The sequence below is a fragment of the Pristis pectinata genome, chromosome 6 (assembly GCF_009764475.1).
Source record: "Pristis pectinata isolate sPriPec2 chromosome 6, sPriPec2.1.pri, whole genome shotgun sequence".
In the NCBI taxonomy this organism is placed as follows: domain Eukaryota; kingdom Metazoa; phylum Chordata; class Chondrichthyes; order Rhinopristiformes; family Pristidae; genus Pristis; species Pristis pectinata.
Genome location: NC_067410.1, coordinates 94513849 through 94635744, shown reverse-complemented (window position 1 = coordinate 94635744; position 121896 = coordinate 94513849). Strand labels below are relative to the sequence as shown.

Sequence of the window (121896 nt, the reverse complement as noted above, 5' to 3'; positions counted from 1 at the left end):
GTATTAGTATTTTATCTGTTCTTCTCCATCACAGAAACAATTTCAGTTTTTCTTCTATGTACATACATATGCCCATCCCCTCACACCTTTGAGGGATGCAGTATATAGCACTGATCCTAGTTAAATTTTATTAGCATGGGGAAGGCAGGTACAAGTTTTCAATCTCTGTGTGATTATTGTGGAGTAGAACTGGAAAACTCTTGGGTTTGGATCTTCCCATCTCTACCATTGCCATCATTTGTGTAGATGGAAGGTCTGCTTCTCCTGGTCAAATCAGAAACTTCTGAAAATGACAGAGATGAGGCGGATTGATTGTTATGATGGCAATGTTCAATTAAATTAAGATAATCCTAGTATTTATGTGAGGCAGTCTTCATAACCTGAGTTCTTTAACTGTCTGCCTTCCTTCTAACAAGGTTAATAAAATGAAAATGGTTTCAAAACAGTATCATTGGTGGAGAAAAAAATAGGAAAAATTCTTCAGCTCAGAGGGACAAACCCAGTCCTGACACTTTTAATCAATATTTATTGTGAATACATCCAGTATGAGTTTATTTTCATGAAATAACGTGAATACAATTGGGATTCATACAAAGTTCTTATAGTAATCCAGAAAGTATTGCCACATTAGTTTATGTGGTAGAGCATTAAATCCAAACAAGAATTGAGTGGTATTTTCATGTGCATATTTTCTAATCTATTTCACTGTTTTAACTAGGGTATAGTAATAAATTTTAAGAAAAGCATTATTTGACTAAATCTAGCAAAGTAACTGCAAACTGAAGTATTACAAATAAACCCATATATTTTTGTACAAAATCCAATTTTTTATTTACCTAAAGTATTTGTTTTAATGAAATGCTGTTGTTTTTATCCTTAATTGTGGCTTATGCCAACGTTCCCCTCTCGGTTGTGCTTTTCACAAAATGGTATTTCAGAGGAATGGTACCGTTTAGAAATTAAACAAATAATTCGACCAAAAAGAAACTCTTCAAGACAATTCTTTTTTCTCAAAACTGAGTCACTAAAAAAAGTGTCGTTATTTTCCTTTCATTTATCCTATTAGGCTGCTTTAGACAAATTTCAGAATTATTTTGTGCAGTTTCCAACTGGAATAATTCTCATTTATTTGTTTGTGTTGCCAAACAGTATAGCTCCTTTAGTGCTAGCTAGCTGCACTATTCTGGCAAAAGTTTTGGTTTGGATATGCAGCATTTTGTGGTATTACATTCTAGTGTTTGACGTAATATTGTGTGACTATTTCAACAGAGTAAACAGCATCAGTACATTAAAATCATTGTAGTCAGCTGTCTGGAACTTTTCACTAACTGAAAGGTTGGTTGGTCAGACAGACAAGCTTGCTGTACATCTAATGTACAGTTTTAGTAAGATGATTGTAAAAATATTTTTCCAAAGTCTATCCAAATCTGCTCTAAATACATGCCACACAAATTTACATATACAGTACAGGCTTGTCTGATACTATATGGCTTGCGTATGTCAGTGTCATCATCTTCACATGTACAGTACAGATCAGATAAAAGATAACAATGTATTCAGCTTTGACTGTGGCTTTGCATCTGTGACAGCTCTTATACACTTACATTGCAAAATGAGTACACTCTGTGCCCACTGCAATAGTGGGGCTGCTTTGGTGATGAAATAACATATTTATCCACATTTAGTCATAAATAGTTGCATCAACTCTGCAATTAGTACATGGCAGAAACACCATATCTTGGGTATGAATAACAAATTGCTCTTTGACATAAATCCAACTGCTGGTTTTCACATGTTGTATACAGTACCACTTGGTGTGACCCAGTTAATGTATGATTAGTCACTTCAAGAAAAACACAACCTGGCTTTAAAATATTCATATAAATCGACTCCAATGTCAAATAGTCTCAAATTGGCTATTATTTCTTTCTATCTACATAACCAAAAATGTAAGGTAATATTTAGCCAAATTCAAGGAGCCAGTCAAACAGACTGCTTGTTGGAAGCCTTCCTCCATCCTCTTGTAGTTCACAGAACTGCATGATTGCAAGAAACAGATCTTTGAGCTTCCATGCTTTCTGGTCAGCAAAGTGGATAACATCTAAAAACTGAATCCAAACCAAGAAATTGGTTATTGCATAACAGACCATTTTGCCCTATATGTATATAAAATTATGAAGAGAAAGTAAACTGTATAATACTATTTCTATAGAACTTATAATCATGCTGTGAACAATATTTTTTATTTTCTGTTTTCTGCACTTGCGGTTGCTTTAATGCTTTCATCTGCAAATTTGTTTACCTTACCATCAAAGAAAGAAGGAATATACAACCATAATAGAGTCTTTAACAAACTCCGTGTTCCAAATCACATCACAGTCAATTATTTTTGTCTTGTTTTGAAGTGGCTTCACTATTGCAGTGTCACCACACACTGTGAAATTCCCATTATGATAAACATGGTGGGATGATTCTCATTTTTTTTGTGTGGAAAAGGATGAGCAGCATAGAGAGTTAATTTCTTTACAAATAAAGTCAGCGAAAACATGCACTCACTACCTTCTACTTAGTTGGCAGTCAGTCTTGGAGAGTCTGACGGTAAACAAACAGTATGACAAGTAGAATTAGGGTAGGGGACAGTATAAGCTCTCTCCTAGACCATATGGGAAGATTTTAGAGACTGTTCGACACTACGGAATGCAATAAAAAACAAGCAGTATGATGAGAATTAGACCCATGACAGTGAGTAATCAGGACTGTGATTGTACAGGACTCCCCTGTGTTTACAACGCATGTAGCAAAGGGCTCTTTGTGAGGAATACAGAAGAACCTAAAGTATAGAACATAGAACAGTACAGCACAGGAACAGGCCCTTCAGCTCACCGTGTCTGCACCGACCATGATGCCAATCTAGCTAATCCCAGCTGCCTCCATATGGCCCATATCCCTCCAATTTAAACAGTCCATGTGTCTGTTTAAATGCCTCTTAAACATTGCTTTGTATCTCCTTCTACCAATCTCCCTGCACTTACCCCACCCACTACCCACTGGCAGTGCACTCCAGGCAGCTATCACTGTCTGCATAAAAAACGTGCCTTGCACATCTCTAAACTTTCCCTCTCTCACCTTAAAGCTATGCCCTCTAGTATTTGACATTTCCACCCTGGGAAAAAGACTCTGACTACCTACCTTATCTCTGTCTCTGGTAATTTTATATACTTCTATCAGGTCTCCCCTCAGCCTCCGACACTCCAGAGAAAACAATCCAAGCTTGTCCTACCTCTCCTTATAGCTTATACTCTCCATTTCAGCCAACATCCTTGCGAACCTCTCTGCACCCTTTCTGAAGCCTCCACATCCTTCCTGTAGTGTGGCCACCAGCACTGCACACAATACTTCAAATGTGGCCTTACTTAATTTTTATACAGTGGCAATGTGACTTACCAATTTTTATACTCAATGCCCCAACTGATAAAGGCAAGCATGCCGCATGCCTTCTTTACCACCCTATCCACTTGTGTTGCCACTATCAGGGAGCTATGGACTTGTCCCAAGATCTATCTGTATATCAGTACTCCTAAGGGACTACCATTTACTATATACTTTCCTCTTGCATTTGACCTCCCAAAATGCAACACCTCACCCTTGACCGGATTAATCTCCATCTGCCATCTCAACACTCAAATTTCCAACTTATCCATATTCTGCTGCATCCATCGACAACCTTCTTCACTATCCACAACTCCACCAATTTTTGTGTCATCTGCAAACTTACTAATCATACCATCTAAATTTTCATCCAGATCATATCTCAAACAATAGAGATCCGAGCAGAAATACCATTGGTCACAGACGTCCAGTCAGAGAAACACTCCTTCACTATCTTCTATGACCAAGCTAATTTTGTATCCAAATTACCAACTCACCATAGACCCTATGTGACTTAACCTTCTGGACCACCCTACCATGAGAGGCCTTGTCAAATGCTTTACTAATGTCCATGTAGACAACATCCACTGCCCTACCCTTGTCAATCATCTTCATCACTTCCTGAAAAAAATTCAACCAAATGTAAAGACAGTTTGTTTTTGGCACAGCACTCAATTGTGACATACAACACCTTCCTATCTCGTAGTATAGTCCTTGGTGAGGTGGAGGCTACAAAGGTCAATAATAATTGACAGTAATTGCCAGTAATGTCAACAATAATTGATTACAAGATCACTTTTGTCTGATTGGCTCAGTGCTGATTGGAGTATGTCAGTACCATGCCTCTGATCATATATAAAAATGTAATATTTTGTACAATTGGAGAGAAAGTGTGAACCACCTTTTCCCACTTGCAAGGGTAAGATCGATTTAAATAAATGTGCTTCTGTTTGGCCTGAAGTACAGACAGCATGAATGATACATTTGTGACAACAATAAATGTTGCAGGTGATGGAGTTTCTTTGGAAGTTCCCTGTGCAAATATAAAGTAACTCCAATTTTTAATCATAAAAGCATCAGGGAAAGTTTGAAGCTACCAGAACTCTGTTGTTCTTTTTCTACGTTCATGAGCAAGGAGTGCCCCTCATTCAGTCAGGAAAGGAAATTTTCAGGGTGAGTCTCAGTGTATGATTCCTGTGGACAATTTGACCCACGTCCTGTGAAAGCATAAACAAAATAGTGGAACTGAAAAGGTAAGTGCATTTTAAAATAAATATATTGAATGCTAACCAGAATTCACAGTTTGGATAAGGGAACACATCAGAGAAACAGCCTAGACAAGTAGGATGAAGTTTTTGATTTTCCAGTTTTTTGCATTAAAAAATACAAGGAAAAGATTCAGAGGAGAATGTAATTGTATTTATTGATCCAACTGTCTGATTGCATCTGAGTCAAAGTGTTCTGGGTTCAATATCTGCTCCTGGTTGACCCTTAAATGATGTTGTGGGAGAGCTGCTCCATTTTCTGAGGTCCTGCTTTTTGATTTATGTGTTTGTAGCTAGCAGAATAAGTAAATAGGAACCAAAAGGTGTACTGTATTTGAACTTTCAGAAGGCCCTCAATGAAAGGCCACATGAAAGATTATTAAATAAAATGAGAACATATGGTATTAGGGTTGGTGAATGGATGGAGAAGAACAAATGGATCATTGGCTTGGGAGTCTGCGATTAGTGTGATCCTGTAAGGATTAATGCTGTTTACATTCTATATCAATGATTTGGATGAGGGGACCAAGTGTAATATAGTCAAGTTGGCTGATAATACAAAGCTGGACGGCAGTCTGGGCTCTGAGAACGTTGTAGAAAGGCTTCAGGGAGAAAAAGACAGGCCAAATGAATAGGTGTGTATATGGCAGAGGGAATATGATGGGGGAAATTGTAAAATCATCCAATTTGACAGAAAAAGTGGATAAGCAGTGCATTTTTTTAAAATGGTAAATGATTGAAAGGTATTGTTCAGGGGACCTGGGTGTCCTTGTATAAGAATTATAGAAAATTAATGTACAGAAAGTGATTTGGAAGAAAAATTGTATGTTAGCCTTTATTGTAAGAGGATTTAAGTACAGGAATAACAATGTCTTATGTAATTATTTCATGCCCTGGTATAATGTACCCAGAATATTGTGTACAAGTTGGCGATTTACAAAGTGCAATGAAGATTTACCAGATTGATTCCTGGGATGGGGGAGGGTTGTTATTCCAAAAGAGATTAAACAGATTGGGACTATACTCTATTGAGTTTAAATGATTTAAAGAAAGGGTGAGGGGGGGAATGGTCTTAATAGGTCTTGACAGGCTAGTTGCATAATGTTGTCTCTGCTGGCTGGGCTTGGAACCAGGGATCATAGTGTCAAAATAAGGGACTGAGATGAGAAGAAATTTCTTCAGCCAGAGGCTCTCTACCCAAAAGAATTGCAGAGGCTCAGTTGCTGAGTACATTCAGGACAAAGGTAGGAAGATTTTTGGATATCAAGAGAAACAAAGGTATGGGTTTAGTGCAGGAGAGCAGTGCTGAGGTAAAAGATCAGCTATGTTTGTATGGAATGTGAGGGGTTGAATTGTCTATTCATGCTTCAATTTCTAAAAGTTCTTATGATAATCTACCAATTTGGCTGCTGTAAAAGATTCCAAAGCACTGGTTGAAGAAGAATGGAGTCTGTAAGGACTCTGAACCTACCTTGCGTATCAAAAAAAATTGAACTAATGAATGATTCATCCCTGTTGCTGTTTGTTGAACCTTTCTATGTACAAAGAGGTTGCCACATTTACTTAGGCAACAAGAGTAATTCACTGAAACATACTTTACAATTTCCTGAGGATGTGAAAAACTGTATGGAAACAAATTAGCCTTGAAGTTCATCATTCCTGCAGAAGCACATTAATCAATCGCCTCACATTTTGGCTTTGTGGCCAATGCGTTGAAGTTCAGTAATACCTGAGGCCCAGAGCTTTAGGTGGTATTGCATTAGCTTTGCATGAAGGGAATCCTTCGCACGTTGTGTCAGTGCAACACACACAAAACACATCATGGTTATGGCCTTGGGGCTATAACCATGATGCAGTGGGGAAAATTGCCTGAGGGGCTGGGGAAAGAGTCATGAATTCGAAGTCATCTCAGGACAAGGATCAGTCTTCAATGCTGAAAATGGCTCAACTGCACACTAGATAGAAAGTGCTATAGTCAAAGTTCCAGAGTGGTGTGATTTGATCCAGAAACCACTCTTGTTGCTTTTCACTCTGGGAACCACTGTTTTTTATATATATATATGTGCAGCACTGATAAAGACATACTGAGCAATGAAATTTTTAGGTAATAGCTTCTTTCTTGGTTATAGTCTTGGACATCTTGGCAGCTTTTGACCATAATTACTTTCAGCACAACTGTAATGAAACTGATACTGTAACATGAAAATCAAACCCACTGCAGATGCTAGAATTATCCCACAAAAAAAATACAGCTTGACCTACTGAGTTTTTCCAGTGTTTTCTCTTTTTGACCTCTAACATGTTTTCCATTTGGGGCTGATTTCTATCTGAGAGTATTTCTGATATCATCACTTCCCAGTGTACTAATTTTCTATTCATTTTTGCAAGCTCCTTTAAAGTGAAAAAAACTATAGTTCTCTGTACTTTATTTTGATCAGTGATTGAAAACTACTGCCAAATGGAAATGATAAGTATCACAGGAAGTATTATAAGTGGCAAACAATAATAACAAGGAGTGATGAAAAGGAAATTACCTTTTGAATCCTTTTTTCCTGAGATTTTTTGAAGTAAATCACTGGAAAACCAAGCTCAGAAGCTGCTATCCACTGCAAAATTGCTCTCAATTCAGCATCAACACATTCAGGGCTTAGGTCAAGGTTCAGCACAAGAAAATCCATATGGCAGTTGAATGTGCCAATTGCCATCTGTGATGTATTTTCTGGAAAAAGATTCAATATATTTATAGGCACAGGTGAATCATTTGATAGTCAGAATGTATTGTTCTATCACTGAACACAAACATAAATCTTACCATCCAAACTCTCTTGGTTATCTTTTACTGTCTCCTTTTCACTGATGATTTCACTAGTGAAAAAAATCTAACATGATTATTTAGAATTTATTGCACAAAGTGATGGAGATAAAGCCTCCTTTCACTTGCTTCATCTTCCTGTATAAAATTGTAAGGTTACATTACTAATTCCCTTCCTTATTGACTTCACAGCTTAGACAAGTAGGATGAAGTTTTGGATTTTCCAGTTTTTTGCAGTAAAAAATACAAGGAAAAGATTCAGAGGAGAATGTACTTATTGTTCCATCTGTCTGATTGCAAAGTCAAAGTGTTCTGGGTTCAATATCCTCTGCTGATTGACCCTTAAATGTTGTTGTGGGAGAACTGCATCATTTTCTGAGGTCCTGCTTTTGGATTTACTGTATGTGTTTGTAGCTAGCAGAATAAATAAATAGGAACCAATATATGTGCTGTATTTGCATTTTCAGAAGACCCTCACTGAGTGGCCGCACAAGTGGTTAATAAGTAAAATTAGAGCATATGGGATTGAAGCATACTTGCATGTTCTGAGGGTTAGTGTATGAATAGAGAAGAATAAATGGATCATTTGCCTGAGAGTCTGTGATTAGTGTAATTCTGCAAGAATTAATGCTGTTTAAAATCTATATCAATGATTTGGATGAGGGGTGCAAGTGTAACATAGCTAGGTTTGTTGCACTTTTTGACAGCCAGATGGAGTCTCAGTGGTCAGGATCGATAGAATCCAAGATTTATCCACAATAAGACATGAAGGTTATGAAACTGAAAGGGTCTTAAAGGAATGATGCAAGGTAAACCCCCAGCTGTTTGGTTGTGGGTTTCTGTTGCAAAACTCCATAGGGCCCTTGGACACCACTGGTTACTCATTGTATACTTTTATTTGCACCTGTGGAACACAACAGGAAATGAAGCAAAGTTTGGGCTAGGGCTCAGAAAAGGGAGAGAATGGACCTATTATTTAATACCTCATTGGGGCCTTGAGTGGTTAGAGGAAGAGTAAAGGCTAGAGAACAAAGTCTTTGGGCTTAGATGCCTGGATATTGGGACCTGGATGGGCGAGGCATGGACTGTGACCAGACATTGCCCATCCAGGGGTGGCAGTCTGGGTTAGTAAGTGGATATCAGGGCCTTGGGGAAAGTGGATGAGAGATCAGGGGCTGGGTGAGTTTGTTGAGGGACTGGCACAGTAGGAGCCCTGGGGATGGGAGGAGGGCCAAGGATGTTGGTGTTAGAATAATAAATATAGTTAAAGGGGAACTACCTGATAAGGGTTCCATATGCTGTTCTTGTATCCGTTCCAGGAGTCTCCCTTTAAATCATGCCGCAGCACTTATGAGACCATGGTGGTTCCCATAGTAACCAATGGTGGCTACTCCTCACAACAAAGAGATCTAATTTCCTGGGCATTGTTCCAAAGCATCGCAGGGGGATCTACAGCATAGGGATAGGGTCCCCCTTGTCCTCACATTTCATCCTACCAGCCTCCTGCTCTACAGCATTTTTGCAAGGTTGATGCTGAAATTGCATCACCGCAGTGAGGATGATTTGCAACTGGATGTGCAGGTCTGAATTTCTGGAAATATGTAATTATGTGATGAAATGTTGAAAGTTGCTTTGGATTTAAATAATGGCCTATCCATGTGTTCAAGTGGACTTGGACATCTATTACACTGTTCAAAGTAGGTAAAAAAGTTCTCATCATTTTTGTTATGCAGTGAGGGCCAGACTGAGCTGGAATGTGGACTTCCTGAACCGCCTCCAACATTGGACTTCTCATGGAAGCCAATGACAGAGTGCCAACTTCCCCCAGTTTCCTAACAGTTATCTTCCCTCCATGTCTGTGACAGTTTAGATCAGAATCAGGTTCAGGAACATCAACCATTTCAACACATAGATTTATCGTAGTGTGATTAATTTTTGTTGTGTTCTTGTATGATTTGATACATGTGAATGTCAGGGACATTCAAAAACTTTTCACAGTTCTGACAACTGGCAAGTCTCTGGCCACAGCTTAACTGGCTGTCAAAGCCTTTCTGAGAGTAGGACTTGCTATTTTCTGGAAGTAAACCTCCCCAACTAGGAGCTGACTTCAGGGACCAAGTTGCCACTCCTGGTAAGAGCAGGAAATTGATTAACAAGCATGGCTGGCTCACCTCTCATCATGACAAGCAGGATGGCACCATCCTGTAAATTGGATTTGGCTGGCGGATCCTATGTTGTCTTATGTTCAAATCAACTCAAATAATTTTAGGAAAAGGAAATTGCCTAATACTTACTTCTGCCAAACTAACCTGGTACAGGCTCAGTGGGCAGATTTCCCATTGCAATGGTCCCCGTCACCGACTGAGCAGAGTGTCAGGACCAACTTTTCTCTTGAGTGTCAAATATCCGCACGCCTACGCAGGTTAAGAGTTGGCCAATCAAGGAGAACTGTCAGCTTTTCAGTGGAAATTTCAGACCATTATATCGCTGATAGAAATTAAAATGGGGCATACAACTGGGCTCAGAACCATTTCATAACAATGTGAAGCACAAAGCTTAACTGTCTTAGCTTAAATGTATAACTATATTCAGGAGCTTTCTATAAATAACCAGTTATAACCGAAGTTGTTGTAAACAATTGAGGAGAGAAGAGTAACTGTAAGAATAAACTAAATACTTTTCTTCTCTATCTGTGCTTCGCTCACAACTCTTTATCAGAGGAAAATGTGTCAAAGCACTTCTCTGAGCTGTTGCCATGGTTATTATTAAGGCCTTTGCTGTACTAAAGACATCTTAAAAAATGTTTGTGGATCTCTAAACAATGGCAGGCATTCAAGGAGATTCAAGGCCCAATTTAACCTGACCTAAGCCCAAGTACTAACTGTCTTTTCCTGACCTGACTCAACTATTCATGCTTCCTCCCTGTCTCACTTTATTCTTTCCTATCTCTCACACATATACACTGCATGCCTCTTTCTAACTGCCACCGTAGTAGGCTGTATCTCAAATAATGATGAGTCAGAGTACAGGAAGGAGAGCTTAGTGACATGGTATCATGATAACAACCTTTCCCTCAATGTCAGCAAAACAAAAGAGTTGATGATTGACTTCAGGAAAGGGGGAGGTGTACATGCACTTGTCTACATCAATGGTGCTGAGGTTGAGAGGGTTGAGAGCTTCAAGTTCCTGGGAGTGAACATCATCAATAGCCTGTCCTTGTCCAACCATGTGGATGCCACGGCCAAGAAAGCTCACCAGTGCCTCTACTTCCTCAGGAGGCTAAAGAAATTTGGCATGTCCCCTTTGACACTCACGAACTTTTATTGATGAACCATAGAAAGTGTCCTGTCGGGATACATCACAGCTTGGTATGGCAACGGCTCTGCCCAGGACTGCAAGAAACTGCACAGAGTTGTGGACACAGCTCAGTACATCACGGAAACCAGCGTCCCCTCCATGGACTCTGTCATTACCTCTTGCTGCCTTGGTGAAGCAGCCAGCATAATCAAAGACCCCACCCACCTGGGTCATTCTCTCTTCTCCCCTCTCCCATCAGGCAGAAGATACAGGAGCCTGAGGGCACATACCACCAGGCTCAAGGACAGCTTCTATCTCACGGTGATAAGACCTCATACGATGAGATGGACTCTTGACCTCACAATCTACCTTGTTATGACCTTGCACCTTATTGTCTACCTGCAGTGCACTTCCCTGTAGCTGTGACACTTTACTCTGTTTTCTGTTATTGTTTTCACTCTGTTTTCTTTTTAATCTCACTCCTGCACTTGTCTAGACTTCCTGTGTCTGATATACTTCCCTTTTTTCCTTATCCCCATTGTACCTTATTATCCGAAGCTTCTCAGCAGTGTTTGTTCCACCCTCTTTCTCTGTGTGAACATGTTTACCCTGAGCTAAAGCTTGGCTACCCAACCAGAGTCCAATGGGAAGCAACTTTATGTGCTTGGTTCAGGCTGGATCCTCTTGAACCATTCAGGTTCAGGTTGGATTCAACCATGCCATTCAGCTAGAACATGAAGGACACAGACAGATAGAGAGAAAGTTTTCTGTTATTGTTTTCACCCTGTACTACCTCAATGCACTGTGTAATGAATTGATCCGTACGAACGGTATGCAAGACATGTTTTTCACTGTACCTCAGTACAAGTGACAATAATAAACCAATACTAATGCCAATACCAGTTTCTTTCTTTCTCTCTATCTAGCCATTCAAAACTGAGAAAGGGGTTTTGGGGTGGAATTGAGAACCTTGAGTCCATATGTCAAGAGCACACTAAAGCCCATCTTCCAAGATACCCACCCACCCCAACAAGCAGCTTCTTTGCCAGTTCCAATTTGGCCTCAGCAGCTATTTCCGAACCCACATAACTGGAGTGAAACCAAGTAATCCTCAATCCCGAGGGACTGCCCAATTGAAGAGAAGAGGCTGTCAGTTTAGATAATGAATGCAAACTTCTTAAGTGCTCAAGAATAAATTTTATACCTCTGTATTTTAAGGATGGTGTATGATATCAAACCTGGGTAAAGTGCGTATCGAGAGGTTCTCCTGATAGGCATCCAGATCCACTAGGCCAAGACTACTTGAAGCACTGCTGTTCCCGTTGCTAATGAAGAAAAAGAATTCAAAATTAAAGAGGAATGTTTCTCCATACTTAAACATATCCTTCAAAAATGTGGATAATTAATGGCAAGAGTAATGCTACCTCAATAGTTGAAGCTAATGCTCATTCATTCCTTTATGTACAATTAAATCACTTCCTTTTCATACCAAAATATCATACACCTTGGGATGTTTCATGCTGATAAAGGAACTATCGCCAAGAATTTCACTGAGTCTGCAAAAACACATGAAAGAGTGGTGGGACAACAAACATTTTGTTTAACGGCCCACTGCTTGGAAATTCGAAAATGCAAAGAAAATCAAGTTAGTTCAGGGCATCACAGGAGAGGCAGGCCACATGGTGTGAGCAGGAACTGGTGATTGGATGGGACCTTGGAGCGAAGGTTAACTAATGTAGCCACCCACCACGTCCATGCCACAAGGACGGGCTGCAATCTCCTTGGTTGGTTCCAGGTGCTTCCAATCTTCTTACCATTTCATACAGGCTTCTACCACAGCACAAACAGAAGCCACCCATGACCTAGGGGCTGCAGTGGAAGCTCGAACATCAGTCATGCACCAAATTTGACTCAGTTGGTAGCATTCTCACCTCTGAGTCAGAAAGCTAAGAGAACATGGTCCACTCCAGAGATGCAGGCATGAAACCTAGAGCTGAAACTCCAGTGCAACACTGAGGGTGTGCAATATAGTCTGAGGTGCTACCTTTCAAATGAGATGACAAGCTGAAGGAATGTAGCCGCTCAAGTTGGATGCAAATGAATCTATTATATAATTTTGAAGAGCAGAAGTTATGTTAGGGATAATATTTATCCCTTAAACACCATTACTAAAATTAGATTATCTGGTCATTATCCCATTGCTGTTTGTGGGAAATTGTGTGCAAATTAGCTGCAACATCTCCAGTGCTACAGTGAATAAACTTCTGAGGTACCCCACTGGCTGGAGACTACTTTGGGACACCCAGAATTATGAAATCTTTATACAAATGCATGTTTTTTCTTTCCTCACCAAATAGCAGGTCACCACACATGTGCCTTCCTGATGGTGAGGTTGTGCAAAAGAAATCTTCATTAGCCATTGAGCTGAGTGTTGCCTGTCTCATCCAGAGAGGCAGAGCCAGTGGAATCATTGTTTGAGGACCTCAATGATCTGGTCTCAAATTTCAGGTTACATTATGTGCACTGGAGACAAGAGCCATGTTGTTAGCAAATAGTGTTCACCCAGGTAACTCTCCTTTAATTTTTAAAGTGGCTCACATGCAAATGTCACAGCAAACTGCTGCAGAAAGGAGTTATAAAGACTGCTACCTGCATGATGCTCATGCACCAGCTGCATGTTGATGGTGAGAGTACCATGCGCTTCATGCATATCTCAGAACTGACATGCACTGCCCGCAAAGTAACGTGGGCGCGTTCGTATCACTCTGTACCCTTAGGAAGCCTGCAGTCCTAGGGAAGCCACATGCTGGTCTCTGGAAAGTACAGTCAGCTTTTTGTGAATGGAGAGTGTTGGTGTAGGAAGCAGTAAACTGCAAGACATTGCAAGCTGAAATTCAAACAGGGGGTTTGCTTCCTGAACACTGAGTGGTCATGGCCTCTTACTGAAAATCCTTCTCCCATCCTCCTTCTTGCAGCTTGCCCTCTGCTTATTGTTCCAGACATGCTGCATTCCTAAGGGAGTGTCTGCAAACCCAGCCAGGACTTGGAACATCAGGTTTGTGGACAAAACTTCGAATCAAGACAAAGTATTTCAACACTTACGTATCACTGCCTATATACTTCAGGAACTTTAAAGAACTCTAGAAGAGCAAAAGACAAGGTTGAATCATAGCAACAGCCATAGACATCAATGAACTAATGTGAAATCTGTTTATCATCCCTTTAAACTTTGTGGAGGATCCTTCCTGCTGCTGAACAAGTGTTTAACTCTGCGAGGTTAAGAGGTGTCAGATGGAACATTGATCTCTGAAGTGCTGTGCTAGCATTAACTCAGCATTACCTGCTGATCAGCATATTCCAAGCAGGCGTTATCTGCACCTGTCTCAACATCCTCACCAGGATGTTCTCCTGCTGACTCAGATCACAAACGCTGTATGTCATTTTGTATCCTACTCAATGCACATTAATGCCAAAAGCAACCAAATGCTACGGAGACCAGCTCTGGGATCTTTGCTTTTGTCCATTTGCAAGCTGAGTCAATGTACTTTAGCAAACTCAGAACCATTGGAATTCTAATTAAGTTTACATGAAAGCTTTTCTCATTATTTCCTATATCTATTTGAATTGGTTTGCTGCCTCAATGATGAAATAAGCCATGACAAAGTATTGGAATTTAATTATTTTTACACTTAATAGTGTAATCTGCTTTAGTAAACCAGTTTCTACTCATACCATATAGCTCCTAATCAACCTCAAATGAGGAAGGACACATTATTTGGACTATAAAGTACAATTGATTTGAACTGAGCACTACAACCTTTGGTATATGGCTTTTGACAAGCCCAGTTTAAAACATTGTCCAGATGGTCACCAAAGGCTGTGGGATCAGAAGGAGTCTTCTGCTCCATGTTCTTACTATAATACATGTTGTTAATTCAATAAATAAAGTTTCAGCAGGTCACAACAGGAAAATATCAATAACAAGTTGCATTTATATAGTATCTCTAACATTATAAATCATCCCAAGGTGTTCAGCAAACAAATTCATAAAAATATTTGACTCTGAGAGGCAGAAAGAGATGTCAGGGAAATTGACCGACTACTTGGACAAAGAAGTAGGTTTTAAAGAGGAAGGAGAGGTAAAGAGGTGAAGATTTAGTGAGGGGATCCCAGATCTTAAGGCCAAAGCAACTAAAAGCACTGCTGGCAATGATGTGTCAATTATATCTGGGAATGTGGAAGAATCCATAAACAGAAGAAGGCAGGTACTTTAGAAGGCTTTTAGGGCTAGGGGAGGTTATGGAAGTGGGGAAGGATGGGGTTGGAGTGTGGTGGGAGGGAGTGGGCTGGGTTGGTGGAAAACATTGACAACAAGAATGAAGTTTGGGCACTGTCAGAGCAACAGCCAGTGTATTTATCAAGCACAGGCCAAATGGCAAACAAGACAAAGTAAGTAAGGTATGGGCAGCAGCTTATAAGAGTTGTGTGAAAGTTAATTCCACATGTGAATTCCAATGAAGAAGTTTCATTTCCACAAGAACACTTTCATCAATGAATGAAAAAGATCAAATACATGTAAATGATCTAATTACTTAAACTTCAGTTGGAAGTAAATTGTAAAATATTACTTCTGATGGCCACTAAACATACTATAGCCGTTATTTTTCATTATGACATTATCCCAATCTAGGATAACAAACTTCTATTTCCCCGCCTGCTTAACTATTTGTTGCAATGATTCACTTCTTGTGATTGATGTGTTAAGGCTCATGAGGTACAGTCATTTTAATTAGCTTGAAGGCTGATTAAATCCTTAACATTTTGTTATAAACCTACTGTGTCAAGACTGTAAATTTAAATAACAATCACACAACCTCTCATTCTTCAATGAACATGCTGAGATATTTTTAATGACCTTTCACTAAGATGAAGATAGCTACTACTGTCTTCTGCGTGGTCTTCTTCATTAATGAGCTGTGACCAGCTCCCCATGCTGTCATCACTGGTGCTTAAGCTGCAGGGATTCTCTTCAGCTGTGGCATTCTCCAATGCCACCAGATTCTTCATAAAGCTTATGGGGCAAAACAGAAAGAGGACATTAAATAATTGATGTGATATAGAACAATCATAAAGAAAAATCCATTTGCCATCTCTTTCTTAACCTAATCTTTAGCTAGAAGAATAGATAAATGACATTTTTCAAAGCCTTACCAATGACATTCCATCTTCGGAAGGTGTTTGATGCCAATTGGAATAAATTACCTTTTTCTTGTCACCAGACTTGTAATTTTCTTTTTTATATAGCTTGGCAAAGAACAAAAACTCATCAGGCAAAAAGGTGTGGTACTCTTTACATTCACCTCATCACAGTCTCTACAATCTCCCTGCAAGTCAGTATCGCACAGTTTTCTGAATATCTTTGCATATTTCTGAGTCAGTTCTCCCACATTGGTTGGAGCATAGAATTCAGACACAGACCACTCACAGAGTTATATATTGGAAAGATCAAGGGCCACACATATTTCCACTGGCTGCTCTCGGTGAACAAGTTCACATAGGTATATAAGAACATAAGAAAAAGGATCAGGAGCAGTCATTTGGTTCTTCAAGCTTTCTCTGCCATTTTGACTGATCATGGCTGATCCAATCCTGCCTCAACACCATTTCCTGCTCTCTCCCAATACCCCTTCAATCTCTTGTAGTTGAAATTCTCTCTTGAATACATTCAATGACTCTGTCTCCACAGCTCTCTGGGACGCAGAATTCTAAAGATTCATGTAACTCTGTGGGAAGAAATTCCTTTATATTTTGTTTTAAACGAGTGAGTGGTTATTCTGAAACTATGATACTCCCATTCTCAACATCCATCTTATCAATTCCCCTCAGAACTTCTATTTGTTTCAATGATCGCCTCTTATTCTATCTTTCTTCATGCACAGTCCCTTCATTCAATGAAAGTATTTCAATCCTGAAATATAGAGACCAAAACTGTATGCTGTGCTCCGGCTGTGTTCTCACCAGCACCCTGTATAGTTGCATCAAAACTTTCCTATGCTTAGACTACACACCCAATGCAACAAGCCTCAACATTCCTATTTGGTTGCTGTATCTGCATGCTTTGTTTTCATGCTTCATCTATCATAACCTCCAGATCTTTTTGTACTGCAACACTGCATAATCTCACTTCGTTTAAAAAGTAATTTGATTTTTTTCATTTTCCCTTGCAAATTAGATAATTTCATATTTACCCATACTATAGTCTTCCAACTTCTTGCCACTCTCTTAACATGTCTATATACGTGTGCTGGTTCTTTCACCTAATTCACCTTCCATTTTATCATCAGCAAATTTGACTATGATAGACTCATCCACGTCATCCAAGTCAATTGTTAGTATTGGAGGCACCAGCACCTCACCAGCTACTGATAACCAATCCAAAGCTGAGTCATTAATCCTGACTCTCTGCTAGTTAGCCTCTCCCCTGTTCATGTCAATATATTATCCCATGCCATCTGTTTTTATCTTGTGTTGTAACTTTCTGTGAAGGATCTTTTGAATGCCTTCTGGAAATTCATATGCACTACATTCACTGGTTTCCCTTTGTCCACCCAGTTTGTTACATCTTCAAAGGACTCTAGCAAATTTGTCAAATACAATTGATTCTTCATAAAACCATATTGATTCTGTTTGATGGACTTATAATTTTCTAAATTTCCTGTATATACCTCCTTAATAATGGATTTCTTAATGTAAGCATAAGGTTAGAAAACTATCCCTTTTATATAGATAGGTACAACGGGTAGCATGAACTTGATGGGCCAAATGACCTGTTTCTGTGCTATACGACTATATTTTAACAATGAACTCACTATTATTTAATATTTGAAAGTAATCTGGTGGACACTGGAAAAAGAATCTTACTTACTTTATGTGCTATAGTTACAATAAAGTGCTAGAACCTGTCATGAGTGAGGACCTCTACAATGGTGGGATAATGGGATTCATTTTTGCAGTGGATTAGTCATCTGATGTGCATCCATCATGATCCCTGAATCAATATCAACAAAACCAGGTGATGTGATCTTTATAAGGTTGCTTTTGAGGGAGGCTGGAGTTTTAACATTATAGCAGTGACTAAACTTCTAAAGGATTTAATTGGCTGACCTGAGGTTGTGAAAGTCACCACATAAGTGCAAGTCTACCTTTCTTTTCCATTACATTGTAATCGACGGAAAACAAAGTTGTATAATAAGCAGACTAAATACTACTGCTAGCTTTGTGTCACCGAAGATAATAGTGAAGGTAATTCCCTGATTTCTGTGCAGTATTACTTATGGAACTGAATAATTCATGTCCCAGTCTTTTCCTTGTGGATTTAGATTTTAAGTTTTAATAATTACACAAACAAGACAGCTGTGGCTAATTCCAGATTTGATTGAGAAGCTTTACACATTAATGCAAAGGATAGGGCTGGCCATGTTGCCATTGAATGTTCCATTCATTTGGGCCATGCCATACTACCTACTGCTCATTGGACATTTTGTGCAGAAGAACACTTTTAACACAAGTCATTCAGGCTGTGGTGTGCATTGAATGTCCTAGAGGCCCTGTGGGAAGAGGAGATAGTGGATCTTGTCAGATGGTTCATTTGAGCAGTCTGTTAAAGCACCAAAGCTTTGCTTCATTGGTGGTGAAAAGAGTCTTCCCTATGAGAACTTTCTTGCAAAGTCGGAGCCTCAGAACCATCACGCACTTTCCTTAAGAAGCTGCACTGGGGATGAGATCATCATCCAGTTCCATCTGGATTGTACATTTGCCTAGATCTGGGAGTGGATACTTTGTTGAGGTTCATCCCAAACAGCTGTGACACAGGGCTGTGTTCAGTGGGTTACTCCCAAGGTGCATGCTGACAAAAGCACCGGACTGTTGCTGGAAGATTATCAACTTGGTGTACGATGCATTTTAATCTTACGGCATGAACATTGAATTCTCCCACTTAAAGTAATCCCCACCCCGTTCCCCACAACCCACCTCCCCCCCCCACCACCACCATGTTTCTTCCCTTTCCTAGCCTCTTTTTTTTCTCCCTTTTATTCCTTTCTCTTCTTACCTTTGACCCATTCCCCAGTGGGTCTGCTCTCACCCTCTCCCCCGCACCTGCCTATCACTATCTCTTACCTGCATCTACCTATCACCACCTTGTGCCCACCCTGCCTCCCCTCTTTTGTCCACCTATCACTGCTCTGCTATTCCCTCCTATATATTGGGCTTCCCCTTTTCCTATCTTCAGTCCTGAAGAAGGGTCCTGACCCAAAACGTTGACTGCCTGCTTTTCTCCACGGATGCTGCCTGGCCTGCTGAGTTCCTCCAGCATTATCATGTTTTTAATCTTTCAAAAACTTGCTGATCTTTCTGAGCATGGAGTCATCTATGATACAGTGATGCAGACCAGCATATTCCAAGGAAGGGATACACTGAAGCTTGGTGCAGCACCTGCAAAGCCTCTATGGGGAAAGGCCAGAGTTTATGGCTTCTGCTATTGCATAACAAGGGACTGGACTTTAGTTTGGACTGGTCCTGAAAATGTGGTCACACACTAATGAATGTTTTTGTTATGTGTTGACCACTGCAAACATCAGGGGCGACTGAGTGTTAAAGAGGCATGATGCTTTTCCGTGATAAAAAAGATATGCTGTCCTGGAGTGAGTTTGGGTCAGGTCGGAAGAGGGAACCGACAGTTGGAGCCCTGATCAAGTCCTGGGGTTTGGACAGGTCGGAAATCATTTAGACAATCAGGTCAGGTGGTGGGTGTATCAGACTGGTAATCAGGATCAGGGCCAGTGGAAGGGGTTGGTAAACAGGTAATGGGCATGAGATCTGTTTGGGTTGAAAGGTAAGGGGTGTTGGGTCAGTGTTGAGTCAACATCGAGGTAAGGAGTATTGGATTGGGTTGAGTCAACAAAGGAGCAAGGGTCTAGGGTTTGGATTGGTTGATAATGGGTTGTTTTGACAATTGGATAAGGACCTTGGGAGCAACTCAGGTCAACCATTAGATAAGGGGCCTGGGGTCATGTAGAGTTGGCAGCTGGGTAAGAGGCTTAGCTTAGGAATGGGTAGGGGTTCAGCTCTGGGACCTGAGGCAGATGTGTGGCCTCTGTTTGGTGCAGTGATCAGTAAAGGGACCTGGGACCATGTCAGATTTTCCCAGCCTTCTGTGGAAGGGGAGTTCAGTGATCAGCATTAGGGTCTGGCATCAAGGTGGAGCAGCGATCATGGAAGGGGAGGGGTACTGTACTGATGATCCAGGAAAGGGATGGGTGGTGACACAGCCTCCACTTGGGGGCTCAGGGGATTTCTTGATTGGTGAGGGGTGAAAGCTGAGACCTGGTATGAATGGTCAGGAAGTAGGGGGCAAAGTTGGTCTCTTGGCTGAATGGGTGGTCAATAGGAGTTCAGCAGGAGATTGGTCAGTTGGTTTGGCGATAGTCAGTTCTGTGAGGTGGAATGCCACTGGTCCACCAACCCACCTGCCACCAAGTAAGTATGGAACGACTTTGTTGGTAGGTTGCAGTCCAGCATGTATTACAATCATCTATAACTATCTAAATATGGCTGATCCCATAACAAAGTGGCCAACATTCTCCTGCAATTCTCCTCAAATCAGCAATTATTTGTAAATACCCTGATTTGATCTCAGGCCATTATCTTAAACAAAAATAGAATTCTGGAAACACTCAGCAGGTCAAACAGCATCTATGTTAGTTATCTTTTGTTTATAAAGTTAGTTGCTGGACACACATTGTCCATAGATTGATATATTGTGTGTCTAGTGGCCTCTGTGTATAGGCTTGTTGCATTTGGGACAGTATACACGATGAAGTGCCAGTTGAGTTTCACAATGGACTTAACACTTCAATCCAATCACATAGTTTATAAGGTCATAGGCTAGGATATTGAATTTCCAGGCCATAGTATGCTAAAGTGAGGAACTTATGTAGGATCTCTATAAAAAAAACACTAGATCAGTTGCAACTGGCTAATTGTGTTCAATTTTGGTCAAAGCACTTTAGGAAGGATGAGAACGCCATAGAGGGGATGGAGAAAAGATCCACTTGAATGGTCCCTGTGATGAAGGACCAGGAACGTTGGTAGATTAGAGAGGCTGGAGTTGTCCTTAGAGCAAAGAGGAGATTTAATGGGGTGTTTCAAAATCCAGAAGTGTCTAAACAATGAAGAGAAATTATTCCCATTGGTAGAAATTTTATAAAGTGATCCAAGGAACTATAATCTGAAAGAGCAGTGAAAGCAAATTCAACTTCAGCTTTCCAAAAAGAATTGGCTATATATTTGAGGAATAGAAACATTACAGGACATCTTACACTCCTCCTGAGTCTACTAATCACCTTGGACTCCTGTCTCACCACTGCCCTTCTCATCTTTATACCAGCCATCTTCCCTCTCCACTCTCAGTCTTGATGCAGAGTTGTGACCTGAAACATTGACAATTCCTTTCCTCCCACAGATGCTGCTCGACCCGCTGAGTTCCTTCAGCAGATTGTTTGTTGCTCCAGATTCCAGCATCTGCAGACTCTTGTGTCTCCAAGATCCTGTGCACCTTTATTAAATCTCCCCTCAGTCTTCTCTGCTTCAAGGAAAACAACTCCAGAATTGCTCGTCTGTCCTTATAATTGAAATTCCTTTTTCCAGGATCTATTCAAGTAGATGTTTTCTGTACTCTCTGTGCATCCTCACATGATTCTTAAATGCGGCAACCAGAACTGGAGGGAATATTCCAGTTGTGAGTTTAACAGAATTTTATAAAGTTTCAACATAGCTCAGTGTCCCAATGTTTAATTAACCACTTTTTCAAACTGCCCTTTAAATATTTATTCACATGTACTCCCAGGTCCCTCATGAGCTGCACCTGTTCAAATTTGTACCCTTGCTCTATATTGTCTCTCCTCATTCTTTCTGTCAAACTACACTTGTCTGGATTAAATATCATCTGCATGCCTCTGCCCATTTTAACAGCCTATGCCGTCTTTAAGTCTACCACTACTCTCCTCACTACTTACCACAGTTCCAAGTTGAATCATCTGCAAACTTGAAAATGTAATCCTGCATAGCCTAGTCTGCCATGAATATATGTCAAGGAAAGCAGCAATCACTCCACTGACCTCTGGGAAACTGCCCTCTAGTCTGATAAACAACTGCTTGCCATATCTCGCCTCTCCATCCCTAAACCAATTTCTTTTCTATGCTGCCACTGACTTGTTTATTTTACAGGCTTAAATTCTGTTGACAATCTATAGCTTGTAACATGTCACTTAGGGTTAATAAGTCAACTGGAAACAGCCTTTACACAAAACAACAATATTTCCCCAGCCCTGCAAGTTTATATTCCTGTTGTATGTCTAAGACTAATAAGATGCCTTTGGGAATTGAACAGATCAGACAGTAATTATCCAGTTTTCTAACAATTACCTGAAATAGCCGGTTGCACAAGCACAGCCTCATTTGTAATTATTAATGGATATTTTCTTTCTAACAATGATGAACTCCCTTTGACCTAGAGAAAGACCCTCATTAACAAGCCTCTCTGGGTGACAACAACATGACCACAGAAGCTTGTGACAGCCAATCTGAAGTTCAAGGTGAGAGAAAGATTATGCCCCTGAGGGTCAGCCCATGAAATGGAAACCAATGAACTTAATTTAATGAGAAACTGCTCTAAGCCAGAAATGAAATAAACATTGAGACAACTCCAGAGCTTAAACCCTGAAAGTTTCTGTTGATTGAAGGGTAGCAGATTTTTCAGTCCCTTTGAAGTATGCAAGCAATCTGCTCAAAGAAGATAACTAATGGTTCTTTTCTGACTATAATTATTACTGTAATATTTCAGTGGTTATTTGGAGGACAACACAATTTGTCATGACCTCACCACAATTCTGTACCTCCACCTACAGTACCGATTGAAGCTGAGGTATTACTGCCTGAAGAATTCTAGATGCAAATCTTCATCCTGCCATCACGTAGTATAACTTCCCCGGATATCAACGTTGGTACCCTTCTCCTTGAACATTGAGTCAGAAGGTTCAAGTCCTTCACCAGAGATGAGTAAATTATCTAGGTTAACACAAGTGAATTATTGAGTGGCAAGATGTTAAATGCAGGCCCTGGACAGAAACAACATTATTGCAATATGTCATAACGATAAGGTGAATTATCCCTGATATCCTGCCCAGTATTTATCTTTCAGCCCACATAAAGTCATTTTCCCAGGCATCTCATTGCTGCTGTGGTACCAAATTGGCCTTTCTGTTCTCCTACATGTCAGAAGCACCTAAATGACTGCATAGTATTTGAGAGCCCTGAGTTTGTGAAAGGGGCTAATTTATTCAAACCCAAACCTCTTTTTCTGAGGGTTACATGGTATGCTGCAATGGAAAATTCTGGAATCCTGCACCTACAACAAAACATTTACCTATCACTGACATTTAGGTTTGGGCCGATGGATGGCAAGTAATATCCACACCACACAAGTGCCAGGCAATAATGATAGCCAGCAAGAGAAAGCTCAGCTATCACCCCTGACATTCAATGGCATTATTATCACTGAATTCCCTTCTATCAATAACCTATGGGTTATAATTGACCAGAAACTGAACTGGAGTAGCCATACACACAATGTGGCTACAAGAGCAGGTCAGAGGCTAAGAATCAGTGAGTAGCTGCAATGAGCAACTCACCTCCTAATTCCCCAAAGCCAGTCCACCATCTACAAGGCCCAACACAGGAGTGTGATGGAATACTCTCCACTTGCCTGGATGAGTGCAGCTTCAACAATACTCAAGAAGCTTGACACCATACAGGACATAGCAGCCTGCCTGATAGGCACCCCCATCCACAACCATTCACTCACTCCACCCCTGATGCACAATAGCAGTAGTTTGTACCATTTACATGATGTACTGCAGCAACTCACCAAGGATCCTCACGCAGCACCTTCCAGACTCACAACCTCGACCAGCTGGAAGGACAAGGGCAGCAAAAGCAAATGAATACCACCACCTGGAAGTTTCCCTCTAATCCTGACTTGGAAATATACCATCATTCCTTCACTGTTGCTGGGTCAAAATCCTGGAACTTCCTCCCTAATAGCATTGAGGGTAAATCCATACCTCAAAGTCTGCAACGGTTCAAGAAGGCAGCTCACCATCACCTTCTCAAGGGCAATTAAATGCAGACTCAGTTAGTGAAGCCACAACCCTTGAAGTAATAATAAAACGTTCCTTTTGGCTGACATGCTCTTAGCATTGTATCTATTCCAGGAGTGCTGCTAACACAAAAGCAAAATACAGTGGATGCTGGAAGTCTGAGGTAGAAACAGAAAATGTTGGAAATATTTAGGGGGTGAGGCTGTACCTGAGAAGTACTGGGCTGCCGATGACCTTATCTCTAACTCCGTGCTGACCACCTGATGAAAGATCACTGATCTGAAATATGAACTGTTTCTCTTGCCTCTCATGTTGCCTCACAGGCTACAAATTTCCAGTATTTTCTATTATTATTACTGCTAACACTTATCATTCACTGATGTGACATAAGTTGAGCTATACATCTTAACAAAGGAACATTTCTATATTGTATGTATTTGTAGTGGTTTGGATAGACAGATTTAGATGCTTTAAAATTGTCTTCAGTAGTTAAGACATTTGATATCTGATTAAGTTCTTTTGTCTTGGCATTGATGGAGTGAAGAAGCACAAGACCTGACCAGTGATGTTATTACTTTCATGGAGAAAAGTGAACAATTGTTTTATGTTACAGTATTATTAAAGCTGGCCTTCATTTGAAGTGGGTTTAATTGAATTCTAAACTGCAGAACCATTATTTGTCTGAAAAGTAGTCAATCCATGTAACAGACTCCCCAGCAAAATAGTGAAAGCAAATTTGATTCATTCATTCACTCTATTTAGATCTCTTTCAGAAAGTATTTTGGGACGTAGTACATGAATGATTTGAAGTCTGACATATGGTAAATGTAACATTTTGGAGGAGCCAGTACTTTGGTGATAATCTTAGAACGCTGTGGGGAATTAATTGCATCCAGCAGTGGGGGTGCCCTTGTATTGATCGCTCACACTGACATTGAAGTTCTTGGAGCTAAATGAGGAGATGTGAGTAAAACAGCCAGTCGATACTCTTGCATGTGTTTACTGCTGGTAACCAATGACAAATTTCTGTCCTGTGGCTCCAAAAGCATTCTACTGCTGGAAATTTCCCTTTCCTCTTGATGTTTACTAAATAATAATAGTAGTCATGATTAATCATCGTTGTTGCATTATGTGATTAATCATTGTTGTTGCATTGTTGTTGCACCTTGCATGCATTGTGCATGCAAGGTGATGTTCTAGTATAATGCACATGCTTAGAGCCACATTCCAGTTTTAACATAATATCATAAAAACCTCCATATTTTTAAAATGTTACAGGTCAAATTTGTATTGGTAAACAAAAGGAACTTTGCTGACTTTATTTTGGCATTTACCTGGACATCAGCGAGCCAGATTCAGTCTGTCCTTCAGAATCAGCTTCAGGAAACTTACGTTCCATTTGTCTTTTAGTACTGCCAGCAGCCTTCCCCTGAGGACATTGCTTGATCTCTTCCTTTTGATCATTCTCTATATGAATTGAAGGGACTTCCCTTGGGCAGTGAGACAATTTCTTTTTCTTCACAGCTGCCCAATCATGTGAAGTGAAGCACTTCTTGTCAGTCACTAATTTTGCTTTCTCTGCTCTGTGGCCAAGGTCTGAATCACATATTTTGCTTTCAGTTCCAGAGTCATGGGTTGCAGTTTCAACGGAACCCTGCTGGCTGCTACTGATTGATTTCCCACATTTAACTGTGTCAGTAACTACTGTGGCGAGACTCTGTTCAGCATGTTGCTGGGCACCACCTGACAACTGTTCACCACTCTGAATGTCAGCATCATCACAGATAATTTTATTTTTCCTCATTAGAGCCTCAATGGAATTGGACCAAGTTTCACTTATCAACATGTCGGTGATGTGGTCAGTTTTGTTCTTCCGATATAAACAAGAGTCTGTTAGGGATTTGTACAGGTTTGTAGACAATTGTGCATCGCCTAGATGTACATGCAAGGTGTTTCTGCGATCATTCTGGACAAAGCCATCAAAGGAGTTTGCTTTCACGGGGGGAGTTACTGTTAATCTTCCCTCTGATGCTCGTCTGTCAGGCATTGAAGATTGCCTAAAACATAAAGTCGTTCTCCCAGCAGGGGGAAGCAACATATTGTGGAACTCTTTGTTGGCTTTTGTTTCTTTGCTTTCTTTATCCAGTTCACGGAGCATGTACCTGTAAAACTCTTCTGTTATGCTCTCTGTACTAGATTGTTTTGACAGACACGTTGCATTTACACCAAGGTGACCACTCTTTCTGCACACCTGCTGCAGAGCTGCATTTAAAATATTGCTGGCATGCTTGCTGGCATAGTAATCCAGCAACAGCTCAAATCCCCAGCCTTCATTTTCCATCTGATTCATCATGAAGTTGGAAAACTCGTCGGTGATACTCTCGCAGCTTGATTGCTTAGAGATGGAACTGGACCTGCTTATTGGCTGACCAAATTTAGTCATGGCGCCAAGAGCAGCCCACGAGCTGTTAAAATCCATGTCCTCTTCTGGAATGCTTTCATAACTGGACGTCTTTCCCCTGCTCCATCTGTCACCCAGTAGCCTGTTTCTTGTCAGCCCTTGTCCTTGCCTCATAGAGTCTATCACTGTTAGTTCAGCTGAGTTCACTATTTTAGCTGTCACCTCATGAGTGAAGTTGTTAATTTGGTCCAAGGCATCATCAAAGTTCAATGATTCATCAACCACTCTGTTCATTAGCTTTTCCTTTAGCTCAGGTTTCTCTTGTGTTTTTCTTTTGATTTCACTAAGTCGGGGTGGCTTAAGTCTCTTGGCTGTTGTAGTCTGAGATTCTTTACCCCTAGTGAGAGCTCTTGATGACTGTGGAACCAAAAATTTGTCATGGTCACCAAGCCTTGTTTTCCATGGACAGAACCATGGTTGCTTGGCATTTGTGTTTTCAAGACAAATAGCTGCCATTTCTGTTGCCATGGAAACAACCGTCTTTGATATCTGGTCAGCAAATCCATTTATTGATAGGTTTGTATCTGCTGATTTTTCAACTTGGAATGGAGATTTAGATGGACTTGCAGTATTTGGTGGACTTATCATAAGGACGTTCTGGTCTTTATCTGGGTGAGGTTGGGCTCTCATATCTGTAAGTGTGCCGATGTAAGTATATGTCCGGGCCTGAACTGCACTAGCGTATCTGCTATCCACCTCAAGAGCATCAGTGGAGAAAGATGAATTTATATCTTTGTTGCATATATTCTGCTGATGTTGTGGGACAGCAACATTGGTAATTGCAGCTCCATTATTCCTTGATCTCAGTTGATTGGTCAAATTGTGTGCAATGTTTGCACAGTCACTACCCCGTCTGCTGTGAAGCCACATTGGGTTCAGGTTAACCTGCTGTGACAGATCTGGCCCTACACAACTTTTCTCGTAGGAGGTTGTGGGGTCTGTCAGGTTCCCTTGACCAGAGGGTACATGACCAACATTTTCAATGCTGCCATTGGGATTATGGTTAACTGATATTCCTTCCACTTTATTGGTCATTTCCGAATCCTTACTATTCATTATCCCATCATCTTGAAAGAGCATGGTGACATCATTGTGCCCAACAATGTCCTTGATTTTCCTGCAAGTAAAATATAATATACTGAAGAGAGACTTATTCACACTTTCAATAAATATGGTGGTTGGATTTACACCCGAATGATTTTCCTTTTCCTGATGTACTTTTCCCACCTTGCTATTTGCTTCTTCAAAAGAATGTTTTAGAATTAAATTTGACATATTCAAGGCAAAATCATCCTTTGACAACTCCTCCCAATGGGAGACTTTTGGTCTTGTCACTGTTTCAATTATTTTTCGGTCGACAGATTCCATAAATCCACCAACACTTCTGTAATTGTCTGGTTTTATAAGAACAGTGGCTGCTTCTTTGAACAATACCTCAGCAATGTTATGGGCAAATGTTTCTACACAGCTGCCGACACCGACACTGCACTGGAGGGTAACTGCGGCAGAGGTTTCAGCTGCAGACAGGAGGCCACTTGAAGTAGCAGGAAAGCTCAGGTCTGGCTCATCATTTAAGCCTGCAACTCCTATGGCGCTGGCCACCTGGGTCACACCATAGAGAGCTGATGAGAATGAGAAGTTCATGTCACCACAGTTAGAACCACTTGGTAAGGCTCCATCTCCATTTTCTCTATCACAAGGCAAATTCTCTGCTACATCATATAAGGCCTGGTCCAGCTGTAGACTTTCAGTTATATAAGGGCTTGAAATAGTCCCTATAACATTTGCTGCACAGACCAGAGCTACCTCTACAGAACTAGGAGGCAATCCAGTTGACTCAGAATTATTCTGGTCAATAATGTTTTCCTGTGCATAACATGGAGTTTCATTGAATGGATCAGAGTCCAAGCATGAAGCTATTGTCGGGCTGCAAGGTTCTTGCCATTCTGAAGCATTATCACAATTGTCTGGACTTTGTACAATAACAATTTTGGGAAGTACATTCCATGGACAAGGAGGATTTGTAACACTTTCTTTTGTATTGCTGGGTGAAAGGGCATCAATACTTTCTGCGGAGATGCTGACTGCAGCCTCTGTTGTAAAAGTAGGCTCGGACTGAGACAGTCTAATAAAAGCATCCTGCAAAACAGATTCTGCTAAGTTTGAAGCATAATCACCCTCCATGCAGTGATTCTCCTTCAGAGATGGAGAGGCACTAGGTTTATCTTCTGTGTCCTGTGTATCTACTGGTGCTGCTGAAGAGTCGGTGTGAATGTGCGTACCGACACATTCAATTGTGCAAGAGTTGTGGTGTTCCTCTAGACCAGAATTTGCTAAATGGTTGCTATGAGGAGACTTTAAGACAAGTGTTTCTTCTTGTACATTTCTTTCTGACTTATGCCGTTCTCCATCTCTTTCTTCAGGAACGTTGTTGCCCTCACAGCAAAGCAATGGGACACTTCCAGAGCTCTCCTCATCTGCACACTTGTGTGCTGAAGTATCTTGGAGATTGCATGCATTTTGGCAAAATCTGTTGCCTTTATTTTGTCGCATTTGCAAGAGAACCCTAGATTTTGCTTTTGATTTTTTAGTGCCTCGTGCTGGATCAAACCCACTAATCCTCGGAGGGTCTAAGGAAAAAGCAAATGGAACATTTAAGTGCACAGTGTCTAATTGTTATTTGCATCCTGAAAAATATTTTAATGCAGATTTATGAATGGAAATATTTTACAAATGTTAATTTTAAACTACTACACAAATTATTGTTTGTATTTATACAATTTGCTCTCTCTACTTCTTATTCATTCTAGCCCAAAAAAGTCAAGGATTAACATTAAATTTGTCATTTTTGAAGGCCTTTTAGGATTGCAAATTTGGCCACATTCCATTGTAACCCATGGAAGCTACAATGTGTTCATTGACAAGAATGGTACCCGGGTCATATTAATATCGTAGGATCCTAGCAAATGGTAGATATCAACAAATGTAATGATCAGAACAAACAAGGACACCTACTGACAATAGTAAAAGAATAAGGAATGTGATGGGTAGAGCAATTCAAAGAATGAAGAAGAGGTAGCGACTTAAAGAGGAAATGAACATTTAGAAGATCTTGATATCGATAAAGAAATCCCAACAAAGAGATCAACCAAGCCATCAAATCCTTTAAAAATGGGAAATCTCCTGGCATTGATATCAGTGATTTGAATGAGGGGGCCAGGTATCCAATTCTACTGATGATACAAAGCTGGGTGGCGGTGATGGGGGACTTGTTCTCTGAGATGAGATTAAGCAGCCTGTACTTATACTCCCTCAAAAGTAGAAGAATGAGAGGTGGTCTCATTGAAACATACACATTTCAAATGGGGGTTTGTCAGTGTAGATGCAGGGGTGATGCTTCGCCTGGTTGGAGAGTCACAAAATAAGGGTTTGGCCATTCAGAATCAAGATTAGAAGAACTGTCTTCATCCATTTCTCTAGCCAGGAGATTTGTGAAGGCGGAGACTTGATGGATTTTTGGAAGTTAAGGCAATGAAGGAATATAAAGCTAGTGCTGGAAAAATGGCACTGAGGTAAAAGGTCTCATTGGATGGGAGAAACACCTGTGAAGGGCTGAATGCCCTGCTCCTGTCTCTATGAATGCAGAATTAGTAGAGGTAAATGCTGAGTCAGTGGTATCTAGAACAAAAACAGGACACTGGAAGAACTCAGCGGGTCAAGCAGCATCTGTGGAGGCAAAAGGTGTAAGTGGGTGCTTCTGGTTGAGATCAGGACATGCAGTCCTCATGCGGACATGAGTCTCAGATTGAGCTGTCATTTGGGATGAGGTGAGGAGAAATTCCTTTACTCCGTGGGCAGTGAATCTTTGGAATCCTCTACCCCTGAGGACCGTGGATGCCCAGTCACTGAGTTCATTCAAAACATAAGTTCCTGGATATTAAGGGAATCGAAGGATATGGGGATAGTGCAGGAAAATGGCATTGAGGCAAAAAAAAATCAGCCATGATCCTGATGAATGGTCAACTCCTGCCTCTTTTTTTTAATATTCTTATGTTTTTTTCACATCACATACTTAACACCACATACAAGAAATAGCTAGGAGACAATACATTCAGTGAGCAAATCAGTCCCAAAGTTAATTGCAGTACAACATATATCATACCCTTTAAAATTGCCTCACCATCACCAGCACAGACAAAGGACCATGTTCTCACTAATGCAGAAACTTTCACATAATTGGGCAGCACCATCTGCCAGGATGGTGAAAAATGTCAGGACAATCGGAACAGAAACCACAAGACTGGGACTGGAGATTTATTAAGATCTATCAGAGCTGTGTACTTTCAATACTTCTCTGCAGTGCTGAATGCCGGGAAGTGACAGAATAGTTCAATTTTTCCACATTTCCTTATGACACAGATGGAGTCCATTGAGCACACTGAGTCCCTGGGTCTTAGGCCATTCTCAATCTCCCACTAATTTTCTCTGTAACCTAGTCTCCACACTTTCCCATCAACACCCCACCTTCAGATTCTACCACTCACCTACACACTAGGGACAAGTTACAGTGGTCAACTAACCTACCAACCTGCAAACCTTTGGGATGTAGGAGCACCCAGAGGAAACTTATGTAGTCACAGGGAGAATATACCAACTCCACACAGACAGAACCAGAGATCAGGACTGAACCCGGGTCACTGGTGCTGTGGGTCACTCCTGCCTATCCATTATGTCATCTCCAAATTGTCTTCATTTCATACAACCTTCATACTTTATTTTTCATCCAGAACTTCTTAAACCAAGATCAATCTACACATTATTGCCAAGAAGACATGAGCAATGTCAATACCAGGAGGTACTGGAGATGGATTAGCCACGTACTTTTGACGGAAGACAATGCCATCACTAGAATAGTAATAAGATGGGCACCTGAAGACAAATGAAAATTAGGCCTCTTGAGAACAACATGATTAAGAGCTGTTGATGCTGAGCTGAAAAACCTGGGGCACAGCTGGGAACTTACCAAAAACAGGAGTGAAAAATTTGTCAAAGCTCAATGCTAGGGTTATAATAAGTAGTAAGTAAGTAGGTTCATCTGCTAAGACATTTGACTTGCACTATGCATTGTCCTATTAACCATAACTCCAAGTACTAAGTTCTCTGAGTTCAAGATTTCAAGATTTCAAGATGACAGATTTCAAGGATTTCAAGCTGTGAATATTCAATACTTTAAGAGAAATGGAGAATTTGGCTTCCCTGATCATCAAACAGATTTTCAGACCTGAGCAACAAGCTTTACAAATGAGTACATGAATTCTTCATTGTAACACAGAGTTTACAGAAAGAATACAGAATAATATTGTTTTAGTGTGTGTGTTTTTGTACACATACCATTTTGATTTTGTCCAGTGTTGCTTGCAATTCTCGTATGAAATCTAAATGAGCAGTAAACATTATTACTGTATATTTATGACAAATAGTCAACAATAATAAGACCTTGCCTTTTAGGTCATTGCTGGCTTCACCTTGCTCATCATTGAGTTGTTCAGAGGCAGTGAGAAAATCCTCCTCAATGGATGAACCTGAGTAATTAGTCTCTTCCTCTGTCTTCCAATTGGCGGTGCTGACAAGATGTTTTTTCCTTCCTTTGAAATAATCCAGGCCAATCATACATTTGTTGATTTCATAAATAACACAGGCCATGTCATTCTTTCGGCACCTTCTTGCTGATTGAACCAAACAGACATCTGGGGGTCTGGTCCACTGCGTTGGAGGTGGGAGGGACTCATCTTCCAAATATTTGGTGGATTCATCCTTTTGATCCTTAAAAAAATAAAATTAATCAACTTGTAAAGGGTCTTTAAAGAAATGTCTTTGTTAAATACATACAGCAATTTACAAAGCAATGTTAAAATCAGCCGTGGTTTAATGGAGTTAGCAAAAGTTGTGTTGCAACGTTGTTGGTGTACTTTGAGTTTACCTTAGTGTTTCAGGGCACCTATTATGCTTTTGCTGGATTGAAACATGCAGTGTTAACTTTTCAAGGGTTCAGTGATGTGGCCATTGTGCAAGTCAGCTGGAAACAGAGCAACAGGACAGGGACTAGCCATGTATCAGAGAGGGTAGGTCTTTCTGCAATGTCTGTGGCTGAGGTGGAAAATCTGACTACAGAGGGTGCTGCAGGCACGAGGATATTCCTATACAAAAATGTTGCTATATCCATTCTCTCTAGTACAAAGTGTTCTGGATGCGAAGGTGAGTGAGACAGATGGGCACATGGGATACACTTTGGATTCTAGTCCAAGTTCTCAGGAAAAGTTACTCATCAGTAAGGAGACTGATTGGAAAGAATAATGTGCTAAACAGTGACAGTCTTCTTTCCACCTTGTGTGTAACCAAACCAGGGTAATTGAGGCAATAGGTGGCCATTGACAGCAGATCAGTAAGAATAGTCTGCTCTAACTTGAGACATTCTGGAGAAAAGGTCACTGTCACCCTTGTAAAAGTTGATGAATTTTAGTCTCATTTGGAGCTCATTTTCCTAACACAGTTCTGTTTGATATTTATAATGTCTCAGCTTTTATTGAAGACACTGAATGCATTTCAAACTACCTTTCGGAAATGAAGTACTCTAAACCTGACATCTGGCTGCGTGGTGAAATATGTATTGAATATTTTAATAATATCATTATAAATATATCATTCTTTGATTAAATTCTGTTCCCTTGACCATAATTTTACAACATCCACCATGCAATTGATTGGAGTTAATATTAATGTAGCAGAAAAAAACTATGCCCTATTTGCTCATTTCAAAAATTTCATTTCATTAGTTTGACCAATAAATAGCTGACAACCACTGTAATAAAGAACATTTACTGCCTGTCCCAGTGATCCAGAATTCCAAAACAAAACATAGTCCAACTAATTAAAAATGTAATGAACTATCAGGAATTATAAAGGAAATTCTACATTTTTTTAATTAATTAAAACTTAAAACTCTCAGGACACTAATTAAAATGGAAAGAAAATCTGAAAAGGCATCGATGGGCCTATAACAAGTACATTACACAGCTATCTGTTTAGTGTACTTAGCAAGTTGGACCCATTTTTGTGATTGTGGTTGTTTTGGAAAGAGAGTTAATAAAAATATGGCACATGGAGCAGTAATGAGCGAGTCTTCATGGCTTCATCAGAGCAGAACTAAGTGTGCAGAATTAATTAGTATTAAAAGTAAAATTAATGGTTAGGACTAACTTATGGTCAGTGCTTGTTATGGTGATTTTATTTTTCGTGTGGTCACCTCTATTTTTTAACTCCACTTCACAATCATTTACTTCACGAGGTACTTCCAGGATATTTTGTTCTCCTTCAGAGAAATTTAGTTGTAGGAAACTCAGGTAATAGCCATTGACGTGGTTATTTATTTGACATATGGTATTGAAGGAAGTTATCAAAATATTCCAACAAATTAGTCAAAAATTGACGTCTTAATTAATGGTGAATCTTCTAGAAAGAATGGGTTAGGTTGCTTTTGGAAATAATACTTTGCCCATTTGGTTGTTACATTAGGGAGAGTCTAACTTTAATGTATACAAAGTAAGGCTGTTAATCTTCTACATGTGTAAGATATGCACTTTTTTTGCCCTGGGTTCTTTTCCATTCTACCTCCATTCCTTCCTGATGCCAGTGCATTTAATTCTTGAACTGATGTTGTTGTATTTTTTATGAACAATTGCTTCATTCCACAGAAACAGAAATGAAGGAGGCATGACTGGGTACCTCCAGAATGGATTGGTTAACTTCAGTGACTTTGCAAGAATTAGTTAAATTCTTGGAAGTTTGCAGATCAGGGTTTGTTTCTATCACTGGGTTTCTTAATATGCGGCTGCTTGATGCTTGATATGTGGTTTTGAGTTTGATATAATCATGAATGCTCAAAGGAAATAAAAATCATGTTCTTTCTATGTGTGCTGGCTGATCAGGAGAGTCAGTTTTATGGCTACATGGAGACATGAAAATCTAGCCCCTTTACACCATTAAATGGACAAATCACCAATTGCAATTCCTTGCAGAAAGCTTTTATGCTGAGGACAACTACAAGACTGTAACTTTCATTCCTATTATTCTACTTATTAAAGTGAGTAATTATTATCTTTCATCTTTGCATTTGCTTTCATAGAAAAAGTCATCGGTGAAGCTTAATTATCAATGGCTGATTAATTAAGAATCTGTTCAGTTGCAGCCTTTCACATTTAGTTTCCTGCACTCAGGAGGCATTGTAGATCTGTTACTAATTACTGACAGAAGAGGTAAACTGCCAAATGCAGATTATTGTTTTCCAATATTGTGCTTTAACCTGAACCTCAAGAGATCACCTCCTATAAAACTTGTGTTAATTTCCCTTGTCTGACACCAGATGTCCTTATCCCTTTTGAAGAAATATAATGTTGTGGACCAAGCAACCACTTTAATGTCCCTTAAACGTTGAACTGTGATGCTATTAACATCATGGAGTGATATTTTCAATCAGAGGTGTGATGGAGATTGCAAATTTATTTTAGTAATCATGTAAATAAAACAAACACATTTCTGTCAAGTATTATTTGCCAATATGGTTTGAACATAATGCAAAGAAGAGACTTCTACATCATTGGTTAGTGTTGGTTTCAAATATCAATGGGAACAAGATTAATTTCTAACCTAGTGCATTACCGTGTCCTCTCAGCAACCTTTCTTTACATTCTTGCTTACTCTGTTACCACGTCAAATCTTGTTTCCTGGCTGACTTTTCATTTTGCCCCTGCTTCTTGTGTTTTTTCTGAATGCCTAATCACATTTTATCAAATTTTTCCAAGTGGTGTTATATTTATGAATTTGAGTGACAATTCAGTTTTGTGACCATCATTAATTAAATCCTTTGTTAAGATCCTGTTATCAAAATATGACAGTTATAAGCTCCATACCTGGGAATCATCCGCATTGTCCTGACAGCTTCCTGGAGCAATTAGTCCACTCACGAGGATAAGTTCATTATCTTTCATCTGGCAAATGTTTAAAGAATTGATGAGGTGTGGGAGATCAGGCGATACAGTATCTAATTTCTAGAAAAACAGAATTGCAAACAAAAGCATTCAGGTTATTTATTAATTCAATGCCTATCTTTCAATCAGACCTTTGGCTTCCACCTCACCAGGGCATGAACCAGACTTTGTTTTATGATAATCCAAGTCATTTTGTGGTCAAAGTCATCAATATTAGCATTTAATTTGAGATTAGTCATATTTAGATTTCAAGAGTATCCCTGGTGGGATTTGAACACATATCTCTGGATTATTAGTCTATACATTGCCTTATTGTTTGTTAAAAACTAATGTTAAAGGGGTGTAGCTGGACATCTTACCTGACACAAAATACTTCAGACGCTAGAGAACTAAAATAAGAACAGAAAATGTTGAAAATGCTCAGCAGATCAGGCAGCACCCGTGGAGAGAGAAATAAGTTTAAGTTTCAGGTCAATGACATTTCATCAGAACTCAACAGATGAAAGGCCGTCACTGAAATATTAATCCCATTTCTCTCTCCACTGATGCTGTCTGATCTGCTGAGTATTTACAGCGATTTTTAATTTTTGTTTTAACTTGCCTGACCTTCCTTGAAACTGGAATGTGGCATGGGGCTACCCAAAGATGAATTCCAAGTGCAACAAGTCAGAGTCCGATAACAATGTGAGAGTTTACATTATGCACAAGTTCATCTCATGTGGCCTCAGTTGGTGAGCTTAGAATTGTTCAGCATGTAATGCATCTCTAATGCTGTTTTCTACTCTCAGTAATCAATAGTTTAGTGGGCCTATTAATATAGTGCAATGATGTGTAAAATGACAACTAAATGATGATATTATTTGATGATTCCCTGTGATCTCATGTTACACATTGATGTGGTGGCAGAAGAGATTTTTTTGCCAGATTTGTCATTCAGCGTTCTGAGACTTCAGCATCTCTCTTCCATGGTAAAATTTAACCTTTTCACTGAAACACATCCGCATTCTGGATGGCATGTTACAACACTTAGGTTCACTGCAAGTTTATATATATTTTTTCAAACTTACTTGTGAATAAGTTGATTTGATTCATGAATAACTTTAACATAAGAAAAATATATTCACCCATAAATTCATAAGAAAAATAGAAGCAGATGATCAGATGTGAATTGATAGGATATGAGGAATAGGCAGGATAGTGGATGAGAAACAGGATCAGTTGTGATCTGATTAAGTAGCAGATCAGGCTACAGAGGCTGTAAAGTCTATTGTTTATGTCCTTAGAATTACTTCTTCCTTACACCCTGAAATTTTCAGCTATATCTATAGTTAAGGTGCTTATCAGAAATTCCTTACAATTTTATCCAAAGGTCAAAGACCTTGTTTAAATAGCAGAGGGTAAATTCAGACAAAGATGTTGTGCACTCGTCTGCCAATGTCTGACAGTGTAACTTCTGTGCTTAGGGTTCTGTAGGGTCATTTTACCCTTGTTCTCTTACCTGTTGCAGTTCCTTACTATTGATGCTTGTATCCACTCCATCAATGTTCACAAAACAGATCTAGAGAGATAACAAATAACATCTGACTTCAGCTCATGACGGCTCAGGCATTTGAGGCTTAATAAAGCTAACAGGTCATTTACTTAGAGCAAGGTGCTTCTAATCCAGACAGAGTTTACAGCAGGTAGAAGATGAGTTTACTGAGTTTAAGTGGCAGTGTGATGGGATTAGAACTAGGGGTTGTAGTGTGGTGGTGGTGGTGGGTTGTGAGAGAAAAAAGATCGCAAGTCATCCGAAACACAAAAGCAAAATACTGTGCATCGACTCTCCGATGAAATATCAGCCTGAAACATGAATTCTGTTTCTCTTTCCAAGTATAACATTATTCTATGGAATGAAACTCAAAGGAAGAACGCCAGACCAAATTAAAATTATCTGCATATAACTGCAGTACAAAGTATGAGGAGTAATTTCAGGGAACTGGTATCATTGATTAAAATAGAAAATCATACAACAGTGATCCAGATATAACATGGGAGTGAGTTTGAGAATCAGAGAGGGTTTTCACTTGCCTACCTCCTGTCTGATAAAGGGTGGAAGCATTAGTTTTTCTGGGCAGGGGAACAACAAGATCTTGATCCCTGAGAGGGAGCCTGGAGCTGCCAGTTTGGAAGCTTTGGTGGTGTCAACAAAAAGGTTTAAGGACCTGAGGGCAGAGACAGATGCTCGCTTCAGAGGCCTTTCATTCCAAAGGAGCTTTCTCCTGCTGCTCCGAAGTCTGTTGCCATCTGTCTCTAGGTAGCCCACGGGATCAGTGTTGGTAGCAGTGAAAACCATGGAAATGAGATCTCCCTAGTTGGCAATTTTATATAATGCCATTGTCAAAGAGTGGCTAGCCATCTGTCCTATGGGTGGGGGAAGAAATAAATCCATGGAGGTACTACTCAGTTGAGTGGCAGTGATAGGCTTTTCCACCTCGTTTCTCTATTTTGTTACCCTGCAATGCTTGCTGGTTTCAGGCAGTGTAGCCATGAAAATGGTGCCTAATAACAACAGTATTTAAATTTTTTGTGGATGATGATTGACAAATAAGGAACGTTTCATGCATTCACTCTTAATTTCAATAAGGAAGAATGTAGGATCACACTGAATTACAGGGAGCAATAGTGAAAAAAAGGTGTTGATTTGCAGACAAATAGGAGAAATGCACATTTGCAGAGCCACACAATTTACTGGGATACTGGCTGGTAGAATTTTTTGCAGTATTTTCATTACTGCTTTCTCAGTCAAAGTGTTACCATGCAAACCAGTGGGCCCCTCAAATATAACTGGGTTATGAAGTGGACAAATAAACAACAAGAAAGTCAGGAGACAATGAACATAGCATCATGTAATTAGATTCAACATAAAAATAACAAAAAAAAATCAGGAGCATAAAGAATGAATGGGTAGAGATTAGTCCTTGTTCACATGGCTAAATATGCAAAAGAACATTGAACTTTCCCTCTAAAATTAAGTCCCTCAAAACCCTAGCAACAAAAATATCTTTTGGTCCCGGTATTGAAATTTTCAATTAATCCAGTTGGCCTTTCAGAGGGACTGATCCAAATTTGTTCAGATATCGTCACAATTTAAAGCTTTAAACCGTCCCATAACTCTGGTTTATTTGCTCTGAACCCATTCTAATCTTTTTCTGAGCTGATTTTTTGGGGTCAGTCCCTCAGGACTGAGGATGACTGGCTTCCACTCCAGTTTTGTAGTTCTGAGATGGCTGATGAGGGCAATGTGCAATCCACAGTCTCTGCCACAGATGAGAAGAATCTATTGGTATTGGTTTATTATTGTCACTTGTACCGAGGTACAGTGAAAAACCTGTCTTGCATACCCATCGTACAGATCAATTCATTACACAGCGCAGTTACATTGGGTTAGTACAGAGTGCATTGATGTAGTACAGGTAAAAACAATAACAGTATAGAGTAAAGTGTCACAGCTACAGACAAAGTGCAGTGCAATAAGGTGCAAGGTCACAGCAAGGTAGATCGTGAGGTCATAGTCCATCTCATCGTATAAGGGAAATGTACAGTAGTCTTATCGCAGTGGTGTAGAAGCTGTCCTTAAGTCTGGTGATACGTGTCTTCAGGCTCCTGTATCTTCTACCCAATGGAAGAGGAGAGAAGAGAGAATGACCCGGGTAGGTGGGGTCATTGATTATGCTGGCTACTTCACCAAGGCAGCGAGAGAGATCTGCTTGATGGGGTGGGTGGTAAGTAGTATGGGAGGTGATGCATTCCTTCTATTGTTTTTGCTGGGCTTGAGAGTTTCAGTACCACCGTGGATGCTCCTTCTCCATTTTGAGCGATCGTGGCCCAAGAGTCAGTGGAGATGTTCCACTTTAATCAAGGAGGTTTTAAGGGCATCCTTGAATCATTCATCTGTCTTCATAGTAATCTCTTTATGCGACAGAGCTCAGAGTAGAGTGCCTGTTTTGGGAATCTGATATTGTGCGTATGAGTGACTTGGCCTTCCCATCAGAGCTACATGAACATAATTACAGTCTTAATGCTGTGGATGTTTGCCTGGAAGAAGACTTTTTTCCCTGATCCTGTCCCTTCTCACTTACGTCCTTAACACCTCTGATTCCCTCTGTCTCCTTGATGTTTCCTAAGTTGCTGGTCTCAGCCAGCTCACCTTCACCATACATGTACAATCCCTCCACAGCTCCATCCCAAACCAGGATGTTCTGAGTACCCTCTACCTCTTCCTTGAAATGTAGCTATGGGAATTTGCATGACCCCAAGCTCTGACTGTCTCTTTGTGGGATGTATAGAATGGACCTTGTTTCAGTCCTACTCAGGTCCCCTCCCTGAACTCTTTTACCGGTACCTTAAACCTGCATTGGGGCTGCTCCTGCACTTGTACAGAACTGAAGAATCTTTTGCTATTTGTTTTGATTTCCACCAGCTCACACATTCACGTGGCTCTTCTCTGATTCATCCGTTCTCTTTTGGAGTTCTCTGCCTCCATCTCAGGTCAGCAAACAACATCCATTACAAGCCCATAGACTCCCACAGTTATCTTGACAATATGTCCTCCTGTTCTGTTTCCTCTGAAGACTCCATTCGTTCTTCCACTTCCTCCATTTCTGTCATGTATGTCCAGGTTTTCCACACAGGTACCTCTGAGATACTTTCCTTTTTTTTTAATCGCATCTTCCCACCTACTATAGTGCACACAGCCTTTGACTGTGCCTCATCTATCACCTACACCTGTCTCTCATCCCCTCTCTTCCTGGCCCAAATCTTCTCCAGTCTTGTTGGGGTGACCAATGTCCTTAATTAGATGGATCTAGCTGGATCTAGTAGAATGACAGGCTCTTAGTTATAGGAATTCAGCATACTCTCAGTGTGGTAGTTGTGCTATATGTTCCAACCATTGAAGCCACTGAAAGTATCAGGTAGAACTTCCACCAATCCTTGGAGTGATACTAAACCTGACAAAACCTGGTGTTTATATCCTGTACCACTGAGACTTCAATGATGCATCCGGCATCTCTATAGATGGCCGCTGAACAGTGGTCACCACACCTAGCAACAGCATCGGCAACAACAACTCATTGATTTCTGTGTGGGGAAACAGGTCAGAGCAAGTGACCTGTTTCCCCACAAGTTGGGCAACACAAACTCCACAAACATACCTGGATTTCAACAAATGACCACATACAAAAAGAAAGCAACCACACACCTACCCAGGTGTATGACCTACCCGCCTACCCACACCTTCCCATCCTGCAAGTTTCACTGGGTGGAACTTGCAGGATGTATTGTGGACCAGAGTTTGAATCAGATAACAGCCCAGAATCAGCACCATCAATGCCCTTTGTAAACTCATGTCCTTATCCACATAATTTACTGAACTCCTAACCTACAGTCTTCTAAACACTTGGAGAAACAACTCTTTATTCCTTCATCATTTAATATTTATGCAATTTAGTTCCCTAGCAACACCAATTAAAGCGTGTTTAGCTCTTCATCTATCAATTATCAGCCCATGCCAAAAATCACCACCAATTCTGAGCATTTTTGCTGATAGTCTCTTGTGCAAATCTTTATTAAATGCCCTTTGAAAATCCAGAGAGAAATCACACATCAATACCTTTAACTGCCATGATAATCAACTCCTTTAGAATTCAGACTGTTATGGACTCAGTGAAAGTCCCTTTAAGATAGAGAGTGTGTGTGTATGTGTGTGTGGGGCGTGCTTACGTCAATGGAAGATAAAGGACGTAATGACGTTGTTGAAGAAGTTAGAAGAAGTAGAAGGAGAGAGAGAGAGAAGGGAGAGAGACACCAGCCTGCTTGTTTTCTCTATCGATGGATGAGAAACAATAACTGTGTTTGCCACTGAAATCCATGTATGGAAGTTGGAAGTAATCCGGTGGAGTTCACTTTGTTGCTGACCTGTAGAAGGAAACAGGTATTTGTGTGTGGACGACCACGGTTCGGATGCTTTTTGGGGTGAGGAAGTCACTACCGAGTAAACACTGAAGTGTCGTTTGGGTTCCATCGTGGAACATTTGGATTTCGTATGTACTCTCTCTATGTTTTTCTACATCTACATCTTATCTTCAGACAACGGTGGTTGTTGAAGAAGCCCTTGCTCATGTTTCACCTTATGGCTTGCGGAACTGAACTTTAAGAACCATTCAGGAACTGGGAGTTTTGGACTTTGTCACACACACACACGAAGAGTTTAGTTTTGGGGTTAACGTTCGAGGTTTAACATTCTTGAATTCTAACATACTAACATTTTTACTTTTATTTTACGTATTATCATAAGTAGTGATTAATAAAATAGTTTTTAACACTGAATCATGCTCAGTGTGTTTCTTTTGTTGCTGGTTCGTGACAAGACAGTGTGTGCAGCCTCTTGGAGGATATACATGTAATGAAAACAGGTTCAGCCGAGATTTAACAAACAATCTGCTGGAGGAACTCAGTCCTGATGCAGGGTTTCGACCCAAACCATTAACAATTTCTTTCCTCCCACAGATGCTGCTTGACCTGCTGAGTTCCTCCAGCAGATTGTTTGTTGCTCCAGATTCCAGCATCTGCAGTCTCTTATGTCTTCAGCCTTGATTTATTAGGAGCTGCCAAAGATTGGGGTTATGAAAGGAAACTTGGGAAATTATGGCTTTCTTTCCCCCAGAGATGAGAAAGTTAAGAAGTGATGTGAGAAATATTTTGAAGCTTATGAAGGGTTGTGATATATAGTGATAGATTGTGTACTTTTTATGATCTTGCTCAGTAATGAAAATAAATAATCTACTTGCTGCCACAACTTCAGTGAGGTGAAAAACCTCCTACCTTATGGTTATGCTCCTGACTGTGATGGATTTCCTGTGGGTAGACTGATTTATGTAATGTCGTAGGTTCTCAGGGGAACTCCTGCCTGATTTGAGGAAGCTGCCTTGGGGTTAGTGGGAAATTGCTGCAGTCTTTTGATGCTTGTTCCAGCTGAGCATGGCTTGCTGCTTGAGTCCTCAAAGGAACATGTTTGTGTTTTTGTATTTTAAAATTTTTTATTGAAGGTGTGCAATCAATCACACTATGACTGCCTCAACGTACCAATTTGGATGGCCACCAGAAGTGAAAGTAAGTTGCCACATACTGATATGGTAAACTGGTAAGAAAGTGGCTAGTGCATGGTACAATGGATTAAATTAGCAATGTTAACAATACGACCATACAGATTAGAAATCTGTTGCTTTTGTCCCTCAGCCTGCTTTAAAATATTGCCAGCATTCAAAAGTGTTGCAATGTTAATGAAAGGAAAAAGATTTTCCTTCTCTCATTGCTGAAATGTGAGGTTTTCCAACCACCTGATAATGTGTCTTTGACCTGAAATGTTATCTCTTGTTTCTCCCTCCAAAGATACTGTCTGCTTTTCTGAGTTTTTATAATACATTGTCTTTTATTTTTAGATTTCCAACATCCATGGTATTTTGTTTTTGTATTTCCCATCATTGACGTATTCTGGAATACATGTATCTGCACATTGATATTAGATGTTTGTTGTCAGTAGAGATTGTTGGAGTCAATCTAGGAAACCTTCAAATATCAGGAATTTTGTTGGGGATATTCGAATTATCACTGAGTCTTGTGCAGGGAGAGCAAACATTCTGGAAGGATGACAGTAGATAGACTAAATGATAAACATTACTACAGGCATTCCAGTTTCACCATATAATGCACTGTATAACAATGCAAAAACCTACTGATATTGTAAAAATGCATTAAACATTCAAAGCTCATAAATAGTATAGAGATGAAAATATTAGGTTTAAATGAATATTCATGCAGTTATGCGTGATAAATTTAACTCACCTTGATTTTGGCTATTTGTAATCAAGGAGGTAATGATGCATGAAATCTTGTTTGATTATTTTTAGTTCAACCATTTACTGGACTGATGGGTTCAGTGAGTTTATTCAGTACATGCCCCCTGGTTTAGGGTCTTGATCCCATGCTAATTATTTTACGTTTATCTACATTGAAATGCATTTGCCGTAAACCAGTTTAGTTTCAGAAAGGACTGAAATCGTTTTTAATTTACTTTTACTCATATTATTTGGTTTGTATTAATGATCATTTTTATTATCTATCAACTTTCTTTTGAAAAACAAAAATAAAAACACATTTGGTAATTCAAATACAACATATGTTTCATAACTATTAAACTCTGGGTGTAAAGAAAACAGAAAATACTCAGCAGATTAGAAAGTTATATTTTGCTGTTAAATTCTGGTTTGAATTTCCTATAGGCAATGCATGGCACATGAGAAAGAGTGTAATGAATCAGCTCCAATCACTTATTTTGTGTTTTTAAATGTAGAATGAATGTCGTCTACAGTAGATCAGTCTCTTGAAAGGACTTTTCAACGTTCAGTGTTGGATAAAAAAGCATGGTTTGCAGAGGAACCATGATAAAAACAAGCCAATATGTCTCAAGACATAAACTTGCACATTGAATGACATGAATAGAAGGGCCGAAAGGGATTCATCATTTTAAAATATAAATATTGTCGATAGTACGACCACAGGATTGTAGGTTGGCCCTCAAGTTCATTTGGGAACAGAAAGCAACTGGAATTATTTCAAATTCAGCTGATTAATTTGTCTTATTTGTCCCTGGTTCTACTACAATCCAGCCCAGGCCAATGCTATGCAAAAATCTAGTGTTGATATGAATATAGCCGTGCAAGTAAGATGGCAAAGTGGATGAATTTCGTGAAATCTGACAGGAAAGAAAGAAAGATTTGCTTTTATATAGCACCATTCATGTCCTTTCAGGTCATCCTGATAGGCTTAACAGCTCACATTATACTTTTGAAGGGTAGTCATTAATGAAGTAAATGTGGTGGCCTGTGTTCACAAACAGCAATGTGATAATGTTTGAGGATTAAATAATGGCCGGAGGTAAGTTCCCTTCTCTACAAAATTTTGCTGTAGAATCTTTTACTTCCATGTGAGGGAACAAATTATTCCTTGCTTAGTAGTACATCTAAAAGACAGCACCTCTGGCAGCTTAGCATTCCCTCAGTACTGCACTAAAACATCAGGCTGTATCTATTGTGCTCCAGTAACTGGAGTGCTAAACCAGGCCGACTCCACTCATAAAAGGCACTGAAATGTGACTTTAATCTAGCTTGCCAGTCACAGGAATTGCGTGGCACAGATATGAGGATGGCACAGTAGTGCTACACGTAATGAAGCCACTCCACAGTCTTAGAGCGTATGCTTTGCATGTATGAGGCCCCGGGTTCAATCGCTGGCATCTCCACACTTTAGGGGCAGCACAGTGGCAGGGGTGAGTGCCAGCGACCTGGGTTCAATTCCCACTGCTGCCTGTAAGGAGTTTGTATGTTCTCCCCGTGTCTGCGTGGGTTTCCTCTGGGTGTTCCGGTTTCCTCCCACATTCCAAAGGCGTACAGGTTAGGAGCTGTGGGCATGCTATGTTGGCGCCAAAAGAGTGGCGACACTTGCGAGCTGCCTGCAGCATGTTAGCAATGCAAAAAGACGTATTTCACTGTGAGTTTCGATGTACCTGTGACTAATAAATAAATATCTTATCTTATCTACTCTGATGTCTGGTGTCATCTATGTGAAGTTTGCACATTTTCCTTGCAACTGTGTAGGTTTCCCCCATGTGCTCTAGTTTCTTCCCACATGCCAAAGATGTGCTGGTTGGTAGGTTGACTATTGTGAATTACTTCTACATGTAGATGTTTGGTGGGAGATTCAGGAGGCGGGGTGTGTTAGTGGACTTCTGTGAGAGAATGGGTTACAGGGAAATAAGTGACAGAACGAGATTGCTCCAAGAGCTGGCTGAATGGCTTCCTTCTAAGTTGTAAGGAAATATAAAGTAAAAGTGTCTACATGTCCCAGGAACCAGGCTATAATTAATTCTGATCAATAACCTCCAATAGTCTCAACTTTCAATCTGTCTGCTCAACATCCTGATAATACTGAATCATCAACCTCCAACTGACTCAATTTTAAACTAACTAAATTATTAACCACCAGACAGCCTTGCATGGTATGACTCATCTTCCTACTAAGCACATTAGAACCTTTTGGGCTTAACAAAAAGTTCAATCATTTCAGATAATGAGCATTTTCTGTTGTTAATCTCAAATTTCCAGTAGCTTCATTACTATCCTTTGGCAATTTCAATAATGATTCTGCTTCTCCTACTTATTCTTTTTTTGGCCAACTTTTTATTCATGTACTCTTTTCTGTACCTCCCTGTTGCACTCTCCTTTTTTATATATCAGTTAATGTCTCCTGCTTTCCATCCTGTCATAGAATTTCCCCTTTTGTTCTCTCCTTCACTCCTGCTGTTCTGCCTTTTAAAATATGTTTATGTCTAACTTCCTACTCTGATAAAAGCCTATTGAAGCAAAATGTTAATTCTGCTTTCCTCTCTCCATAGATGCTGGCTGGCTTGCTGAACATTTCCACAATTTTCCATTATATTTTAGAGCTCTAGCATCCACAGTATTTTGCTTTTGTGTTGTTTGCACGATTCCATCCTTGATTCTCCTCACTCAGGCAACTAACAATCCAACCTTGATGCTTTCTTATGAAGGATGACAGGAATCCTCAATCTCTAAATTGTTTTCCCCTTTTTTGTATATATTGCCAGTGGTGTTGCTGAGGACCTCTGATACCCTAATGGGTGACATTTATTAAGCCCTAAATTTGGGCATCTGAACACCCAGCAAAGTACCACTAAATCCAATGTCTTTTTGCCACTGGTTAAATGAAGGTTTTGCACTTGACTGGTACATCTGTGATTTCCTTTGCTCTCTCCCTTCCTTGGCTCCCCTTTTCCTCCCATATGGAAGAGTAAGCTTTGTATCCAGGACATTACACATTACACAGCAAATGGTGATGTTTGAGTCTGCCTGCTTAATTTCACAATATACACTCACCTGGAACAAAATTCTGTGCCTGGTGAGGTCTAGTTTATAATATTGATTATTATGAACTTTCAATTAAGGCCAAAAGAACATATATTTCTCTCAAGACAAATATTTTTATGATCACATTCTGTGAAATGCAGGAGTTATTTTAAGCCTTTAGACTCGATCCTTTATGAATATATTTTTAGAACAAACGGATGTTGTTATTCAGTATCAATCAAACCTAAATCTTCAGAGATATCTGTCAGCAGTTCTTCAACTTCTCACCATCTGCCTGAGCTTCCATATGAGGGTGGCATTTGTTCTACTCAGATGCTGATGTCGAGAGCTGCTTAATTAAGCTTTAAAAATAAAAACCTGTGCGCTTATTCTGTGCCAGTCCTGAGCTGATGCAGTTGTGACTGAAGTGCAAGCATCTTGTGTTAGGAAAAATATGACTCTTCAGAAAAAGTTTGAGGTAGGGGAGTTTGAAGTTGAGATAATGCCAATGTGTAATATAACTTAAGTAATTAAGGAGACATGCTGCTCTAATTATATATTACTGCTCAGAAATCCATCATTGGTTTGCTAAATGTGCTATGTAGTCACATCTGCATGCTCCATTCCACCTCGGTTTGGTGCTCTGGCTGGGGTGGAACTTCTACATGTATATGCCTGATTAATTCTTGAATTACAGTTGCCTTTGGGTATAGATGAAGCGCTCAAATGAGCATGAAGATTTCTAGATTTATGGGTGTCGTTTGAACCTTCATATTGAATTACAGTCTTTTAATCACGCTGGCAGAAATGACCTTCTTTAATAATATACACAGATCTTAATAAAAAAATTCTTCAAACAGTTTAACAAGTCAAAACAGCACTGATTGAAGAGAGCAACAAGCTAATGGGTTAATATTGCACAGAAGAATATTGTGACTGTGTCACATTAAAGCAGAAAAATGAAATCAATATGAGACTAAAATCAAACAGTCTGAGCCTTTAGAGAAAGTTATTTATGTGAACTAGTTGGAATATTCTCTCATATTCATGATATTTACTATCACATCATGTGGGATTAAATATCGCACTTGAACTCATCTTTCTGCTTCTCTTCCTGTTCACAATTCCACTACTGCCTCCATTCTCATCACATTCCACAGACGATTGAAAACTGCAGCAGCTGCTCTCCCTTTTTTTCTTCAGAAGGTTGGCTTTTGTAAGGATATAGAGTCATAGAATTATACAGCACAGAAACAGGCCCTGGGGCCCAACTGCTACGTACCGACCAAGATGATCCATCCAAGCTGGTCCCATTTGCCAGCTTTTGGCCCATAACTTTCCAAACCTTTTCAAGCCATGTACCTGTCAAACTGTATGTTAAAAGTTGTTATTGTACCTGCCTCAACCACTTCCTCTGGAAGCTAATTTTGTGTAAAAAAGTTGCCCCTCGAATTCCTATTAAATCCTTTTCCTTTCACCTTAAACCTATGCCCTCTAGTTCTTGATTCCACAACTCTGGGAAAAAGATTGAGTGCATTTACCCTATGTATGCCCCTAATGATTTTATACACCTCTATAAGATCACCTCTCAGTCTCCTACGGTCTAAGGAATAAAGTCCTAGCCTGTCCAATCTCTTCCTATAACTCAGTCCCTCGTCCTGGCAGCGTCCTTGTAAATCTTTTCTGCACTCTTTCCAGTTTAATAACATTTTTCCCATAGCAGCGCAAACAAAACTGGAAACAATACTCCAGGTGTGCCCTCACCAGCGTCCTGTACAACCGCACCATGACATCCCAACTTTAATACTCTATGCCCTGATTTATGAAGGCCAGCGTGCCAAAAGCCTTCTTCACTACCCTGTCCACCTGTGATTTCACTTTCAGTGAACCATGTACTTGTATTCCAATGTCCCTCTGTTTTACAACACTCCCCAGGGCCCCGCTGTTAACCATGAAAGTCCTACGTAGATTTGACTTTCCAAAATTCAACACCTCACACTTATCCAAGTTGAATTCCACTTGCCATTCCTGATCAAGATCCCCCTGTAATTTTTGATAACCTTCTTCATTGTTCACTCCACCACTTATTTTAGTGTCATCTGCAAACTTACTAACCATACCCTGTACATTCCTGTCAAAATTGTTAATATAGATGACAAACAACAATGGGCCCAGCACCGACCCCTGAGGCACACCACTAGTCATGGGCCTTCAGTCCAAAAAACAACCTTCCACCATCACCCTCTGCTTTCTACCATCAAGCCAATTGTGGTTCCAATTAGCCAGCTCTCCCTGGATTCCATGCGATCTCACCTTCCAGAGCAGCCTACCATGTGGAACCTTATCAAATGCCTTACTGAAGTCCACATAAACCACATCTACCACCCTGCCCTCATCAGCTTTCCTGGTCACATCATGAAAAAAACTCAGTCAAGTTTAAGACATGATTTTTCATGCACAAAGCCATGCTGATTACCCTTAATCAACCCCTGTCTTTCCAGATGCATGTATATTTTATCCCTCAGAATCCTCTCCAGTAACTTACCTACTAGAGATGTTAGACTTACTGGTCCATAGTTCTCAGGTTTTTCTTTGCCACCCTTCTTAAATAAAGGCACCACATTCGCTGTCCTCCAGTCTACTGGCACCTCATCAGAGGCTAATGATGATGCAAATATTTCAGCCAGGGCTTCTGCAATTTCTTTTCTAGTCTCCCACAGTGTTCTTGGATAAATCTGGTTAGGCCCTGGAGATTTGTCTACCTTCATGCCTTTTAAGACATCCAGCACCTCCTCTACTGTAATGCAGACTATCCACAAGACCTCCCCATTTACTTTTCCTAGTTCCGAAGTCCTCATATCTTTCTCCACAGTAAAAACAGAGGAGAAGTATTCATTAAGGACCTTGCCCATCTCCTGCGGCTCCACACAAAGGTGTCCCCTGTGGTCTTTGAGGGGCCCTATTCTCTCTCTAGTTACTCTTTTTCCCTTAATATACATAAAGTTTCTGGATTTTCCTTAATCTTTTCTATGAATATGAATATGAAATAATATGAAAATTAATTGTGGTATTTGTGCAAGGTAAACATCTCTGGTCTTCAGAAATTGGTAAGCAGCCTCACCCATGACTCGATTGTCCTAAGGTAGTCTTCAAATCCCAGCAATGGCTTTTACTAGTGTCTTACTGTACTACTTTAACCCTGACATATCTCAGGCCATTTTTTGCCTTCCGCATACGTGGTCGGCAAATAACTCTTGGAGGGATTCTGGTCTGCATTCAGTAGAGGTATCTCATAACAGTGCTGCATTAGACTTTTCTAGTTAAGTGGCTGAGTGACTAATGCATTTTAGAAATTATCGTTTTCAGTTACTCTTTGTTTTAAGTGCTTCTAAGGTAAGGTTCTGCTGCTCAAACTAGAAGCAGACAACCATTTCTACTTATTGATTAAGCTGAGACCAGAATTAACCCATTTGAAATGTTTTATATTGATTCCCGTAATGTAGAAATGGATGCCATTAATCAGTGTTGCTTTATTAATTTACTCTTGTTTTCACTGATTTATTGACAGCCACTTCTTTCCTCGTATTGTGACTGGACTTGTACATGAATTAATTTGAGTTTCAGCAGAGAAAACATGCCATTCATCTCAACTGTTGCATGGCTCTCAGAAAAGGAGTTCATCATGTGAAATAGTTGTGATAATTTTCCATTTCCCTGGCATTTTACTATTAGGAATATTTTGTAGACTTATCTAAAATCTTGGTGAGCTAAATCTTACACATAAACCTCATCATTTTGCTTCCATTCCTGAACATAATTCCACTGCTCCCTTCATTTCCATGGAGAGTGAAGGACCATAGCAGCTCTGCTCACTTTTTTTCTTAAATGTCTTTTCTTAAAGGTACAAGCTTCTAATTGTTTGCAGAATTGTTTGCTTCTATCCACTTGTCCCACAAGTGCTCATCTAACTTTTCCTGAAACGTATCTAAGCTTTTCATTCTACTATTATCTGTGGTTGTTCTTTCCACATTATTACCACGCTCTGACTGAAAAAGTTTATCCTGGAATTTATTTTGGATTTATTGATGGTTATAAACCCTAGTTTTGCACTACACCTAGAAGAAGCATCTTCTCTGCATCTAACTTTACCAAATATTTTATAATCTCAAAGACCTCAGACAGATCTCTCCTCAACTTACTTCTTTTTGAGGGACAACAATCCCTAGCCTGATAAGACTTTGCTTAGAAGGATGTCCTATCAGTTCTGGTATTATGCTTAGGCACCTTCTTTAATACCTCTACATTATAGAACATAGAACATAGAGTAGAGCAGCACAAGAACAGGCACTTCAGCCCACAATGTCTGTGCTGACCATGATGCCAATTTGAAGTAATCCCATTTGCCTGCACATGGTCAAGTTCCCTCCTTTCCCTGTCTGTCCGTCCTTGCTGTATTATAGCATTCAGAACTGTGTGTAGTCTACATGTGTTCGAATCAATTTCAGTACAATGTAACTTCTCAGCTTTTCAATGGTATTCTTCTGGAAATAAACCCATAGCTCTAGTAATGAGCATCAGCCTTTTGGTGATTTGTGTATTCATATCTCTAGATTCCTTTGCTTGATTACCTTATTTCGATGTTTATATATCTGAGAAATAAAGTGTTTTCTTATCCTTCCTACCAAAATACATCACATTACACTTAATTAAACTGAAATTAATTTGCCAATTACATGTCCAGTCTGAAGTTTATTAATATCTGGTTTTCGTTCATTGGCCTATATTTGCTGAGTGGAGCCACCGTGTACACCCACCACTCAGATTCCTCATTACCCTGTTCTCACCCAGTTTGGATCTGTGGGCCAAAACTGCTGGTTGATCTGATGAGCAAGGACCTATTCAGATGATGCAGATGATGTAACCAGGTCATGTGTGCCAGAACTAGGTCCGCCAAGATCAAATTTGTCAGATTGCAGAACCACGCCCACAGTAAAGGCTATCTAGTTTTCGGACTGCTTCTGACATTCAGTAGTATTAAAATTAAAATAAACAATTAAAATTGAAAAGGAACATTTTTGAAAAGTAAAAACAGAATCACCTAACATGACATAGAAAGTTAAGTAGTTAAATTGTTACTGCAAACACAAATAATTTCTGCCAACTGTGAAATTTCATTCTATTTTCATAAAATTTCAAACTGTATGCATCGAAGACCCCAATTTGGCTGCACTTATCGGGGTTATTCTCTGATTATCAATGGGCATTTATTAGGAAGATGTGTCACAAACCAGCAACAAAAGAAACACACTGAGCATGATTCAGTGTTAAAAACTATTTTATTAATCACTACTTATGATAATACGTAAAATAAAAGTTAAAAAAAAATGTTAGTATGTTAGAATTCAAGAATGTTAAACCTCGAACGTTAACCCCAAAACTAAACTCTTCGTGTGTGTGTGGCAAAGTCCAAAACTCCCAGTTCCGGAATGGTTCTTAAAGTTCAGTTCCGCAAGCCATAAGGTGAAACATGAGCAAGGGCTTCTTCAACAACCACCGTTGTCCGAAGATAAGATGTAGATGTAGAAAAACATAGAGAGAGTACATACGAAATCCAAATGTTCCACGATGGAACCCAAACGACACTTCAGTGTTTACTCGGTAGTGACTTCCTCACCCCGAAAAACATCCGAACCGTGGTCGTCCACACACAAATACCTGTTTCCTTCTACAGGTCAGCAACAAAGTGAACTCCACCGGATTACTTCCAACTTCCATACATGGATTTCAGTGGCAAACACAGTTATTGTTTCTCATCCATCGATAGAGAAAACAAGCAGGCTGGTGTCTCTCTCCCTTCTCTCTCTCTCCTTCTTCTTCTTCTTACTTCTTCAACAACGTCATTACGTCCTTTATCTTCTATTGACGTAAGCACGCCCCACACACACATACACACACACTCTCTATCTTAAAGGGACTTTCACTGAGTCCATAACAGATGTGAGCTTTTATGTTAAGTGCACACTTCCACAATTTGGTGAATTATGTTATTTAAGATTTTAATTATGTTATTTAAGATTTTATATTTGGTTATATTATGCTGCCGTTACTTGTTCCAAAGCATCAGATTAGGATCAGGTTTCAAGGGAGGAATCATCTTTCATTGCATAATAATTTAAAATAAAAATGGTTCCTGAGAGTTATTGATGTACCATTTACAGGGTAATTCAAAGTCTGCAGATGGACAGATTCTTATCCATTTATTCCTGGATAATTTTGCATTTTCCCTAACAGCTGTTTGCATACTTGTAGATATTTGAATAGTTATTCTGAGTGGATTAGCTAAGCATATAGTAGATTAGGATATGAGTGAAAAACAGAGCAAATAAATCACAGAATATACTAAATTATACAACACAGGAATTACAATTGAACATTAAATGTAGTGCAATATGCAATACAGAGCAGAGTGTATAAATGAGAGCAAACTGGAGCAAGAGGGAATAGGTTTGAGTTCAAACTGGAATAGTGTGCAAGTCTGAATAATAGATTGTGGTGATGTCCAGAATGCAGTTAATAGGAATTTGTTGTGAACGTTAGATTTAGAATTAGGATGCATTTTCACAAATGGTGTCAATTCTAATATTGAGTTGATGAAAATGCAGGTTAAAATGTAGGATGGCTTAAGAACATCTCTGAACATGCATCCAAGAGTAGGAGATCAACTCAACATAATCTCCAATTACTTATTTTATGTTCTTTTATTACAATAATAGGCCACAATCTGCAGCCAAATCATTTCAGTGTAAGCAGATCAACATCAGAATTTTTTTTTATAATTATGGAATCCTTTGAAATAAAAAAATCACAAAAATAAATTTTAAATATAAATTATTGTTATTTCCAACATTGCTGTAGAACAGGCACCTAAATCCCAATTTGGAAAAAAATTGCCATCTGTAAATTTAAAAATGGGATCAGCTTCATTCTCTTTGAGTATTTTTTAAATTTTAAATTTTTAAATTTTATTTACAGCACGGTAACAGGTCCTTCCGGCCCAACGAGTCCGCGCCGCCCATTTTAAACCCAAATTAACCTACCCGTATGTCTTTTTGCAATGTGGGAGGAAACCGGAGCACCTGGAGGAAACCCACACAGACACGGGAGAACGTACAAACTCCTTACAGACAGCGACGGGAATCGAACCCCATTTGCTGGCGCTGTAATAGCGTCGCGCTAACTGCTACGCTACCTAACAAAACCTTTTCTTGTTAACAAAAGCACAATGAAGTGATGCAAATCATTCCAAAACACATCATCACACCACTTGTGCATAATTATTGTAACAAAATAAATCAAGGGGCTTTAGTTTATCACACTAATATTAGATACAAATGAAGAAAAAATGAATTTGCTCAGTACACTGTGACAAAGATAATACATCATAAACTGCTAGCACAATATTTGCAATATAGCAGAGACTTTGCTATCTATTTCGAGCAAAGACTGGATGGTGGAAGTACATCAGTATTAGTCATACATTAACACATCCCTTCATCTTCTCCATTACTTTCTCATACTTTTGTAGCGACTCACAGTCTGAGCAAGCGAACCGGCTCGGCGGTCGGGTCGCGCGTCGTCGGAGCGGCGAGGCTCAAGATGGCACTGGGCCTCCGTCTTCCCCAAGCAACGGGGAGAACCCTCGCGCCGGAAAAGTTTGATGACGTAGCGCATATGTCATTTCTGTTTTTGGTGGGCAGGAACCGTTCCTCTTAAAAGGCCCACGCAAGGTGGGAAAATAAATCAGTTTTGTTCTGCAACTCATTGACTAGTGTCTTACTTTCGCATTGCGGTAGCAGCCACTACACTTTAATTTATTCTATATCATTTTATTATGGTTTGAATTTGTATTCCATGTAAATGAATAAACATGATATATAGTTATAAACTCAGACAGGAAATTTCTTCAGGGGTTCTGCCAATTACTTCTTGTAACCTCAGTTGAAGGAAAGCCATCTTGTGTGACTATCCAGTGTTTCTGATGGTTTTTTGTTCAAATTTGAGAAAATCCCTATTTTCCACCTCAATCTGCTGATGCCAGTTTTGGAATATTGTTCATTCTGCACCTTCCCTGCTTCACAGGCATTCAGTTACCATTTCCATTTTCTTTGGTATTATCTTTTGTAACCCCTACACCTTGTGACATCTTCTTACCTAAAAATCAAAAATCAGTTCCTATGTTCTCTCCACTCACTCCTGTCTTTTTGTTCCTGAACCATCATCCTCCATCCTTTCTTCTACAGGGCTTTGAGCAGTTATTCCATGTGGATTGCAAGTCATCAGGACTACGAAAGTTAATTCCTGATTTCATTTCGTGTTATTATACAACGTCCAGATGAATGGGTTAAATTTTTATAATTATGGGATGGCACAGTGGGTGCAGCTGCTGTCTCACAGTTTCAGACGTTCAGGTTCAATCCTGACCCTGGGTGCCGTCTGTGTGGAATTTGCATGTTTCCCTGTGACCGCAAAGGTTTCCCCTGTGTGCTCCAGTTCCTCCCACGTTCCAAAGTGAGCTGGTCGGTGGGTTAATTGGCTGGGTAGGAGAATGAGGCAGATGTTGATGGGCATGTGATAGAGAATAAGTTGCGGGGAAAAAAGTAGAGAAATGAGATTGATGGAATTGCTCTGATATCCAGTATATACTCAATGGCTTCCTTCTTTCTAAATAAAAGAAGCTCTTAAGCTTCTTCTGTCTTGGTTATTGGTTCCACATGGGTTATACTTTTTGACTCCATGCTCTTCCTTCCCAAAAGCTTATACACCTTTTTTCCTGATGCCCTTCATGGAAGAAAACACAAGTTGCTCTCTACTCTGGAGGGCTATTCTTGTACTTCCTTTTCTTTTTTTTATACTTCTCATTGTTTCTGGAAGTCCTTGACAGGTTAGAATTTTGAAGTGGCTTGAAGAATTAGTTATGACATGAACAGTGTCCGGTGCCAATTAATAACAAATGTGTACATAAAATCTGTATTATCAAAGATTAATAAAGGTTTCAGGGATTCATTACACTTCTATAAAAAATAAGTGAACCTAACATGACTGCAGGCTTCTAATTCAATTTTTCAGCTTTATGCTGCTGTTGACATTTATCAGACATATTTTACAATTAAAACCACATTCATTGCAGTTTTTAGTTAGCACCAATGATGAAATTTTAAATTGAACTTGACTCTTCAATGACTTGGACAATTATTTTTTTATTAGCCTTTCCCCGGCAAAACACTGGAAATTCAGACTGGATGAAGCTAGGGATGATTCTTGGAATGTTGGACATAGGGCTCCAGGGAAGAGCACCAAACCCCCTTTTACCTATCAAATCCCCTTTTACCTGCATGATATATTCAGCACAGAAATATGCAATTTGATTGTGTTAGACCTTAAATACTGCACACACTTTCTCCTGTTCCATCTATTTTACCTCAGTCTTTCAGCATATTCCCTTTTCTCCTATAACACACCTAGATTGCTTTTGAAAACTTCAGAGCTTTTGGCCAGAACCATTTACTTTAATAGCAAATTCATATTTAATCACACTCTAAATAAATGCATTTCTCGTTTTTTTTTCTCCCCATGTTGTAACAGTCTACCCATAGGTGGTATAATTTCTTTTATTCATTTGTTCATAGGATGTGCCACTGGCTCGGCCAATCCTCTTTGCCCTTGAACTGAATGGCTTTCTGGACCATTTTGCAGGCTAGGCAGGATAAGGATGCCAGATTTCTTTTCCTTAAGGACATTTAGTGAATCAGATGTTTTTTTTACATAACTATCTACTAGTTACATGGACATTATTACTGATAGTGGTGTTTATATTCACTCATGCAAGGCAAGATTTTATGTGCTGCATGATTTGGGGTGCAGAACTGATCACACAACTGAATTGGGACTTCCCAGTACACAAATCATATAATTCAGCTGTGAATTGTGCACTTCTGTGCAAGAAACATGCCATTGCATGGATGATGCAGGGCACATAGCAGCTGTGTCATTTAGAGTGCAATGCATGCTTGGTATCACTATTGCAGTGAGTGTGGTGTGACCAGACTGCCCATTCCTATGCCCATCCTGGCATTGTTTGTTTCAGGTCACCTCAATCAGGTCACCTCTGTCGTTCCAGTTATGAACCACTCCCATCATAGTGAAACATTGTGCAGTTAACTCATTGAAACTCCAAAAACTACATGTGGTACAATCTCATTAAATGCCTGGGAAATGCATTGCTCACATCCTTGCTTAAAATACACTTACAAAAAGTGTTCTATATGAAATAGGCTTGGCCCCTCAGACAATGATATTTCAGTGTACCTATTCATGTGCCTGTTCCATTTCTAGTGCATTCTCTTCACTCATTCATTCCACCAGAATACTACCAAGCTTTTTTTCCAAAGAAATTATGTCTCAACTGGCAGAAGCAATCTCTTAGATCTGGTACCATCCCTGTAAATTATTTTGTAAGTTTAATATTGCCTGAATCCAAACACATAGTACAGTAGAACTCTGATAAACTGTTATCTGATTATTTGGAAATCCTGATGTTTTGCCATCTGGTGCACCAGGTAACGTTTGCTGTTCACCCTTTCACTGGGGCCACACTGCCTTCCAACTCATTGGGGTTCTGCTTCTTGTGCTCCCTTTCCACTCCCTTCAAATGTATCTGCTTCACTGGAAAGTTTATTATAACACTGCCTAACATATAAAAAAGGGAACTAAAAGTGTATTTGATATTAACAGAGCAAAGCGTCTGACAGTTTGGAAAATCTGCTTGTCCGCACCACTAAAATCCCGAACATGCTAATTATCGGAGTTTTACTGTAATTCTATTTGAGTATGCTGGTAATTATTGGTTTATACTGGACATTTCCACACAAGTATCTTTAGGAACATGCACAAAGTGGGGTAAACTGGGGTCTGGGCCACACCTCCCCACTGATCAGCCATAAAATAGCAGGTTCTGGACAGGTACACAGACACAGACACACAGACACAGACACAGACACAGACACAGACACACACACACACACACACACACACACACACACACGCACGCACGCATGCACGTGCACACACACATGAATGTGCACGCATGCACACATGTACTGTTACTGTTTTACCTGTACTACATCAATGCACTTTGTACTAACTCAATGTAACTGCACTGTGTAATAAATTGACCTGTACGATCGGTTTGTAAGACAAGCTTTTCACTGTACCTCGGTACAAGTGACAATAATAAACCAATACCAACACACACACACACACACACACACACACACACACACACACACGTTTACCCTATTGTGTGTGCATATGTGCTCCTCCAAAATCAGCAAATTTAAGTTCCTGTGCGCGTCCTGGAGTATTTTATTACTAGGACATAAAATTGACTTCCAGCTATCTAATTATTGTGTGTTTCATGTATATTTCTGTCATTCTGCTCTCTTAAGACCTAAGGTCATATAACATGCCACTGTCTGTATCCATCCTAACTCACTCTGTTCTTCATCCATCTCCCACCTTCCCACTTACATATGTCAGCTGCCAGTTAGGCAACATTTCAATTTTAAAATTTTCATTCTTATTCTCAAAACCCTCTGTAAGCTCATCCTTCTCCATTTTTGTAATCTCCCCTGGGTGATCTATGGTCCTCTGACTCTGCCTGTTTATTCATTACTTGCTCCACCATCAGTGGCTGTGACTTCACCTGCTAAGACCCCAGACTCTGGAATTCCCTCCCTAAACCTCTCCACTTTCCTACCAGTCAGAGGACTATTTCTGAAGCCATTTCTGTCTGATACCTGGACTTGGTTAACATGCCTTTACTACTTCTGCATTTTATACCACTAGAAATAAGCGTGTATTTTTGTTTTGAAAATTTAATGTCGAGAAATTAGATTTTTCTTTTTTTGGTGAACTAAAACATTGTTGTTCACAGCACTGCTATTAAACAAGCTTTTCCCCAAAAATAATAAGGTTGGTGAAAAACAAGTGCATTTCCACCCAGAAAGAAATGCTGAAGTCATCATCTATGGTTCAAAGTAGAACTCGGCTGAACTCAATACAGCTGCTGGTACATTGCCACTTTGCACCAGTTCTTCAAGGCATACTCCCCAGGGTAGTGGCAGCACACACTGTGACTGCCATGGAGGAGGGTAAGGCTACGGAGGGAGGGAAAGAGCTTCCAGATTTGCACATTGGAATGATTATAAGTGAGATAACTGCCAAACAGGAGGGGGTGGGGGGGAGAGGTGATTAGTACATTCCTTGGTATTGGTCCACAGTATACATGATCACTATTGTGTCACTAAAGGTTGGCACAACATTGTGGGCTGAAGGGCCTGTATTGTGCTGTACTGTTCTATGTTCTATGTTCTATCGTGTATTTACAGCATCACTGTACAGGGTGCAGTTTGACTGTTTTGTCTCTGCTGGGAAGTGAGGAGAGGCCTGTTGTTTAGCCCTCGTCACAACACCGCGAGTAGGAGGAGAATAATGGAGCAGGATAATGGAAGAGGATGATGATGATGGGGTGCTCAGGGCAGATTCACAGCCCACAGTCTCAGAGACTGGTACCACCAGAGATAAGGAATTTGGGTTAGAGGTTAACGCATGTAACAGGCAGAGATACCAGCCACTGACAGGCTGCAGCCTGGGATGAAGTGAAGGGAATTTGGGACATGGGACAGGTGTTGGAGGGTGGGGCGTGGTTGGTGGTAGTCCAAGATCTGTACTGCTTCCGATGGCTCAGATGAGGACTATGATATGAGTATTTTTATAACAGGGTTGATGTGGATTCAATGCAGATTCACAGCAAGATGGTTTGTGTGTCGTCAGACCTGTCTGACTGAATGCAGGAGATGATAGGAGCATGGTAGAGTCCATCAACATGTTCATTCAGGAGGTTATGTGGAACCAGACAATGATTTCCTCTCTGGAGGTGACGCACACTTCTTTGCAAGGGCTCGGTGACACTCCCTTCATGCTGTGCTCATTCATTCCAATGGCAGCTGATGGAGGCACAGCCAGTGGCCATCAGACTAACTGTAGGCTGTCACACTAATCCAGGTAGAGATCTGATCTCCCTCACATGGAGCAGCTTGACATTCCTCTGGAACAGTGATATGACACCAACGGAGGCTTGAAGTCCTCTCTGAGAAGATAGATGCAACTTGTGAGCAGATTTCTGTTCTCAGCAGTGGGATGCCATTTGCACACAGATTGTGTCTGTCTTTGGACACAGAGGTGCTAACTATGATTAACTCACAGTTCACCAGGAGCAAGGGAACCATAAGTTCTCGAATGAAGACATGATACATGTGAGCAGAACCATCACATGTGAATTCACTTCTCTGCTGCAGCAGAGGTAAGCCACCTCTCTCACTCTCCACTCCATTGTGAGTAGAACCTTACACTGATGATGAGAAAAGTGACTGAGAAGCAGAGTGGCCAGGCAGCTGTGAATAGTGGCCTAACTGCTGGCTTAGGCTAAGCGGCAGCAGATTGGTGCACCATAGTCTACCCAGTCCCTTGAGAGAGCTGACATTGACATCCTTCCCCACTAGGGTACCAAGTCACCTCCCACCACAGCACATTTCCATGAACGTTACAACCAGCTCCTTCAGTTGGTCGTGCCAGCTGTCTGAAGCCAGCCAGTCCAGGAGAGCTTCTTGTCAGATATTGAGGACCCCTGTGTGTACTGGAAGAAAAAGTGAGTAGTCTTCCAGCAGCCATAGTGCAGGCACATGGTTTCTTGGCATTCTCCATCATTGTCCTGGTTGTGCTTTGACCGTCGTTATATCGACACTCAGCTAGGGTGGTGGGAGTGTGCAAAGGTGTCAATAGTCATGAAAGCAGCCCTGGTTTTCCAGATCCAGTCCTAAGGGCAAGGCTAGCCATTAAAGACACATGGCTGTGCAGACTCCTTTAGAATCAAGCATGCTATATAAACTGCCAGTAAACATGGAATTCCTCAAGATCAATGAGTACCTGCATATTGAGGGAGTAGAAACCTCTCTGTTGAGGAAAAACTCTAGGTTTTTAAGGGGAGCCCCTTATGGACACATGAGCACAATGGCAACCTGGACCTTGAGGAAGCTGAAAAATCACAGTGCATGAACTGTTAGCTGTTTCTCACTGATATCAAATTATATAATGTTGTTCCTGGTTGTGTAAGGAGCCTGGGTGACCTCACCAATTCTGGGTGAGCAACAAATTGTGATATATGGTGTCTGCCTGGACTTATCCTGAAGTCAGGAAGTTAAGGGTGACCTCCATAGTGAGAGCAGTCCAGGGCCAAGAGCATGGCTGATGGCTGGCCTGCAGCATGTCACAGATCTCACTGACAACAACCTTTGAAAACGTGAACCTGCATAGATGTTCCTCCTTGGATTTATGCTTGTGAAAATTTGTGGGACTGGGACGTTTGCATGTATTCACTTCTTTGCGTTTTGACCTGAGGTCCATGACCCTCCCTGAGTCATCAACAATGTTTAGCCTGAAGCTATCATTTAAATAAGTGCTGCTGGCGTATGACACTGAGGCACCCACTAAGTGATTTATTCAGTAGTTAAATGCTTCAGCAAACACATCCTTGCTAGTAAATCACACCTATTTCAAAGGTCCAAATGCTGAACTTGTATTGAAGTCCTGGGCATTACCTCATTTGCTGTCAATCAACTGTACAGTAATGGATCAAGCACCATCTACCAAAAATCAGTATGGCTTGTAAATGAGAAGAAGCAGATATAATAATGACAAAGAGCTCCTGAATGATCCTTGTGCAGGCATTCTTAGCTCAAACATCACCTCCTTTACTGAACATGTGCTATGTCAGGCACGGTAGCGTAGTGGTTAGTGTAATGCTATTACATTGCCAGCCACCCAGCTTCAATTCCAGCCACTGTCTGTAAGGAGTTTGTACGTTCTCCCTGTGACTGCGTGAGTCTCCTCCGGATGCTCTGGTTTCCTCCCACATTCCAAAGATGTATGGGCTAGGAAGTTGTGGGCATGCTATGTTGGCGCAGGAAGCGTGGCGACACTTGTGGGCTGCCCCCAGAACCGTCTACGCAAAAGATGCATTTCACTGTGTGTTTCAATGTACATGTGATTAATAAAGATATCTTATCTTATCAATGTTTCAACTCAAGACCCCCATTTTGCTGCTTGAAGTCACCCATAATCATGCCACTATGTCTTTAACACAATGAAAAATCATGACACTGAAAGGGACTGGTTGCCATTTCAATAACAGGAAGATAAAGAATCAAGACTATCAAGAAGTTTTCTTCCTCAGATGTTGGAACATTTACTGCTTAACCAGAAGCAGTTGTGGGAATGAAGGTGATGTCACAGGTAGACAGGATGATGAAGAAGGTTTTTGGCACGCTGGCCTTCATCAGTCAGAACATTGAGTATAGAGGTTGGGACATTATGTTGCAGTTTTTAGTGAGGCCACACCTGGAATATCGTGTCAGTTTTGGTAACCCTGTTAGAGGAAAGAGTGCAAAAATGATTTACAAGAAAGTTGCCAGGACTCGAGGGCCTGAGGTATAGGGAGAGGTTGGGTGGGCTAGGATTTTATTCCTTGGAGCATAGGAGACCGAGGGGTGACCTTTTAGAGGTGTATATAATCATGAGGGGCATAGATTGGGTGAATGTACACAGTCATTTTCCCAGGGAAAGCGAATCAAAAACTAGAGGGCATAGGTTTAAAGTGAGAGGGGAAAGATTTAAGAAGGACCTGAGGGGCAACCGTCACACAGAGGGTGGTGCATGTATGGAATGAGCTGCTAGAGGAAATGGTTGAGGCAGATACAATAACAACATTTAAAAGATAGTTGGACAGGTACATGGATAAGAAAGGTTTAGAGGGATATGGACCAAATGAGGGCAACTGGGACTAAATTTGATGGCATCTTGGTTGCTATGGAAGAGTTGGGCTGAAGGGCTTGTTTCCCTGCTGTTTTACTCAATGACTGAGTGGGGGGAATAGGAAGGCAAATGGGACATGAGCCAACAGTTTTGCTTCAGCTGGCACTGATATGATGCTATCCTTCTGTGCTGTAATTGCAATCATTTCACGTTCTTTGAGAATGAGCATCTTGAATATGTTCTGTCACGTTTAATCTGTGATGGAAGCAGAACATGCTGGAAACACACAGTAGGTCAGTTAGCATCTGTGCAGTAAACTAAGTACTAAATGACAGCATAAACACTTCTTCCGATGTGCTGCTCAACTGTTTAAAGTGTCTTTTAGAAAAGAGTGCCAAGAAGTGGATAGTTCTAGATTTAAGAAGATCATCTATTCAGCAGCCCCATGACTTTTCCTCTTTTGGGTCGTTGAGTAGAAGTTGGGATTGGCTCACCTACAGGGGAAAACACTCTAATCATAATTCGGGAGTGGCAGATCTGCTCGCTTAAAGTTGGATGCTGTATTCGCATAGATGATAAAAGTATCAGAAAGAGAATGTAAACCTAGAGATTAGCATTTTGCATATTAAGTGTTAAATTTTTAATGCATGTATGTGACATTCCTCTGTCCATCATATTTGTAGAGTTATTGACCTACTTAAAATAGACCTGTTAATGCCTGTATTAAAACAATGACAGAAGGATGCCTTTGGAACTTATCCATTAACTAAATGTTCAAGCAGAAATACAGGCAGTACTGATTCCAGCCTTCTCCCACTCTGCCCCACACTCACATAAAATCTACAAGGGAAACATGTATAAAGTGAACTCAGCAAGTCTGTGATGTGGTTTGGAGTTGAGTGATCCTGGCAAAGCTCCAAACTGGGCATCGATGAGTAGGTTACTGGGGAGGAGGTGCCAATTGATAGCACTGTCAACAACACCTTCCACAAGTTTGCTGATAATTGAGCCTGGGTCAATTGGCCACTAATTAGCCAATTTGTACTTGTCCAGCTTTTTTTGTACAGGATGTACCTAGGGAATTTTTCGTGATGCTGGGCAGATGTCTGTGTTTTAACTGTACCAAAAGAGTATGGCCAGAGGTACAACAGTTTGAGGAGAGCAGGTCTTCAGTTCTACAGTCAAGACATTGTCTGGTCCTATGGCCTTTAAAGATATTTAGACAGGTACATGGATAGGGGTGGTTTAGAGGGATATGGGCCTAAAGCAGGCAAATAGGATGAGCTCAGGTAGACAACTTAGTCAGCATGGACAAGTTTGGCCAAAGACCCTGTTTCCATGCGGGATAAATTTATGACTCCGCGAACTGTATCCTGTACTCTTAGCCATTTCTCTTTGTTAGGTGGAGTGACTCACATTGGCTGGTATTGGGTGGAGTAAATTGAATTGGTTAGAGACTGGCTTTTGTGATGTTGGGGATCTCAGGAGGAAGTTGTGATGGATCATCCATTCATCATTTCTTGTTAAACATGCTTGCAAATGCTTCGGCCTTGGAGAAGAAATTCCAGGTAACTCCACAGTTTGTCTCTTAAGTGGAGCCCAGTGATTTCCAAGGATGGACTCCAGGTGAACAATATTGTGGAAACAGGTGTCTGCAAACCGGCTTGTTAGTAATTTCCAAAACTACATATGCATAGAATAGCTTTGTTGCACTGCAGAGTTGCACATATTAATAATACAACAGCATTTTAGTTAGTTCCAGCAACACTAAATATCTGCTAAACCCATGAGCTCTCAGTGTCTTTTGCATGCATATTGAAGGCTTGCAATCACTCAGTTATGTTTGAATATTCAGTTCTCCAGGGTTGTCTGTGTACTGTTCCAAGTGATGTAAAGCCATATTTTGAAATATTCAAGCTACATTGATACACATCAGAGAAAATCTACTCCTGGTTAAACTTACATCACGCCATATAAAACAAAGAACAATATTTTGCAGTAGCAGGGCAGCTACTGTTAGTTTGATCTGCCCTTGGCCCCTACAGCTAAAACAAATTCTCCCAGTCTCTTGCTGAGTGTGCAAGCTGGTAATAGAGCAGAGAGAAAAAAATCTGACCTGAGTGAACAGAAAAGCCAACACTTATCCCCCAAAAATTAAGAATTAGGTAACAGCTGAAGAGAAGACTGATGAAGAACTGAATTCAACACCAATTGGATACAGAGAGGGAAACAAAAGAAGGCAAATAAATCATTGGATTAAGAGAGGAAAGAAAAGAACCTGAGAAGAAAACACTTAAGTTTTGAACTGAATGTTTACAAAGCCTTTTAAAACTAGTTGAAACTGAAGAAGTCAGTCTCCAAACTCAGTTTCAGTGCCAGAGAAGACTATTGGCTCTCATTAGAAATAAACATTGCATTAAAAGGGTAATTGTCAGACCTAAACATTTAAGGCAGGTCCAGTTGATATTTGTAATTTTGCACTGTAACTTAACAAATATCAGTGCATGTCATTGGCGAGTCAGTCAATGAAATGTTGTTTTCACAAATTTAATAATAGAATGGCATAACTCAGACATCAACATTTGATGTTGGTTCTTAACCAAGTCTCCACACCTCACATGATGCAGAAATATTGGAGAGCAAAATCTGGCCCAGTTTTCATTACTTTAAGCTAGTTTTGATCTGAAGCTTCAATGCTATTCAGATAATTATTGGGGTGAACATTATGTTATTCTAGTCAATCCCACACATATGTTATAACTAGGAAATAAAATGTTGACTTCCACCGAAATGATTATTGAGTTCTTCAAAAACATTTCAGCTCCCAGGTACCTTCCTCGTTCTTGTCTCTGTAAACTTGAAGTCATTCAAAACTCTGTTGCCTGTGTCCTAACCCACACCAAAATCCATTCATGCATCACCCCCTGAGCTTTTTGGCTTACATTAGCATCCAGACTCTACTTAAAAATTCTCACCCTTGTCTGCAAATCCTTCCATGGCTTTACTGCTCCCTATCTCTATAACCTCATCTAAACCTGTAATCCTCAGTAATATTTTAGCTTCTTGATCATTCTGAACTTATTTGTTCCATCTTTAGCAGCTGTTTCTTCTTAAAACTGACCTTATGCAGGTCATCTGTCCTTAATTACCTAATGTGACTTGGTGCCAGTTTTTATTTCATAATGCTCAAATGCCTCAAATGTTTTGTTAATTGAAGGTGTTATATAAAAGGAAATTGTTGTTGTAGCTGTCATTATTAACTTATTTTCTCACTCATTGAAATGCCCGTGCAATTTTAGTACATTATTGCTGCAGAATAACTAGAAAACATAACAATATTACAGACGAAAAATCAAAATACATTTAGGTTTTACTCGGCTGATAATTTTTTCACACAATGAAAGTCATAATCTTGGTCTCAGGTTGCAATTCAGTGATGTTGTTCCATAGGTTTCAAGTAACCCATGTAACAGTAGCAATGATTTTGAAGAAATCACCTGTAGAGAATGTAGTTTTAAGTACTATAATTTTCAGTATTTGCTTCATTTTTTTAACTGCTTATTTTCTTTATGTATTGAGTTAAATTTCAGGAGTAATGCAGTTATTGAAAAGAGTAAAATATGTTCTATTAAATCTTTCATAAATTCATTCTCTATTTCCATTTCTTAGAGTTGTAAAACAGGTTTGAGTTCCCTCAGCTTAGTTGTACTTGAATACCATGAACTAAATACCAGTGGCCTTCTTGAAGAAAGCAGGCTGAGTCTTAGAAAAACTCTAGGATCTCTACCAGATACTACTTTCTATGCCTAGAGATATACTTTACTATATTAACTGAATGTTACTCATATCAGAAAAATTGCAGCAAGAGGTTGGGGGTGGGGGGGGGGGTTTGGGTGGGTGGGGTGGAGGAGGGGAGAGTAGGGGTTGAGGTGCTTATTGTATTTCACTTCTTTTCTTTTGTATGGCTAGGCAAGCAATGACAGAAAAGTCTGGCTTGTTGTCCAGGACTGAGCCCTTCACCTCCTCGCTGCCACTTTCCACATCAACAGTGGAAGAAAGGATGGGACTGGGGAGATGATGTCACCTGCCCAGACATCCCTCTTATACCTTCTGTCTAATTTCTTCTTGTTCTTGTTCTTCCTCTTCTTTCTCTTCTTCATCATCACCATCTTCTCTCAGTGCCACCCCCCCCCCACCCCCCTCTTGGGATTGAGGATGAATATGAGAACCATAGACCCTACCACAGACAGGGCAGGAGTTGCCTGACAGGACGAGTGAATGGGAAGTTGGTGCAATAGTGCATTTCTTCCCTGCTACCTTTGGGTTTTTGTGTGCTCACAATGCATTGACTTGAGGTTCTCAATACCATCCTGAATGCTCTTTCTCCACTTTGAGCGGTCATGGCAGAGATGCCAGGGAGCCAGTGGGGACGTTGCATTTTCTTCAATGATTCTTGGAGAACATCCTTGAATATTTTCCTCTCTTTGCCTGGTTAACTCTTTCTATGAAAGAGTTCGAAATAGAATTGGTAAATTGGTTTATTATTGTCACATGTACTGAGGTACAGTGAAAAACTTTGTTTTGTACGCCATCCATACAGATCATTTCATTGCAACAGTGCATTGAGGTAGTACAGGGGAAAACAATAAATGAATGCAGAATAAATTGTTACAGTTACAGAGAAAGTGCAGTGCAGGCAGACAATAAGGTGCAAGGCCATAACTAAGTAGATTGTGAAATCAAGAGTCCATCTTAATGTACTGGAGAACTGTTCAATTCTCTTATAACAGCAGGATAGAAGCTGTCATTGAGCCTGGTAGTACATGCTTTCAGGCTTTTGTATCTTCTGTCCAATGGGATGGGAGAGAAGAGAGAATGTCCGGGGTGGGTGGGGTCTTTAATCATGCTGGCTGTTTTACTGAGGGAGGGAGAAGTGTAGACAGTCCATGGAGGGGACATTGGTTTCCATGATGTGTCCACAACTCTCTGCAGTGTGTTGTGGTCGCGGTCAGAGCAGTTGCCATACCAAGCCAGGATGCATATAGAATGTCTGCTTCAGTGATCTGGTGTCAGGCAAGTGAATGACATAGCCTGCCCAACATAGCTGAATGAGTATAACTAAAGCCTCATTATTGGGGATGTTAGCTATGGAAAGGACATTTTCTAATATGCATAACATTCAGTTGATATAATAAAATTGTTTCACTTATCCAATCCAGTGCATTTGGAGAACTTTGTGGTTACAATATCATGCCTTAATTTTGAAATAGAATAGGTAGATATTAAAGATGATAAAATGGTAGCTCATGTCTTCTGAAGATGAGAGAAATATTTATGTTGAAATATTAGCAGAGTCTTTAATAAAAGTGAAATTGTTTCATCATGCTTTGCCAGAGTATATTAGTGATGGTACTGAAAGTTCCGTGATTATTTTAATATATACTGTCATTAAATCCTGACCTTCCACATTTTCACAAGATCAAACAAGACAGTCTCTCTAATTTAGTTACCTTGAGGTTTAAGAAAACTGAAATTAATTTCAGCATGTGTTCTGGGGCTTACCCTTTGATCTTGCAATGTATGTGTAATAGCTGATACAGTTTTTTTTAAGGGAGAAGTTAGCACATTTAAAGTAAATGGGAAAGAATCTGTATTAAAATAATGAACCGAGGAATGTCCTTCGAGTCTGAGGAAGGTCTTTCACTGTTAAACACACATGTCAATCACACTGAAGAGCAAATGATTACATGGAGGACAAAATTATTTAAAATGCAAGATTTTTTGAAGCCTCAAAATATATTGCAATCAATTAGTTTTGAAGTGCAGTCAATTTTTGCAGTTTAGGGATTTGCACACTATAGTCCCATAAATATTAACGAAATAAACAACCAGATATAATCTATTCTAGGTGTTTATTCAGGGATAAACATTGAGCAGGTCAGCTTCTTAGTCTTTCATTGGTAAGTTCCTTGGCATCTCTTACGTCCACCTAAGAGGGCAGACAGTCTTTGATCTATTATTGAAATAGCTGCCTTAATGTTCTGGTCAAGACTCTGGAGTGGCGTGTAAATCTGCCAGTCCCTGAATCAGAGGCATGCATGCTACCATTGGGTCACAACCAACATGCATTCACCTCATCACACCTGAGCTCCTAGATCACGCTGACATGTCTTCTCTCAGGTAAGTGCACTAGATGCATGGTATATTCCATGGTAATACATTAAGTATTCTACAGATCGACTACCTGGGCTTCCTTTACCAAACATCAGAGTTCTAAATCAGAAAGCATGTCCAAAGTGCAATAAATGAATGGATTAACACCATTGACCAGATGACCTCTGCAACTTATCCCTGAGGCAACCCCTGCTTCATCATATCAATGATATTTCCTTCCTTTGTCTTATCCTTCCCCACTATTTGAAACTAACTTGTTTTTTTACCCCTCTTTCACAGTTCTGATTAAGACTGTCAACCTGAAACTCTAACCTGTTTCTTTTTCCATAGATGCTAATTGGCCTGCAGAATGTTTCCAGCATTCTATGTTTTAATCCAAGATAGGTGACTTGTGTTCTGGGTAATGTGTATTGTGTATTTTCTGACATATGTATAAAACTCCTTAATTCTTTCATGCGACTGGTTGTGAAGCAAAGTTGCTTCAAACCATGGAAGTTCTCAGCTAATCAAGCTAGAGCAATGACTGAAATGAAAAGCCATAATTTAGAGCTACGAAAGATCCCAAGAACATTTTCTAGTAAGTTATGTTGTAGACACTCCTTTGAATAGTGAGATTATCCCAGCTCTGTATCAAGTGAAGATTACAGAAACCTTGCCCCAGTCATGGTCAGACAGATGAGCCAGGAGCTCCAAATGTGATTGGCGGATGGCGATTCTCCAACTCCGATTCCTATATATCTGGGAAATATTGCTTTATGTTATATGGCATCAGTCTTGAAACACCAGGATATATTTTGAACTTTGCTACATGGGGTACTCATATGGAGTGAAATGTCTGTTGTAGAACCCATTTGACTTTTATTCAGCAGGTTACCAAGCATGTGACTACAATGAGTTTGATTAAACAAGGCCTGTCATTTATTTGAACTAGATTTGGCTCCAACCACATAACCTGCAGCATGTTCCTTCCTGACTTCATGTGATCATTAATTCTGTAGGAACTTCTTTTCACATTCCTTTTATTTTATCTATTCCTCCTGTTCAAACAAATGATTCATGTTAAACTGTTCAATCCCATCTACCCTTCAACCATATTGATTTTGATCAAAACACTTCTAAAAGAAAACCCTTTTCCCAAAGTACAATTGCAAAAAGTCACCAAAAGATGAAAATAAGTGAAAATTCTTACAATTACAATTCTTACAAACTCTTACATTTTCCATTTCCCTGTGCATAGGATGATATATTTAAGAACACAATGGATAGATAAGCAAAGAGAATCCAATGATTCTGCTATAAAACAACAGGGAATCTCACTCTACCATATTTACATGCATTTAAATTGGTTCTAGCATTTAAATTAAGCATTCAAAGATTTTGTCAGTGTCACATTAATGAGATTACAACAAATGAGATGAACCACTCAATTTGTCTCCACTCAATGAGTTGAATGATTTTTCCACCCGCAGTGTGATCTTGTTCTGATGTAAAAGCTTATTGGTAGTACTTTAGTGATTATTTTTCTTTGTCAGGTGAAAATTGATTAGTTTCCTTAATTCTTCTGGAGAATTGATTGATTTGTAACCGGGATTTATAATTATCACCTTTAGCTGAACATTGGCCACTACTTTTCATATTATGGTTGTCACTACTGGACAGGATGCTATTTGAGTATTCTGTCCAATGTGGCCAAATTGTTGCCAGGTGGAAAGCTGGGCAGATTCTCATTAATAGTCTTCAGAATATCTTGACACTTATTTGAACGTGATTTTTGTGGGGTTCTTTTTATGCACCCTTTTATTTGTCCTTTAGGCTGTATGGGAACATTCAATTGTACTACATTAACACTCTCATGTCTAATGAAACATTATTCTTGAGTTCCTTTCTTATCAGTTAAACATTCATGTCTAAAGATTAGACTACTTTTGGTGTGATAAAATGGCATTGCATTTAGCACTAGTTTCAAACCGTTTCCCCATAAGAAATCACAAAATTGATCAAACAGTTAACACTGAGGAAGATACACGAAGATGGGACCTTTGTATTTTCCAAAGGGACCAGGGTCAATTTTACACAGCTACTGAAACTTTGTTGTGCACGAGCTGAGTACGGCATTAGCTGTTAAAAGCACATTCTCTGTGGCAGCCAGATAATGGTTCTCACGGAAGGTAAGGCCACAGGTGAGAAGGAGACAACTCCCAAATTCATTCAAAGGGACATAGGAGTCTTGATCAATGAAATACATGCCAGGAGGGAGGTCCTGTGCACTGAGGCCACCAGCAGAAAAGCTGGCAGGAGCTACCTCCAGTTATCTCCTTCAGATAACTATTGGGACCTTTGATTCTTATCTTTAATTTTCAATTTTATTACAGATATGGCACATTTCAATTTCCAAGAAGTGTTCGACAAGGTAACACACAAGAAATTATTAATCTATAAAAGTTTGGCTGATGAGACAAAACTTGGCATCAATTTGGGTGGTGTGAATGAACTCATCACTGGGTGTGTCTGACAGCAGGAAAATGTCAGGAATGCTAGTTTGGATCATGGCTGGAGGTTACAGAAAAGCTGGGGAAGTAGATTGGATAAATGAATGGGAAAAGATATGGAGGTTGGAATAAAATGTGAAAAGATGTGAGGTTATCTACTTCAGTGGAAAAAGTATCTTTTAAATGCTGAGGGACTAAAAGGTGTTGATGTTCAGAGAAACTTGGATGTTCTTGGACATGAATCACTGAAATTTTTCCATGCAGGGATAGCAGGTAAGTAGGAAGGCAAATGGTATGATGGTCTTTACTGAGTATCAGAACAACTGCCTCTTATTGGTATCTTCTAGCACCCAGATGAGACTGCACCTAAAAATTGTGAACTGATGTAGTCTCCCTAACTAAGTAAGGATATGTGTGCAATATAGGATGTGCAGCAAAGGTTGATTGATTCCTGAGATGATGGTATTGTGATATGAGCAGATGTAAAGCAAACGGGACGACATATTCATAAGTTCAAAATAATGAGATGAGATCCCACTGAAACCTACAATGAATGCAGGGATGATGTACGAATGATATTTGCCTAGATAGGGTGTCCAGAACCAAGGGTCTCATTCTTAAAATGAGGGATCAGTTATGCAGGACAGAGTTGAGAAAAATATTCTTCACCCATAGGGCAGCAAATCTTTGGAATACTCTATCCAAGAAGGCTGTGGAGACTGTCACTGAGTACATTCAAGACAGAGGTCTGTAAATTTTTAGATATCAATGGGATCAAGGGATATATGGGAGGAAAATGAGGCTGAGGTAAGCAATCACCTTATTGAATGGCGGTTGGTACAAGGGACTTCTATTTCTTGTGTTTTTATGTTTGTTTAAATCTGCAAGAACCTTTCACTATCCTTTATTTTTCATGGAGATTATCTCACAACAACAATCAGCTGAAGATACTGATTAATACTACTGACATGATAATAGATGAAAAAATGAAAGAAGAAGATGGGACTGGAGAAAAAAAGAGTGAAACAATCTATATGATGCCTTCTGTAAGTTTGTCCTAAAGCTCCGCACAACCAACAAAGTACTTATAAAGTGGATTCATCATCATAATATTGAAAACACAGCAGCCAGTTTCTGTCCATCAAGCTCCTAGATGAAGTTTTAGTGACGTTGATTGATGGATCAATATTAGCTAGGATTCCATAGGAATTTGTGATTGTTTACTATAACCTTGAAAGAAGATTTTTGAAAACCCCAGAGAAAAGACATAAATTGCAATAACGTCACAAACAGGAATGCAAAATTCAGCTTGCTTTTTAACAGATGATGCAATGCAATTCAGTGACAGGATTGAACAACAGACAGGGCAAAACTTCAGGAAACAAACTTAAATATACATGATGCTTCCTATGGAAATTATTGACATTTATTCTCCCCCCCCCTCCCTCCCCCCCCACACCCCAGTCAATATTTGTGAACAACTTGAATCACTCAAATTCCCTTTGGTTGCTTGGTCTAAACCATTCCTTTAATTTTTACTCGACATACCGTGGGACAACTACTTCTTGCCTTATCCTCTAGGAATCCAACCTGGCAGAGTTTCTTCTCATTCTGCAGCCAATATTCCGCAGAGTCCAATAAACTATTACTGCACAGAACCTATTGAAAGAGAGAAACAGTTTAGCTCCTTGATTCAATTTGCAAATTTGTTTCACCATCAGCAAATATGTTTTATGCTGCCCGGTGTGATCTGAGTTTTATTTCAATTACAGTGAAAGAGAGAGCTGCAAGCACAGGTTGCTTCTTGGGAATATGATATAAAGGCAATAACAGATGTAGTTCAGAGAAGGGCAGCGCTAAGAACTTAATATTCCAAATACAAGGTAAACTGGATAATGGTAAAGGATTAAAGAGGGGTTAGCAATATTAATCAGCAAATCTATTAGTTTGATATAGCTGATATTTATCAGCTTTAAAAATCACTTGGGTCCTGTTAAAATGCAAAAGCAATGTTGAGAAAATAAAATTAAATGCAATTTTAAAGGTTAATGTTTAATTAACATATATATCCACTGAAAAGAAACATTTAAATTAACTTAATTACCTCAAATAAAAAGCTCCAATTACTTTTTTGCCAGCAGCCAGTTTCTCCTGGTAATTTAGTGGGGCCATGGCAGATTTAATCTGGTGCAGGATCAGCAAACAAATTTCCGAGTTTAAAATCTGGGAAATCTGCAGAGGTTGGCCTTGCCCTGTTAGACCTCATGATGAACCCAATGTTGCAGTGTAGATATGCCATGGTTGGTGCTCTGAAAAGCTGATGGTTGTAATTTAGCCTATGTTTGGGAATAGTTTGGTTACAGGCATATCTGCTTGCAGATCTGGGTGGATCTCAGCAGAAGGTCTGTCCCATTGTTTTTCACTGTGAGCTTCTGTGATCCATAATGCACTGCCTGAAAGGGTGGATTAAACATGAACATGCATAAGGGAATTGAATAAATACTTGAGAGAAAATAGGTTACAGGGTGTTGGTGAATGAGTAGAAGTTTGGTATCTATTGATTAACTTTAATACAGCACAGGGACAATGGGCCAAATGGTTTCCTTCTGCACTGTTGAAAGTGTACTTCTCATTTGATTTCTAAGTCGAAGGCTAGAAATTATGCTCTTGTTCGGCAGCCTTATCAATGCAAAATGTGCCTAACCAGTTAACTTGAGAGAAGTACCCTCTTTTTTTTAAATAAACCATTTTATTTTCTTGCTACTCAAGAGACATCAATATGGGGTCACCATACAATAGCAGAAGGATGATGTAAGATGACTTGCCATGTTGCTAAAAGCAGCAAGCTATGACAACAACTTGCATTTACATAGCATCCAGAATCACAAGGCATTTTATTGAAACGCAAGGTGAAGATGAACGAGTCAAAGATTTTAGGAGGCTTCACTGTTACCTTACTAAAGGAAAGGATTTAATTGTACTAAGTGATGGTGATTTGATGGTGTCTAGATTACAAAAGGCACAGCTACAGTTTATAGGTAGAAAAGAAAGGACAAGATGGTAAAAGCAGAGATCTGGAAGGTTTGGAGGAGGAAGTTGATAAAGGTGAAGTCGTTGATGGATTAAAAGATGAGGAGTATTTTAAATTTGTGGCTCTGAGCAGGAGATTGGTGGGAACTGAAGTGATGGGTGTCTGGGATCAGCTGAGGTATAGGAATATGTGTGGTAGAGTTCTGGATGAGCTGAGGTTTAATTGTGTCTGGAGGTGAAGAAAACAAGGAGAAAAATGTTAACAACATAGGAGAGTTGAAGCAACAAACATTCTGCTGGAGGAACTCAGCAGGTTAAGCAGCATCTGTGGGGGAAAGGAATTATCAAAATTTTGGGTCGAAACCCTGCATCAGAACTCTTGCAGGAGTTCAACCTGAAATGTCGACAATTCCTTTTCCCCAAACTGCTGTTCGACCCACTGAGTTCTTCCAGCAGATTGTTTGTTGCTCCAGATTCCAGCATCTGCAGTCTCTTGTGTCTCCACAGGAGAGTTGGAGTCTGTGTGATTGAAAAAATATATAGGATCAAAAGGAGAACTTGGGGTTGAATCAAGCTGTTGGATTATAATTAATTCACATTCTAAGGTTTGTCCATTCCCATGATGGTGTTGTTTACTGCATTCTTGAGCCTTCAAAGTTATAGGAAATAATTCAGTCCAATGGAGGATTTTTGTTTTTGACAAAACTGCACATTTTCTAACATTTTGCAATATATCCTGTCATTCAACCCATTGTAAGAATTTTTTGGAGAGATCATAAATATTTTATACAAGGAAACAAAAATTGTTGGGGGACCTCATTACAAAACAGTAAAGACAAGCTGGATTTTCTGGAACCACACAGCATGGAAAGAACTCGCACTGCCCTTCCAGTCACTGACAGCTCTTTATCGATGTCCATTATGGTGTCTGTCGCCTGCCTTTTTCTGTAAGCTCAGTATATTTCTCCTACCCTAAATATATACAATTTATCTACTGAAGCTTGCTGAAGTGATGTATGTTCTTGTGGTGTCTATAAAAATGATAAAGCACGATGATTACTTTTCTTAAGACACAGCAAAGTAATGTGAAAACAGAATTTGCAGGAACAAGCAGAGAGAGCAAAACAATTTTCTCAGATGTGTTTGAGCATCTCCAGTTTGGGGTTTGCAATCTACTATGCACTTATCGATCAGCAGACCACTTCTTGCATTTCCTCATGATGGAGGTAATTCTACTGCTAGGAATCAATATCCACAAGAAAATGATATTAATTAATGGGTTAGATGGTGTTAACTTCCTCTCCACATATAGTACAGTAACAAACATAAATAATATTAGAATAGATGTTTATGTCCCCACAGTGTAGCCAGGCATTGAACTTATCCAGAAACATGTCAAATATAATTATTGTGCATTGTAGTAAAATCCTCAACAAGGGAAGCATGGTGTCACTAATCTTACATTAGTGAATACCCGGTGTCAAGCTGACCTTGATCTTTATTTTGTTTCTTATCTTGATAATACTGCAATTACAATAATTGAAAATCCAAACCAATGACATTTAGTGTACTTAAACCAGGAAAATATTCTCTTTATTACAAAATAATCCAAATGCATCCAACACCGAACATAAGACAAATATAAAACAGTTCAATTCCATTGCCATTTTCTTATTTTCCATTATAAGTTCTCCCACCTCTGTCTGTATGGGACCCATATTCTTACTGAAGAGGACAGCAGTTGAATATGGCCCATAAATGTTTAATAAAAAGATTCAAAAACAGCAGATACAGCTGGTGTGAAATAAATAGCGCATGAGTCTGACAGTGAAGCCAGTTGAAGACCTTGGTCTGAGAAGCTCTGGTGTGGGTGCTTAGAATCCAAACTCCCAAATTTAAGAAAAAGGGTGTCATGAGGAAACGATATATACCCCACAAAAACAGAATGCTGGAAGAACTCAGTGGGTCAAGCAGCATCTGTGGAGGCAAAGGGTGTAAGTCAATGTTTCAGGTCAAGAACATGCAGCAAGACTTGATGTCTTCTGACACATTGAGTTGTTGTAATCTGGGTTGAACAGCCTGAAGCAGTAGTGGAATGAAGTTGCACGGTAACTTTACAAAAATGGCATTTTAATATCTTTAATTTCTCCTTTTCTTTCTTAATGGGGCATTAACCAAAGAGCTTGGCGCCTATAACTAAATACTTGTCTTATCAAATCAATTTAGGAACCTTATCATCTATTTCCCTTTTAATGAAGTCTATTTAATATGCCTTAAAATCCAATCAAGGATTTTTATTGCCAAGCTAGTTAAGTGATTATTAGGATTTTCCTGTTATCCAACCAAGAAGATTCTATGTAAATCTGCCAATGTGATCTGCCTGATGTACTTCCTCCTTTTCTCATCAGCATCAGACTCTGTATTAATTATTATCAATGTTACCACTGACTCCAGATCTACATGTCACATATCTCTATTTATTCATCGGTTACAGTTTATTCCACTTAAAATGAATATTGAATGCATTGTCATAATGCAGCAGGCAATCTGAGCATACACTGGAAACAGACTGTTGTTGTATCAAGTTGGGCCACAAGGTTAAGGGACCATTAGTGGACGCTGGATGGTACAGCTGGAGGGGAGAGGGGTTGTTCAACAACAGAATTTTGTGTAATTACATCTTTTCATGGTATTCAAAATGGAGATTGGCAGATATTTGAATGATAAGAGAGTCAAAGAGTATGGTGAAAGAGGGGAAAGTGATGTTGAGGCTAAGATTGGATCTACCATCATTTTATTGAATGGTGGAGCACAGTTGAGGGACCGACTGCCCTACCACCACTCCTGCTCCTGCTTTTTTGTTGTGCTCTTATGGAAGCTGATAGAAAGATTTGAGATCACATGGAGACCACCTTAAACATAATTTCATCCAGTAAAACTGGATTTGAAACCAGAAGAGAAACCTCGTAATTTTAAGAGGCATTTGAGTTAAACTTGTGCAGATTTAGAATGATCAGCATTGAGATTGTTGGCTATTACCTCAAATTAAAATACTGCTCAACTGATTAATTGACAGAAACAGGATATCTGCAGGAGTCTGTGCCACACTACTTCAGATACCTTTCATTATGAGGTCAACAGTGCGTTAAATTTGCACTTCCAACTAATGGCATGTTAAACTTGTTTCTAATAATAGCTGCAGAAAATGAATCATTATGTGTGATTATAGACAAATACACTAAAGCAGTAGCATTTCCAACTCTGGCCCTGGTTTGCAGTAGTTAAAACTATGAACATAGGGTGCAGAAGTCAGTGCTAATAAAAGTAAAGATAAAACACTAAGTCAATGAGGACACACAGTTGTCACCAGAAATTTCAAGGACCTGGGACAGCACGCTGATTTTGGTTTGCTTGTGATATGAAAAGTCAACTCTGAAAGTCAAAACTGCTTGAAAGTAAAATAATTTTCTATGCTCCCTTTAATATCATAGGTAAAACAGTTGTTGGGAAGGGGTTTAGCCTGGATGATATTTCCAGTGAAGCAGCATATTAAGCACTACTTACCAGAAGAACTGCATGGACAATTCCTTTTAATTTGTCATTTTACAGCGCCATGCATTTACTATTTTCCTAACTTAAGCTCACAAACCCACACTGACATCAAAAGCACAAGGCCTTCAGCATGCACTGATAATGTCTGTTCAGAAAAGCTGACTGTGAAATTCTAGTGGCAGATCAGAAGGTCAAAGGAACAGGATACACTGTGGCCGTAATTACTTAGAAAAGAACAGGCAGTCAGTAACGTGTGAAATCCAGCCCATTATTTCTGAAGATGGCTTTCTTGATGCATTAGGGGAAGATAGAATTCAGTGAAGGAAATATGGAAGTGAAACGAGTGGACGTGGAATCTGCAGTCTCAACTCAAAGGTATCATTTGATTTCATCTTCTGAGTTTCTGACATTAGATAATGTGAAGTCTGGGATATGCCAAGGTGTAATCACTGGTGTAAAGGAGCAGCTGACAAAATGGAAATTGGAGGGTTTAATATGGAAGATGGTCAAGGATTTATTGGTTCCTCACTTGGAGGTAATGCTGGGTGCACTGTGGAGGAGAAGGAGGAGGAAGAGGTGAAGGGGCACATTTTTCCTCAAGCAGCAAGAGGAATAAGCCTCCTGCTTCTTGAAGAGATGTGAAATGAAAAGCACTGTGTCCTGGTCTTGGATGCAATGTAGGAAGCAGTTTAACGACTTATCTGGGTCAGGAACATTGAGTCCATTTGCTGATTCAACCACATCCTGTGCTTTAATGCCCCACCCCCCCTCGCTTTTCAGTTTAATTGGTTTAATGGGTTTATTATTGTCACATGTACCAAGATACAGTGAACAGCTTTTGTTTGCATGTCAGCCAGACAAATTATTCTATAATAAGTACATTGAGGTAGTACACAAGGAAAAGAAAACAAAATGCAGAATATAGTGTTATAGTTACAGGGAAAGTCCAGTGCAGCTAGACAAATAAAGTGCAAGGGGCATGATGAGGTAGACTGAGAGATCAGGAGTTCATCTTTAGCATGTAAGAGGTCCATTCAAGCGTCTGATAACAGAATCGGAATCAGGTTTATTATCACTGACATATGTCGTGAAATTTGTTGTTTTGCAGCAGCAGTACAGTGCAAGACATAAAGACATAAAAAATTACCATAAGGTACAAAAATAAATAGAGTGCAAAAGAGGAATAACAAGGTAGTGTTCATGGGTTCATGGACTGTTCAGAGATCTGATGGCAGAGGGGAAGAAGCTGTTCTAAAACACAGTGTGGATCTTCAGGCTCCTGTACCTCCTCCCCGATGGTAGTAACGTGAAGAGGGCATGTCCCAGGTGGTGAGGGTTCTTAATGATGGATGCCGCTTTCTTGAGGCACCGCCTTTTGACAATGTCGTCAATGGCGGGGACAGTTGTGTTCCTGATGGAGCTGGCCGAGTCTACAACCCTCTGCAGCCTCTTTCGATCCTGCACATTGGAGCCTCCATACCAGGCGGTGATGCAACCAGTCAGAATGCTCTCCAGCGTACATCTGTAGAAATTTGAAAGAGTCTTTGGTGACATACCAAATCTCCTCAAACTCCAAATGAAGGAGAGCCACTGGTGTGCCTTCTTCATGATTGCATCAATGTGTTAGGCCCAAGATAGATTCTCTGAGATGTTGATGCCCAGGAACTTGAAGCTGCTCACCCTTTCCACCGCTGACCCCTCAATGAGGACTGGTGTGTGTTCTCCTGACCTCCCCTTCCTGAGGTCCACAATGAATTCCTTGGTCTTGCTGACATTGAGTGTGAGGTTGTTGTTGCAAAATTACTAAACCAACCAATCTATCTCACTCCTGCGTGCCTCCTCATTACCATCTGCCAACAACAGTGGCGTTTGAGTTGTGCCTAGCCACTCAGTCATGAGTGTAGAGAGAGAAAGTAGAGCAGTGGGCTAAGCATGAATTCTTGAAGCGTGCCTGTGTTGATTGTCAGCGAGGAGGAAATGTTACTACCGATCCACACTGACTGTGGTCTCCCGATAAGGAAATCGAGAATCTAGTTGCAGATGGAGGTACAGAGGCCCAGGTTTTGAAGCTTGTTGATTCGTACTGAGGAGATGATGGTGTTGAACACTGATCTGTAATCGATAAACAGCATCCTGACGTATGTTTTGCTGTTGTCTTGTTTTGCTGCAAAGCCGAGTGGAGAGCCAGTGAGATTGTGTCCGCTGTAGATCTGTTGTGGCCGTAGGCAAGTTGCAGCAGGTCCAGTTCCTTGCTCAGGGAGGAGTTAATTCTACCCACAACCAACCTCTCAAAGCACTTCATCACAGTAGATGTGAGTGCTGCTGGGCAATAGTCATTGAGGCAGCCCATGCTGCTCTTCTTGGGCACTGGTATGATTGATGCCCTTTTGAAGCAGGTGGGAACCTTGGACTGCAGCAGTGAGAGGTTGAAGATGCCCTTGAACACTCCAGCCAGTTGGTCAGCACAGATTTTCAGTACCCTGCCAGGTACACCGTTGGGGCCTGACGCCTTGCAAGGGTTCACCCTCTTGAAGGATGTTCTGACATCGGCCTCCGAGACAGAGATCACAGGATCGCCAGATGCTTTGGGGATTCGCACAGATGTAGTGTTATTCTCCCTTTCAATGCATGCATAAAAGGCATTGAGCTCACTGGGGAGTGAAACATCACTGCCATTTATGCTGTTAGATTTTACCTTATAGGAAGTAATGGAATGAAAACCCTGACACAGCTGTTGTGCATCCGATTGTGTCTCTAAGTTTGCACGGAATTACCTTTTCACTCTCACAATGGCCTTCCGTAGGTCGTACCTGGCATTGAATAGCAGGATAGAAGCTGTCCTTAACCCTGGTGGTACGTGTTCTCAAGCTGTGATGCATCCAGATAGGATGCTTTCTATGGTGTACTTGTAAAAATTGGTAAGAGTCATCAGGGATATGCTGAATTTCCTTGGCCTTCTGTGGAAGTAGAAGCGTTGGTGTGCTTTCTTGGCCATAGTGTCCATGATGTGACTGGACCTCTTAAGATGAGAGGGGAAAGATTTAAGAGGAACTTGAGGGGCAACTTTTTTACACTAAGTGTGGTATCTATGTGGAATCAGCTGCCAGATGAAGTGGTTGAGGCAGGTACAATAACAACTTTTAAAAGACATTTGGACAGGTACATGGATTGGAAAGGTCTAGAAGGTTCTGGGCCATGCACTGGCGAATGGGACTAGCTTGGATGGGCCATCTTGGTCAGTATGGACCAGTTGGGCCAAAGGGCCTGTTTCTGTGCTGTAGAACTCAATGACTCTATGACAAATTGTTGGTGATATTTACACCTGGGAACTTAAAATTCTCAACCATCTCTGCTCAGCACCATTGATACAAACACAGTTGTGTATTCTGCCCTGCTTCCTGAAGTCAATGACCAGCTCTTTTGTTTTGCTGATATTGAGGGAAATGTAGTTGTCTTGACACCATGCCACTAGGCTCTCTATCTCCTTCCTGTAGTCCGCCTCATCTGCCTTTCATCTTCGCTCATGCATCATGTCCACTCATTGATTTCCACTTCACATACAGGCACCATCGTACACTGATATCAGGAGCAGCTCTGGAGAGTTAGGGGCCACTTGCCTCTCCAGTCACTGCTCAGTGAGACACTGATGTTGCATTGTGGGTGGCTGTGACTGAGAAAGAGAATTGCAGAGATCCTCAGATCAGCCAGGTACTGACAGACATGCCACACATAATCTCCAAAACAGAGAAAGCTGGGAATCCAGTTTGACTGTTAATGAATTCCTGGTGCAGGGAATTGTGTAACTGTCTGAGGTGGAAGCTTTACACCCAAGAATATTTGACAGGGTGTTCATTTGTTTAGTTACCTTTTCGTTTAGTGCCAGGCAGAATGTATTAATTAGCTTGATATCCCCATTTTCACCATTATCGTGTCCTGTGGACGTCTTGCTCTTTCAATTTCATGGTGACTATCTACGTCCATTGGCACCCATTGGAAAATGGGAAATAGATGGATGTGCAGCTGAAGAATGGGTTAGAATAAAGGCTGGAGTGGGAAGAGAGGAGTTTTGCCTGAGGGGTTAGTGCTGGTGATGGGACAGGGACTGGAATACATTTGTTTCTTGCTAGGTGAACATTTGCGATATTGGGCCATCTCAGGCAGATTTTGAGCAACTGTGTAACTGTTTCATCTGGTAATGGACACCCCATCTTTATACTTGTCCTCCCCCCCTGTGTGTTTCTCACCAGAGGATGAGTGCTAAGTTCCTTGTCCTTCTCCATCTACAAACCTCCTACCTGTAATTGCACTGATCCCCGTACAGCCTGTTGGTGCTACATCGGAGAGTGATGGTCTTCATCAGGGGTACCCTTGTTCCTGACAGGTCACTTTGGAGTCAATCAAAGGTCTAATAAAATTCCAATCACTGAGGTTTCATTAAGGTGAAGAATTAATAAGGTGATTGAAAAAGTAAGAAAAAGCAAAGAGCTCTGATGACCAGAGGGATTATAGTCATTCCTCTGCCAAACTCCCAACCCCCACACCTGTTTCAATCAGCCGTCCAGCAGAAACATCAGAGCTCCTGTCAGTGAGATCGTCATCCATCATTAATGTTGTCCCATGAGTGAGCTGTTTGTGGATGCAATGTAGATGAAGCTCAGCTCATTTGTTCAGGAGGCTAGATATCCAAATGTTTCTCAGGTCCCTTGGTTAGGGTGCTAGCTAAATCATGATGCTAATAATGGATTGGGAATTGAGAGCACGTACATCATTACATATTTCATATACTGACATATGAATCTGTGTACAAAGTGGAACTAGTGTAATTTCTTGTGAGGCAATGATAATCAAAAGTTTGGCTTTATAGGCTTAGAGGGGCATGGGGGCAGCTGCCAATCACTTCTATACTGCATGCAGAGCCCTGTCACTGAAAATCATAACAAACCGAGATGCTGGAAATCTGAAATAAAATAAGAAAGGCTGGAGATACTCAACAGGTCGGGCGCATCTGTGAAAAGAGATTTATAAGAACAGAAATAATGCTTCAGGTTGAAGATGCTTTGGCACCCCTTTGTATGGCTGATGCTGAAGTTTTCCATGGTCCTTGACATTGCATGCAAGCTGTCAAGTCACCAAGTATCTAAATATGAATATCTATCAGCCTTGTTCTATAGGCTGCCTCACTGAAATGTTCACCTGTGTACCTTGTACCAGAACGCATGTGAAATTTGGGGAGTTTAAAGCTATGCTGTCATTTTGGAATCCACTGTGGAACTAATGTAATTTCATGAAACAAGTTTTACCTCATTAATTCCAATCACATCAAACCTGCATCAAAGTTATCAATGTGATTAGATTTTATTCTGTCAGATTGATTTGACCCCAGACCTTATCCAGATTTTATTCAGGCAGTGATGCAAGAGTTGAATACCAGAGAGTCACTTATTGTAGCTATATCGTACATTGGATGGCCTCAGGTAGAATTCTGCTTCTTTTTAATAAAAGCACTTTGATTCCTTTTTGCTATCTCAGATCTTGTGTATATATTTTTCATTTTAAAACATTGTATTAGTATTTTTGACTGGCATGTGCCTTTGTATCACTTCAAATTATAGACTTATTGCTGCCTACACCTGCATTGGAACAGTTCAATTTTTTAATACATGGCAGAAAATGGATACCGTGGAGGAAGTTACGAGCTGGAACTTCACCAAAGGGATTAGTTGAATGATAAGTAGAATAATAAAGGATACCTTGGTGTAAGTTGAAGACTGAATTCTAATAGAAGAGATCATATGTAACTGATAAGGAGTTACATTTCATAATTTAATTGAAGATGCTGGATGACATAAAACAGAAAATAGATTTTATTACTCTAATCAAATTTCCCCATGGTGCATTTTTAATGTTGTTTTCTTCAATTTGAAGAGTGGTTCTCTGCTTGAATGCTGATTACTAGTTTATTATTTGGCAACGATATAAGGTGACATATACGAAGTGAGCAACAAATACAATATCTGGAAATAATTTTTAGACATTGGCAGAAAGTTATTTGGCCAGTTATTGCCTGTTAGCTGCCAGATTCAATGCCTTTTTCTCTGGAGTTGTGCAATTGCCAATTACAAGTTGCGTATGGAGTGCACTTTGCATTAAGGTAGTAAGATTATTTACCTTTTTACATGCTGTGATGGAGGTCTCTGCAGTGACCATGGATCTCGCAGCTTCACAGCCCGGGATTGTTTCCAATTGCTCTGAGAGTTGATGCATCTGTGAGGCTTCAAAGTTACTGCAATAGAAAACAGAAAAATGACATAAAATATGATACACACACCAGATTAGTGCTAGCTTATTGTAAGTTTTATAGGAAACATCGGTCTTTCCTTAACATTGCCTGTAATTCCAATCCATTAATGATTCCAGTTTCAGTGAAGGATTGGCATTGCTCATTGCATCCTAACCTCTGATCCAAGCCGAATTCCAGAACAGGAACCCTTTAGGCAGAACTTCATTTCCATAACTTTCTATGGCTTGAATCTCCATTGTGCAGTCTCTTAGTTCACATTTAATAGGGGAGCATGAAGATTTCTTAACATTGGGTCTTCAGCTACAGGAGATGGTTTATTGGCTGCTTCCCTTATTGTCAGCAGTCCTCATTGTAAGTCCCATGAGAGAGTGGGGGATATGGTGGAGAGAACAGCAGGAGGTTAACAACTACAGCTGGCAGCATCTGGCATGAGTGCTGTAGGTCTGCACCTGGAACTCCTGAATATCTCTGGGTACCTTTCAGGAGATGCTGAGTTACCACTTTTTAGACAAAGTGTAAAGGAAGAACAAATCCCCTGCCTCAAAATCAATGAGCTTTGAGCTTACCGTTCACACAAGGAAAATGTTCCCCATCAATGACCTCACTGCAGTTCATTGAAGAAGGTAAAAGAAAGGAGATGGAAAGTAATTGACTTCATTTCAAATTTCCTTTCAACATAGAGGAGGTTATTTTGGCCTATTAAGTCGATAGCAGCTCAAACATCAATCCCATTCCCATACGAATTTTCCCTGTAATCTATTCCGCTCACATTCTCATCAAGTCCCCCAGACTCCACCATTTGGATGGAGGAAACCAGGGTACTCACAGAAGCCCACTCAGTGGCAGGGAGAAGGCACAAACACCACACAGACAGCACTGGTGGTCAGGATCGAACCTAGGTTAATGGGGCTGTGAGGCAGCAACTCTGCTACTTGAGCCACTGTACCGCCCGCTCCAACTTTACTTACTACTTCTGCATTCATCCATGATGTCTATCTATATCCATTGCCTATTTTCAGTTACCCTTTCTCATCACCTCTGCGTTCTTCTCTCCTCACACTCCACTGTCCTCTGTCAGTATGGTGTTTCTCTCTTTAATTGTTGTGTTCGTGAATATTCTGCTCTATGTACAAACTGTTTTTGTCCAGTCATTTTTCTTGGATCTTTTCAATAATTGAACTGGTCATCTGTAGAGATACAACTAATAAAAATCTACTCACTTTGGATAAACACATATCCGAATCACAAGTATAATAACAGTGTGGTAAAAGTGTTAAACTATATTCCATTTGCACACGAAAATGGAGCGAACCATTTGTTTTCACTCTTATTTTGCAATTTCCTTTCTCATTCATTCTGTAAAATTTCAATGAAACCACCTCTTCTTATCCATTCTCTTCTATACTGCTTGAACTAACAGATCATGTTAGAATTTACCACCAGGGCATAGCATTATAATTGACCACTCACTTCCTATTCCCTCCAATATATTTTACCTACGATTGGCTAATCATATAGATTTATTCTAACTGTGTATAATTGCAACAGAATAGAGCAGCGATCCTCATTATCTTGCTGCTGTAAAGAATTCTACCTCCTGCATGTGGTACAGCAATTAGTACTCTGCTTCACAACTTCTGATCTTAAGTGTTGTCTGCACTGAATTTGCCTGTCCTCTCCATGAACACATGGGCTTACTCTGGGTGTGCCAGTTTCCTCCAACATCCTGAAGACATGGTGGCGGGTGCAAAGTACCTCTTAGTGTGGGGTAATAGCAAAAAGAATCAAAGGAGAGTTGAAGGGTACATGTGAGAGAGAATAGGTTTCAGGATACAAAGAAATAAGGGGGAATGGGACTAATGGAATGGGAACTGCATGGACCCGATGGGCCAAATAGTCTTCTGCAGACTCGATGGGCCAAATGGTCTATTTCTGCTCCCTTGTCTTGTGATCGTGTGATTATAAGCATATACAAGAATGCAAGAGCACCATAAAGTAGGAACAGGGATAGGATACTCAACTTCTCAAGCCTGCTCTGTCATACAGAATGACCATGGCTGATCTCAGTTACTGTTCTGTGCCAGTTCACCAGAGCCCTCAATTCACCAATCTTTCAAAAATTTATCTCCCTCGTCTTTGAAAAAAACCCAGTCACTAAGCCTCCACAACCTCATGGGGTAGAGAATTCCTGAGATCCACCACCCTCTGCAAGAAGATATTCTACCATACCCCAGTTTTAAGTAACCAACTCCCTTATCTTGTAACTATGTCCCATTGTTCAAGATTCTGCCAGTTGTGGAAACTTTTAGGATCTTATATGTTTATATAGGATTACTTCATATTCTATTAAACTCCAAAAATTACATATCCAACATTTTCAGCCATTCACGGTAAGCCAACAATCTCATCCCAAAATTGAACCTAATGAATCTCTTCTGCTTCTAATGCTGGTATATCTTTTCTTAAAGAAGGGACAGAAACTATATGTACCACTCCATCTGTGGCCATACCAATACCCTGCATAACTGTAACAATATTTCTCTATTTCTAAACTCCAACCTTCCAGCAATGAATGCCATTTACAATTTGCCTTTTAAGTTACTTGCTGCATCTGCCTGCTAGCATTTTGCATTTCATGTACAAGAACACCTATATCCATTCCTCTGTTTCCTACTCATTGCAGTTTAGATATTAGTCTGCCTTTGATTTCTCCTTCCAAAATCTTGGTATCACACTTCTCTACATTAAACTCTATTTGCCAAGTTTCCGCCCACTCACTCAACCTATCTATATCTTAGCATTGCAGCATGCCCTCCCAGATATTTTCATGTCATCAGCAAATTGGATACCTTACATTCTGTCCCCTTCTCCAAGTCATTAATGTAGATGGTAAATAACTGAGGGTCAAAAACTGATCCTTGAGCATTCCATCTTTCCAGTCTGAAAATAACCTACAGTATATAGTCTGAATCTGTTTTTTTATGTGATAACCAGTCTTCAGTCCATGTTAACATACTTCCCCAATACCATGAGCTCTCATTTTGTGCACTAGCCTTTATGTTGCATTTTATCGAATGCCTCTGGATATCCAAATACACTACAAGTTCCCCACTAAGATGTATGGTTGAATGGTCTTTCTATTTGTATGCTGGAATTAAAATTAATCACACCAAAATACTCATTAATATTTTATAGAATTTAAATATGCAAGACCACTTCCCACATTACATGATCATTTATAAGTATTAATATATATATCGATAGCTTGTGAACAGACCACAAATGTTTCTCATGCAACATAGGTTCTAATCACCAAGGAAATGATTAGTGGGATGCTGAACTGTGAATTCTTGGTGCTCGAATGTTGTCAGTGATCTACTGCCTAGTTTTGTACGCACCAGTTTCTGTGAAACGACTAATGTGATTTGCTAGGCTCGAACTGAACCTGATGTAAAGAAGTTTTGACACAAGAAAACATTGCGGCAGAACCGGCTTATTCATGCATGCCGAAGCGAATACGGAGTTTGTAATTTGTGCACAATTAAACAGACCTAATCTGATGGTCGCTGATCTGGAATGCAAATGAAATCACTGCAGATCATCTAAGTTGAGGTTGAAATGGGACATTGCTGTATCTGAGTGGCTACCTGTCTTCACAGTGTGCATGCTCTAATCCCTGACCTTCAGTTATCCAGGTCTTAATTGATGGCACATTGAATCATTGTCAAATGTCACTTGGAGACAGCAGTAGATTTTAGATGCATAATCACAACCACGTGAAATTGCAGATTTTTCATAAGTTCTCTGATTCTGTTTAGTTTAAATCATTGAACAAGTGATTAATTAGATTTGATCACACATGTGCAAATTTGCAGAATGCTATTTATAGAATCCTTTACCAACGGATAATTCCTGAAGCAAGTATTTCTTGGAAAACGAATTATGCTTTTTAAGGAAATTCTGCTGAAAAAGCCAGAGTATGATATCTATTGCATTCTTTACTACTTGACTCAACCCTTCCTGTACATAGGCACGGTAGGCACGATAGCGGTTAGCATAACACTAGTACAGCGCCGGCGAACTGGGTTTCATTCCGGCCACTGTCTGGAAGGAGCTTGTACGTTCTCCCAGTGTCTGCTTGGGTTTCCTCCGGGTGCTTCTGTTTCCTCCCACATTCCAGAGACGTACGGGTTAGGAAGTTGTGGGCATGCTATGTCGGCGCCAGAAGCGTGGCGACACTTGTGGGCTGCCTCCAGAACCTTCCACACAAAAGATGCATTTCACTGTGTGTTTCGATGTACATGTGACTAATAAACATATTATATCATATCATATCACTTCTGGCCACCCACCCTCTGTCACCCACATAGACTTGCAGTCTCTGAAAACCTTGGTGCCTGTGTTCTATTGCATCTCGTTCTACAGCCTCATCATCTCTCTGCTTCTTGCTCCATAAAGAGTTCTGTTAAGGTTTGATTTTAAAATTGAAACCCTTGTGTCCTGGGGAGGTTGGGGGAATGTGGGGGAGAGTGTCCTGGGGTGGTTGGGGGGAATGTGCGGGGTGGTGTTCTGGGGAGGTTGGGGGGAGTGTGGGGGTAGTGTCCTGGGAAATTTGGGGGAGTGTGGGGGTGGGGTCCTGGGGAATTTTTGGGAATGCGCTTCCAGCTTGGTTCTTCTAAACCTGCCCTCCTTAGCAGTAAATAACAATGAAATATGCATGATACAACATTGCCTTAGGACAGTGCCATTTAGAGTTTAACCAAAGTGATTTGATGCACCTATTATTAGATTTACAGTTAGCTCGTTGTTGGGTTCACATGGGTGAACAGTTTAGTTAAAGTGGGTTGTCTAGAAAAAGTTTGAAAATCATCGATCTACGCTAATGGTCTCCCAAGGCCCGATATTACTGGAACAAAGGACCTCTACTCTTTTACTCAAATCCTCCTGCAATAAAGGCCAACAGACAGTCTGCCTTCCTATTATATTGCTGTATATATATATGTGTTAACTTTCAGTGATTTATGTGCAGGGATATTTGAGACTTTTTAAACACCAAGATCTTTCAATCTCTGACCATTGAAAGACTCCACTATTCTGTTTTTTATCCATCAGTTTGGTGACAGGGCACTAATAACAATTGATTAAGTAGTGAAATACCCAGAAAAATAATCTCGAAAGAGTTAAATGTAAAATTATTCTGAACCAAGCACACATGGTTGTCATCAGAAAAAATAACCCCTCCTAATTTAGGGCATTTTTAGGCACTGTCTTCTATTGACTGCTGGTCCAAATGATTAGGAGATGACGTTGCTGAATTGTAGCTTTGATTTGGCAGGGTTCATCAGTTAATGTCAGACACAATAAGCATTGTGTAATTGTATTTGCAAGTCTGTCTAGAATTTCTCTTCCTTTATGCTTGTGGTTTACTGATGTGCTATTTCAGTCACAATTCCATGGGCTGCACCCATCATTCAGGATGACAAGGCTAAATCTGAAAGAAGGAGGTTAATTTATAAAGTTGGGCAAAGTTCAATAATCAATACTACTTGATGAGTGACCAGTAATAGAACCAGACAGAACTACAAAAGCAGACACAATGTGAAAGCTCTCAGAACGTCAGAATACAGTGCCAAGTGCATATATCAGTGGACTTAGATCTACCATCACTGGAGGTCAGGGCATAAACCTGGAATATCTCCTTGGTCTAATCAGTTGCATATAACACTTACATCAATCATCTTGTGGTAGAAGATGACAATCCTGCTGCAGTATTGCACTATTAATACCAGCACGCTTACTACTTTCTGGCCCAAGGTTACTAGTCAACTAACATTGTTAGTAGTTTTTATTTTGGTACTTCTTTAAATTACATACAATACTCATTAGGCACAGAGATTTTTGTCTGATAGGGTAAAAATAGTTTCAGTAGTGCCAGTCAATCTGATTGTAGGACAGTATGGGAACTTAGAAATACTTAAAATAAATGGAGTGGCAACAGAAGAGTTTCATAGAGGAACATTAAACAGCCCTGAGCTAATGTACAGAGAAGACGAAACAGATGGTCACATCTACGGATTTCCTTTGGGAAGGAGCTTGATTTCTGGTCCGTAATTTGGCTGTGCCACATATCAGCATGGCTCAATTTGTAGTGTTTTCTCTCTGAACTTAAAAGTTGTGGGTTCAAGCTCTTGCCCAGACGCGAGTCAACAAAATTTAGGCTGATATTCTGGTGCATCAAAGAGTGAGTGCTGCACATTTGGATGGTGAAGTGTTTCCAAAGACATTCTCAGTCAAGATCCTATCTGTCATTAGTTTAGATGACCATTATAGATCCCATGACAGTAATTGAAAACAAAACTCTTCAGTATCCTGACCAAAACACATTCCTCAAACAACAACTTGAAAACAGTTATATTGCTCTTTGTGGGCTCCTGCTGTATAAGAAATAGGAATGGTTTCCTCATTTATATATAAAACACTTATTGGAGTTCAAAGTAATTTATTGAGTAAGTAATGGAGTTTAAAAACAAAATAATTAGGATATAAATGATACCTTACTGACTGCCTCAAACAAGAGGAGTTTCAATGGAAATCCTTATTGTTCCCAGTAGTTCATAGGATATGTGGAATACTTCTTCCTGTCATATCATGTCCCCCTTTCCAATACATTGATAATTGCCACTGTGCCATTTCCTCTTTCTGTCTTGAACTGAAACAGTTCATCACTTCCAATGTTTCTTCTTCCCTCACTCTTGTATGTTCATCTCTATCCTTTCTCCACTTCTCTACCTCCGCTTCTGGGGATAGGCCATAGACAATATCCAGCCTAGGCTACACTTCCTCCCATTCCATCCCACTCTGTGCTCTCTGTCATATACTGCTCTACTGTAAACTTGAGGAGCAACACCTCTGCTTTCAATAATGCACATTACAGCCTTTCAGACTCAATATGTAGTTTACCAATTCCAAATTATTGTGAACAGCAACTGTTGGTATTGATTCTGATATTCTCACTTACACCTCCACTGGATCCATCAGTCATTTACTTCACAAGATCACAAGACAAGGGAGCAGAAGCAGGCCATTCGGCCCATCGAGTCTGCTCCAAGGAAAAGGTAAAAAGAAATGGGGTGGGGAACAAAAAAAAACTATTCTAATCCCATTTTCCAGCCTTATCCCCATATCCCTTGATACCCTGACTATTTGGATATCTGTCTATCTCCTCCTTGAACACCCCCACTGATCTGGCCTCCACTGTTGTGTGTGGCAAGGAGTTCCACAAGTTCACCACCCTCTGGGTAAAGAAATTTCTCCTCATCTCTGTCTTGAAACTGTACCCTCTAATTCTAAGATTGTGCCCTCTGGTCCTGGACTCGCCCACCAAGGGAAACAGCCTAGCCACATCTACTCTATCCTTTCCTGTCAACATTTTAAATGTCGCTACGAGGTCCCCTCTCATCCTTCTGTACTCCAGTGAGTACAGTCCAAGAGCCGACAAACGCTCATCATACGTAAGCCCTTTCATTCCCGGAATCATTCCCGTAAATCTCCTCTGAACCCTCTCCAACATCAGCACATCCTTCCTAAGATGTGGGGCCCAAAACTGCGCACAGTATTCCAAATGAGGCCTCACTAGTGCCCCGTAGAGCCTCATCAACACTTCCTTACTTTTATACACTATACCTCTCGAGATGAATGCCAACATAGCATTCGCTTTCTTAACCACCGATCCAACCTGGTGGTTAACTTTTAAGGTATCTTGTATGAGTACCCCCAAGTCCCTTTGTACTACCGTACTATCAATCTTCTCTCCTTCTAGATAATAATCTACCCGCTTATTTCTGCTTCCAAAGTGTACAACTGCACATTTCTCAACATTGAATCTCATCTGCCATTTCCTTGCCCATTCTCCTAAACTGTCTAGGTCCCTCTGCATCCTTTCTATTTCCTCTATGCTCCCTACTCCTCCACTTATCTTGGTGTCATCCGCAAAATTAGCCACACAACCATTTATTCCATCATCCAAATCATTGATGTACAAGGTAAAAAGGAGCGGCCCCAACACCGACCCCTGCGGCACACCACTAGTAACCGGTAACCAACCAGAATGAGATCCTTTTATTTCCACTCTTTGCTTCCTGCCAACCAGCCAATGCTCCACCCATTCTGCTATCCTACCCATAATTCCATGACCTCTCATCTTATTAATCAGTCTCTTGTGAGGCACCTTATCGAAGGCCTTTTGAAAGTCTAAATACACAACGTCTACTGTCTCTCCCTTATCCACCCTACCTGTGATTTCTTCAAAAAACTCCAATAGGTTGGTCAGACAGGACCTCCCCTTCACAAAACCATGTTGACTAGGTCCAATCTTGCCTTGCGCCTCTAGGTATTCGGTAACCTCCTCCTTGAGGATAGATTCCAATAATTTTCCCACCACTGACGTCAGACTAATAGGTCTGTAATTGCCTTTGTGCTGCCTCCCACCTTTCTTATACAACGGAACTACATTCGCTACCCTCCAGTCCTCCGGAACTATGCCAGAATCTATCGATTCCTGAAAAATAATCGCCAATGCCTCCACTATCTCTACAGCCACCTCCTTCAGAACCCGGGGATGCACCTCATCCGGTCCGGGAGACTTATCAGTCTTAAGCCCCTTTAGTTTTCCTAGCACCTTCTCCCTATTAATCTCAACTGAACTCAGTTCCAATTCGTGAGACTCCTGACTAACGGGCACATTGCTTATGTCCTCCACGGTGAAGACCGATGCAAAATATTCATTCAATTCCCTTGCCATCTCACTATCGTCCATTATAATACCTCCTGCACCGTTATCAATTGGTCCTATGTCAACCCGTGTCTCTCTTTTATTTCCTTATGTACTTAGTTCTTTACCATCTCCCTCTTGTCATTCACTGTTCCACCCTATGTCACAAACCAGCAACAAAAGAAACACACTGAGCATGATTCAGCGTTAAAAACTATTTTATTAATCACTACTTATGGTAATACGTAAAATAAAAGTAAAAATGTTAGTATGTTAGAATTCAAAAATGTTAAACCTCGAACGTTAACCCCAAAACTAAACTCTTCGTGTGTGTGTGTGACAAAGTCCAAAACTCCCAGTTCCGGAATGGTTCTTAAAGTTCAGTTCCGCAAGCCATAAGGTGAAACATGAGCAAGGGCTTCTTCAACAACCACCGTTGTCTGAAGATAAGATGTAGATGTAGAAAAACATAGAGAGAGTACATACGAAATCCAAATGTTCCACGATGGAACCCAAACGACACTTCAGTGTTTACTCGGTAGTGACTTGCTCACCCCGAAAAGCATCCGAACCGTGGTCGTCCACACACAAATACCTGTTTCCTTCTACAGGTCAGCAACAAAGTGAACTCCACCGGATTACTTCCAACTTCCATACATGGATTTCAGTGGCAAACACAGTTATTGTTTCTCATCCATCGATAGAGAAAACAAGCAGGCTGGTGTCTCTCTCCCTTCTCTCTCTCTCTTCTTCTTCTAACTTCTTCTTCAACGTCATTACGTCCTTTATCTTCTATTGACGTAAGCACGCCCCACACACACATACACACACACTCTCTATCTTAAAGGGACTTTCACTGAGTCCATAACACCTCCCACCTAAAAAAAAAAATTTTCCCAAGAAAATTTTAACCGCGCATTCAGTAAGTAATGTTAATAATTATCACGCTACACAACTACAGACTATCAGATTAGTATAGATACATGTTTCCCATTTAACATCGGGAAAGACAATCAGCAATCACATTATCTTTGCCTTTAATGTGAGTTATCATGAGATCAAACTCTTGCAAAATTAAACTCCAGTTTAACAGCCTTCTGTTCTTGTTTTTGACTCGGCTCAGAAACACCAATGGGTTATGATCTGTATACACAGTCAATGGTTTCTGAGCGGTGCAAACATATACACTGAAATGTTGCAAGGCTAAAACAAGCGACAGTAATTCTTTCTCTATGGTGGAATAATTCTTTTGATGCTCATTAAATTTCTTTGAAAAGTAAGCTACAGGATGGTCAATATCATCAAGGTCACCCAACAACACAGCTCCTGCAGCTTCATCACTGGCATCTACTGCTAATGAAAATGGCTTTTCAAAGTCAGGTGTTCTGAGCACAGGATGGTAGCATAAAATGGCTTTCAGCTTCTCAAATGCTTCTTGACAAGAATCTGTCCAAACAAACTTTACTCCCTTCTTCTGAAGATTAGTTAGGGGAAGAGCAATATCAGCAAAATTTTTACAAAATTTTCGATAATATCCAACCATTCCCAAAAATCTTCTAACAGTCCTCGTACCTGTGGGAATAGGGAACTCAGATATTGCTTGAACTTTTGCCTGAACAGGAGCTTGCTTGCCTTGACCTACAACATAACCAAGATACGTCACAGTGGCATGGCCAAATTCACTTTTAGCCAAGTTAACTGTAAGGTTAGCCTTGGAAAGTCTTTCAAACAACCTTTCTAACGCAGAGATGTGATCTTCCCAAGTATCATTCCCAGTCACTAAGTCGTCAATGTAGGCATCTGTATGTTTTAACCCATGAATCACTGAATTAATCATTCTTTGAAATGTTGCCGGAGCATTTTTCATTCCAAATGGCAAAACATTGTATTCATACAATCCAGAAGGGGTTACAAAGGCAGAAATCTCCCTTCCTCTATCTGTTAATGGAACACACCAGTACCCTTTTAATAGGTCAATCTTTGTAAGAAATTTTGCCTTTCCCACTCTGTCTATGCAATCATCCACCCTAGGAATAGGGTAAGCATCTGACTTTGTTACAGCATTCACTTTCCTGTAATCTGTGCAAAATCTAACAGTTCCATCAGGTTTAGGTACAATAACACAGGGCGAACTCCAATTTGAAGTAGAATGTCTAATAATATCATTTTCCAACATGTATTTTATTTCCTGATCAACAAGTTTACTTTTTTCCACATTCATTCGATATGGGTGTTGTTTGATTGGTTTTGCATCCCCAACATCAACATCATGGGTAATTATCGATGTTCTGTTTGGAACATCTGGGAACAGATTTTTAAATTTTAAAATTAATTCTCTCATCTGTTGTTTTTGTGAAACTTGTAAATGGTCCAACTTCGTTTCAAGGTTCTCCAGGATATTTTGGTTTTTTAGTTTCGATGGAACAATATTTGGTCTAAATTGGCCTTCCTCAACATCAACATCAGGCATTCTAGAAACAACCTTTTCACCATCCACCAAGGCCACCACTGAATCCCTCTCATAATAAGGTTTTAGCATGTTTACGTGACAGAGTTGTGTTTTCTTGCGTCTATCTGGTGTTTTGATTATATATGTTAGATCAGTCACTCGAGATTCAATAACATAGGGTCCAGAAAAACGAGCTTGCAAGGGATTATTTTGGCTAGGGAAAAATACCAACACCTTTTGCCCCACTGCGAATGTCCTAGGCCGAGCACGTCTATCAAAATATGTCTTCATTCTTATCTGGCTTGTTTTCAGATTCTCTCTCGCTAGCTGGCAGACTCTCTCCAACCGAGTTTTAAATTTTTGGACATAGTCCAACAGACTCAAGTGAACTTCCTCATTAACCCATTGCTCTCTTAACAACTCCAAAGGTCCTCTCACCCTATGTCCAAACACAAGCTCAAACGGACTAAATCCGATTGACTCCTGGATCGATTCTCTAACGGCAAACAAAAGTAAATGGATACCTTCGTCCCAATCCTTGGTGTTTTCAAAGCAATAAGTCTTCAGCATATTTTTGAGAGTAGAATGAAATCTCTCCAGAGCTCCTTGAGATTCTGGGTGATATGCAGATGATACAATCTGCTTTGCTCCCAGCTCATAGACTATTTGTTGAAAAATTTTTGACATAAAATTACTACCTTGATCAGATTGGATTTCTTTTGGCAAACCAAACAAGGTAAAAAATTTTACAAGAGCCTTTGACACCGTCTTGGCCTTAATATTTCTAAGGGGTATTGCCTCTGGAAATCTAGAAGTGGCACACATGATGGTTAACAAATACTGATTTCCAGTCTTAGACTTTGGTAAGGGGCCAACACAGTCCACAATCACCTTCGAAAAGGGTTCACCAAAAGCAGGAATTGGTTTCAAAGGAGCCACAGGGGGTTTTTGATTTGGTTTACCTACCATCTGACATGTGTGGCAGGTTCGACAAAACATCACCACATCTTTTCTCAAACCAGGCCAATAGAATTGTTTCAAGATCTTCCCTACAGTTTTATTCACACCAAAATGACCACCCAAAGGCATACTATGGGCCAGGTTTAAAATCTCATCCCTATAAACTTTTGGAACAACAACCTGATGAATAACTTCCCATTCCTCATTAACAGGAACATGAGGAGGTCTCCATTTCCTCATTAACACTCCATTTTTGACATAATATCCAGTTGGCACCTTTTCAATCTCCTCACATGAGAGTGCTTTTTCTTTCAATTCTGTCAACTCAGGGTCCTTTGTCTGTTCCACCAGAAAATCCTTCCTCGACAAAGACAAATCTTTAAATTCAGGCTCACTGTAAGGATGTTGATCCTCCAGTGAAGACAGAAAAGTCTCAGATAAGGCATCAAAATTTTCTTCCTGTTTAGGACTGTCACAAGGAACTACATCAGACTGCACCGGACTGTCTGTCTTGGCTAATTCTTTAGCTCTAGCTCGAGTCACCGCACATGATGGGTAAACATCTGAATCATCCTCAGACTCATCAATCCTTGGTTTGGTTGTTAACCGTACCACAGGATCACTTTCTCCATTTGCAAGGTCATTTCCCAATAACAAAGAAACTCCTTCCACTGGCAAACTAGGTCTTATCCCTATCTCGACTGGTCCTTCTACGAACTTTGACTTTAAAATCACCCTGTGAAAAGGGACAGACATGGTCTCACCTGTAACGCCTCGTACTAGATTTACTTCACCAGTGTCACTTTCTTCACCAAAATTTAAAACACTGTCCAGCAAGAGAGATTGACTAGCCCCAGTATCTCTAAGAATTTTCACTGGCACCTGGGGTGACTCATCATTCAGTGAAACAAAACCCTCTGATACATACGAACGGAATTCTTTTCTCACCTCCTCCAACTTTTCCGCTTTTCCCTCTTGCAAGGACTGATCTTTAACAGCATCTCCTGAACCTTTTTGATTTTTAATTGCCTGAAAACAAGCATTGGGCCCAGCTTCCTTCTTTTTCTTCAAAAGGGCACAATTAGATATCACGTGGCCAGGTTTCCTACAGTAATAACAAGTACGCTCAACAGGTTTCTCCAGCCCTGGCTTCTTTTCATCCTTTCCTTTTTGATTACCTCCTAATTTAATCTCTGGTTTCCCTGGATTGTCTTTGTAACTCTTTTGAAAGGTTTTAGGTTGTCCCCATTTGGATTTATGGGTTAAAGCATAATCATCTGCCAACCTAGCAGTTTCTTGTAAAGTTTCCACTGCCTTTTCATTTAAATATGTTGTTAATTCAGCTGGAACACATCTTTTAAAGTCTTCCACTAGTATCAATTCTGTCAATTTATCAAAATCCCCATCTACATTTTTAGCCAGGCACCATCGTTCAAAACATATTCTCTTTCCATTGGCAAATTCCATATAAGTCTGATCTGCAGATTTCCTCAAGTCTCTGAATTTTTGTCTATAAGCCTCAGGGACCAATTCATAGGCCTTCAAAATAGCTTGTTTTACCTTGGTATAATCAGCTGCATCCTCAACAGACAAAGCAGAATAAGCTTTTTGAGCTTTACCTTTAATCACACTCTGTACCATAAGAGCCCATCCTTTCCTTGGCCAGTTTGAACTCACAGCAACCTTTTCAAAATGTTGGAAATACTGATCAACCTGATCTTCTTCAAACGGAGGGACTAATCGAACCTCCCTGCTGGCTGAAAAACCATCATCAGAATCAGATTCCGAACTCCTACGCTTCATTTGTAACTCATGCTGCCTCTGTTTCTCCTTCTCCTCACTATCCAGCTCCATCCTCTTCAATTCCATCTGCTTCATTGCTAGATCAGCCTCTATCTTCATCTGAGTTAGCTTTTGTTCAGTCTCTAATTTCTTTTGTTCAGCCTCTAATTTCTTTTCCTCTTGTTCGGCCTCTAATTTCTTTTGTTCTCGTTCAGCTTCTATCTTTAACTGGGTTTGTTCTCGTTCAGCCTCTATCTTTAACTGGGTTTGTTCTCGTTCAGCCTCTATCTTTAACTGGGTTTGTTCTCGTTCAGCCTCTATCTTTGCCAGCTGCACCTGTGCCTCAGAAATTGCTATTTCACTGCCAGGAAACTGTTTTAACACTTCCTTCTCAAACACCTTCTTTTCCACATAATGGCCAGCTATCAATCTCTGAATATCTGCCTTTCTCATAGACTGCTTTACTTCTGTAAGGTTTAGCCTTGTAGCAATCTTTATCAAATCATCCTTTTTCGCCACCTCCAATCCCTTTTGGGTTGGTGACTCCAAAAATGCCTTAATATCCATTGCTGCTGGTTTCCACACACACAAGCCAATTAAAAAGAATTTATCAGACCTCCCTCAAAAATCTTTGGATTGAATCTCGAACAAATTTCGTCAATCTGGGGTACAATCCCAGACGACACTCGTTAACCTTGGGAACTATCCCGGACGAGCCCCCAATTTTGTCACAAACCAGCAACAAAAGAAACACACTGAGCATGATTCAGCGTTAAAAACTATTTTATTAATCACTACTTATGGTAATACGTAAAATAAAAGTAAAAATGTTAGTATGTTAGAATTCAAAAATGTTAAACCTCGAACGTTAACCCCAAAACTAAACTCTTCGTGTGTGTGTGTGACAAAGTCCAAAACTCCCAGTTCCGGAATGGTTCTTAAAGTTCAGTTCCGCAAGCCATAAGGTGAAACATGAGCAAGGGCTTCTTCAACAACCACCGTTGTCTGAAGATAAGATGTAGATGTAGAAAAACATAGAGAGAGTACATACGAAATCCAAATGTTCCACGATGGAACCCAAACGACACTTCAGTGTTTACTCGGTAGTGACTTGCTCACCCCGAAAAGCATCCGAACCGTGGTCGTCCACACACAAATACCTGTTTCCTTCTACAGGTCAGCAACAAAGTGAACTCCACCGGATTACTTCCAACTTCCATACATGGATTTCAGTGGCAAACACAGTTATTGTTTCTCATCCATCGATAGAGAAAACAAGCAGGCTGGTGTCTCTCTCCCTTCTCTCTCTCTCTTCTTCTTCTAACTTCTTCTTCAACGTCATTACGTCCTTTATCTTCTATTGACGTAAGCACGCCCCACACACACATACACACACACTCTCTATCTTAAAGGGACTTTCACTGAGTCCATAACACCTACCAGTTTCCTTCATTTTTTTTAACATGTAGATAAGATATGCACCTCCAATCAAGGTCATCATCTATTGCCCATCCTGTGTTCTGTGACTATATCCTTTTGGTTAATAAAACTGCTTGGAATGTACAGGTACATGGAAAGATTGATATACTTTAATTCAACAAATGATGCTGACACTTGAGTTTAAATGTTCAGGTTCAGATCACTACAGCTTTTTCTCAATACCACACTCGGTCACTTTCTAATGAAGCGTAACGGGAAGAAAATGGCTGGAAAATTAGTTACCTTAATGCTTCAATGAGTGCTATATTTCAGCATTGCTAGAAGTATGGGATCTATGTATGTAATCCATACAGGTTTAGAGTCAAAGAGTCATAGATTTGTACAGCATAGAAACAGGCTCTTCAGCCCACCATGTTTATTTCAGAATTGCGAAAGCAAAGAAAATGATCAAAAAAATTATGCAGTTCATATACTAGAGGATATGCATTTAAGGTGAGAGACTGAAAGTTTCTTTTCAGAGAGTGGTAGGTGTCTGGAACAGGCTGCCAGGGTAGTGGTGGAAGCAGATATGATAATGGTGTTTGAGAGGCTTTTAGAAAGACACATGAATATGCAGGTAATGGAGGGATATGGATCATGTACAGGCAGAAGAGATTTAGTTTAACTTGGCATTGTGTTTGGCACAGACATTGTGGGCTGAAAGGCCTGTTCCTTTGCTGTACTGTGCTATATTCTGTGTTCTATGTTCCAATTAAATCTTTCAGTTGATGTTATCTTATGACATTTTCAGATGGAATATTTAAATAGCATTATAAATAACCTTAATGAGTGAGGAGAGGTAATCCATCAAGCTCTTACCATAAACAGGAATAATGTGCCATGGAACTCTTGTATGAACAGAACATTTAAGATCATTCTATGATGCATTATTACACTTAAAAGATGAGGGAAATCTTCTCAGCTGCCGTTTCAGGTGATAATTATTACCTTAGTTCCTGTTTCAATTAAAGGCACCAGCTCCACAGAAGCATAGATGTAAAATTTCAGGGCAGCTTGTTCTAGAATGTAATACAAAAGCAGCTTTTGTGTACTCTGCATCCAAAATCTGGGCCCAATGAAGACAGAAATATAGCCATAGCAGATTGTCCACAACTGGAAAGTCTGGTAGCAGAGATTTACTGAATCACCACAGCATGGAGAGGGGTGTCTTGGCTAAAAGAGCCCACACAAGAACAACCCAACTCTCCTCATATCCTGTTTATTTCTCAAGGGAGGACCTATCCAATTCTCATTTGAAAACAATAATTGGATTTGCTTATATCACCTTTTCAGGGAGTGAACTGCAGATGAGAACTACTGTTGAAAGTTCTCACTGTTCTGATATGACCATATTTACTTAGGCAACATGGAAGATGGCTGATGGTGTCAGAAGAGAACAGACAGATAGATTTTCAAACAAAATACCAAACTTCATTGGCTTGTTTCCAATTCCATGCTCATCCCTTATTATTGTCCCAGGCTGAAGCAGACTTTGCACAGATTGTTATCCTATTTGGCCCTATACCCTCTCTGTTGAAAAGACCACCTGTTGATACACTATAACATTGCATGTTATTGACTCTGCCTCTGTTCATCTGCTGCTGAAACTCTGAACAAAACTTTCTGCGACCTCTAGTTTTAACCATTCCATTGCTTACCATTGTGGGATTTGTGTGAGATAATAGTGCAACATTTTAAAAGACAAATATGATTTACAATTACAGCAGCAGTTTGAGGGAGCAGCAGGTACACAATTGCTGGGGTTAATGAGTCCACTGCCACAGAAGCACATTTGATGGCTCGTCTGTCATTTTATGCCTCACCTTTGGATTAAATTTGACTGGAGCAGACAGTTAAAAAAATGGCATAAGCATACCAAAGAGGAAAATAAAAGAAATACCAATATTATAATGAAACTAATCTCCTTAAAAAGTCATAACACCTAAGACACAGACTGCAGAGTCTATACATGGAAGGCAACTTTAAATAAGATGCATGAGTGTCATGTGGAGGGAGGAGCTTGATAGTGAGTGCCATCTCTCTCATTCCTAAACTGCAGTTCAGTGCTATAAGAAGGTCAGTGCCCTGACCGTGACAGGCAAGGTAACCAGTTGCACTCTCCTTTCTCATATGTAAGAATCCTGCAGGGCCGAGATATTGGGGGAGGGGAATAAGCAGGACAATCTATGGCCTCATAAAGCAAGGGCTTCACAATGAATGCTTCATACTACACTCTAAAGGTATACACAAACTTGTGATCCTACAGACGTGTTCCTCTACTTCGTTGAACCCATGCTGTGATTATCCAAACCTTCCTGATAAATGGGTCTATCACTTGACAGATACATATCTATTTAGCTGCGCCTAACCTCTTACTCCTAATGAACTGAGGAAATTCAGAGGGTGCAGCTTTACTCTACATTACACTTAGTTGGCTCCAATGCAGTGGGTGAGTTGCGGAGAGATGTCAGAGCTTTCCAGCAAATGTGCCAGCCTAGACTTTGGGACAGGAAACTGATGGAATGATTTCTGCTACTTCAGAAAAGTATTTGGTCTGATTCTCCACTAGGTAAAGATGACATTTCGGAGGGGTCATGATTCATGAATATTAGCAAGAACTAGATACTGTATTTAATCTCTTGCAATAGTAGCTACTCCTGTCAGGAATACCCATTGGCTACATAAATTGTGGTACTTTGGATGTTTAGAAATCATTCTTTTATATTTAGAGGACATCCCTGAGGATGGGGTAGATTTATCACAGATTTTTTACAAATATCTTTTCCATATCATTTTTTTTCTTAATACGAACACATTGAGATGGCTGAATATCATTTAGATACTGTTCATAAAAGACTCTATCACAGCTGCTGCTAATGCTGTTTGTGCAGAATAACATCACATGATTCACAGGATAGTATTTTAAGCAAGCCTATTGAATTATACCATATTATACAGTGTTCCACTGGCTTTTTACTGTTTGTGTTCCCTACACAGCATTCTATGTTTTATTAATGAGTGTTATTTTTATTGTATTAGTTGTATGGAAGACCTTTAATAAATAGTGAGTATTTTATTCTGGATGTAAAATACAGAGTTTCTCTTTTCATAAAATTTCCCCACTCTCAACTAATGTTGGCTGTTGTTGGCCGTAGAAAAGCATGGAATGTGAAAGGCCAATTTAATCTTTCAAATCTGTTCTTTCCAAGAGACCAGGTGGAAGGTGCTGTTCTCTGGATTCTCTCCAGCTTATTTTATCTGATGACTGAGGTAAACAATTACAAGTGTATTTTCTTCTGTAAAATTTATCCTAACTTAAATCAACAGAGGTAACCCAGTTACAGTTAGCTATCAACTTACACTATAACAAGGATGATTCCTTATGTTTATGAATTTTAAATAAAAGAATTGATCTGGCTAAAGTTAGTATAGGAAATTTACAACCCTCTATATTCTTAAGGAGAACTGCACTGTCGGATGACATAACAAACTAAAGTCCTAACCAGTTTCCAAGTAAATCACGGCACCAAAGAAAAGTGAAGCTTCTCTCGGTATCCCTATCTTTTATTTAATCACAGAAACAGCACCACTTTAACACAAATCTTCCCACTGAATTACTGTTGTAAAAGGCCCCTGTGCGTAAATTGGCTGCTGTGTTTCCTTACTCTGACTACATCCAAAACAACGTCATTGGTTGTGGGATAAGCTGAGGATTTTAAATTTTATAGATCTAAGACTTCCTTTTACTTTCATATATCAATCCAATTTTAGCCTTGGAGTTCTAAGATCCAACGGAACTCCTTAATCTGGCTAATTCCATAAAATCTTCATCATCTTACCATGGAGTCATAGAGTTATAGAGCTGTACGGCACAGTAACAGACCCTTCAGCCCACCATGGCCACGGTGCCTGTTGTACCTTCCTGCACTCATCCCATTTACCCACGTTAGCTCTGTATCCTTCTATGCTTTGGCAATTGAAGTAATTGCTGCTGCTTAAATGCTATGACAGTATCTGTCTCCACCACTTCTTCAGGCAGCACGTTCGAGACTCCAGTTACTCTCCGTGAAAAAAATTCTCTCTCAGATCCTCTCTAAACCTCCTACCTCTCACTTTAAACCTATACCCTCTTGACACACCCTCCATGGGAAAAAGCTTTTTGATACCTACCCTGTATATCCCTCTCATAGTTTTATTTATCTTCATCAGGTCATACCATCCAGCCTCCTCCGCTTCAGGGAAAACAAACCCAGCCTCTCCCTATAACCACAATGCTCCTATCCTCTTTATAAAGTCTGAGTAAACCACTGAGAATTTCAGAAACAACAAGGGTTCTCTGCTCATGCACAATAAATACTACTTCTTCTTAAAAATTTGTATCCAGTTTCAGTCAATAAAAGGCACAGAGGTATCAGGTTTCCACATTACTCTCAATTAGGTATGGGAATTACAGGGTACCAACAAAAGCTTATCTACTTGCTCAAAAGAAAGTAACTTCAGTTAGCATCCCAGTGACTGCAAATACAAAATACACCATTCTGAGTTAACAGCTGCAAATCCATTTTGGGGTCTAGGTCACAATTATAAATTGTACACCCTCTATTCTTACTGACTGAAGTAGCTTGTGAATTCACATTGAAATTACAGTTACTCTCTGGTGACTCACATTGTGCCCAAGAGCTCGATATTTTACATAGCTTGCAAAGACAATAGAATCTGCTTAACTGTGTGGTTTGATTGATGACAGCAAGGAGACGTGTGTAGCTCTGGCATTCTTACGAAGCAAGATTCCAGATCTAGTTCAACATTAGTTAGTTAACATGATTTTGATTTTGTTAATGCAATTTTGGTGTGGTTCAGAATAAAAGGAAACAAAATTATGCCCAGCAGCTGAATACTAATTGAAAAAAGAATGTAAGAGCAAAGCTCAACAAGAAGAAACAGCTACGTACCCTGGTACAGAGAGCAGGCTACTGCGATCCATCACTCGTTATATTATTGAAAATGCACCAAGTCCAGCTGTGGTCTCTCACCAGATAAAGATGCAAGGTAAAATATTTAAAGTCCTTAATAACGGTTATGTTTTCCACCTCAATTGATTTCACAGTCACATTGGCAATGGAAACATTCCCGATTCAAAGCTCCAAATGACACTAGTTTATACTTAGCTCTGCACAGCCAGCAGCAGTGACACTCTCTTTAAGCAACAGCAAGGAAAATGATTGCATGTGACAGTGCCTGAGCATCCCACACAGAGAACACACTGCACCCAGGCATGGTACTGAAACCCCCATAACATTCTACAGCAGACTGCAGGGGCACTGGTGTTCAGCTGACGTATGTCTCATGCCCTTGCATTTGTTAAATAGGACATCACATTCCTTATGATTATCCCGTCTGCTGTGAAATGGATTTTACAACCAAATGAGATAAAACACCAGTGAGCAAATTTGAAATGAAAAATAGATATTGAAAAAGCAGTCTCACCATTACAACCCTCCAAATGGAGCCTGTAATCACAGCAATTCTTTTAAAGGGACAGTAACACCCTCAAAGCTTCTAATGTAGGAAACAACCGTGCAGCCGCGTCAGCAGATCAGCCACACAAATAGGATTTTCATGATACATCACATTGCTATTCTGTTGCCAGACTCCCTCATTTCATGTTACTTGCTCCACAGTGTATCCTGAAATAAGGCAGTTGAACCTCTTCCTGGATCCATACCATTGCCACTTGAAATCATGTACTGAGTGTGGTTAAGTATGACAGGCTATTATCCTCATCTTTTCCAATGCCAACAATAATAGAAGAAAAAGAAAGACTTGTGTTCATACTTGGCTCAAAACACTTTACAATCAATGAAATACTTTTGAAATGTAGCCACTATTGTGCTGTAGGGAACACATCAGCCTAACTATGCACAGTGAGAGTAATATGATAATCAGTTTTTGGGAGTGTATTGTGGGTTGAATATTGACCAGTGCGATATGGAGAGCACATCAGTTTTTATTTGAAATAGTACCATTGGGACATCTATTTCTGCCTGAAAGGGCAGATGAGGACTTTATTAAATGTCTCATGTGAAGGACAACACCTTAGTGTTCCCTCACTACTTCTCAGAGGAATCAACCTTTTATGTACTAAAGGCTTTAGAGCGTAAGGTAAACCCGTAACCTCTGATTCAACGCTGAGTATGCTGCTGCCATGGGTGAAAGTAACTTAAATTACCTTCAGGTATAGATGTATTGCTGATATAACACATTTGGACTGATTTTGTCAGTCACTTTCTTCCTGGTACACTGCACTAGCCCTTACTAGAATACTTTCACTTCTGACTACCAGTGAGTATCTTTGTAGCTATGGAATAACTCACTTTACATTCTTTTGGTGGTATTTGCATTTATTCTCTTCAACCATCACTTAACTAACTCCTCCCTCAACCACAGCTTAAAGCAGATTGCTTGAGTGTTATCACACTCCAGCCAATGGAACTCGCTCTCCACAATTTGGCTGTGCAGAGGGAGCATATTGTGCTGATCAGCTGGCAGGGGTATTTGCAGACATATTTAACCTCTCCCTCCTTCAATCTCAGGTCCCCACCTGTTTTAAGAAGACCACTATCATCCCGGTACCTAAGAAAAATAAAGTAACATGCCTTAATGACTACCGACTGGTGGCTCTGACATCCACTATCATGAAGAGCTTTGAGAGGCTGGTCATGGCATGCATTAACTCCAGCCTCCTGGAAAACCTCGACCCACTGCGTTTCGCCTACCGGTGAAACAGGTCTACAGTGGATGCCATCTCCCTGGCCCTACACTCACCTCTGGAGCATCTGGATACCTACATTAGACTATTGTTTATTGACCACAGCTCTGCCTTCAATACTATAATTCCAAGCAAACTCATCACCAAACTCCGAGACCTAGGACTCAACACCTCCCTTTGCAACTGGATCCTTGAATTTCTGACCAACAGACTGCAATCAGTGAGGATAGGCAGCAACACCTCCAGCACGATTATTTCAACACTGCATCCTCAGCCCTCTACTCTACTCCCTATATACTCATGTTTGTGTGGCCAGATTCTGCTCGAACTCCATCAACAAATTTGCAGATGATACCACCATAGTGGGCTGTATCTCAAATAACGATGAGTTGGAGTACAGGAAGGAGATGGAGAGCTTAGTGACATGGTGTCATGACAACAACCTTTCCCCCGATGTCAGCAAAACAAAAGAGATGGTCATTGACTTCAGGAAAGGGGCAGTGTACGTGCACCTGTCTACATCAATGATGCTAAAGAAATTTGGCATGTGCCATTTGACACTCACCAACTTTTATCGATGCACCATAGAAAGCATCCTATCTTGATGCATCATGGCTTGGTATGGCAACTGCTCTGCCTGGGACCGTAAGAAACTGCATGAAGTTGTGGAGACAGCCAGCTTAATCAAAGACTCATTCTCTCTTCTCCCCTCTGCCATGAGGCAGAAGATACAGGAGCCTGAGGGCACATACCACCAGGTTCAAGAACAGCTTCTATCCCACTGTGATAAGACTATTGAATGGTTCCCTTATACGATGAGATGGACCCTTGACCTCACAATCTACCTTGTTATGACCTTACACCTTATTGTATACCTGCAATGGACTTCCCTGTGGCTGTAACGCTTTACTCTGTATTCTGTCATTGTTTTTACCCTGTACTACCTCAATGCACTGTGTAATGAATTGATCTGTATGAACGGTATGCAAGACAAGTTTTTCACTGTACCTCAGTACAAATGACAATAATAAACCAATGCCAATACCAATGCCAATATTTCAAAAGGATTTTATTGGGTGAAGAGGACTTCGAGACATCCTGAAAAGTCATACAGAATGGTAAGATTTGAAAAGTTAGTCTGACGCATGCTTTGCTTAGCCATTCTTTTTGATTGGTTGTAGCTTGGGGTTGGTAAATGTCTATGAAACAGCACACTACATATCTTAATTCAGGATATGGCATAGAACATATAATCTTACTCATGAGGAGACCTCAGAGCTCCTTTAAAAGCAGTAGAAGCACACTGAAAGATCAAGGGGAAAAAATATAAATTGGTAAAATGGTAAACTGGTTTATTTTCACATGTACCGAGGTACAGTGAAAAACTTGTCTTGCATGCCGTCCATACAGATCAATTCATTACAACGGTGCATTGAGGTAGTACAAGGTTATACAATAACAGAATGCAATATTAAATGTTATAGTTACAGAGAAAGTGCAGTGCAGGTAGACAATAAGGTGCAAAGCCATAATGAGGTAGATTATGAGGTCAAGGGTTCACCTTAGGGGACCGTTCAATAGTCTTATAACAGTGGGATAGAGGCTGTCCTTGAGCCTGGCGGTACGTGCTTTCAGGCTTTTGTATCTTCTATTCGATGGGAGAAGGGAGAAGAGAGAATGACTGGGGTGGGTGGGGTATTTGGTTATGTTGGCTGCTTTACCAAGGCAGTGGGAAGTGTAGACAGAGTCTATGGAGGGGAGGCTGGTTTCCATGATGTGTTGAGCTCTGTCCACAACTCTCTGCAGCTTCCTGTGGTCACAGTCGGAGCAGTTGCCATACCAAGCCATGCTGTATCCGGATAGGATGCGTTCTATGGTGTATCAATAAAAATTGGTGACGGTCAAAGGGGACATGCTAAATTTCTTTTGCCTCTTGAGAAAGTGCAGGCGCTGGTGAGCTTTCTTGGTCATGGTGTCTATGTGGTTGGACCAGGACAGGCTATTAGTGATGTTCCTGAAGTTAATGACCAGCTCCTTGTTTAGCTGACATTGAGGGAAACGTTATAGTCATGACACCATGTCACTAGGCTCCCTATCTCCTTCTTCTACTCCGACTTATCATTATTTGAGATTCAGCCTGTTACGGTGGTGTCAACTGCAAACTCGTAGAAGGATTTAGAGAAGAATCTGGCCATGCAGTTGTGAGTGAATAGGGGGTAGAGAAGGGGGTTGAGAATGCAGCCTTGTGGGGCAGCAGTTTTGAGAATAATCATGGCGGAGGTGTTGCTGCCTATTCCTACTGATTGCAATCTTTTGGTTAGGAAGTCAAGGAATCCCGTGTTCTTTGACTTGTTCTTCATATATCTTTGGTGGGAAAGCTGTATCATTCTTGGTATAACAACTTAAATGCTGCTTCTGTCATTTTTTCCAAGGTTTCTTCAGATGTTCCATGAAAATTACATCAGTTAAATAGGAAATCTTTCCAACAATCAAAAACAGCCAGGATGAAATTCAAAATTATCTCTTTCTGTCATTGTTTGCTATTTTTTACTTTTATGATTATTAATAAAAGTAGTCATAGAGTCACAGAGTCATACAGCACGGACAAAGATCCTTCAGGCAACCATGTCGATACTGACCACCAAGTACCCATCTCTACTAATCTCATTTACCAGCACTTGGTCCTTGGACTTCTATACCTTGGCGATTTAAATGTTCCCTTAAATACCTAGTAAATGTTGTAGGAGTATCTGCTTCAACCACCTTCTCAGACATTGCATTCCAGATTGCAACAACCACTGGGTGATAAAACTTTTCCTCAGATCCTCTCCAACCCTCTTTCTCCTCACGTTATATCTATGCTTTCTGAATTTAGATGTCTCCCTTATGGAGGAAAGTTTCCTACTATCTACTGTATTTATGTCCCCCATAATTTTGTGTATTCTATCTGGTCCTCCCTCAGTCTTGCCCACTCCAGGGAGAGCACACCAATCCTATTCATCTCTCCTCATAACTGAAACATTCCATGCCAGGCAACATCCCGGTGAACCTCCTCCGCACCGTCTCCAGTGCAATCACATCCTTCCTACAGTGTGGTGACCAGGACTGTACACAATACTCTAGCTATAACCCAAGTCAGATAATTATTGGATGTGACAATGTGAGAAAAACAAATTTTGCATTTTAAGTGCAATTATTGCAATATATTTTTAGAATTGTAGCAGATTACCAATTCATTCCAATGAATGCATCACATGTCACAGTATGAGTTAAGCTAATCCATATTTAATCCATCAACCAAAGCAAATAGAAACAAAGTCACTTTAGAAACATTACAAAATATAAATTAGGACAAGAAAATTACAATGTACTTACTGATAAATGAATTGTGCTAGCTCTGGTTCATTGGGTAACACTCTTACCTCTTCGAAGGTTGTGGGTTACTCGCAACTAGAGCACCATAAATTTGGGTTGACACTTCAGTAGAACACTGAGGAAGTGCTACTCCATTTGAGGTGCTATTTTACAGTGGAAGTATTAAACCAAGGGGCTATCTTCTCTCTCCAGTGGATGCAAGAGATCACATGGCCCCATTTTGAAGAAGGGCAGGCAGTTATCTGAGTCCTGGAAAATGTTTACGTGTGAAAAACATTTCTAAAATAGATTATCTGCCCAGTTTCACAGTGCTGTTTGTAGCAGCTTGCTGTGTGGGAATTGGTTGTTGTGTTTCCATTGTTAGTACAGTGATTATATTGTAAAGTGCTTTAGAATGTTTTGAAATGGATGCGAAAGGTGCTATTCCTATGCAAGTCTTTCTTTCTGACAACAATTATATATGATTAATTTCTGAGTGACTGAGTTTTCTGGAAAACATAAGAACATTTTGAAGAGTGTGGTGATAATTTTGTTACATTTGTTTATTATTGTATTTATAATTCATGCACATTGTTTAATAGGGCATTTTCCTTGAATTGCTTTTTAATTATTTCTATTCAGATGTCCCAGATCATCGTATGGCAATAGTCCTTGAAATGGATGTTTCACTCATGAATTGCTTCATTTGTCCCCTTGTTCAGAAGGAACAGATTTGAAATTTGCATTTCACATTTAAGACTCGCTGCTCTGAATGTTCCTGCATTTCTATGAGATGTATGGCCTACAGCCACGGTGAAGTAATCCATAATCAGTTTATGTGACCTAACTTGCTGTGCCGGGCCAAACACTTTTTGCCTGTCCCTCAAGGGATTGTGGCTCCTTCTGTCGGTTTTTGCAAGGTCCTTTGTGTGAAAGCTGTCTGTTATTATCAGTCCATATTCACCAACATAATGCTTGTGGCCCCTTAGGCTTAGCATTTCAAGCTGTTTTACAGTGCATTGGAAATTGTTATACTTGTACCTTGCCTTTGAGATGCAAGGTCTTTCTTATTTTAAACATATAGTTGCAACTCAGCCATTTGCTTTGACCCATCATGAAAAATCCGCAGTATTTGATCACATCACAGATAATGTTAAAAATCTCCAAATAACCCATACGCTAGTCTGCTATTCATAAATGGAAAAACCTCTTGGGCATTTCTTGGATTCTTGCAGGAAAAGAAAGTCTGGCTAGCTGTTTCTATCATATCATTCATCATGGTGCCACTAAAAATTTCATCAGTGGAGAGTTAACTCAGGCACACAGCAGTCAGTCTGATATATTCCAATTTGCCATTCTAACTGCCAGGCATAAATGAGTTGACATATGCAAACTGTGAGGTAGAATGCAGGAGACTGCTGGAGGTTATAGGCAGGTTAGGAGAGTAAGGTGATGCGTAACAAATGTGATTCAATGTGGATTAAGATGAAGTTGCACATTGAGAATAAGGGTAAGGAATGAAAATAAAAGGCAACATTTTCCATACAACATCAAAAAGAAGACTGTGGATCACAGGAGCAAACACACAAATCTTTGAAAATGGGATAACTATTGGTAAAAGATGTACAAGTGGATGACACTGAATGGGTGAAATTTCCCAAGATGCATTTGCTGTGGGTACTACTCTCATATTTCTTTTGGACAGTTCCTGAAATCAAATCAAATTCCTACCTATACGGCTGACAGTAAAACAAAAGCACACATAGTTTCCAAAGTAACACTGTCATCAATCTTGATCTCAAGACAAAAATGCTTCACAACAAGGAGAAGGACTAATACAAGTATTGGAAGAGAAATGTTGGGGGAAGTTAATATTAGGGACAAGGTAAAATAACTTCAGTATCCCTTTCTTCCACTTCAGGTGAGTGTTATTTTACCAATACATTTTATTAGGATTAGCCCATTCAGTCTGCGTAGGTACATAAGGTTTAAATCCTTCTCTGTGCTAATTATGGAAACACAAGGGACTGCAGATGCTGGAATCTGGAGCAACAAACAATCTGCTGGAGGAACTCAGCGAGTTGAGCAGCATCTCTGGGGGTAAAGGAATTATCAATGTTTCAGGTTGAGACCTTGCATGGTTGAAATTTCCCAAGATGCATTTGCTGCGGGTGTGACTCCCATATTTCTTTTGGACAGTTCCTGAAATCAAATCAAATTCGTACCAATAAGGCTGACAGTAAACAAAAGCACAAATAGTTTCCAAAGTAACATGAAGTCCAGGATCCCTCATTGCTCTTTCCACTGGTGCTGACTGGTAGCTGAGTATATCGAAAATGTTCTGTTTTACTTTAGTTTACTTCTACTCACTTGCTCATCCACATGACTCATTAATATTCTTTTTCAAGCAACAATTTAATTCCCTCATAAAAGTTTTTTTATAAAAAGTACTTGATGAGAAATGTTCTTTAATAAAGAATTCCATTTCCTTAATGTCGTCTAAGTATTTTTTCTACCCAGTCCATTAATTTATTTTTGTGATTTTCTGCCTCCTTGTACTGTCTTGCTGACAAGCAGAACAATTTTTAAATATGTGCCCATAATATCCTTCATAAACTTGACCACAGATGCTAAATTATCCATAAAACTTCTCGTAGACTTTGAACAAAGCTATTATTTCTGAAATCCCTCTTCGTAACTGTAAGCATTCATTTCTGATGGTGGTATAATGAATCTGTGTTGTAATCTGTTCAATTGACTTCATATTGTTTTACATTTGTAAACAATTCTGACCCTTCGTCATATGATATTGCATATTATGCAGTGAATGAAATTACACAAATAAAAGCAGAATTACTGTGTAATTAGCCAAAAAAAAGTGCTGGAAAAACTCAGCAAGTCAGGTAGCATCTGTGGACAGAGAGACAGTCAACATTTCGGGTCTGTGACCCTTTATTAGAACTGGCCCCAATTCTAATGAAAGGTCACAGACCTGAAACGTTGACTGTTTCTCTGTCCATGCTGCCCGACTTGCTGAGTTTCTTTTTATCATTTTCTGCTTTGGTTTCAGATTTCCGGCACCTGCAGACTTTTTGATTTTCAAGCAATTAGCCAATGAGTTTTAACACATGAAAATGCGAAGTATTACATGCTGGTAGGTAAAAACAAAGGCTACATATTACTTTGAAAATAAGAATATAAACATCCTTCAGTGTTCTTAATTAATGAATTTAAATTTTGTGTTTTCGTGTGAATGGGGTGGTTAATGAATTTCAGAGTACAAATGCATACATCATTAGAAGTAGTGATATAAGTTAATAAACTGGACAGAAAAATCCAAGCAGTAAGTTTGGATTGGAGGAATAGAATCCAAAAATACAGAAGTTATTGCTAAAATTTCAGGGAATCTTGATCTGACAACACAGAGTTCTATGTACATTTCTGGTCATCATGATGGGAAGAGAGGTGGTAAAAAGGCAGGCATTGCATTAGAGAGTTCCATGAGAAGGGATGTATGTATTGATGGAGTTGAAAGTTCTTCAACCTGAAATGTTACCTCCGTTTCTCTTTTCATGAGTACTGCTTGACCTGCTTCCAACATCTATTCATCCTCACCTTACCTGGTCCATGGATCCTTGACTTTCTAACAAACAGACCGCAATCAGTGAGGATAGGCAGCAATACCTCCGGCACGATTGTTCTCAACACTGGTGCCCCACAAGGCTGCGTCCTCAGCCCTCTACTCTACTCCCTATACACTCATGACTGTGTGGCCAGATTCTGCTCTAACTCCATCTACAAGTTTGCAAATGATACCACCGTTGTAGGCCGTATCTCAAACAGCGATAAGTCGGAGTACAGGAAGGAGATAGAGAGTTTAGTGGAATGGTGTCATGACAACAACTTTTCCCTCAATGTCAGCAAAACTAAAGAGCTGGTCATTGACTTCAGGAAAGGGGACGGTGTAAATGCAGCTGTCTACATCAATGGTGCTGAGGTCGAGAGGGTTGAGAGCTTCAAGTTCCTGGAAGTGAACATCACCAGCAGCCTGCCCTGAGTGAACATCACCAGCAGCCTGTCCTGGTCAAATCACATAGATGCCATGGCCAAGAAAGCTCACCAGTGCCCCTACTTCCTCAGGAGGCTAAAGAAATTTGGTTTGTCCCCTTTGACTCTCACCAACTTTTACCGATGCACCAAAGAAAGCATCCTATCTGGATGTATCATGGCTTGGTACGACAACTGCTCTGCCCAGGACTGCAAGAAGCTACAGAGGTTGTGGACACAGCCCAGCGCATCACGGACACCAGCCTCCCCTCCTTAGACTCTGTCCTTACCTCTCGTTGTCTTGGTGTAGCAGCCAGCATAATCAAAGACCTCACCCACCCAGGTCATTCTCTCTTCTCTCCTCTTCCATTGGGTAGAAGATACAGGAGCCTGAGGGCACGTACCACCAGACTTAAGGACAGCTTCTACCCCACTGTGATAAGACTATTGAACAGTTCCCTTATACAATGAGCTGGACTATGACCTCACGATCTACCTTGTTGTGACCTTGCACCTTATTGCACTGCACTTTCTCTGTAGCTGTGACACTTTACTCTGTACTGTTATTGTTTTTACCTGTACTACATCTATGCACTCTGTACTAACTCAATGTAACTGCACTGTGTAATGAATTGACCTGTACATTGGTTTGTAAGACAAGCTTTTCACTGTACCTCGGTACAAGTGACAATAATAAACCAATTCCAATACCAATACCAATTTAGTCCTACGTTTCTTTGATCAGAGAGATGATGGACACTGCAACATGAACTCAGTCATGTAACTGGGGCATGGGGTGAAAATATTTTGAATTATCCTGTCAGTATTGCACAAGGTTGTGTGAATCCTCTGGTCTTTAACACCACACTATAACATTGCCATTGAGACTTTCACAGTGATCACTATTGACTATCTTGAGTGCACTGCAGGAATACCATCCCATGTCAGTTTGAGTAACATGTCACATGTGACACCCAGGCTATTCTATTCTAAGGCTGACTTTCCACTCGGTCATTTTGAAGAACTCTATTACTAAAGTTAACTTGCAAATGAATATTTTATAATTTCCTGCATGTTTCTTATTACATACCAGCAGATACTTTGTGGCAATGTTTCAGTATATGATAGGATTCTGAAAGGTGCTGTCTGAAGTACAGCAAGAAACAACATTGATCATAATAAGAGTTTGCTTAGCTCGGCGTATGCTATTGTCACTGGTCGGACCTTGTCACATTCATGCCTTCCTCATATTGTGGTTATTTCTTTCTGTGTTGTATTCTTCCTGGTGTCCAGAAAAATATCTATCTCAACGAGTGTCACCCAAAAATCCCAAAGCCTCTTCACAAAGGATCAGATTCTGCTGGACATTCCCCACTGCATGTGGTCCCTGTACCCCTGGGCAGGATGCCGAAGGCTTGTCTCACCAGCTGTCCATGTCTTCAACCCCAGATCCAGGTCATAGAGTGAGGAAGCCAACTCTTCAGAGTGCTCCTGACAGGACATCATTCCTGAAAAGATGAGGGTGGAGTTTTGTCAGGTGTGAAAGCTGCAACTGAGTTTTAATTGGTATTTAGTAATATGTTTATAAGTAATAGTAAAGGTAATTTGGTAATAGATAATCATTGAGGGGTCAGCGGTGGAAAAGATGAGCAACTTCAAGTTCCTGGGTGTCAAAATCTCAGGGGATCTATCCTGGGCCCAACATATTGATGCAATCATGAAGAAGGCACGCCAGTGAATCTACTTCATTCAGAGTTTGAGGAGATTTGGTATGTCACCAGATTCTTGCAAATTTTCTATAGATGTACGGTGGAGAGCATTCTGACTGGTTGCATCACTGCCTGGTATGGAGGCTCCAATGCGCAGGATTGAAAGAGGGTGCAGAGGGTTGTAGACTCAGCCATGCCCTCTTCACGTTACTACCATTGGGGAGGAGGTCCATTAGGTGAATGCGTGTTTTCTCATTGGTTGGTTTTGCCACAGATATCTAATAGGCTATCTGATTGGACTATTGTTAGTTAAGGAGTACCTCTTATCTCAGGTATGAAAGGTGTTTTTTGTTAATCACTCTCTTGCTCTCCACCCCCCCTGGCCCCAGCTCATTTTTATTTCCTTTTGTCTCGGCTCATCTCCTAGTAGTAATGCTGGCGCCATGTGCTCTGTGACTGTTTCTTTGTTTTAAACTTTTCCAATAAAACTGTGAAGCACCAAATTGTTTTCAACTCATTCTTGGACTCCTGAAAGAACCTGTGGATTCGAAATTAACTGGATCCGACAGTGGGGATGGGCTTCCTATTGTTAGGCTCCCCAGATTTATTTCCCCATTGTCCCTGGTTGTTGCTTCCATTAAATGAGCATCATACAAAGTTGCAAGGATGGGAATTTTTTCAGGAGTTCCTATAGTGTTGCATAAGAAAAGTTGCCGATTGAATGTAGATACAATGGCATTTGAGGTGCTTTCTGAATGAACCTCTATCAAAGGACTCATGTATACTGAACCCTTCACAGACATCTCTTAGACATGGTCAAAAATTACCTCAGGAGATTACAGTTGTTGAAGGTAGCCCAAATAAGTCCAAAATGGATGTATTCAGAAATAACAGTAAAAAGATCTAAAATCAGAATTAGATTTATTATCACTATGATGTGAAATGTGTTGTTTTGCAGCTGCAGTACAGTGCAGAGACATAAAAATCTATAAATTACAAAAATAAATAAATAGTACAAGAAAAAAAATGAATAATAAAGTAGAGTTCATGGGTTCGTGGATCATTCTGAAATCTGATGGTGGAGGGGAAGAAGCTGTTCCCTAAATCATTGAGTGTGCGTCTTCAGACTCCTGTACCTCCTCCCTGATGGCAATAACGTGAAGAGGCCATGTCCCACATGGTGAAGGTCTTTAATGATGGATGCTGCCTTCTTGAGGCACCGCCTCTTGAAGATGTCCTCGATGGTGGTGACAGTTGTACCCTTGATGGAGCTGGCTGAGTCCATAACACTTTGCAGCCTCTTATGATCCTGTGCACTGGAGGCTCCATTGCAGGCTGTAATGCAACCAGTTAGAATGCTCTCCACTGTACATCTATAGAAATTTGTAAAAGTCTACCAAATTTCCTGAAACTCCCAACGAAGTAGAGCCGCTGGCATGCCTTCTTTGTGATTGCATCAACGTATTGTCCCAGGAAACACCCTCTGAGATGTTGACCCCCAGGAACTTGAAGCTGCTGACCCTTTCCACTGCTGACCCCTCAATGAGGACTTGTGTGTGTTCTCCCAACTTCTCTTTCCTGAAGTCCACAATCAGTTGCTTGGTCTTGCTGACATTGAGTGCGAGGTTGTTGTTGCAACACCACTCAACCAGCTGATCTCACTGTTGTACGCCTCCTCGTTGCCATCTGAGATTCTACCAACAACAGTGGTATCATTGACGAATTTAGAGATGGCATTTGAGCTGTGCTTAGCCACACAGTCACGAGTGTAGAGAAGCCTAAAAGAAATATTTACACTGTAAATTCAATTTCCATTTAGTATAAAATTAGGCATAGAGCTTACAAATTTTCTCATAGTCTCACTAATGACTTTTATCTACCTAGCTGCACTGTCAAAACAAGTTCCGAAGTGAATTCATTCCACTTACTGAGCCCAGCCATTGATTTCCATTGAAAGAGCACTAGCTGCCATCTGTCACCAGAGGATGACATTATAATGCCTGCCACCAGCTGTAATTATATGGAAATTTGTGAGAATTAAGATTATCTTCATTTTCTTTCAAAGAATACTTACAAATATACAGAAAGTCCATTTGCTTCATAATATATTGCACTGCAGGTTTCCAGTCTGCAGTGAAGTAATCTGCAGATGGTGCAAAGTAATACGTAGCAAACAGTGACCCCAAAGAGCTGTGACTGGTTGATTCAAGGTTCTTCTCAGACAGTGCACATGTATGCTATGATATGCACATGATCAAGCTTGTCATGCAGTGATGTCACATTATATAGTTCATATATGCTTTCATATGCTACAAGGTGAAAGGAGTGGACACTCTATGGGTGGTGGGGGAGGAGGATGGGGTTGCAGGGAAAATTGGCCTCCAGCAGAAGCCTGTATTTTACTACTTTTAATTTTCTTTTACATCCATTGATAGTAAAATACAGATAAGGTTTAAATGGGCTTCTGCATTGCTATTGCCAGTTTTGTGCTGTAGTGCAGTCAAACACTAATTTTACCTCTTGAAAATTACAAGAATGAATGATAATTATAGGGGATGAAACTTAGCGATCACTTACGTCAGACTGAAGTTAACAGTTACTCTCCACTGTTTCATCACTGTACTTTGTATTGCAGTGAATATCACAACATGAAGTATGCATTTAACAAATCTTAACTTCTCCTGAAGACTATTGCTTATTGAGTATACTTTCCCCTGGTAACTCATTTTAAGGATAAATTCGCCTTTACAATTAAGCAACATTCCTTGCTTAACATTCAGAATTATTTTCTTTTCCATCAAAATGAATCAATGGAGGAGACTATCTCTCTAAATATTGAATTAAGAGTGATGGCATTCACATATCTGAAATGAAATCGAACAGATTGATTTTGTTTAGAAATTCTAAATGGGAAAGACTTAAATCCTATCTGCCCTGGATTAAATCACAAATCTCAGTAATAAAAGAACCATGTAGTAAACTTACCTATCACAAAATAATTTCAGTTGAGGAAAGTCATTCCCATTTTATCAATCCCCAAAACTGTCCAAAGTTAACATCTGATTTCTTTTTAATATAATAAACGCAAAGTTTTGCATTCAGTTACGTCCCACCAACTGCTTTTCTGTGAAGAATTCCCTAATTCCCATGCTAAATTTGCCTTTGAACCCTTACAAGTTAATTGGAAATAATTTTGTAATTGCAATGTGTCCATACCCAATTTATAATTTTGTACACCTCTATGACATCATCCAATCGATCCCAAAGATAAAGAATTTCTCAGACCCTTAAATCTGGGGTCAGACATGGAATTATCTGCAATGCTTGAACATCTCTCATCATAACATCTAACCAAGTCAAAACAGAGAAGCAACATGAAAGCAAATTCCCACAATCACCTCAAAATGCTACTATAATTCTTAGCATGGTTGAATAAATATGGGTGATCAGATAACTGAAAGTTATAGCAGCAGAAAGTTAGTAAACTGTAAGGACATCAAAATGATGTTACTGAGGGTCCAACTTTAATATAATTTAGTGGGCAACTCTGATGTCAATAAAAAAAACAGGGCTTTAATTTGGCAAGAATTTGGTTAAATGGATTTTTGTCCTATTTGTTTCAGCAAGTTATATCAATTTTACTCTCATGAATGCACACTGCTGTAATAGATCACAAGCCTAGCTTGTGCATAGATTAACAATGTTTTTTAATGGAAATATTTGGCAATCCTCTCTAAGTTTGTTTGTAAGTTAAGTGAAATGATGCAAGAAATATGAATCTGGTAAACAAACATATCTTTGTGCAAAATGGTGTTTAGAGTCTGCCATTCCACCGCTATGATGCAATATTTTGCAAAGATTCTTACTATTTACAGTACTATAAAAATTGCAGTATGTTTTCTGCAGGGCTGTGTGAAGATGAAATAGTTATACATTTTTTTCTGGACTCAATGCTGCCTCTAAAAGTTGTATATTCCTATACTTTGGAGTGTTATAAAGGTGAGTGTGTCCAATCAAATGGAGCAAAGTGAAGGATATGTAATTTCAACATTTGAAATGCACTAAAGATTACATAAAACCATCGTGTGAAATGATTGAAAAGATTGAATGATGATTCATTTCACTGCATGGACATTCCATGGAGGATATTGTGAGAGTTGCATGATAGTATTATTGGACAAGCACAAAGATTACAGAATCATTCTTTTTGAAGAATTGTAACTAAGGCGTGGTGTTTCACCTTGGAGTCACTGAACAGTTGTGTGGTAAAATAGAGCTGGTTGATAACTCTAAGGTGATTCCATTCAGGGAAGCAAGCACTTCCCACCAGACTCATTGTGTCTCTCTTACGAAACCCTTCAGGCCACATCTGTCCAAAGGGATTTGTGACACACCAGCTAAGTATATTTGCACTACTGAAAGCCAGGCCATCATTTCTCTGAATCTACATCAAATAAAACCAAATTCAGTAAAATTCTGCTCTTTAAATTAAAGTTTGGAACTGGCTCAAAATGTCAAACTCATAATTTTGCACAATACTTTGCTCACAGTTCTCCAAAAGAATTCACTCTAACAAGGTTAAAGGTACAATGTTTATACTGTACCTTTAACTTTGTACAGTGTCTCAAAGAATTAGAAAACTATACAATCAGGTAAAAGTTGATATGAAGGCAAAAGGGAAGAAATGAGGACACATGTCTATAAGCTTGGTCAGAGGTAAACTGAAAGGAGGAAATTCCAGAGTTTCAGACCTTGGCAACTGAAAGCACAAGTGAAAAAAGTGGGGTGAAGCAAGTTGGTGTTGTGCATGAGGCCAAAATTAGAGATTCCTTGGTGAGCTGTAAGTTTTGAATAAATAACAGATCGGGCAAAGTCATCAAGGGATTTGTACACAAGGATAAAAATTCCAATTTTGTGGGAATGTTTAACCTAGGACCAATATAGGTTGGCAGCACAAGGAGTGTGGGAGAATATGATTTGGTTCAATTTAGGAATAGGGGAGCTTGACTCAGCTGAAGTTTATTAGGGCTGGAAGATGGGATGCCAGCTGGACAGCAGGGATCTAGTCAAAGCCCATAGACAACAAAAGGCATGAATGAGGGCTTTTGTCACTGTTGGGCTGAGGCATTGGTGGAGGCAAACTATATTAGGGAGAGCAAGCTCAAGAGATAATGGCGTTGGCAACTTTCCTCAAAAATGGAAAGGAAATAGAAGAAAGAGGGGATATTGTAGGTGGACTGGAAAGTGATGCATTAATAACAGGACCACGATCACAAGATCAAATATCACAAGATAGTTATAGATAAAGAGAGAAGCAGAAAGAAAAAAGGAATCAGTTGTGAGCCTGGGATAAAACACCCCTCTTAGGCTTCTATCACTGCTCTATTTCTGCTCCTCAAATGTAGCATGATTACAAAATATTACAACAACTTTCTTGCTTAATCCACAATACCCTGTGATGTTCCTCTTTCTCAGAAAACTATGCAATTATCTTTAAAAGAATCATGGACTTTGCATCAATTGTTGTTTGTGGCAGAAACTCCATTTGCGAATTTATCTCCAAGACAGTAGTTTCTCCAAACCTACTCTTTCAACTCTTTTATTGACACCGATCTTTTGACAGTGTGCTCTCTACTTCCATTCAGCTCCTTTAATGCCTTGACTAGTAAACTCTGAGGAAAATTCATATACGCAATAAAAATTGCATGTCCTTTAGTAAATAAAATTAATTATTATCACAGTTCTGTCTGTTGAACCAAATTAGTGCAGTATTTCCTCCCTTACATAAGTGATTACACTTCAAATATACTCCAGGAGCTGTAAAACATTTGGGACATCAAGTTCAAAATTAAATATTCAATCTTTGAAAATAGCTGTTCTCACGTTAATAATTAATGTTTGCTTTATTTGTAATTGATCAGGATGAATAGTTTCAAAGATCTTTGCTCTCTAAACTACATTGGTACAGCTTATTGTGTAAAGAAATATTAGTTTTTGTTTTCTATTGTAGCAATCTTTCAGCAACTTCAAGGAGGCTTTGTATCAAGTTGCACCTGAAGGATGTGACAGCAGGAAGTCACATGTTTCCTAACAAGAAAGGAAAGAAATTTAGGAAGTGACATATGCCTAGGAATCCATCGTTGTTTGACAGTAATAAGCAGGTTCTGCATTGGCTTAATATCAGAGGTAGAAGACACTGTACTGCTGTTGTTCTGCATTTTGTGTGACTGGCTGGGAATTAAGTTCCAGGCTTTGCTCTCAAGCTGTTCTATTACCAGTGTGAAAATTAGACAGACCTGGAACCAATGATACATTTGACCTTTTTCCTAGCTATTTGTGGTGTGTGGTGATTGATGTAAAATAGTGGAAATCCTGCAGCAAGTGATTCACCTCCGAACACCACAAAACCTTTCCACCGTCCACATGGCATGCCAGGAGCATGGTGGTACATCTCCACTTGCCTAGCTGTGTGGAGCTCTAATAATTCTCAAGAAGATTGATGCCATCCAGGTCAAAACATCCTGCTTGAGCAGTATCCCATCCACCTCCCTGTACCTTACACCATCAAAGTACAGCAGTTACAATGTGTACCATCTACAAAATGCACTGTGGTTA

At 40.0% G+C, this 121896-nt stretch overlaps 1 protein-coding gene across 2 annotated transcripts; it reads right to left on the bottom strand.

The window, feature by feature from the left end:
• Positions 1-509: 509 nt before the first annotated feature.
• Positions 510-104635, bottom strand: sphkap (SPHK1 interactor, AKAP domain containing). Of its 2 annotated transcripts, none has more exons than XM_052017145.1 (12): positions 104355-104635; positions 83830-83944; positions 72628-72738; positions 37024-37083; positions 35448-35585; positions 31983-32304; positions 25355-29111; positions 15719-15874; positions 12042-12128; positions 7507-7559; positions 7229-7413; positions 510-2108 (listed from the first exon to the last, which is right to left on the bottom strand). In XM_052017145.1, exons 1-12 carry the CDS (start codon positions 104384-104386, stop codon positions 1962-1964), a joined length of 5163 nt encoding a protein of 1720 aa, XP_051873105.1. In that variant the 5' UTR covers positions 104387-104635; the 3' UTR covers positions 510-1961. The 2 variants fall into 2 exon arrangements, with proteins under 2 accessions (XP_051873105.1, XP_051873106.1); XM_052017146.1 differs by having other exon boundaries at positions 32007-32304.
• Between the last annotated feature and the right edge of the window lie 17261 nt (positions 104636-121896).

Excerpts from the sequence above, each read along its gene's own strand:
- sphkap (XM_052017145.1), bottom strand. The coding sequence starts at position 104,386 with ATGGATCGCAGTAGCCTGCTCTCTGTACCAGG. Across the intron at positions 37,084-72,627 it reads CAAGAAGTAGTTGTCCCACG|ATCTGTTTTGTGAACATTGA; the intron begins GTATGTCGAGTA and ends TTATCTCTCTAG. Across the intron at positions 7,560-12,041 it reads TCGATACGCACTTTACCCAG|TGAAATCATCAGTGAAAAGG; the intron begins GTTTGATATCAT and ends TTTTTTCACTAG.